General features: G+C 43.4%; 1 protein-coding gene across 2 annotated transcripts; it reads right to left on the bottom strand.

Annotated features, from left to right (window-relative positions):
* Positions 1-11,675: 11,675 nt before the first annotated feature.
* LOC124598102 (pyruvate dehydrogenase E1 component subunit alpha, mitochondrial-like) lies at positions 11,676-112,007 on the bottom strand. 2 transcript variants are annotated; one of them, XM_047136014.1, is made up of 8 exons: positions 111,809-112,007; positions 109,318-109,350; positions 82,011-82,076; positions 81,743-81,916; positions 81,429-81,647; positions 69,962-70,210; positions 46,646-46,894; positions 11,676-14,845 (listed from the first exon to the last, which is right to left on the bottom strand). In XM_047136014.1, the coding sequence occupies exons 1-8, from the start codon at positions 111,857-111,859 to the stop codon at positions 14,660-14,662; spliced, it is 1,227 nt and encodes a 408-aa protein (XP_046991970.1). In that variant the 5' UTR covers positions 111,860-112,007; the 3' UTR covers positions 11,676-14,659. The 2 variants fall into 2 exon arrangements, with proteins under 2 accessions (XP_046991970.1, XP_046992053.1); XM_047136097.1 differs by lacking the exon at positions 109,318-109,350 and having other exon boundaries at positions 111,809-112,004.
* Positions 112,008-144,179: the final 32,172 nt, after the last annotated feature.

The raw sequence follows: 144,179 nt of genomic DNA on the forward strand, positions 1-144,179 counted from the left end.
GAAGTTTTAAGTGCTAGGCCTTCAGCTGATTTGAATTTAACTTGTTTACTTCAGCCTAACTAAAGAACTGTTTTAAGATAAGGCTTGCCTTTTAAATTTCTGATTATGCTTGCGTTTTAAGTTATTGGTGTTCAGCCATTTTTAAATGAAAGTGGCTTTCAGCCGGTAATTAAGTCCCAAAGATTAAAGCTGTGTGTTAAAAAAAAAAAAAAAAAAAAAAAAAAAAAAAAAAAAAAAAAAAAAAAAATTTTTTTAGGGCTCTTGTAATGTTTGATCAAATAATAAAGTTGTATGTTCGAGTGTAACTGACAGCCCCTTATTTTGGCCCCTTTCCACAATTTAAACTACCTGTTCTGTTGTGCGGGTTTAGCAGGGTGTCTCAATACTGTCTCACCATTCTGAGTGGAAGGCACCTGTGAGCAAAATGTGGTTGAACACCCTGAGTACGTAATGTTCAAGTGTTGGATCATCTGGTTGTGGAGGGAATCTGGGTATGGGGCTGTGTCATGTGAAGAGGTGAGAGCCTGCAAGAATTCCCATTCAGTGAAAGGTAAATTATAGGGTTCAGCTTGGTGAGGGTGTGTTCAACTGTGTGTTTCTGCCACAGAAAGGTGGCAGGATAGGAAGAGGTTGCTGATGCTGTCGCAAAGTGTCTCACGACGTGTTCTGCAAGGACCAATGGATCAGCACCTTTAAGGGTAAGCCCCTAGACAGTTGACTGTCACTGGTGGCCCAGAAGGCTGCAGAGCTTGGACCAAGCCTGCAATGAAGAGCCATACGTCCGCAGGGAGGAAACATAGTGGTCCGAGCATTCATTTTTACTCTACTTAATAAGGTAATTGGCTTAGCATGGAGACGCCTGAAAGGAAGGAGGGTGCCATTTAAATCGCTGCAGCACCCATCAGCATTCCTGAACAGTGACTGTTACATCCTTGGTCGACCATGGTACTGGTCGAAGATGAGGCGGACAGCTGTGTCAGCAGCATGAAGAACAGTGGCAGAGATGCCCTACATGATTGCATCAATGCAATCTAAGAGAGAGGTGTCAAAAGGCACAGCAGACATATATAAAGGCCAATTGGCCTTGTGAAATGCCCTACGTGGGTGTCTGTCTGCCTGGGAATCACAGAATCACCAGAAAGTGGTTACTGTTACAAAGGTCATTACGGGATGATCAATGAAGGTAAGCCAAGAGAGCAGGGCAGGAGATTGTGAGGTCAATAGCAGTAAAGGTGCCATGAGCAGCACCAAAGTGTGTAGGGGAACCATCATAGAGGAGACACAAATCAAAGTCTATAGCAAGATGGTCAAGTAGAAGACCCCTACCCAATGAAGTGGCACTCCCCCACAGGGGGTGACGTGCATTGAAGTCCCCAAGGAGGAGATACAGGGGCGGGAATTGCTGTATTAAGGTAAATAGTTCAACATAAGGAAGTGGCCTATGTGGAGGGAGGTAGCCATTGCAAACAGTGATTGGCGGAGTCATCTCACTCTAACTGCTATTGCTTCCCGGTTGGTATGAAGGGAGATCCAGTCACTAATGACGTTGGTGCAAACCAAAGTGCAGACACCTCCAGACACTGTCCCGGGGCCAGCACAGTTCTGACAGAATGCCCAATAACACGAAATGTTAGAGAGTGGTCATCACGAAAGTGAGTTTCTTAAAAGGCGAGACAGAACGAAGAGTAGGAGGAAACAAGGCGTTGTATTCACAGGAGGTGGTGATAATATCCGTTGCAGTTCGACTGCATTACCGTGTGGTGAGAGTCAAGGTGAGACATAAAGAAGCCGAGGGGATGTCAAGTCGCTAGGTCGTTGGTCGTCACTAACAAGGATGGGGTGACATACCTAAAAACTGGGTCTGATTCGGGATGAGGTGGAGGGGCGAAGCACTCCAGGAAGCCAGGGAAGCCTCGTCCTTTGACTAGTGCTACTTCTTCTTCTTCTCCTCCCTTGGATGGATGGATGGAGGGAGAAGCCATTATCAGTAAGGGAACAGGTGGCAGTGATGTCAGGATCGGACAGAGAGCGAGTGGCTTTGGGGCCCTTGGAGCATGGGTCTCTCCTCCGGCATGAGGGTGCAAGCTTCCTGTCCTGAGAAAGGCGGGAAGGGGTGTTCTGAGTCAGAGCCCCACACCTAGCAGGAGCCAAAGAAGAGGGTGTTTCCCCTGGACAAAGAGGAGGAGGAGGAGGAGCAGTTCCTGAAGGTGAAGGGACATGACCTGGAAGGGTGAGGGAAGGGGGGCAGGATGTGGGTAAGGGGGTGGAATGAGGAAGGGAAGGCGTAACTGAGGCATAGGTAGAGGAGAGATTTACAGGGTGAAGTCAGTCAAATTTCTTCCAGGCTTCAAAGTAGCTAAGGCAGTCAAGGGTCTTTATTTCCTGAATTCTTTTTTCTTTCATGTACACTGGACATTCCAGTGAGTGGGGAGAATGGAGACCAGAGAAGTTTACACAGTTAGGTGGTGGGGTACAAGGGCTCCCCACATGAAGAGGGTGGCCACAGTTACCACAGATGGGAGTGACATCGCTTCGCAAGGACATGTGGCCAAACTTGAGGCAATGGAAGCAATGCACGGAAAGTGGAATGTACAGTTTCACATCGTATCTGTATATCATTACCTTGACCTTCTCGGGCAGGATATCCCCCTCAAATGCCATGATGAAAGTGCCAGTGTCTGCACGATGGTCATTAGGGCCTTTCTGGACATGCCGGATCAGATGAACACCACTCTGTTCCAGTTTAGCCATAAGTTTATCATCGAACTCAACGAGAAGGTCCCTATAGAAAATTACATGCTGCGTCATACCGAGTGACTTGTGAGGAGCGATAGCCATGTAGCCACGGGTTTGTCTCCTAAATGGTTGCAGGCACAGAGGGAGGCTGGCTGACTGGCTGAAATTGTCTTTATAAGGAGAGAGCCAGAGCTCATCTTGCTTAAAGACTCAACTTCACTGAACTTGTCCTCAGTATGTTCCACAAAGAATAGGGGTTTGGTGGTGGCGAAAGTCTCCCTGTCAGTCCTGGTACAGACTAGGAACCATGGAAAGCATTTCACCTCAAGCCAGTGGGCCTGGCACTGCGCCCAGGGGATGGCCAAGGAGGGTAAGGCTGGAAGGACAGAAACAGGAACTGAAACAGGACTGCATTAAGGAAGAGATGCGGCCACAGTAGAGGGGCCATAGAGTTTAATACATTTCATGTGCCAAATGTCCGCCCTGGTACCACCCACTCCAAACAGCAGCTCACCTTGTGGATGCCACCCAGCCACAGCAATGGCTGCCTGGCAGGACGGTCATTGTTGGAAGTTCCGACACCCTGAAAAGATGGCCAACCTCTCCTAGGCTTGCACAAGACATTCACAGCAGAGGTAACAGCAGTGTGATCCCTGTGGTATAAGGGGGCTCAGCCAGATGGGTTCATAACAGCCCCACCACCACATGGACTGACTACTAAGCTGGTGACCTAGCAAGGAGGCGAAAGGGCTTTGGCTGGGAGGGAGGGGAAGGGGGGAAAAGGGAGAGGGAGAAGGGGGGAGGAGGAGGAGGAGGAGGAGGAGGAGGAGAGGAACCTACATCAAAGGCACTAGGGAGGGAGTTTTCCACATCTAGCTCACACTACAGATTTCAAATTTGGGGATGGAGGTCAAACCGCTGAGGGGGACCAGAAAAGAAAATCCAAAGAGGAGGAGGAAAAGCAACCAATCAAAACTGCAAGATGAAGCAAAGTCATGAGGATAGACAGGCTGGAAAAGGAGAAGACAAAGAGAAAGAAAGGAAGGCGTAAAGGGAAAGGAAGAAGAACAGGGAAGGAGAAGAAAGGCGCAAAGGGAAAGGAAGAAGGAGAAGGAAGCGGCAAAGGGAAAGGAAGAAGGAGATGGAAGGGGCAAAGGGAAAGGAAGAACAACAAGGAAGGAGAAGGGAAAGCAGCCCAGAAAAGAATAAAAGCTGCAATAGCTCAGGGACCCATGCACGCCACACACATACCCTGGGCAGACAAATTTTGAGATCTCAAGAGTAAGTAAAGACATAAATTGACAAAAAAATGCAAGGACTTCTGTACTTCTAAACACATGAGCAAAAATCTTAAGTACTAACATCATCTTTTTCAATGAACTGTTTTTAGATGGAGAAAGGAAGCCAAATGTTATATATGTTTCATTAAGACCACTGATGTTATTTTACTTCAATAAAACAAAACACATTTGGTGGCAAAAATATTTATTTCTTGGAGTTGCAAGACAGATTTAAACTATCTTGACTGATTTCAGAAGTAATCTAAGAAAAAAGTAGGCCTTTTGAAAGAACTATAGAAGGCAGGGAAAAGTTGTGTAAACGAACACAATAGGTGACTGCTAATACAATGTTGGTTCTACTATGTTTGTTATTGCCCACTGTGTTACGTCTGTTATTTTACAGGTATTGTGTGGTTTTTCTTTCACAAAATCCATGAGTACATAACATACAAACTGCCAGTGACTGCCACAATTAACCATACTTTCTAATATATAAACAACTGTCAAGGTGCCAAAATGCACTAGAACAAATAAAATGTATATAAAATGCCCCACTGCACAATATTCTTGCAATGAGACAGTCACAGTTCCCGAAATCCATTGCCTGTGGCTTCTGACCTGCCGAGGAGCACCACAGTCCTGAGTCCATGAATAAACCACGAAAATCTGCCGCATACACTACATGCACAGACAGACCTGGCCTGCAAGCGGATCGGTGATACTATATCTGATGGACAGGGCCTGTACATTAGTGGGAAGTGTTGGGCTTGAGACTGGCAGGGCAATCCGTTAGAGATACTCACAAAAATGGCTTGTGGTTTTGGCCCGTCATGCAAGCCCACTGGTGTGGTCAGCTATTTACATGTCACAGACACCACGTTGACGAAACGAGACCGCGGTGGTCAATCCATGCAACAGATAACATGCGTAAATACTCTGAAAATCAATACAAATGAGGATAGGTAGCAACTCACTGTAAAGATAATCACTGATCTGCAGACATGCACATAAAAAGGCAATCACACTCTCACAACAAAATTTTTAGCCATAGCCTCTGTCAGAAAATGAGAGTGTACACACAGTCACCCAGTCATTCAGACACAACTCATGCACACATGACTGCTGTCTCCAACCACAGCATCAATAGTCTCTGAGAATCAGATCCAAACAAACCACTCCTCATGCCTCCCTGCCTCTCATCGGTAGCTGCTAGGTTAGCAGCAGAAAGTGGTGGCAGCACTGACTGCAAACTGGGAGGGGGTGGGGGTGGGGGGGTAGTAAAGGAAGAAGCAGGAAGAAGCAGTAAGAATGAGCTCTGCTGTGCCCAGCCAGCAGGATGCATGACATCTTAGTAAACAAACCATTTCATCTCCTGAGACAAAAACAAGATTTTTCCCTGTATTTTTTTCAAATTTTCCTGATTTCCCTAACATGTTTGAAATTCCCTGATTTCCAGAACTTGTGGCAACCCTGCTAATGGTCAGCCTGATTACAGTCCATCATGGACTTTTCCCAACCTCCTTGAAAGATCTCATCCACTTATGCACTTTGGTGTCACTCATTGCATTAGGGCCATATCCCTCACTTAGATGTCAATGCTGCTGCAATGTTTCTTGGTGTCAAAATTTGATCACTGACCGTATTTCACAATCAGTGGCCTAATCAGTTGTTTTAAATATTCTGAACTGTGCACAGCACACTATGACAGTACCAATGCAAATGGCATTGCGTGACAGCACCGCATGTCATGAGTCTGTGCTCACACGCGTTTCAATGTTCGCAGGATGTTCGATTAGTTACGGTGATTCGATCCTTACTTTCCGAAGAACCCTAGTCCCTGTTCACCATTGTAGTTCTATAGGTTCACACAGCTGCTACTCTTTCTCTAACAGTTTCTTTACTCAACCGTAAGTGGCATCTATCTTTCCTATATTCATGTAGACTTCTACAGGTTTGAATTTCCTCCTCGAACCATATTCCCCTCTGGGGAATTTTCTCTATTCATCAGTTCAATTTATCATTTATTATGCATGAATTTCTGCTTGGTCTTGTCTTCTTGCTTAGTTTTGCATCCACTGTTTCCAATATTTGTTCTCTCAAAGCTACTCATTCATTGATCTTATTCCTTTCCCCTATGTTAAGTTAGTTGTTATCTAATACCCAACTCAAACTCTCCACAACCAGTTATTCTCTAACATTATTCAGGTACCAGCTCCTTAATTTCCTACCTTTGTTCAGGTCTAGTTTACTTTTCATAACTAAAATTCTGAGGCATCAAGGGATCACCAATTTAGTATTGAAGGGCAGTGCGGAGGGTAAAAATCGTACAGGGAAGCCAAGATATGAATACACTAAACAGATTCAGAAGGATGTAGGTTGCGGTAGGTACTGGGAGATGAAGAAGCTTGCACAGAATAGAGTAGCATGGAGAGCTGCATCAAACCAGTCTCTGGACTGAAGACCAAAACAAAAACAACTAAAATTATTATTGGAATTCACATCAGCACCTAGAAACATTTTATAATTTAAAACCTACATTCTAAATCTCTATTTTACCATTATGTAATTACTGGAAACCTTACGGTGTCACCAGACATCTTCCATGTATACCTCATTATTTGACTAGTGTCCATTTTTAATCAATCAAATGTGTCTGCCTAATTGTATCCTTTCTAAGTAACCATCCATTCTAACAAAAACCAACATCCACTTCAATATTTTCCACTCTGTCTACAGGCCTGTCCCAAGGATTCATCCTATCACTGCTCCTGTATCTCCTATACAGACTTGACATCTCAAATCCATTCCCTCCTCTGTGTCCCATAAACTATGATTATGACACGGGCTTCCTCATCAATCAATCCATTTCATTCAACTCAACTGTTCCTGCAACTTCATCTGAATAACTTCACCCCACTTGGTCTAGCCCTTGATACCTACACCTGCACTAAAAAATCCCACACAATAAAACACTAAAATTACCAAGCTTTACAGTCTTGTGCATTTGGACTTGTCTGATTTTTTGGGTGCACTACACTGTAACAGGGCAGATGTTTCAGCAAAATATATGACACAAGGAGTTGTGGTACATTTAATTTGTGAACCGCCCTGGTAGGTGATTCATTTAAACTTCTTACATAAGCAGTGTAACTGTTTTCCAATGCATCCCTTGACTTCAGCAAAATATCTTTTGAGGAACAGTATTTAGTGAATGGGAATACTGCACTAAAAGTGCAACATACGTTCTACACAGAAATACTTTTAAAAATGATGTCCAAAATTGTTTCTGCATTGTTGCAGCCACTGTTAATACTCCACTCATATTAAATAATTTCTCTTGGCGTAGGGACACCATTTTGTAATCAGGAAAGGTTCTTATAGTGAGTAGATTAACTACAGAAACAGACAGACAATACACAGATTATACGCTTACAAAGAACATCACCACCGAACTCTTTTGTGGATTTTCCATGTAATTTTCGTGAGGACTACATTAACTTTATCAATGCATGCATACTTTTTTTTAACAACCTTCAATTACATAGAATGGTACTGTCCCTTTGTGAATAACAAATGGTTTGTGCGCACTTATTCCAAGAACTTTCCCTGCCCAAAATAGCAGGGAGGAACATAAAAAGATTCAACTGCCGTGGGACGACAAAGTGGACTCTGCTATACAGATGATGATATGTTCTATGAATTTAGTGTATATGTATTGCTGAACCAGTTCAGAGTAGGATTTCTGGAAAGATAATCAGCAGAGTGCTCTAAAAATTTTGGGAAGAAGCAGTTTGTTATTTTATTGAGACATTCTTTTGCTCAGTCAGTAATTCTATCAGAGATCACATTGTAAATATTGTCTCATAATGTCAGAAAAAGGAAGTCAAGTGAGTTTATTTTGCATGTACTGTTTTGATATACAGCACCATGAAACAGAGCAATGCTTCAAAAATCCAGCAGCAAGCAGATTACTTCAGTTTTTTGTGTTCCAATTATTAAAAGGAGCTTATTTTGTCACTATTAGAATTAGGTGGTAACAGAAAGACCACCCAGCAGTGCTTTGTGCTGCCTGTCAGCATGATGGATGGGTGTTGGGTCGCACTCCCAACATGTGGTATTGTTAGTACCCCAAAGCACTGCAGGAAATCGTGGCTAGCTGCTGCGTCAGAGGGTTGCATCTTTCACACATTGCTCAGGCTGGATAGCCCATGATAATGGTAGTGCCGGCGTAGAAACTAATGGTATCAATCACGCACCCATTTCATGAATTCAGGCTCCAGTGGCCCACATCTTAAAAATCACCACAAAAGAAACATTGTTTCCTTTCTTATGGTCAAGCAGATTGCACACTTTAGTATTTGTTACATATAGTACATTGCCCAGGCACCATAAAGTGTCCACAAAGGGACATCGTCTCCTCCATACACATGAGGATCTTCTACACTTTCGCCCCATAAGAGTTTGAAGCTGACAGTGCATATTAGTTACCCATTTCGTTGCTTCAGTATTTGTTAAAAATCTCAGAAAGTACAGGCACCAACAACGTGGCTTCTCTTACAACACTTCACATAGAGCTATTGTCTGTTATAGTCACCTACACCCGAGGCAGGCCACACATGCAGGTTTAAATAATGAAGGCCCGCAGAAGACTAGCTGTCTTGTTTTCTCAACAATCTTGTTAAATTGCAACATACATGGAAGTGTTTATCATTCCAATGTGCACAACATCTGTGTGTTAGTTTAACAAAATTAAAACATGTCATTGAAATAATTAATAACTTAAGCTTTTTTGAAAGGATAGAAGTAGTAAATGTAGAGTAACTAATACCTTGTAATCAGTGTTTAAATGCACGTAATTAAATAACTTTTGTTTAACTACATTTACTAATGTAGTTACTCTAAGTTGTACAAATTTGTAACTTACAGCATGACACTATGACAAAATGGCATGGAGGGGGAGCTACGGATGCAACAACCATTTGCAGACAAACTCCAAGGATGTAGTGGGGATATGGCATAATTTAGCTGGGACTTGGTGTTGAGAAGTGAAGGGGACATCAGCTGCAGACTCCAGAGAATCAAGATGTCTTGTTTAACATGAGCTGTCACACTTTGACTGGGAGATTTGTGTCCCAGAATCAAAAAGGTCAAGACACTGGGTTTAGGAACAAAAGAGAAAGGAGATCAGTTATCACTGACACTAGCAGTACAGTCACTAACTGGTTTTAAGTGGCAACCAACTTTGATGCAGCAGTTTCCAGACTTTGGTTTTTTGGAGTGTACATCACGATTTAGAAGATTTCCGTGTTGTAAAACTGTAGGAATGTTGATTATTCAGTGGGATCATCTTGTCTTTCAATTTTTCCACCAGTGATAATATATGTGAGGAATAAAGTTGTGTTGGGAAGTGCATTCACACAAACAGTTTCTTACAAGTTGTGAGTGAGACCTTTGGTTTGCTTTGTGAATTGACTGCTGTTACAGTTGCTGAAATAATTAGTGTCAATAATAAACTGATGTTAGTACATTAACAACATTAATTTAAATGTATTTGTTCTGTTGTCGAGCTTACTGTTAAAAGACAACTCCAGATACACAATTTTAATATTAAAACAGCTAACAAGTCTGCAAGGATATTATAAACTTGTGAGCATCCTTAAATCAAACTGTTTTGCACCAGTGTGTGACTGGTCCGTAGATAAACTATAATGAGTCAAAATTCAGGTAAACTTCTATTGTACAGGGTGGCGCAGATGGATCGGGTGGTTTTAAAATACTTGTCAAACTGTCAATTGTAAAGGTATTGGATTGAAATAAAGTGCAAAACGTGTAGTTACAATGGAAGTTTATTAACAAAAAAATAGTAATGTTAGTTTTTAAAAATTACATCCATCAAATGCCCTCCTTCTCGAGCGACGCATTCTTGGAGTCGGTCCCTAACGTTCCGCATTGCCCGCTCAAGCACATCACCAGGAATTGATGTGATTTCGGTGTGAATTGCTGCCTTCAACTCCTGAATGGTCCGGGGTTTGTTCATGTAGACCCTTGCTTTTAAATAGCCCCATAAGAAAAAGTCACATACCGTGAGGTCCGGCGAGCGAGGGGGCCAATGGACATCTCCATTACGGGAAATGAAACGGCCAGGGAACAGAGCGCGTACAGTTTGCATTGATATCCTAGCGGTATGTGCAGTTGCCCCGTCTTGTTGGAACCACATATTGCCCATGTCGTAATTGTTCTCTTCAAGTTGTGGGAGAAGAAAATCTTCAATCATGTTCACATAACGCTGCGAATTAACAGTAACCGCCTGCTCCCTTTCATTTTCAAAAAAGTAAGGACCAATTATCCCTACCTTAGAAACCCCACACCAAACCGTCACTTTGTCACTATGGAGAGGCCGTTGGTGTAGATCTCTTGGGTTAGTGTCGGCCCAGTAACGGCAATTTTGCTTGTTTACGTATCCGTTAATGTGAAAGTGAGCCTCGTCAGACATCATGATAATCAGGTTTACATCTTCCAATAACTCCAACATCTGTTGGCTAAACTGAAGCCTTTGAAGATGGTCTGTTGGGAGAATCTTCTGTACCAACAGGATTTTATAGGGGTGGAATTTCAGTTCTTCGTTAAGAATCCTTTGAAGGCTCCGACGTGACATTCCAAGAGCTTGAGCACGACGTCTCGTTGATCGACGTGGGCTCGCAGTGACATCGCGTCTCACACGCTCCACGTTCTCAGGCGTTGTTATTGTTGGCGGTCTAGGCGTCCATTTTGGAGCACATGAACCAGTAGTGCGGAAATTATGCACCCAACTCAATATTGTATCTCGCTTAGGAACACTACCGCGAGGTGGGATGTTGAAACGCCGGCGAAAGGCACGCGTCACAGCAACAATTGACTCGTTATTGCGTATGAACTCTTCCACTGTGAAAACACGATGCTCAACGGACCACGTAGCCATCGCGACTGACTGCCAGCCTGCAACTGAAACTTCCCGTCCCCCCCCACCACAGGACGAAGTCGCCGAACACCTGGCTCCCCCCCTCCAGACGTACAGTCCACTTCAAAACCACCCGATCCATCTGCGCCACCCTGTACCTTTATGTTCCCTCCCCCCCCTCCCTCCCCACCCCAAGGAAAAGTTTTAATCCACAACAGGGAGTCGTAGCCCATAAATCACAACCATATTGTAAGAATAATTCTGTAAATAACCTATAACAACATTTAAGTTCACACTGCCAACAATCTCGATAAGAGAACACTCAGAAAGCATCATGTGTCACGTCAGACACACACAACAAACCAAAACCTGTCTGTGATTATTCATTAATCTGATAACTTGAAGTATGTAGTGTATTCAATAATAACCTGGGGTGGGAGAGGAGGAGCACATGATGAGAGAGAAACCAGCAGGTAGGGGAAGAGGGATGCAACTTGATCACAATTTTCAAGACCTTTCCACATTCACCTGCTCATTTCATACTTTTAATTTACATCAGCACTAATGAGCATGTTGTCATGCCTCTTAAACAAGTGTGTTTTTTTCTTAATTGTATCATCTTCAAATCATATGGAGTACGTGCATACACAATGATTATTACAACACTTGTTGGAGTTAAGTCACAACAGCCAGCATCTAAGCTGGGTAAGTAAAATCACAGATTCAGTTTATATCTAGGAACTGTTTTTATTAACTGCGGTGTGTTTTAACAACATTTCACAAAATTGGCAGATCTGCTGGCATTATTTTGAAAACTGCAACTGAACAACATAGAGTACATTCATTGACATTTTATAAACCAATGAAGAGAACTTGCTACAGACAGAAAAATGGCACATTTTGTAAAGAGACTCAATAAATAAAGCAGTTTAGAACTGCATAATAAAATGGAATGCTACAGTTTTCTTAAAAATGTAACAATATACAATAAGCTATTGCAACAAAAGTGACAAAAAGTGAAAAATGCACTTTAACATTAATTACGAAGCTACTACTCACACAATGTTATTTAATGCATGTTTCTGTATGTAGGTACAATCCAATTCTCTTAATAAGAATATTTCATTACTGACTCAGTAGTAAATATTTACTTTCTAATGAGATGACAGACCTCTTACCACACTGTCATGTTACAATAAATAGGTTTACACTATCAAAATGAAGATTGCTAAAATGCCACTGTGAATAAATTAGTTTAGAATAACTTTAAAGCACCATAAAATTGTATTTGTTGCTAACAAATACATGACTTAGCTTACAATACATAAAAAAGCATAGATTACATAAAAATGATTTTTTTTTAGTTTTGCATCATACATTTATTGTTCTGTATTGGATATGGACAAAAGATACTTGATATTACTGCTGGATGCTTAAGGAAGTGTCACCTACACAAAATACAGGTAACTTGCAGACAGAAATTACTCTTCGATTATTTCTTTTGTAAACAGTTAGTCATTAATTAATGTCAAGGCTTTATGTTTATGGGAATGACCTTTATAAGTAGTTTGTGGCCACGACATGCAGCTGCACATGTGTGCCTGAACAGGAAGTCCCTTATAAGACTTCCTGGTTCATGTTGACAACATACAGTGAATGAGTTCTGTGTAGTGCAGCTCTATTGGGAGTTCCTGTACAAAGAAAGTACGAAACATTCACTTGAGGTCAATCGTCAAGTAAAGCTACGCACAAAGCCTGGAGGCTATTTGTGGAACTGAATCTTTGATCTTTGCATGAGAAACAAGTGATGCTATGATCTGAACAAATGCGAAACTGTGTAGTCTGAATTACCTGCCTCTAGCACACAAGAACCGCAGTGCTGCACGTTTATTCTTTGTCATGGTTTCAAAAAGAACTGTGGCACATTGCTCTACATTTTGTTTTGAACATGAGAAAAAGATGGCTGAAATGTATGAAATGATGCAAAAATTATTAAAAATAGTTGACTCTAAGCAAGTTACCTGAAATGTTTTCATATTTTAAAAATCGTTGAGACCTTAGGAGACAGTCCATATACTGGGAGACTGGTAAGTATCCAATGTGCCAAAAGAAAGAAATTAAATTTTGCATGCACAGGAGGTTGAGTTTGTATGACTGAAGGCAAGCTTCAACAGTGTCATGCAAGGCTAGTTTGGTATGTAAAAGGTGTGTACAAAGTTGTACAAAGTTGTACATAATCACGAGAGATTAAACTTGGTGTTCAGAATACCATCTGTCAAAAAGACAATTACCTAAGTGGTGGTAAATAGAATAGGGCCACATGACGAAAATGTGCGCATCAAAATCAAGAGGTGAAGACCATGCTCAGTGCATTTTTCAATTCTTGAGGAATTATTTATTTTGCAAACTCGCACTTCCAAACTTACAGCCAGACTGTGAATGGTGTATTCCATGAGGCAGCTGTCAAACACCTGCTTGCACGAATTCGTGTATCATACTAACAGTCCTATAAATTGTGTATTTTGCATTGCACTGCATTGGGCCTGTCCACAGTAGCATTCTTGTGTGTCAGCTTTTGGCTGTGTGTGTGTGTGTGTGTGTGTGTGTGTGTGTGTGAGAGAGAGAGAGAGAGAGAGAGAGAGAGAGAGAGAGAGAGAATTGTGAGGGGAGTGGGCTTAGTCCCTGAAACTACTGTGTGTGTATGTGTATATTATAGTCTGTCTTCTCATAAGAACAACACTTTTACAGTGGAATCTATGACCAATAACCTCACTTTTGACTTACTAATTCAAAAGCAACAAAGTACCCAACATTTTGTATCAAACATGAAATAATAATATTATGACACATTTAGTTACTAAAAATCTCTGCGACCTGAAAATTTGGCAACAATAAACTTAGTAATAATCTGTTTTTGCTCAATGAACTAAAAGCCACACATTAGCAGGTCAAATAAGCAGGATTGTTACATTTCCACAAAAACAGATAGCAAATGTTGTTAAATGCAGTAGTTAAATGTATAAAAAGCTTCATAACATTACATGAGTGATCAGTATCAACTAAATAAACTTGGAAGAAAAAAAGTTCAACTATGGCTATCTAAATATAAATGCTAGAATCTTTGCTAAGCAGTACAATTTTTTCACAAATCATCATGAGAATTGAGTTTAAATGCACAGTTTATGGTAACATAACAGTCACAACATGGAATTTGTATGTCCATCATCTACCACCTGCCACAGTCACAATTACAAAATATATATCCTCCCTACAGGAAATTTTTGGAGAACAAATATCATTAACGTTTAAACAATGGCAGCTTTTGGAGTTTTTATCCAAGAAATTGAATTAAATTGTCACAATGACCATTTCTCAGGTTTGGTGCAACTGGCAGTGAATGAATGGACAATTTATGAATATCTACTCCCTACTCCTATTCTATACACTATTTATGAAACTAATACTTCCTCATAAAAGAAACTTACAAAATTTTTTATCTGAGAACAACAACTGTCCTTACGTAAACAGTGGCAACAATGATTACAATGCAACAATAAAACTGTGAATTATTTGTGATAAATATAACAACAATTATAATACCACACAACAGAATTTTAAAACTGCTTGGATCACTTTACAGCACATTAAATATATGTACAGATCACATTAGAGTTCACTACACCAACAAGTGACAAATACTTCAACCTCACAAATTTTTTGGTTTCCCTATATTCTTATGTTTCAAACTGTTCCATGGCAGAGTACCTCTGACTGAAATCTCCTGTGAACTAGCATAAATGTCTGCTGTCAGTTCTTCCAAGTTACATTCCTTTTCAGACTTTGCTAACTTAACTGCATCATCAATTTCTGTTCTTATTTCACTCTCCAGTTTCTGTTAACAAAGGAAAAAGTATTTTACTATTGTTAACACACATTAAGTTAATAAAATATTTTTTTCACTAATTCCAATAACATATTTATCTGAGGGTGGGGGAGAAATAAAGATTGCTTCCATAAATTGCTTTAAGTACATGATGATATCAAATGTCTAAGACACACAAATTGTATCAGAAAGGATATAAACAATGTGCCTTGAGATTCTAAGCTCAAAAGTTAATTTCTTGACAATTCTGGAAATAAATAATTTAAAAAATGATATGGATTATAACGGAGGATGATTACTGCATATAAATTCCACAAAATCCAAGCAACTGCAACAACAGGCATCAGGTAAAATTCAAAACATGATGCTGACTTTTTCTTTTTCAACATTTTTTTTTATTGGTCCCTTCAAAATCTCTGTGTGCAGAGAATGAAGATTTCCATTTGCTTTTGTTTTATCATAATTATAAATTTCCTACCATTTACAATTAATCTGACAATATTAATGAAGAGATAAAAATGTGTAATCGAGACATAATGATACTGGTAAGGTTTTGGGTTTTGAGTACTGTTTACAATCATTGTGCAATTGACTTTCTTCTGCTCCAGCCTCCCTAAATCTGAATCTGTGGAAGTGGCTTGAAGTTGAAACAATTAGTGCCACTAGTGCTTTGTCTGCTAACAATGCCAACCTAATAAATATACTGGGTGTGGTGTTGTTAGTAGTACATTATTGAATAATTTGTCGAGTTCAGCCAAAACTTCAGTATTATTTCAAATGGAAGGAAAGATCAAATGTTCAAATGTGTGTGAATTCCCAAGGAACCTCAAACTACGTGGCCACTACACATCATGAAGGAAAGATAAAAATGATAAGTAAGATAATTGTCTCTCTTCTGGATAACATACTAACTACCTTCAAACAGCTGCAGATGTGGTGCTTCTTAATAGGAAAGTACCAACAATGGATCTAATAGCTCTGTTTGATTTGAAACTATAATTCTGTGTATATCATGCCCTACAGCATCATATGTCATTATGCTGAAACACACCTATCAACACGTGTACAAACAATTTCATGATGATGTTTATAGAATGTAATCATGTTGGTGAGTCCACCATCTTATCTAAATCAGTCGACATTGACTGCTGTCAACTGCTATCCAGTATTGCTCATATTTATTAACAAAATCATTTTTAAATACAATGTAGCAATTTTTACGCCCATATACACTTATTGTTCAGAAAACTTATGGGAATGCAGCCAGGTGACATTGTTGACAACCGCCAATATTTTGACAGGTGACCAACCTGTCATTTTCATGGCAACACTGCAGGAAGTAAGCACTGTGCAAGTGAATTTAAAACCTTGGTATGCAGAGCAATTGTGGAAGGATAAAACTCACAATCACTGTAAACAATAGCGCCACCACACAACCAAAGATGACTAATGCCAGAAGTGATTGATACTGAGGGAGAATTAACTCTGTTCTGTTTTTTGACAAGGAAGAGAGCACTGCTCTACACAGAATTTAAGCCAAATTTTCCATCTCCATTTACAAGGTTACTTTGTAATTTAATCTCAACTGCTTCCTTAATAACACTATCGCAATAGCTGGAAGTGCATGCCAGAATCTCTGTGACATATTCCAGAGGGTGACCACTGCTAAGACAATGTTCTGCAATAAATGATCTGCTTGGATGGCATAAGTGTGTGTGATGCTTATGCTCAGTAGACCAAACCTTCATGGTCCTGACAGTCTGAACAATATGTGACATGCCACAACTGCACGGAATGTAACAGACACCCATCTTATACAAACCAAGAGGATTGATGTACTGAGCATAAGCATCAGATATGCTTAGAACAGCCGAGAAAATATGCTATTGCAAAACATTGTATTGACAATTGTTGTCCTATGGAATATAACACAGGAGATTCTGGCATGAAGTTCCAGCTACTGAGACAGTGCTACTAAGGAAGCAGTTGAGATTAAATCAGCAAGTAACTTTGTAAGAAGGGATGGAAGTTCTTGCTTAAATTCTGGGATCCTGCTCTCTTCCTTGTCAAAAACCAGAGGGACGGAATTAATGCTACTTCACTCATTGTTCAGTAATTTTTACTATCAATAATGTCTGGTGTCAGTCACCTATGGTTGTGTGGTGGTGCTAGTGTTTACTGTGTGTGTGTGTGTGTGTGTGTGTGTGTGTGTGTGAGACCTTTCTGGATGTCTTGAAAATTTCTCGGGTATTCAGCCGGGTAGCATTGTTCAAAAGGCACGATATTTCGGCAAGCCGACTTCTCTGGCAAGAAGTCGGCTTGCCAAAATATTACGCCTTTTGGATGACGCTACCCTTTCTGGAATTGCTTCCCAGATTGAGGTTTTAAATTAACTTGCACAGATACATACTTACCACAATTTTGCCTTAAAAATGACAGGTTGATCACCTGACAAAATATCAGTGGTTGTCAGCAATGTCACTCGGTTGCATTCCTCTAAGTTATCTAAGCACTGCATATGCCAGAAGACACTCAGGTCTACGATATACTTCTTGCTCACTGGGGACATCATACACATGTAATGTATGCCCAGGTCTTGTAATCACTCTCAGACTACTGCACAATGTTTGATGTAGACATCAAAACTTCTGAATGCTTTTATGAGCTAGAAAACCCAATAGATAAATATTCAACTGAAGCAATTTAAATAACTATAATTCTTGACTTTTTTGGCAAAATGTTTGCACTACCAATGTGTTCACTGACTGACTGACTGAGGGGGTTATGGGACTAAACAGCGAGCTCATCAGTCTCACAACTCTAAAATTACACACAGAAGAGAGAATGTCCGCTAAAGGTGGATGTATGTAACCAGAGTCAAACTGTAAAATGAGGAAGTCAAAACACACACAGCAGAAGGTGTAACAGGGTACCCCAAATCTAAAAACTGGGAAAACAGAGGGATAAAAGAGCGGTCTTTGCGAGGGGTATTGATCATGGGTCCCAGGCAGAGAAAATATAAAGAGAGGTTCCAACCACATTCACCCTGCCCCTGCTCCAGGAGTAAAGCAAAACCTTATATTTGAAAATGAAAACTGCATTCATGGAGGGAACTGAGAACCAGTTCAACCATCTGTGAATGTTCTGCTAATATTAAAATTAAGGATTCTGGAGGACTATACTCATTACAAAGGGCCAAAAGAAGGGGACATTCCACCAATATATGTGATACCATCAGTCTGGCTCGACAACCACACTGTGGGGGTGGTTCATTACAGAAGAGGAAACAATGAGTGAGCCTGGTATGACCAATGCGTAGACGGTGTAAGACAGTGGAGTCCTTTTGAGAGGGGAGGAAGAAAGAGTGCCAAGCTGCAGTAGTCTCCTTGATTATGTGGGGTTTATTACTTAGAGCAGTAGTGCACCAGATGTCATTCCACTATTGGGCAAAGACAGATTTGATGTAGATCCGGCATATCCACAGCAGGAATCATTAACGGGAATGGGGTTACGTATCTGCTCTCTAGCCAGTCAGCTAGTTCACTCCCTGCTATCCCCACATGACTTGGGACCCAGAGAAAGACAAATGAGCAGTTGGTATCGCCAAGGACAGAGAGAAGGTTATGGATAGCAGAGAACAAAGGGTGACAAGAGTAGCATCAGTCGATAGCCTGCAGGCTGCTCATTAGTGAGTACATATTAAAACAGTGTGGAGGGAGGCCTGAGTAACAAAAAGGAGGGTTCTGTGAATGGTTAGCAGCTCTACTGTGAACACACTACATGATCCTGGCGGTGTTCTAAGCCAGTAGGAGACATGACAGCATATCTCACCTTATCTATAATCTTAGAACCATCAGTGTAGAAGATGGTGGCACCCTGGAACTCTGCAAGGATGAATATACAAGACACCAGAAAACCATAGGGGCGACAGAGACCTTAGAACCCTGGAACAGGTTGGTCCTAATCCATGGTCGAGGCACCACCCAAAGAGTGGAGGGTGGAGGGAGTGTGTGTGTGTGTGTGTGTGTGTGTGTGTGTGTGTGTGTGTGTGTAGATACAAGGATCACACTCCAGAGAGTGCAGATGGAGATCCTGACAGAGGGAAATGAGATTCATTCTAACTGGCAATTCCACCCGTTGCCAGTTATCAGGAGGGAGACATCTCTCATTTACAAAGAGAACAGGGAACATTGGATGGTCAGAGAATTGGCGAATGGCAATTGCATAAGAAATCAGGAGTTGGCTCTGTTGTATTTGTAGGGGAGGAATCACCGCTTTTGCAAGGAAACTGCCAACATGACTAACAGGCAGAAGCACCCACAGTGGTGAACAGGGTCAAGTATTTTCAGACTTGAAGGAGCCGCTGACCCATAAACCTGACTACCGTAATCTAGTCTGGACAAGACCAGAGCACGGTACAGATGGAAAAGAATAGCACAGTCTGCACCCCAAGATGTGTGGGCCAGAAGGGAGAGAGCATTAAGCTTCTGCATGCATGTAGTCTTCAAGGTGGTGGATATGGGGCAGCCACATCAGCTTTTCATCAAAAATAATTCCCAAGAAACTGGACTTTGCTACAACATCTAGAAGCTGTTTGCTTAACCCATTACGGGCCATTGTCCCTTTTTTGAGATGCGTATATTTTACTTATTTCTACGTAAGCAATGGAGCTTTTAGCCTTCATTGTTGCACCTATACATTCAACTAACTGCTATAATGCCTGTAAATGTAAAATAAATAACTTTTTTCTAAATACTCCATGCCAGGAAAATTATAAACTTGCCGATTTTTTGTTCTCTCACATGGCAGCACTGTACGTCTGCTGGTAGTTCCTGGACGATAATGAGCTGTGATTTAATTGTCTGGGCGTGTTTGTGTCGAACATATGGATGTCTGTGTAAGATTAAGTATACTTCAGATTTTTTCAAGTAGGTGCAATATTGATATATTTTATGCGTCCCAATAATGGGACAATGGCATGTTACACTATCATTTATTGTTGATGAGCCCTATTCTTGTATACACTTATTATACAGAGAAGAACTGCATTTTACATTCTTTGTATCTGCCTTTTTTCATATTCTATTCGAATTTTATGATTCCAACAGGATAAAAACACGCGTGGACTTACACTTGAAGAAATTCTAGCAGAACTAGAGAACCATCAAGAGAGTGACGATAAAGATGATGACGTAGAATTGGCGATTATTCCACCCGAAGCAGATGTAATAACAGATGAAGAAGACATTGACGAAAATGTACTGAACAATGAGTCTGTTGTACAAGATGTTGCCAATGCTTTAGAGCTCATAACCAGCAGAGATGAAGCTAATGCTACAGTTATACCTCCAGAAGCCAAAGGAAGGAAAGCGTTAGGAGATGGAGCAGAAAGTGGTACATTATCTACAAAAAAATATAAATGTAAGTGGTATAAATGTCAACCAATGTACAAAAACACTAGTGAACCACGGAAGAGCAACGAACATTATGTTGCGGAATGTCTAGCAAATAAGACAGTGCCCCAGGTGTTTGAGGATTTTTTTCCTGAGAAACTAATGGATACTATTATTGAACAAAGCGAAATCTATGCTTGCCAACATAACAAAATAAATTTTCTGCTAACCAAAGAAGAACTAAAATCATTTATTGGTATACTACATCTAAGTGGTTATCATAAGCTTTCCCATGAGAATATGTACTGGGAACAGGCTCCTGATGTCGGTGTTCCTTTAGTCTTCAACTCCATGTCAAGAAATATGTTTCAGGAAATAAAGAGATTCATTCATCTCAATGACAACTCCAAGATAGACAAACGACAAGATATACAAACTGAGGTTGTACTTTGAAATGCTGAAAAAGGAATTTGGTAAAATTGGTGTATTTCATCCAGAACTCTCAATTGATGAAATGATGATACGCTATTATGGCAAACATTCAGCTACAATGTTTCTGAGGGGAAAGCCTATCAAATTTGGATACAAAATTTGGTGTCTTACAAGTTCCAATGGCTTTCTTTATAATTTTTCACCATACTGTGGCGAGACTGACAACAAACAGGAGCCTTTAGGTGCAAGGGTGATAAATGAACTAACCAGCATGATTCCAGAATCAGAGTATCCGAATTATAAGCTTTTCCTTGACAACTTTTTCACCAGTGTTGACACACTGATCACACTCTGAAAGAGTAAAATGAAAGCTACAGGAACAATAAGAGAGATCCGAACTAATGCATGTCCTTTGATTGATTCGAAAAGAATGGCAAAAGAAAAGGAATGAGGATTCTATGATTACATGTTTGACAAAGAGTGAAATGGAGTGACAACAAACCAGTATGTGTAGCGACAAATTACAGTACTAATACTCACGGGCAAAGAAAAAGGAAATATCTGTTACAATGCCACATCTCACTGAAGAATACAATGTCCATATGGGTGGCGTAGATCTACTGGACAAGCAGATATCACTTTATAGGACGAGGATAAGGTCAAAGAAATGGTGGTGACTATTATTCACACAGATGATAGATATCTGTGTAGTAAACACATGGTGTGCATACCAAATTGCTAACTGTAATGAGAAGCTCTCACTTTTGGATGACCGACAGAGAATAGTTTTTTTTTTCCTATCAAAGAAAACAGGGTCAGTACCAAAATGCAGAGGCCCACAAGGAAGCAAATTGGTGGGAGGACGAGTGAGCACAGATGTACGACTAGATCCAGGAAATCATTTCATTGTGCCAAGTAAAACACAGAAGAGATGTGCTTACTGCAAGAAAAAAAAAAAAAACAACAAAAATTTTTGATAGGTGCAATGTTGGTGTACACGACAAGTGTTTTGTTTCATTTCATACTGAATAGACGTTCAATAATATTTAAACATTCTTTATTTATTGTTTGTGTTGTTTCTTACAACATTATGCATGGAGAATAAGGTTGTGAATTTGGATAGCGCATTTGACCAATGTCCCAAAAATGGGACGGTCTGTAGTTTTTGTTCCAATATACTGAAAATTTTCAAAACAACTTTTTACTCAATTAATCACTCAGTGTAACGCATTTATGTACAAAAGTTTGCAAAAAAATGATCCAATAGTGTTTTGGCCAGTAATGGGTTAAATAAAGTTCTGGATTGGGGTGAACTGTGGATCAACGACAAAAATGTATAGCCCGTATTTACGAGGGAGAAAACTGGAACATGGGTGAGAGCCCACACAAAGGCCCGTCGGATGGCGCATTGGAGCCTGCGCTCAGCAGATGCTACTGAAGGAGAGCTGCCCCAGACGGAAATGAAATGAAATGAGCATATGACATCGTTGGCCGGGAGGCCCCTATTCAAAGAAGTTCGGCTGCCAATTGCAAGTCTTATTTTATTCGATGCCATATTGGGTGACTTGTGCACTGGTGATGAGGATGAAATGATGAGGACAAAACAGCACCCAGTCCCCGAGTGGAGAAAATCTCCAACCCAGCCGGGAATCGAACCCGAGCCCGCTTGCATGGGAGGCAAGCACATTACCACCCAACTACGCAGGCGGACACCAGATGCAAAAATTGTTAACATACAATGCCGTGGTAACCAGAGGCCCAACAGAGGTACCATTGATAGCTATGAGGAAGAGTGTGATACTTAACACAGGGCACTGTGGGATACCATTCACCTTAATCCGGAGGTTGCTGAGAAGTGCCAATTCTTAACACAGAAGAGATGGTGGGATAAAAACTCACGGATAAAAATTGGAAGTGGGCCGCGAAAGCACCAGTCATACAGAGTAGCTAACCATCCTCTAAAGCAGTTTACAAAGTACGTTTGTCAGGCTAATTGGGTGGTAGCTGTTGAGAGACTCTGGGTTCTTCCTGGGATTAAGGACGTGGATAACTATACTGTCTTGCCAGTGTGACGGGAAAGCATCTGTGAGCCAAATGTGGTTGAAGATCCTGAGTAGATGTTGCCTTTGGGTATCCAAGCGCTGGATCATCTGGTTGTGGATGGGATCAAGGCCTGGGGCGTTGTCACATGAAGAGGTAAGATCCTGCAAGAATTCCCATTTATAGAAAGGTTCATTATAGGGTTCAGTGTGGTGGGGGTTGAAGTGGAGGACGAGGAGGGAGGGGGGTTGTTCAAATCGGTGTTTCTGCTGGAGAAAGGTAGCGGGATAGGAAGAGGATGCTGACGCCATCGCAAAGTGTGTCACGAGGTGTTGTACAAGGACCAATGGATCAGTAGACAGAGCACCTTGGAGGATATGACCCTGGACAGTTGATTTGTCGCTGGTGCCCCACAAGGCTACGGGGCTGTGATGAAGAGCCATACATCCCCATGGAGGAAACATAGCACTTCCAGCATTCCTTTTTACTCTGCTTAATAAGGTGACAAGTCTTAGCATGGAGACACTTAAAAGCGAGGAGGTTTGGCCATGAAGGATGTCGTTTAAATCACTGCAGCACATAGTGGCAGTCCTGAGCAGTGACTGCTACGTCCTCAGTTCACCACAGTTCTGGTTGACTACTAGAGGGACTTGAGTAGGGGGACAGCAGTGCCAGCAGCAAAAAGAATAGTGGCAAAGACGCCCTGCACGACTACATCAATGCAATTCAAGAGAGAGTTGTTGAAGGGCAATCGAAATGAGGGCGACCTTGGAGCACACAGATGGCGCTTCTCATGGCCGAGTTGTGGCAGTAGGCTTCCAGACAGAGACGTCGCGGAGAGGGGTTCTTGTGGGGAGTCCCGTCATTGGCAGGTGCTGAAGAAGTGGAATACTTCTTTGGCCAGGGAAGGAGAGCAGCTCCTGGAGGGGAGGTTGTTGGAACTGCAGGGGAGAGGGAGGGGAGAGGTGTCAGGGCTGGGGCAAGGACGAGTTCTGAGGGGGAAACGATGTAACAAAGGCAAAAGTTGAAGAAAGTGACACCAGATAGCGTGTCACATATTTTGGCAAGCCACAGCATAACAAAGGCAATCCAGGTATTTGTACACTTGGATCTTCTGCTGGACAATCTGGTGAACAAGGAGAGTGGCAGTCATGACACAAAGGGGGTGGAACACAGGGGCTTCCCTCACCACACAGAGAGTCCGCTGTACAACGGAAGTAATATGCCCAAAATGCAAGCACTGACAGCACTTAATGGGTGGTGGGATGTATGGTTTCATGTCACATCTGTAGCACATAACCTTGACCGCCTCATAGAGTATACCCTCAAAAGCCAGAATGAAGGTGCCAGTATCAGTGCACTTGTCTTTACAAACCTTCTGCACATATTGAAAAAAAAAAAATGTATGGCGCATTGCTCCAGATTAGACTTACCAGTTTGCAGGATGAAGTCCCTATAAAAAACATCCCCTGGACCGATATTCAGAAATTGGTGAGGGGTAACAGATGCTGGGACACTGCCAAGACGATCACAAGCACAAAGAGCTGCAGACTGGCCAGCAGAAGAAATGCTGATCAACAGGGAGCTTGACTGCACCTTACTGAGTGACTCCAATTCACCAAACTTGTCCTCGATATTCTCCACAAAAAACAATGGCTTTGTGGCGGTGAATGTGTTCCCGTCATTTCTAGTACAGACAAGGTAGTGGGGAATGTGTTTCATCCCAAGATGGCAAGGCTTGCCCTCCTCCCATACAAAGCACCATTCAATGATCCGTTACCATTCTAAGAGACGGTCGTTTGAGAATGGCTGGATTTTTGCAGCTTGATACGCTTCATGTGCCAAGTATCCGAACTGATACCTCCCATTCCAATTAGGGGATCTACAGCAAGGTCGCTTGGCATGGCAGCCATTGCTGGGAGTTCCGATGCTCCAGGAAGACAAGCAACCAGTCCTTGGCAAACATGAAGAGGGAATAGCTAAGGTGTCAGCAGTGTGATCCCTGTGTTGTCAGGGAGTTCAGTCAGATGGGTACGTAACAGTCCCACCACACAGACTGGCAATACTTGCTGGTGACCTAGGGGGGGTGGAGGGCTACAGCAGGGAAGGAAGAGGGGTAGGAAAGGGGGAGAGGAATTCATGCCATAGACACTGGGGAGGGAATTCTTCCCCAAATGGTTCACACTAAAAACAAAACATTTAGAAGTGGAGATCAAACCTTAAACAGGGATCTAAATGCCAAAAAGGATGAAAGAAAACCAGGCAGGAGGAGCCAAATTTCAAGCAATATAGGGAACCAGGTGGATAGCCAGGTCAATATAAATCAGAACACCAAGAGAGGGAAAGGAGGAGGCAGCGGGGAAGGAGTGAGGATAGGGAGGGAGGGGCAGGGTGAAGGAAATGCAGCCAGGGAAGGAAGAATTGGCTGCAATAGCTCAGGGCACCATGTGCGCCATGCACAAACTCACAAAATAATTGAGCCCCCCCTCTGGGGGGGGTACCAATGTTTTCTTGAAATGAATTATCTATGTACATGCTTAAAAAATAATTTCCCATTACTTACACTGTCACCACAATTTACACCATTTGTGAAGGTTTTCCTGTATAACCAGAAATTTACGCCATTGGTAAAGGTTTTGCTGTACAACCAAAGCACATACATATCTTTTAAAATGGATTCCAAACAGTCTCTACCACAAAAACATTTATAATGATGGTAACTGGTTTCAGTCAGTGTTTGAACATCCTCAGACCTTCGTAGCATGATGGTAGGTGGTGGCAGTGAATGAAGCAGATGATTTAAGTCCACGAATATCGACTGCCAAAGGCAGCAAGGCAGTAGTTGCTTAAATATGGTATGCTTCACCCCCTGAATGCTAAATTATGTCAGCTATTGCCAATCAGGCATACAGGACTTAAAACAGTTGTTACAATAAGGTATGTACAGAATAATTACATGAAAGCTAATAACAATTGAAAAAATGGGTACATATAATGTAACTGCTATGAACAGTATTTTGTCAATCTGTGACACAAATATATATAAAAGAGATACCTGATCATAATAAGTTGTGACAACACTGACAGCCATCTGTGGGGATTTATAGGAAAATCATAAACTGTATGCCAGCAAAGATAGTGGTTAAGTGACGTCAACAGTTCCCATGGAGACAGTGTTGTATCAATATGAACCATCCAGCAGAAGATGATTTCTGAGCTGCGACAGCAACTGGATGTTAAATACATATTGTCACGCGGGCTGACATTGAAAGATGCATGCCAGGTATTGCAGATTGGTCCTACACATTGTAGTGCCACTGGAAATACTGATTGAGTAGCAAGGTTACTTACCACGGAAGCAGTGTGGATGTGTCAATGTGCACGTTTCAAGAGAAGGTGAATTCAAAGTTATGATAGCGACTAGCTGTGACAAAATACTGGCAGGCAACTAAGACAATTGTCACAATATGTGTCAGATCTCTGCAGATTACATTGACCAAGTACCGTATTTACTCGAATCTAAGCCGCACTTTTTTTCCATTTTTTGGAATCCAAAAAGCCGCCTGCGGCTTAGAATCGAGTGCAAAGCAAGTGGAAGTTCTGAAAAGTGTTGGTAGGTGCCGCCACAACTAACTTCTGCCGTCGAATATATGTAGCGCGACACAGGCATGCTTTGTAGGCACAAAGATAAATACTGGTGCCAAAACCTCTGCATCAGTAAATAAATTAAAAAAAAAAGTGGAAGATGAGCTTTTTTCTCCGCCCCGAGTTTTGACCACTGCATTTTCATACATTATCCAATGAAGTAAATACAAATTCCGTATTGTTCATCTTCGAATGTAGCAGAATTTCAATGTACTACGAAAATCCGTCTGGCAAGACTGACTGGGATGTTTGTCAATATGGCCAACTCTACGTTCTGAATTTTTTCCTACCCCTGTGAAGAGATGGTTGCTAATAGCAACCTGATGAAATGTGAATCACATGCAGTATTCTCTTCACCATAAGAACAATATGAATATAAACATTTTGCCATGTAGTCTTTCGTGTTTGCTGCTATCTCATTTAAATCCTGTCTGCCTAATAAACTACGAAACTTGAGTGAGGCAACAGCAAACGCGGAAGAATATGTATATCGTGTCACGTTTACATTCGTATTATTCTTATGCCTCATAGTGATACAGTCAGAAATGAAGCACAGCAACTGACTAGATTTTTGAATCTAAGATGACTCTGATTTCTGTGTAGAATTTGATGTACTAAAGAAGCGGCCGCAAAGATTTTCAAACGGAGAAACATTTTCGCCTAACTCTCGTTCAGAACATGTTCTATCATACGCAGTCTATTATTTGGTTCTTGTTGATCATTACCAAAGAAAGCAGCTGTGTAAGCAACAACAAATAGCAGTCTCTTGCCATTGTTTCGCTAATGAGACAATTCCTCTCTTTTTTTTATTGTAAGCGGTGTCAACGCGCACAAAAGCAAGCCATGCCGCGAGCGGCGACAGACCGTAAACACGCACTATCAGAATGCGACGAACAGTACAGTAATGCATTTTCTGCTTAGAGTGATGTAAGCACCTAGAACAAAGAAAATGGCACTTATCAGATCAAAGCAAAATAAGCAATCGATTCAAACCAGACGAAGCACGTGAAAAAGGAAGGGTACCTGTATAAATACAGACGGAGCACCTGACGCATAGCAATGGCTACCTGGTAAAGCTTAACTGCTAAGCTTACGACTCGAACCAAACTATTGTAGCTGTATCGTCATTCATTCGACCTAAATTGTGTCTCATATTACATTGGACCAACATTGTTTCGATTTGGAGGTGCGGCCTAAAACTTTTCTCTCCCCTTGAATTTCGAGTCTCAAATTTCAGGTGTGGCTTAGATTCGGGAAATTTTTTTTTTTACTTTATTCGAGTCTCATTTTTCAGGTGCGGCTTAGATTCGAGTAAATACGGTAATCAACAAGATAACAAATAAAGTAGGGTTATAATATCCAATGCATGGAAAAATAAGTTATATCAAAATACATAATTTGGTATGCAATGGGTGCAGCATCACTCATTTAAGCAACAACCCCATTGCTCTCCATAACAGTTGAAATTTGTGGCGTTCCAATGCCTACACAATTTGCCATCACTGCCTACTATCATCGTATGAGGGTCCGAGAATGGTAATTGACTGAAACCAGTTACTATCAAAATAAATGTTTTTGCAGTTGAGATTGTTTGAAATCTATTTTAAATTATTTTTAGCCAGACCACTGTTTTTCCATGAGAAATGTTCTCAAAAATTGTGTGTATCTTCTGTCTCCTGTGCATGTGAAAGACCTAAAATTGATAGAGATTTTCTTCACAGTTAAATCAGTACAGACTGACAACAGCAGTACATGTGGTAATGACTTGACACACAGTAAGCTTAAGCAATATTTGATTTTAGCCAGAGATTAGTTATTGGGTCATTCTATGTCAGTTCAACCAGGGGCTCCAGCTCATAGTCTCAGATTTGACTGAAATTCATTACACTAATTCTACCAAGTGTGGAACACTCGTGTACAAAGTACTAGTTTCCCATGCCAATTAGTTCCAGAATTATGACTTGTGAAAGAAGGTGGCGTGACCCGCAAATTGCAACCCGCATCTGGCAATCTATCTTCAGACCCAACTTCAGGTCTTAATAACTTTGGAACTATTTCGCACAGTCCAGTGAAATTTTTACAACCCAGTAACATCCATTTAGAGAACACACTCCATGAATCAAAACACCAACAACATATTTCTGAGGGAAAATGAAAAATTCCAAAATGTGATTAAAAAAAATAATACATTAAAAGGTACGTGTTGTAAGTGCTCTCTATGCCAAATATAATTCACTCAAAAGGGGTATAAATTTTTTTGTGGTAAGCTTAATGTGGCCTAAATACACACAGAACTCCTCATGCCCATATCAGTCACAAAAACTGAGTTACATGCACACAAAAATACAAAAATTTGAAAAATCACCTGAAAAACATGGATTTTCTAAATGTGGTAGCACAAAAGGGACAAGAGTTATCCAAGCCAAATTTCACACACTGCATAAGTAGACCATAATGATATATATCTCAAAATTTCAGCATGTTATTGCAAGACATTTGTGTACAATGGAAGTTGACAGATGTATTTGGCGATGTGGCCATTGTTCCACAACAATTTTGTAAAAACATATTGTAAACTGCTCTGCCTCTTCTTATCCTCCCCCACAACTGTTTAATCACTAAGCAACAACATACAGACAGATTAACACAACCTATCATTAATGTTTACTGCACCTTAACTGCTAAAAACCAGTTGATTGTGCTTCGAACAGAAGTTCTCCCACAGTTTAGCTATTGTACTCTGTACATTGACTGGCAAATTGTACTGTCTTCCTGACATTGTGTTAGGAACTGGAACTGTCATAAGAATATGTTCAAAAGGAATCCAACACCTGTCTGCCAAACGTGGCCAATGAAATGATCTTGCTGGTCCTGCTGGTGCCATGAAGTTCACAAATACATCACCTTCTGCTTCACAACACTCTGCAACACATCCTGAGTGCCATTTGTCATCATAAACAGCAATAACATAGCAACCTGGTTGTATGTTGCTGCTTTTGCTTCTGAAGACACATGTTGTGCTTCTGAAGACACATGTTGTGCATGAACCTATAGTTATAATTGGACAGTCTGCTCATCTGTACATTGTCAGAGTCCGCTGGAGAGGAGTGATGATGGCTCCTTGTGCCTGCAACAGTTTTAACGTGTCCTAGTCCGCTTTTTAGAAACTCTTCGACTGATTTCACCTCATCTTTCGAAACATAGAATGATTGTATGTCAGAGATATTTTTCTGTACCCAGGTAAATAATTGAAGAGGTGTTAGAAGGTGGCCCGTAGGGTGCTGCAGACTAGCTTGTGATGCCATGCGCTTAATGGTAGCACCAATACCATCACATACATTTTTGCCATGACTTGTTGCGAAAAAATTCCATTGTGCGTGAATCTGAAAATCATGGTTCAAATGGCTCTGAGCACAATGGGACTTAACTTCTGAGGTCATCAGTCCCCTAGAACTTAGAACTACTTAAACCTAACTAACCTAAGGACATCACACACATCCATGCCCGAGGCAGGATTAGAACCTGCGACTGTAGCGCAAACATAAATTTTTGAGATTTTTACAGTTTTTGTACTGACTAGCTGCCCCATCACTGAAGTATTTTGCAAAATGTATGTGAGGAAGCTTGTTTTTCACATATGCCATGACAGTGCGAATGTGGACATGAACTGCAATGGCATCATGAATTAAACAGTCACTAAAAATACACAGGTTCATGACAGACACATTACCTGATTCACCTCTATAGTAAATCGCAAATGGCTGGAGAGTTGCTTGACTGTTGTTCCAATGATATCCTTGGATGGCATTTTTAACTATAAATGCTTAATTTTCAGAAGAGTCTAGTATTACTATAATTTCATCCTGTTTCAAATTATCCTTACAAAACTGGAGATACGCCAATTGTGCTGTTACTGTGAAGCTGTGTGTGGTCAGTTTGTCCGTTTTTTGACAACACATTTCAACAAAATCTTCCACTGTACTTTGCTTTGTTTCAAGACTTGTGTGATCCATGTGTGTCCATTGCTTACAAGAAACAAGTTCATCATCATCATCCATAAGGAGTTCACCATACAGTTTGTTATTCACGTGTTCTGCATGATTTGCCTTACCAGGACACTTTTCACGCCTGTGTATCATGCACTGGTAGGAACTGATGTCACACTAGCAGCTTCATTGCACCTTTGTAATCCAGACCAGAATCCTTTATAGCAGCAAACATCAGCTTAGCATCTTGATGCGTCCCACGTACACAAACATTGTGTGTGCCCCTTGCACTTACAGGCACAACCCATTTTGGCTGAAGATTGAAAAAAGATGGTAAACCTACCTTGGTATTGGGATACTTTTGCTTGAATTCTACATATAGTTCTGATACGTTGCATAGCAACAGTCTTTTTTGCATCTGTACACGTACATTTCCCATTTTCACCATTACACAGTCTTTTTTCCAGGCATTATTCGGCTATAGTCATTATTTTCATAAAACTCCGACACTAGCATCTTTATTTCTGAACCCAATTGCTTACAATGAGCCTGCTGAAGTTGTGGAAGCACTCCTTGGGTTGCTTTTATTTTCCTAACTTGTGTTACCATATACGTAGAAACATTAAATTCCTTTGCAGTGTAGTCAATAGACCAGCTGGAAGGTGCAAGGGTAAGAATAGCTACTTTTTTCTGGTGTGTGGATATGGCACATTTTTCTTTCAACTCATGCACAATTTTGTCCAAATCAGAGCATTTCTGGCATGATTTCTGTTCCTTTGGAGCAGATAGTTCTTCCTCTTCCACCATTAGCGTGTCAGCTATTTTGTGTTTTAATTCCATTTGAGCTTCTTGTACTTTTTGTCTACCATAGCTGGGCCTGTCTCTTTTCCCAACTTAGTGTGTCTTCATGGGAGACAAACCAGGAGCAGTCACTGACGTATTTAATTGCTCATCTGCTATGGTTGTAGGTAACTGTCATGTAAATTATCAGAATATTCTTCATTTTTTAGCAGTGTAACACACCTGGGACATAACTTTTGTCCTGGTTTCATGTTAAGTCCCATGCACTGATTCACTTTCAATACTGATTTTATATCAATTTCTCTGAGGCTACACCTCACTGTCTTCTTATGAATCTGAAATGGATCAAAACAACTTCTTTGTAGGAAAGAATACTTATCCAGAAACACTTTCATATGATGATAGCAAACACTAAAGTTTCCTGGAACTGTACTTCTTGTGCCCACAGAATGTATCCCAGATCTCCATAGCAACAGATCGTGGTCCGATTCATCCAGATCATGCAGTACAAAGCGAATGCCACATTTTGTTCCATATGTTGTTTTATGACATTCAGACGCTTGTGCTCTACCAATACTGCAACTTGTTTGAACAAAAGCACCACTAATACACTCTTTTGCCTCCATACTGACTTTCCACAACAATACTGACCAGTCTGAACTAGAATCTTAAAAACATGAGTAACCTGTAATTGTTGCTTGTTTCCTTTGTTGTTCCTGCCTAATAATGACTCATTCTGTACCTGAAAACTACCACTGTTTAACTTTCTGTTGCCTAATGGTTCCCAACAACTGCTGCAGCTTTATCTGAAACAAGCTGTCTGCATAATCACTATTACTTGCTAAATCGTGTTAAAAGAAACATAAACAAATGCATCTCTGTCAACTTTTATTGTGCACAAATGCCTTGCAATAACACGTTGAAATTTTGCCACATATTATATTATGGTCTACTTATGCAGTGTTTGAAATTTGGCTTGGATATCACTTGTCCCTTTTGTGCTACCACACTTAGAAAATCCATGTTTTTCAGGTAATTTTTCAAATTTTTGTGCACGTTTAACTCTGTTTGTGTGACTGGTATGGGCATGATGAGTTCTGTGTGTGTTTAGGCCACATTAAGCTTACCACAAAAAAATTTATACCCTATTTGAGTGAATTATATTTGGCATAGAGGGCACCTACAGTATGTACCTTTTAATGTATTACATTTTTTTAATCACATTTTGGAATTTTTTATTTTCCCTCAGAAATATGTTGTTGGTGTTTTGATTCACAGAGTGTGTCCTCTAAGTGGATGTTACTGGGTTGTAAAAATTTCACTGGACTGTGCGAAATAGTTCCAAAGTTATTAAGACCTGAAGTTGGGTCTGAAGATAGATTGCCAGGTGCGGGTTGCAATTTCTGGGTCACGCCACCTTCTTTCACAAGTCATAATTCTGGAACTAATTGGCAGGGGAACTTAAAATTTGGTACGTGAGTGTTCCACACTTGGTAGCATTGGTGTGCTAAATTTCAGCCATCAGCTGGAACATTTTCTCAAATTGGTTGAACTGACATCGATTGAACCTATATAGACTTAATTTCATTTGTCCATATAGTTTATTAATGTCACAATCTTAGAAAAAGAAAATAGCCTTCACTTTTATTGTTCAAAAAGTGGTCCCTGACATTTGGTGCATGCTGACCAGGTTTATTGCCTGGGCTTTAGGAAGTGGTGACTTATCCACGTTCCAACCACACTCCATCTATCAAAGTACAACAGATTGGAGCTAATTCAGAGGGGATGTGTACTTTACACATTTTCATATGTGTTATCTTTGGTTTACTGTGTTTTAGTCCCAACTAGAAAGTTATATGTGTATTAATTCCTGCAACAACATTTACACTCAATAAGAGACTGTAGTTTTCAATGCTAATGCAGAGCCCATCTGGGTCCTTTAAATGAACAAAAAGCCTCGCCTGTTGGGATTTTATCAGCTGGCATTGGGAAAATACGAGTTTCTGCATTGTCAGTAACTTTCTAGTAATGATGGCTAGAATGCTATTGTATTCTATCTACAGGGTGTATACATGGACAATTAAAAGGGGGGAGGGGGGGAATCCTGGATTTTCATGGATTTCCCAGTTAAAAACGCAGTTTTTCTCATGTGAAAATACATTTATTCCGAGGTGAAAAATACAATTTTGCCATGATAAGTGACAGTATACTTTCCCTTGGAGCTGTGAAAATATCAGTCCTTTGATTGGTAAAGGTTTTATACACCAGCATGGAATTTCAGAGAACAAAAAAAACTCGGCAAAAAAGTTTTGGAGATATATGTGATGTGCAGCAACATTTACACTGTGTATTTTCATATTATGATACACCGCATATTTTTGTATTACGAATCTATAGATTTGAAATAGAATGTTGGTTTCAAAGCATTGAATATGAGATTGAAATGCGCTTTTGTAAGCCAATCATGTTATGTGATCTTGCCAGCCAATGGCAGCAGATATTCAGAGCATATGACACATAACAGTCAGCCAACAACATAACTGTTATGTAGTGTGAACACTCAAATAGGAAAAGTTAAACTTTCGCAAATAATATTGGTCTTTAAGATTAATAAGCTACAAGAAAAGCTAAGCTTTCACATATAATATTGGTCTTCTTTGCGTGTGTGACACTTTAAAATACATCACACAAATGTGCCAATAAATTTTTCAATAATGACATTAATGTCTTGTCTTATGAGCTTGAAATTCTTCTAACTGGATAGTCCTCAATGTGTTAAATTTTAAACAAGAGTCAAACACTCTGTGATTTAAGAACTTCATTAAACATTCACACATGTAACATACATAATTAATCTTGCATAAAAAGAATTTTACTTTGAAACTAATACTTTTCAAAGCACCATTCGCAATATTTTCTGCAACCTATTGAAAATAGCTTCATTTCAGGAGTCACCACAAAGCGCCAGGAAACAGGCATTGCTCCGCATGGGCAGCTACGATGACACAGTCAGTCCGCATGTTTGTACATGTATAGTATTACGAGATCTTACCTGACGCCATACAAGAAATAGGATACTTCAAGAGCATCAGAATTTCGCACACTATACTAAAATGCATAATTCGGCTTAAAGTGCACATTCATTTACAATGAAGTAGGCCCCAAAATGGTATTAAGCTTTGCAGTGCGAGTTTCGGGATGCAAATTTTCTTTGAGTACCAGTACTGTAATATCTCATATTTGTTTCTTTATTCTGGCATAATGCCACACATTCCCATGACATTCATTGAACAGTTTAAACTAGCCAATAGTGTGGAATGAAACACTTCGTTTCTAATAAATTGACTGCCTCTGGGGACAAGATTAATAAAAGCCACATTTATTTAGCAAACCAAAGACAACTGACTGCCGAAAACCTGGGAAAAAAGTATCAGAAAACTGAACTAACAACATATGTTAGCCTTCTGTAATTACACGAATGTATTTTAATTCACTTGACAGCTCCCAACCACCAAACCCCGTTTTATTTTCATTTGACGTGAGAAGTGTAAATGAAGAGGAAACAGCAAAATCATTAAACATAAGCATGGCTTATGTGGAGGCTAACCCCCTCCCCACTACCACCCACACTGTTATGAGCATGTGCCAATCTGGCAGCTTGGGGGTGCCACAAAAATTTTTACAGGTAACATCTGGCTTCTTGTTGCTACTGCTGACACAGTGAACCAGCCACAGTTTGGTATCCGAAAGCAGGACAAGGTACTGCCCATACACAACTCAACTGCGCATGTGCAAGAGCCCGTGGGCAACTGCTCAAACGAACTTAATGTAAACAGTTGTGACGTCATGCTTGTCAGGAGCAGTTTATTGTTATGACGTATTCCATAGTCTTCGTCCTAAAGCTTTTGACAAATTTTGCTGTTCACCAACTCTTACCAGTCAAAATTAAAACAATTTAACTGAAGATTAAAACAATGAAAAATTCCCAGAATTCTAAAAAATTCCCAGGTTTTTTCCAGTTGTCCTGGAGCTTATACATCCTGATCTAGCACAAAATCCTTGCAAGAGGGAATCTGATTTCTCTACTACTGCTGCTGCTGCAATATCATTGAAAAGATTGTTATGTAACAACATTTTAACTCTAAATAAAGTCAGAAGAGTCATACTGGGCATTGTCCAGACAGTGCAGAATCATGACATTTAGCCTAACAGACACTTTAAAATCACAAATGCAATTCATTTTTTGGACCACTTTAAGTTTTGTTGGCTACTGTTTGTAGATCTTTTTTCAGACGTTGCTCTATGCTGACCATTTTAAAGTCATCAGTTATGTATTTGGCAAGCATTGTGACACTAACGGGCTCACAGGCCTGGAAAGGACCTTTTGTTCGTTCTACATGTGTTTCCACCATTTTGACTTTTCAATATTTTAATAAAAGACGATGAAGCTGACCAGTTACACAAAATCACTTCTTTTAAGCGAACTATAATGTGTTCGATTGTCAATGATATAATTAAATCTGCAAACGAAAGATGTAAGGAAGATTGGGGTTTAACATTCTGTCAACAACAAGATTGGAGCACAATCACACATTTGGAAAGCAGGGGAATGAAATCAGCAGTGTTCTTTGGAAGAAACTATACTGGTATCCACCTTGAGTGAGGAAGATCAAGGAAAATGAAATCTGGATGGTGGATGAGGATTTGAAACATTATTCTCTCGAGTGTGAGTCTAATACTTTACCCTTACACCACAAACGACTCCAGAATAATAAAACTAACATGACTTCTTGCACTATGGAGTATACCGTATTTACATGATTACATGATGAGGTTTTTCCATAATTTGTTATTAAAAAAATACAGGGTCTTTTAACATTTGCAGATTAAACTATTGCTGCTGAGATCAATGTTTAATAGATTAATGTACGGGTAGCCTTGGGTCTACAGATGAATCTGTGGCAATTGAGATCCTGTAGAAATTTGTTTTGAAGAATTCTGAAGGATTCAAGGGACAACAGTGACACTACCTTGGCTTAAAACTACAACGTATGTGGGGAAGGGACTGGTGAGTGAGCAGAAATTTCACTGTCCTGCCATGTACCTTGGATTTTTGTGAAAACCTGTCATGTTTAAACTGCACGTTGCCTGAATCCATTTGAAGCTGGAATTTAACCAACTTCAGAATTGGGCAAATACCTAACCTAACAGTAGTACATATTTCTGCAGGTCAGTGGCGTACTCAATTGTTTCATGCAGCAATGTTGTCAATGCTCACCATGACGTATGATGGGAAGGAAAGGGTGTGTGTCAGCCACTGCTTCTATGCCATCAATAAGACACCAGTAGGCAGACATGTTTGGAAGCAAGATATCAGATATTCTTATATTCTCATGTCACTATAGACCATGTTTAAGAAATACTTTTACAGACTTTGGGGAGACACTAAACTGCATACCTTATAAGCTATGAGCTCTTGTTCACTAGACAAGATGTGTTTTACAACACCTAAGATGAATAAGTGCTCATGCCTCTAAAGGTATGCATTTTAGAGTCTATTTTTACTAGACATTTTGTTCTTGTTTAGGTGTAAGGGACCTGTCCCAAAAGTTTGCAAAAGTATTTTAGAAACACCCTGTAATTGCAAAATCTGCTATGTATTTGGAAAAAAGCAGTTGTTTTCTCAGGTCCCACCAAAACCACAACAACCTCCGAAATCACAACATATTCAGAAGGAAGAGCCAAATATCTGAGGCAATGAAGACATAAATTTCATTGGTACTTGTATATTTTATTTTGTTTACACGTCAAGTTCCGTAGGACCAAATTGAGGAGCAAATCTCCAAGTTCATGGAATGTGTCAGTACATGAAATTACAACATAAAAGTAATGACAGATAACAATAAATGTTTATGAACCAGTAAAAAGTCAGTCCATAAGTGTAAGTAAACGCAATCAACAACATAATAAGAATTGGCTTAATTTTTCAAAGAACTCCTCAACAGAATAGAAGGAGTGACCCATGAGGAAACACTTCAGTTTCGATTTGAAAGCAGATGGATTACTGCTAAGATTTTTGAATTTGAGTAGTAGCTTATTGAAAATGGATGCAGTGGTATACTGCACACCTTTCTGCACAAGAGTTAATGAAGTCCGATCCAAATGCAGGTTTGATTTCTGCTGAGTATTAACCGCGTGAAAGCTGCATATTCTGGGGAGAAAGCTAATATTGTTAACAAGAAATGACAGTATATATATGAGAGAGACCAATGTCAAAATACCCAGACTTGTTAACAGGGGTCGACAAGAGGTTTGTGAACTTGCACCACTTACTGCCTGAACTGCCGGTTTCTGAGCCAAAAATGCCGTTTTAGAATGGAAAGAGTTACCCCAAAATATAATACCATACGACATAAGCAAATGAAAATAAGCAAAGTAGACTAATTTTCATGTCGAACAATCACTCACTTCTGATACTGTTCAAATAGTAAAAACGGCAGTATTGAGTCTTTGAACAAGATCCTGAACGTGGACTTTCCACGACAGCTTACTATCTATCTGAACACTTAGAAATTTGAACTGTTAAGTTTCACTAATCTGTTCTGTAAAATTGAAATGTCAGGTTTCTTTGAATTTTGTGTTAGAAACAATAAAAACTGAGTCTTACTGTCATTTAGCATTAGTTTATTTTCTACAAGCCATGAACTTAGGTCATGTACTGCACTATTTGAAACCGAGCCAATGTTGCACACAACATCCTTAACTACCAAGGGACTACCAGTCCCTTCCCCACATACGTTGTAGTTTTAAGCCAAGGTAGTGTCACTGTTGTCCCCTGAATCCTTCAGAATTCTTCAAAACAAATTTCTACAGGATCTCAATTGCCACAGATTCATCTGTAGACACAAGGCTACCCGTACATTAATCTATTAAACACTGATCTCAGCAGCCAACAGAAATATTTTAGAGTTACCCGTAATATTAGAGGGCATATCATTTATACAAATAAGGAACAGGAGTGGCCCCAAAACTGATCTCTAGGGCACCCCCCACCTGACAGTACGCCACTCAGACCCCACATCACAGCTGTTATCAACATTGTGAATAATGACCTTTTTCCTACTGTTGCTAAAGCGAGAGGTGAACCAATTGTGAGTTACTCCCCGTATTCTGTAATGGTCCAACTTCTGGAGCAAATTTTGTTAACAACACAATCAAATGCCTTAGTTAAATAAAAAAATATGCCAAGCATTCAAAACCTTTTGTTTAGTACCTCACATAGAAAAGAAAATATGGCATTTTCAGCTGTTAAAAGACTTCTAAAGCAGAACTGTATATTTGATAGCAAATTGTGTGATATAAAATGATCAATTATCCTTACATACACAGCCTTTTCAATAACTTTTGCAAACACTGATGGCATAGAGACTGGTCTAAAATTATCTACATTATCCCTTTCTCCCTTATTATAAAGCGGCTTTAATACTGAGCACTTTAATCGCTCAGGAAACTGATCATTCCTAAAGGAAAAATTACAAATATGGCTAAAAAATGTGCAGCACAGTACTTTAATATTCTGCTAGACACTGCATCATAACCATGAGAGTCCTTAGTCTTCAGTGATTTAATTACTGACTCAATCTCCCTCTTATCTGTATCACAGAGGAGTATTTCAGACATCAAACTCGGAAAGGCATTTCCAAATCAAGTTATATGATTTCCTGTTGAAACTAAATTTTCATTTAATTCACTAGCAATGCTCAGAAAAGATTGTGAAATACTGTTCTGTACATACATCCGATTTATCAGTAACAGAAATATTTTTACTGCGAACTGACTTTATACCGTCGATCTTATGCTGCTGACCAGACACTTCCTTCACAACTGACCGTATGGTTTTAATTTTATCCTGTGAATTAGCTATTCTATTTGCATACCACATACTCTTTGCCTGAGACCTAATAACATTTTTAAGCACCTTACAACACTGTTTGTAATGGGCTACTGTAGCTTGATTGTGACTACTTCTAACGTTTTGATATAATTCCCACTTTGTTCTACATGATATCCTTATCCCACTAGTCAGCCACCCGGGCTGCCTATTACTGCTAGTACCCCATTTAGAACATTCTAATGGAAAGCAACTCTCAAAGAGTATGAGAAACGTGTTAAGGAAAACGTTATATTTATGATCTATGTTATTGGCACTATAAACATCCTGTCACTTTTGTTCCTTGACAAGGTTTAAAAAACTCTCTATTGCTGTTGGATGAACTTTCCTACATAGTTTGTAATGACAACTTTAAACTGACTGATTAGTTCCCTAATTTTGATTCAATAGATGTCAGAAGGCTTTAGCCAATACTCATATGTTTTTGGCTGCAGCCAATGTCATTTAACTGATGGTACTGTGTGAGGTAGTCATTGCTGGCTGCTGTGTTACTGTGGTGTATGTCACTCTGCTGATAAGTGTATGCAACCGTTCCAGTTATGACCTCTATTAAATATTTTGTAATTGTGCAGATGAAAAAGATACTCACCAAGTAGCAGCAAGGGAACACACAACTGGCAAAAGGACTGAGGGGGGGGGGAGGGGGGGGGGGGAAGAGGGATGAAGAACAAAGACTGATGAGTTTTAGGAAATGGAGAGAGTTTGGAAAAGTTGCCACAACCCTGGGTCAGGGGAGACTTACTGGACAGGATGAGAAGGAAAGACTTAACTTTCAATGTTAGGCCTGTGGGGGTACCTCCAAGAGACAGCAGGTTTCAAGAAACAGAATGTGAGACTTTAGTTTTCAGAGAGAAGGGTTTCAAGTATCTGAGACGGTGGTAGTAGTAAAATGTAAGCTTAAGTGGGAAAAAAGGTCAGAAAAATGTAAAAAATTAATTAAAAAATCATGAGAGGTGATGAGTGGGCAAGAATTTCTTGCCAGAAATTTAGCTATGTGATATGAAGAAAACTATGACAGGACAAAATACAACAATAAATTGCAAGTAGAATGTTTTTGGATAAGACATGAAAACAAATAAAAATTTAAACACAGAGCACACATACAGAGGAAGTCTTCAGAGAAAATGGAATCTACCATGTTTGGGACATAAAATAACGCAGCAGACTGAGGCAACAGCCAACCTGTGCAGTATGACAAAAAATAAATGCACAAAAATGTGCAAGAATCACGTAAAAGCTGTTGGTTCTCAGGACGAGGAATCATTGTAAAAGCACGGGTCAGAAAAGAAAGTGCTGTCAAATTTGCAAATAAATTGGCATAAGACAATTGGAAGGAGGCCCTGCATTGTAGTGAACTGTAAATGAGGCATTACATGCAAATTTGTAAATAACAATCAACCGTCTAAGTGCACGGAAATCAGTACCAGAAAAGATGTAGGGGCAAGATGTTGGTTAATAAAGGTGGTACAAATAAATGAATGAGTGAACTAGAACATAAGGCTGGAAACAGATGACAGCTTGAACAACACATGACAGTAACGGTTGACAAGAGTATTACACAAGAAGGATTGATGGCCAAGAGAGCTAATATATCAACAAACATAATCAATTTTTGAAAATATAGTGTAACTGGATAGATAAAAAATCTACTCACTAACACACAAACATATAAAGGTTAAAAAAATCTGCAAGCATTCAGAGCAAGTGTACAGACAGTAGGGTTGAAGGGGTAGAAAGAGGAATGAAGAGAAAGGACTGGTGAGATTTAGGAAATGGGGAGAACTTGGAAAAGTCACCCAGAACCCTGGGTCAGAGACTTATTGGATGGGATGAGAAAGACAGACTTTTCCTCTTGTGCTGTCTGGTACATCTCCCTGACCACAGATTTTCTGGATTCTCCCCATTTCCTAAAGCTCACTGCTCTTTTTCCTTCATTCCTCTTCCATCCCCTTCAATCTTTCTGCCAGAAGAAGGAGCCACTGGGACTGAAAGTTTGCAAAATTTCTTTAACCTTTATATGTGTATGTCTTCTCCTGATGCTGATGGGTGAGTCTATCCAGTCACATTATATTAAAAAAGAAAAGAAAAAAAAATGTTGATTTATTAAATATGTCAATATATAAGATGATATCCATATTGATTAAGACCAACATTTGCATGATATTTGCCTCCATGCATGACTTTTGCTTTTGCAGAAGCATGAACCACAGGTTAAGGAGCTTACACTGCGAGAGTTTGTGGCCCGCACATGGCTCCTCATCTCGTGACTGTCTACACAGGAGTCAAGATTGCTTTCTTCACTTCTGCAACACCCTCTGGCATTGGCTAACTTACGGTTAACAGACTGTAGAAATACATTGCCTCTTTTCTTCGCACTCATTAGTTAGGTAAAACTATCATCAGAGATGACAATGTTGCAGAAGAAGCTGAGTAGCACTATGGTGTAGTGGTTATGATACTAAACTGTTAAATGGAGGGTAGTGAGTTCAAAATTCACATGGACTGTACAATTTTGATTTCTATATTTGGTTTAAGTGCATTCTAGAAGTATCCACAAATGTCAAGAATCATTGTACTGGAATGTTCTGTAGCTGTATGTGTTCTGGCCGGAGGCAGTTCACTCTGCACTCTTGTATGTGCAAGTGCTGAATAAACCTTTGTTAAGTGAAGTTGGTGTTCATCATTCATCTTATTACACCCTCTTCTACATGACATTATTCTGGTGGAGACATTGGGTATTGGAACTTGTGACAGCGCACATTATCGACGACACAGTAGCTCCCATCAGGCCATGACAGAGCCGCCGTTTATGTGGCGAGAAACCCGAGTTCGAGTCATATTCAACAGATCGCAATCTACCGGAGACAGAAGAAGAAGAAGATGTTACCATGACAGCAACTGTGTGCCACCACATGAGACATCCTTCTGGGTTCTCTGGCGATGATGGCCAAGATCCAGACAAGTGGCTGAAGGTATATGAGTGTATAGCCAAATTTAACAAATGGGATGAGACCATGTGTTTGCCTAATGTATTTTTCTACTTGGAGGGCACTGCCAAGCAATGGTATGAGAACAATGAGGAGAAGTTTACAATCTGGAAAGTATTCCAGGTGAAATTGCACAAGTATTTCGGTGACACACAACGACAGAAATGCAAAGCTGAAGATAAATTAAAGTGCAGGGCACAGGGTCCAGGAGAAACCACAGCATCCTACATTCAAGATGTCTTGGAGCTATGTAAAATAGTGGATCCTAGAACGAAGCAGGAAAATAAGGTTGCATATCTGATGAAGGGTGTTGCTGAGAACATCTATCAAGCCCTACTCCTGAAGGAGGTTTCAACAGCAGATGACTTCAAAACAAGATGCCAGTATATCGAGACAATGCATCAAAAAAGAATTACACGCAAGAAGTTTGAACGGCTTCCAAACGTCGTATTGATGTCTGTGATGGAGGAAACAACTGATTTCACCAGTGTTCGTCAGATAGTGAGAGAGGAAGTTCAGAAGGCACTTGGATTGCACAGCAAGCAAAAAACCGAGACACTTCAAGAGCTCATAAAGGAGGAAGTAGAACAGACATTGAACCCAAACTCTCGTCCTTCATTTCCCTTTAAAATGGTGAAAAAGTTGAGACCCAGGCAGAGTTACGTTCCTACAATGCCGCATCAGGAACCTGTTTGGGTACCAAGGAAGACTGATGTATGGAGGACCCAGGATAACTAACCAGTATGTTTCCACTGCAGACAACCGGTACATGTGATGTGCTACTGTCGAGAAAGGCGGCGGATATTTGATGACTCCTATGCCAGAAGACAGCAGACCAATCTTAGCTTCGGCAACTCCAGGACGACAAAAATGAAGAAAAAGATGATGTCTGTGCAGGACGACATAAGTCACCATCACCACAAGGTAGCTGCTGGAGGGGACGCTGCCCAACATGCCAATCAAGGTCTCCATCGCTATTTAGAAGCTCCAGCCGATCACCTAGCTGGAAGGAGGACGCCAAGATATATCAAATTATGCTTGCCTTAAACTGGGCAGGGGATGTGAAAGGACAATTTAAGGTAGTTAATGTATTACTTTGCAAGAAAAACTTTGATGTGTTTGGAAAGAGGTGGCTACCAGTGATTCCTAAACACATGCACTTAGATGTTCTACAGAAATGCCATGACACACCTGAGGCCGGACATTTAGAATTTATTAAGAATAGCAATAGAATCCGCAAGAGATTTTTCTGGCCAAGTTTATTTAGGAGTGTCTGTCAATATGTGTCGCATTGTAGAGAGTGTCAGAGGAGAAAGGCACTTCCTCAGAAACCACCTGGCTGACTCATACCAATTCCACCAGCTGAAACACCTTTCCAGCATGATGGGATTGACCACCTCGGACCATTTCCAACGTCTGATAGTGGCAATAGACGGATTATTATTTGCACTGATTGTCTGACATACTCTGCCATTACAAAAGCCGTGAAAACAGCCGAAGCATCTAAGGTAGCCAAATTCACCGAGATAGCCAAATTCATTGTGGAAGGCATTGTATTAAAACACGGTGCTCCAAGGTCGTTAATTACGGATCGAGGGAAGTTTTACAATCGAATCTTGGGACAGAGATAAACTGTTGGTGCAACATTACTCATCACGCGATGACTGCCTACCATCTGCAAACTAATGGGCTTAATGAACGCCTTAATAAGACCTCGGCCAACTTGCTATCAATGTTCGTCAATGTTGAGCAGAGCAACTGGGATGAGGTGCTACCTTTCGTGATGTTTGCCTACAACACCACCAAACAAGACACCACAGGATTTATGCCATTTTTCCTGGCGCATGGGCGCGAGGCGACTCCGCTGTTGGACACTGGGTTTTGTTACATCCTAATGATGTGGACGATGACTACATCGGCCAGGTGTCAACCAGAGCTGAGGAAGCTCAGCAGTTAGCTAGACTCCGCATGCTGCAGGCTCAAGATAACGATCGCTGAAGGTACGACGTGGGTCACCACTCTGCTGTCTACCAGCCTGGTGACCTCGTCTGGATCTTCACTCCTGTTCTGTAGGTTGGCCTCTCTGAGAAGCTCCTCAGGTGCTACTTTGGACCTTATAAGGTTGTAAAACAGTTGTCTGATTTACTTATGAAGTTGAAGATTTCTACCTCGACGCAAGATGATGAAAGATCAGAGAATGAAGCCCTACAAGCATCCTGCCACCCAGGGTAAACTCGAAGCTCCAGCAACAAGCAGAAAGGTGACGAAGAGCGTAGCGGCAAAAGAAGTACTAAGATCACCGCCAGAGTGAGCATCAGTCATCAGGAGTCTGAGTATGCAGGACCGATGACTTGTTCCCGGACTAGGAGAACGTAACACTGAGACGCTGTTCTCTTCAGGAGGAAGCAATGTCGCAGAAGAAGCTGAGTAGCACCGGGGTGTAGTGGTTGCGATACTGAACTGTTAACTGTTGCATGGAGAGTCGCGAGTTCAAAACTCACCTGGACTGTACAATTTTAATTTCTATATTAGGTTTGAGTACATTCTAGAAGTATCCACAAATGTCAATCATTGTACTGGAATGTTCTGTAGCTGTATATATATACTGTATGTTTTCTGGCTGGAGGCAGTTTGCTCTGCATTCTTGTACGTGCAAGTGCTGAATAAATCTTCTTTAGTGAAGTTAGTGTTCATCACTCATCTAATTACACCTTCTTCTACGTGACAATTGTTGTAACCGCAGGAATAAGCCAAGTCTAATTACAGTCGTTCCCAGGCAGTATGCCAAGAATAGTACGTAGGAAGGAGTTAAAATTGTAGCGCTGGAGGCCACGCGTGGCTGAGGGGTAAGCCGGGGCGGAAGTTCAAACTGTCGGCCAGCGGCACTTGATAAGAAAGCAAACAACCAACAGATACAAATGAAGTTCTGTGCTGGGACTCATGATAAGCAGTCAATTAACAGTATCAACAGAAAGCATTTTTGGCTAGAAAGAGAGGTCTGGGAGTAGAGAGAGAGAAAGAAAGAGGGCCCTTGGTGGGGACAGCACTATGTCATGAGGAGCCAATGAAGGGCTCAGGACACAGTGCATGACCATATAGGGAGAGGCGCCTCTAACCCTCCACCCAGCCTCTGAAGAACAATAACAACAATAAAACTTAAACGTTACCAAATAAGGACAAGTTGCCTTCGACCCTATGTCATGCCAAGCACTGGGGGGGGGGGGGGGGGGGGGGTCGAAGGGGGAATGCTAACAAAACTAGGGAACACGCTGCTCTCCGCGTTCTTCTTCTTCTTCTTCTTCTTCTTCACCTCTCGATGTTAGGGTCTAGGTAGTGACAGTAGTCAGCGTGATAGCAGCAGCCGACTTGGGCTGAGGAGCGGGCTGTAGGCAGGCAGCCGGAGATAGTCGCTGAAGAGTGTTAGGGTGTAGTCGCGGGGGACTCTGACGTAGGGTGGTAGGAAGTATTGCAGAGCTTCTAGTAGGCAGTCAGAACGGTGGAATCAGTCACCGTCTCTGTATTAGACTTGGCCTTCCTGTGAATGCAATCACCACACAGTTAGGGGGTTGGGTTGGGGTTGTTTGGGGAAGGAGACCAGACAGCGAGGTCATCAGTCTCATTGGATTAGAGAAGGCCGGGGAAGGAAGCCGGCTGTGCCCTTTCAAAGAAACCATCCCGGCGTTTGCCTGGAGCTATTTAGGGAAATCACGGAAAACCTAAATCAGGATGGTCGGACGTGGGATTGAACTGTCAACCTCCCAAATACGAGTCCAGACCACACAGTTAGGGTGAGCTGTAATTATTCAGAATGAACTGCAACTTGTTAAAGTTAGCAAGACTTCAATTCCACCTGCTTCCTAGCCTTGTACCTTCACACCAGGGATTTCCACATCTTAGCCAGGTCAAAAAATCTTCCTCTCACTAAGGTCAACCGGCTAAATCACTTTCACGAACCATGTCACTCAATCCCTCGCAATACCAACACTTGGGATGCGACACAATAATACCTGTGATAATATATTTAGGATGTTCTTATACTCGAGTAAATATGGTAAATCCAATGTGGCTGCCATGTTTAACATGTTTTAACCAATTCTGTACACAATGATCCACCCACATCCTGTAATAAGAAGATAAGGTGATGTTTTTATCAATCACCTATATACATCTTCATATACATTCCGCAAACCACCTTTGGTTTGTGGCGGAGTGAACTTTAAGTAGCACCATCGCTTCTTCCCTTTTTATGTAGGGGGTAGTGATATACTGATAGACTCTTTGAGGAACATACACACTCTGAATCCTAACCTACATTCCTGTTACTGTAGGTACTATTTTTGTAATTTTTTGTCATATCCATTAATATACATAGGTTATTGTTTGCAGAAGTATGAAATTAGTTTTTGCTGAAAAAAATCCCACTTAACTGAAAAAAAAAGGGCCATCGTCTATTACGGAGCTCTATCACTACAATTTTAAACAAACAATTAACAAACCAATATGAGTAAATGTAGTAAAAATATATATTTTTAAATACAAGGATGTGATGTGAACAGGTGCGATTCACATTTTACCTTCAATTCTTCTGAAGTAGCCAGCTCTGCATTAATTATTTTTTCTTTGAAGGATGTTATAGGATCTCTTGTTTGTCTTACTTCTTGTATTTCTTCTCTTGTTCGATAACTAGTTCCAGGATCAGACATTGAATGACCACTGTATCTATATGTTGCAGCTTCTAAGACAATTGGTCCCTTACCACTGAGACAGTGTGCAATTGCAAAACGAGTAGCTTCTCTTGTTGCCAAAACATCCATTCCATCTACCTTTAAGGCACAAAAAATATTGCACATAGAAAATGCAGATAATTTGCTTATTGCATCAAGTACAGCTGAAAGTGAGATATAAGTACAAGTATCAATATATTTACAACAAAATCATTATCTGTGATCAATTTCCTTTTAAGTTAGGAGGAAAGAACATAATGAGAATCAGACATTAAAATACAAATTAAAACCAGATCCCAAATACCTCAGTTGGTAAAACATAAATTTACATACCAATTATATCCACATCATGATGATTCATAGTAAATAAATAAAGTCACATATGGTACCACATTGCCATTACAGATAAACAGTTAAACCGAGCTTGCTGCTTACATTTCCATGCAGCTAACCTCGGCATGTGAAATCAGTAGTAACAAGCACCCTCTTTATTATAGTTACCTGCATATTACACCTTAAAAAAATTTAAGAAATAAAATGTAGTAACTTGCATAAAATTAAAATGGCATCCTTAAATAAGAAATTACATTGAATAATTATGTTACAACCAGAAAGAAGAATCCACAATTTGAAATATTAATAACGTGTTTTTGTACGTAGATTACATCAACACTAGTAAAAAATAAGTTATACAATAGGAATACATATAGCATACTGTGTGCTTAATTATTTCTTCCGACGTAGCTTTGATTACGAAAAGTAACTAACATGATTGTCAAATATGAACCAGTGATAGGGTTTCAAGGAACTACAACATATAAATTGACTTATAAATACTTATCACAGTTCAGTATAGAAACATATGTAACTTGGTCTGGTGTTATTTATAATGCAGATGTGTGCACTGTCTGAGGCAAATGGAAAAAATGGTTTGGTTCATGAGCTATAAATTTTGTTCTCTCTTAGTGAGCCATCACAAAGCACTATACAGAGCCATATTTAAGAGATGTTGTGTGTCCTTTGGACCTATGAAAGTCCCTTATTCTTCCCAACCAGGTGCCTTCTGAAAAGCCCCTAAAACTAAGTGCTTCTCACTGCTACCTGCTCACTGGGCAAGGTTGCATGGGGAGCTCTCTGACATCAAAATATCCTCATTTTCTACATGGGATCCAAAACTCTGCCCTTATCCTGTCTTTGCAGCAGCTTTAGTTGTGAGGTCAGACCAGGAGGACCATGCCCAGTGTCACCAAGGTGGGTAGCAAAATCTGAATTTTCTACTATACCCCTCCACTGTCACGCCACATGCTCACAGCATTTAATCTCGAGCCTTCTTCCAGTTTGCCCTACTTAGCAGGCACTGCTATCATGAGATTGTAATTTTTTTTTTTTTAATATATATTATTAGCTAACATACGACCAAATTTACTTTCAATTGAAAAAAAGACAACACTTTTTTTTAAATAAATCAATTTGTACACTGTACTTCCTTGAAATTTTAACACTGGTTCATATTTGACAACCATGTAAGTTACTTTTCAGATTGTAAGTTCCACTGGAAGAGATAATTAAGCACTTGGTACGTATCATGTATTCTTATTGAATAACTTTTTTTTATTACTAGTAGTACTGATTTTGGTTTTAAACATAAACAAATGTTAATATTTCAGATATATGTGGATTCTTCCTTCTGGTTGTAACGTAATTACTTAATATTTATTACTGTTTAAGAATGTCACTGTAATTTTATGTGAACTCTAACATTTTATTTTTTAAATACAAGAAAGTACTGAAGAGGATGCTAGTTACTACTGATGACACACGATGAGGTTAGGTGTATGGAAATGTAAGTAGTGAACTCAATTTAACTGTCTATTATTTATAATGGCAATGTGGTATCAAGTGTGATTTTCTTTTTTAACGGTGAGTCTTTATGACTTGGATAATATTAGTATGCAAGTTTAAGTTGGTTGGTTTGGGGAGTAAAGGAACCATGCTACAAGGTCATCAGTCCCTTTTTCCTTATCTAAAACAGGTCTCGCATTAAAACTATTCCCTAAAGGAGTTAGGGAAAGTAAAATGGGGTAAAACTAACTGGGAAACACACTGAAAGAGAAAATGAAAGAAGCTAACCAAAAGGGGAAAACTTGCACTAAAAGGAAAATTAGGGGCAGGCATTAAAATAAACAGTAAAGAAAAAAAGGATGGGCCCGCCACTCTGCAACCCACTAAAAATCTCCAGCCTAAAAGACAAGATTATAGGAACACAGATAGGTAAAGGATGAACACCAAAGCAAACAAACAGCAAGCAAAGAGTGAAAAGGCATTAAAATGGAGGGAGGGTGGAGGCCTGGGAGAGAAGACCAGATGCCCACCCTTAGATAGTGTAATAAAAACCGTCCTCAAGAATAAAACGTAAAACTATATCAACTGTTGAGGAAATGTCTCCCAATAACACTGGCAGTGTGGCAGCAAGGTTAAAAGTTCACTGCAGAGTGGCTAAAATTGGGCAGTGCAACAAGATGTGGACGACAGTGATATGGGAACCACAGCAACACGTATGTGGGTCCTTGCGACGGAAGTGGTGACCCAGAGTCAGACAAGTATGGCTGATGTGGGGCCGGCAAAGGACAATGGAGTACCTCAAAGTGGTTTGCATGGATGACCACCACACATTCATTGTCTCCTCGGTAACACATAGTTTACTTGGTGTACTGAGGGTGTACCACTCAGTATCCCAGATCTCGAAAACTCTCTGGCAGACCGATCACCTGAGTTGGTTTATTGGTATCCTGTTTGGCCAGCCCGTCAGAAAGTTCATTGCCTGGGACTCCAACATTTGTCCTGATTTCCAAACAAAAAGACACTGGACATCCACTGTTTCCGAGGGCATAGAGAGACTCCTGGACAGTCATTACCAAAGAAGGACTCACCAGCACAGAAGCAGGCAGCCATCCAGCAAGGAACGCTGTTCAGTATGTCCAGCATGAGCGTACGCGAAGTCAACATGACCACTGACCATCGAGTCATCAGTGTAGACTACTTCTGAGCTTAAGAACTCGCCGAGAAGAGAGAAACATTTCTGGTGGAGGGCCTCATGTGGAACTGAGCATTTTGGGCCTTGCGATAAGTCCACACACAGCTGTGGCCAAGGAAAAGACCATGGAGGCGTACATGAGTGGATGTGCAGGAAACGTGGTAGAGGGAAAGTGTCGAGTGCAATAAAAAGTGACCGGACAGGGACTGCAATTAGAATCCCCGATCTCACCCACTGCTACAGGAGACTGAGCGCCATGTTAGGGAAAAGAAGATGGTAATTGGGATGGTGAAGTGAACTATGAATGTGGGCAGTATAATTGGCAAGCAATTGTCACCTGATCCGCAATGGAGGAATGCCAGCTTCCATGAGGAGTCTTATTTGGAAAGCTCCCATCACAAGCCGAACTACACAAAGGTTTACAGGATCCAGCAGCTGCAACACTGAGGGCGACATGGAATCATACACTAGGCTCCCATACTCAAGACAGGACTGCACAAAGGCTTTGTACAGCTGTGGCAGGGTAGGGTGATCAGCACCCTAGGCGGTGTGGCTCAGGCATCGAATAATATCAAGATGCTGCCAGCATTTTTCCTTAAGCTGACGAACATGGGGAAGCCAAGTTAAGCAGGTGTCTAACATCAGTCCCAAAAAGTGGTAAGCCTCCCCCATAATAAGTAGTTGATCATCGAGGTAAAAGTTCTGGATGTGGGTGGACAATATGACAACGAGGAAAGCGCATGATGCACGTCTTGGCAGCTGAAAACAAAATTGTGAGTGAGGGCCAATGAATGCACCTTTTTTATGTCTCCCTGCAGTCGACATTCAGCCACACCAACAGAAGAGGAGGAGGAGGAGATTGGTGTTTAACATCCCGTTGCCAACGAGGTCATTAGAGACGGAGCGCAAGCTCGGGTGAGGGAAGGATGGGGAATGAAATCGGCCGTGCCCTTTCAAAGGAACCATCCCGGCATTTGCCTGAAGCGATTTAGGGAAATCACAGAAAACCTAAACCAACAGAAGAGGAGCACCAATAGTCTGCTGACAGATGTTTAATCATTTGGGAATGGGTGCGGTCTGATCCAGGCAAAGTGTCAGGACAACTGGCAAGGGCACTGAGAAATTTCCACTCACTGAAGGCACCATTACATGACTCATGATGGCGGGGAGCAAAAGATACGTGTTGTCTTTCCACCCACTGTTTGAGGAAACAAAAAGCAGAGCAGTAATTCTCAGATGCAGAGGTGCAAGCATAATGCTCAGCAAGACACTCTGCAATGATATGTGGATTGGCACACAAAGCTGAATGTGTGGAAATTTCAGGTATACCTTCAGGGGTGAGGTATCTGTAAAGGCATCTGAGCTTGGTCCAAAACTGGATAGGAGAGGTTTGTGCTCCAATGGGGGAAACATATCATTTCCAACATTCCTGCTTCCATCAGTTGATGACCTAATGGACTCTGGCATGTAGCCATTTGAAGGCAATGAGATGCTCCAGGGACAGGTGGCACTTATGACATTGGAGGGCCTGCCTGTGGTCTCTGATAGCTGCAGCGATTTCCGGTGACCACCAAGGCACTGTCTGGGGGCAACCTGAGGAACAAGGGATTGACGATTATTTGTTTGTTTGTCTGTGTGTGTGTGTGTGTGTGTGTGTGTGTGTGTGTGTGTGTGTGTGTTATGGGCGCCAAACATGGAGACATGCACTAGAAGACCTAAAAGAAAAGTGCAGAGAACTGTGACTGGTGCTGGCCACTTACAAAAAACTCGCATTGGCCAGTCACCCTGTGGACAAACTACAAACTTCTCCCTAAAATCTTGTTAAAAATGTTGGACAATTCACAAAACTTGAATTCCACTCATTTGAACATTGCTTAAAATAGAGGGCAGATCTGTCAGAAAATTTGACACAGTCCGCTGAATTCTTACAGTGGCGAGAGGATCCTCCAATGTGTGGTGCTTGTAGGGTGCAGATCACTCTGCACCGTATTTTATTGGATTCAGTTGCGGCAACAATGGTAATAGTGATGGTCTGGATCACCTCACTGATGTTGCCATGCTACAGCGAATCAACAGTGGTAGTGGAAGTGAAAGAGTCCCCGTCAGTCTGGGTTAAGAGCCCATCTGGACAACCATCCAGTTGAGTGATGCTGGGGGAGGGACAGGAATAGCGGAAAGTGGTCACTACCACAAAAGTCATTGTGAGCTCTCCAGTAGATGGATGGAGAAGGCCAGGACGTCAAACTGAGACATCAATGGCCAAGTATGTGCCATGAGCCACACTGAAATGGGTGGGGGCAACTGTATTTAGGAGGCAAAGGGTGAGTTGAGTTAGTAGAACCTCAACATTTTTACCATGATCACTAATCTTGGTTCCACCCCACAAATGTTCATGGGCATTAAAATCACTCAGAAGTAGAAAAGGTGGGGGGGGGGGGGGGGGGGGGGGAGTTAGGAAATTAGTGCAGCCAACACAGGGTGCGGCACTTTACCATTACCATTTGCAGGAAGGTAGATGTCACAGATGGTAATTTACTGTGTTGTCCTCACCCTGACAGCCACAGCTTCTAAAGGTATTTGAAAGGGCACAGGTATGCCACAGGCAGATGTAAGGACATAGATACAGACTCCATCTGACATTCTGTTACAGTCAGGATGGTTTTTGTAGTAGTCCCGATAGCCACGAGGGGTGGGAGTCCACATTGGATAAACCAGGTTTCCTGAAGGGCTACGCTATAAGCAGGTGTAATGCTTAAAAGTTGTCATAACTCAGTCACGTGGGAGAAAAAAACTGCCGCAGTTCCACTAGTGGATGATGCTGTCAGTCATTTGGAAAGTCATGAAGGGACCAAGGAGGCAGTTTACACCTCAGTGGCACCTGCTGCCACCACCTGAGAGCTGGTATCAAGTCTGAAGTGTTGGCAAGACCTAGGTTCTTGGGTGACACTAGAATCTCCACCTTGTCCTCAGGCATGGAACTGTTAGGGACTGGTGTTGTTGGGGCTACTGGAGTGTCCTGTTTCTTAGCAGACTATTACTTCATCTGCTTGCTTCCACACTTCTCTTCAGGGGCTCGCTGGAAGGACTTCTCTGAGGTAGCTTCAGGCAGAGAGGAAGACCGTGAACACTTTGTATAGCAGCTTAAGGCTCCTTCAGGTGCGAGGAGCTGGAGGAGGCTGTTGCTGCTCCAGCTGGGGTGTGGGGACCAACATCCCTGGCATTTTGGGAGGCGTTGCCCCCAAAATAGAAGTTTCGGGAGCAACTGAAGAAGTAGTTCTTCCTACCACGAAACGGGGAGGGGTGTGTATGTAATAGGGTGGTCCTGAGGGTCCACTGTATGAGGTAGAGGCGAAGAGACTACCATCATCAGTGAGGGTGATGACTTAACTGCAGTGTATGTAAATGTCAAGCAAATGGGGTGCAACCATTCATTTCTCCGTTTCGCCTCTTGGTGGTACATCAGCTGCTTCAGAGTCTTGTACTCCATAATTTTCTGCTCCTTTTAGAGTACTGTACAATACGGTGAGCAGGGAGTGTGGTGCTCTCCTCAGTTGACATGGTTGGGAGGAGGTGCACATAGAATATGCAGTGTTTTTTCTTTTTTAATTTAAAAAGGGGAAAGGGCCCAAACTGCTTGGCCATCAGTCCCTTGTTCCTGTGAAAACAATCATATAAGGGAAAGAATAAAACAAATGAGATGTAGAGCACAATAATGAAATGAAGGAAATATGACAAAAACGACAGAAACACTACAAGGAACAAAAGACGAAAACAAAAACCACAGAGAGATGCAAGAAACAGGTAGAGGAGATTAAAACAAGGAAGCAGATTACCATGGCTGGCTGATCATGAGAATAAAAAGGAGAAGCCAGTCACTCTGCACTACATGAAAACCTTCACCCTAAAATTACTACAGTGGAGGACACAGAGGGACAAAGCACATGTCCTAAAACTTAGATCAAACGTAAAACTAAATCAGTTGATGAGGCATTATCAGATAAAATTAGCGACAACAAGTCCGGTAAACAAAGATTTCGTCGCAGGGCATCAGGATATGGGCCACTGTCAACCAGGCGCACCGATACTGACTCAGATCTTCACGGCGCAGGAGGTAGCCGTGGGTCGCCCAAGCGTGGGCAATGCGGAGCTGGCAGAGAACCGCAGAGCCCCTGTAGTAGGTCCTCATCAAGGACTTCCACACATTCGTAGTCTCCTTAATGGCACACAGTTTGTTGTGTGTACTGAGATTATGCCATTCCGTCTCCCAAAGCTGAAAAACCTTGCGGCATAGTAATGAATGCAGGTCAGTTACGGGGATGCCAACCTCCAGAAACAGTTGCTGTGTAGCCTGTTTGGCCAGCCTGTCGGCATGCTCATTTCCTGTAATTCCGATGTGACCTGGGGTCCAGACAAACACCACTGAATGACTAAACTGTTCCAGGGCATAGAGGGACTCCTGGATGGTCACTACCAAAGGATGACGAGGGTAGCACTGGTCAATAGCTTGTAGGTTGCTCAAGGAGTCAGTACACAGAAGAAATGACTCCCCAGGGCAGGAGCGGATATGGCCACCAGCTCTGCAGTGAAAACACTGCAGCCATCTGGCAAGGAGTGCTGTTCAATATGTCCTCCATGTACATACGCGAAGCCAACATGATCATCAGCCATCGAGCCGTTGGTGTAAACCACTGCATGGCCCCAGTACATGTCAAGAATCGAGAGGAAGTGACAGCAGATAGCTGCAGGGTTAACTGAGTCCTCAGGGGTGTTTGAAAGATCCAGGCAAAGGTTCAGCCTATGTTTACACCATGGAGGTGTATGTGGATGAACCTCAAGTAGAGATGGTAAAGGGAAGGACTCCAGTTCAGACAGTAGGGACCAGACGCGAATCGCAATCGTAAGCCCTGACCTGGGCCGCAGATATGGGAGATTAACTGCTGTGGTTGGCAAAAGGAGACTGTAATTAGGATGCTCAGGAGAGCTATGAATGTGTTCAATATAACTGGCAAGTAGCTGTGCATGTCTGATCTTCAATGGAGGGACTCCAGCTTCCACCAGTACGCTGGTCATTGGACTTGTCCTAAAAGCTCCTGTCACTAGTGTAGTGTCACAGTGGTGCACTGGGTCACATAAATGAAATGCTGTGTGTGCCACCAAACCATAAATCACACTCACATAGTCAAGGTGGGACTGAACAAGGGCTCTGTAGAGCTCCCAACTGCGAGGAGCGATCAACACCGCAGTTGGCATTGCTCAGGCAGCAGAGGGCATTGAAAGTGCAGCCAGCACTTCCACTTAAGCTGACGAAGATGAGGAAGCCAAGCCAACTGAGCGCCAAAAACCAGTCTAAGAATCAATATGTCTCCACTACAGTGTGCCTTGTGGATGGCTCCCTGTAGGCACCGTTCAGCAACACCACTACAGGAGCAGCAGTACAAAATGCAGAAGTTATCTGCACACAGAGAAGGTGAGATGGATGGCCCTACAGCTGCTGCTAGACCGTTAATGGTCACTAGATATAGAGACACTCAATACAGAGCCTTGCGGGACTCCATTCTCCTGGATATGGATGGAACTATGTGAGGCACCAACTTGGACATGGAAGGTACGGAGTGACAGGAAATTTTGGATAAAAATCAGGAGTGGGCCCCGGAGACCCCACTCATATCATGTGGCAAGGATATGTCGTCACCAGGTCGTGTCATAAGCTTTTCATAAATAAAAAAAAGACGGCAACCAGGTGTCGGCGTCTGGAAAAGGCTGTTCGGATGGCAAGCTTGAGGGACACAAGATTATCAATGGTAGAGTGACTCTGGTGGAAACTGCCCTGTCATGGAGCCAATAGGCCATGTGACTCGAGTACCCAACACATCCGCTGGTTCACTATACGTTCTAGCAGCTTACAAAGAACACAGGTGGGCGGATAGCTATCCACATCAAGCGGGTTTTTACCTGATTTGAACACGGAAATGATGATGCTCTCCCGCCATTGCGATGGAAAGATGCCGCCACACCAGATCCAGATCTGGTTGAAGATGACAAGGAGATGTCACTTGTAGTCAGTCGAGAGATGTTTAATCATCCCACTGTGGATCCGATCTGGTCCAGAAGCTGTGTCAGGCAATGTGCAAGGGTGCTGAGGAGCTCCTGCTCTGTAAATAGGGCATTATAGGGTTCACTTTGGCGTATAGCAACGAGAGGGCTTTCCCTTCCATCCACCACTTGAGGGTGCGAAAGTCTGTGGGGTAATTCTCCGATGCAGAGGTGCAAGAATAGCGCTCAGCAAAGTGCTCTTGCGTTTGCGCCTGTAGATAACATGCCTTCGATGTTAATGCCAGGGACACCTGTTGGGGTCTGGTACCAAAAAACATGTCTGATCATCATCCAGACTTGGGAAGGTGACATATGGCACACAATGGTCAACACATATCTCTCCCAACACTGCTGTTTCCGTCTTTTTATAAGCTGGCGAACGTGGGCACGGAGCCATTTAAAGGCTATTAGGGGGTCTAGGAAAGGGTGCTGCTTATGTCGCTGTAGAGCCTCCTTATGCTCTTTAATGGCCCCAGCAATTTCCGGTGACCACCAAGGTACTGACTTTCGCCGGGGTCACCATAAGGAACAAGGGATCACAATTTCTGCTGCAGAAACGATTGTCCTGGTGACACACTCAACCACCACATTGATGTTACCATGTGCGGGAGATTCAACGGGGACCGCAGAGGTGAAAGCTTCTCAGTCCGCCTTGTTTAAAGCACATCTGTGCAGGTGTCTGTGGGCCTGACACAGGGGCAGTGACAGGAAGATGGGGAAATGGTCAACCACACAAGTAGTCATGTGCTCTCCAGTGGATAGATGGGAGAAGTCCTGGGCTGCAAAGTGATGAATCAGTGGCTGAGTAACTACCATGAGCGTCGGGACCCCAGTATTTAAGATGCACAGGTTGAATTGGGACAGTAAAGTTTTGACATCTCTACCGCAGCCAGTAATCACGGTGCCACCCCACAAGGGGTTACGGACGTTAAAATCTACCAAAAATAGGAAAGATTTAGGGACTTGATCAATCAGTGCAGCCAGTATCAGGGGTACTGCACCATCTGGAGGAAGATACACATTGGAGACAGTTATTTCCTGTGTCGTCCATACCCTGACAGCCACAGCTTCAAGAGGGGTTTGAAGGGGCACAGTTTCACTATATACTGAGTTCAGGACATAGATGCAAACTCCATCTGCGGAGGGCAGAGATCTGCATTGGTGGGAACCAGGCCTTCTGGAGGGCATTGCGGAAAGCAGGTGTAAAGCATAACAGTTGCCGTAGCTAAGCCAAGCGGTGGAAAAAAACTGCTGCAATTGTTCTGGAGGATGATGCGATTGTGAGGCTGGGAAGGCACTGCCCAACGAGGCAGTTTATGCCTCAGGGTCACCTGCTGCCACCAACTTAGTTCCTGAGCAGTCTATATCCATTGTGTCTCACAGTCTGGCAAGATCTAGATCCTCAGTGGACACCGGAATCTCCACCTCATCCTCAGACGCAGAGCTTGTAGGGAGCAGTGGTGTGGGTGCCACCACAATTTCCTTGGTCATGGGGGGGGGGTCTTCTTTTTGAATTTCTATCGCTGATCCTTGGGGTTCGCTGGCTGGGAGGGCTTCACTGATTCAGTTTCCATGACTGAGGAAGATCACGAATCCCTACGACCAGCTGCTTTTAGGCACTCCAGTCACTGGCGGGTGCCATGTTTCCCATTAGTAGAAACCTGGGAAGGGAGGGACCCAAGGGACCCCTTCCTAGTGAGAGGAGCTGAAGAAGACTTATGCTTCTCCGGCTAAGAAGTGGGGACAGATGTCCCTGATGGTTGGGGGGAAGGGGCGGGTGGGGGGTGGGGGGGGGGAGGGGGTGCAGTGCTCCTGAGGTAGGTGGTATGGGAGCAACAGGGAGGGAAGCACCATCAAGGGGGCAGATGTAGTCTTGCGGCTCTTTTTTTTTTTTGGGTAGGGTTTAAGGGCGCTCAACTGCTGAGGTCATTAGCGCCCAGTCACTGGTGTTAGAGCACATGGAATCTGCTAAAACTCAAGGGGATGGGGGGACATAAGGACCTGACAAAGATGCAGATAAAATAAGTAAAAAGGTTAAATGTCTTTGGACAAACCAGTTAAAGTTATAAAACGCAGAATACGAGCAGCTGCTCGAGCGTCATCAGCTAAAACATCCGGTAAAGTAGATGGCAGGGACAGGACAACACGAAATTGACTAAAACGGGGACACGACAATAAAACATGGCGCACTGTTAATGCCTGACCACAAGGGCACTGCGGGGCTGGGTCACCGGAGAGCAGGTAGCGGTGGCTAAACCGGCAATGCCCAATCCGCAACCTGGTCAGAAGGACCTCCTCGCGCCGAGATGGTCGGGAGGATGTTGTCCAAGCAGTTGGGAGCGGTTTTACTGCCCAGAGCTTGTTTCCTTGGAGGGATGACCAAGCATCCCACCACAACGACACAAGCCTCTTACATACATCCCCACGAACGTCAGATGACGTGACACAGTGGGAGGCTGGCCGAGGCAGGAGGACTGCAGCCTTGGCTGCAGCATCCGCAGCCTCATTCCCAGGCACTCCTACATGTCCGGGAACCCACAGAAAGCTGACAGAACCACCATTATCAGCGGAAGAATGGAGGGACTGCTGTATCCGTTGAATCAAGGGATGGACCGGATAGGGAGCTCCAAGGCCCTGAAGAGCACTGAGTGAGTGAGAGCAGAGTACGTACGATGAATGGCGGTGGCGGCGGGCATACTGAACGGCCTGATGGAGAGCAAAAAGCTCGGCCGTAAAGCTCGAACATTGGTCGAGGAGCCGGTATTTAAAGGTGGCGGCCCCGACGACAAAGGCACAGCCGACACCATCGTCAGTTTTGGAGCCATCGGTGTAAATAAAGGTGTGACCGGCAAGGTGAGCACGAAGTTCGACAAACCGTGAGCAATACACTGCAGCCGGAGTACCCTCCTTCGGGAGTGACCTGAGGTCGAGAGAAACATGAACCGGAGCCTCGAGCCAAGGCGGGTGTCGGGTTCTCACCCTCTCTGAAGGTGGTAGGGAGGGCAAAATCCAATTGTCGAAGCAGGCGACGGAAGCGGACTCCGGGGGGCAGCAGGGCAGACACATACAACCCGTACTGACGGTCGAGAGAATCGGCGAAGAAGGACTTGTAAGAGGGGTGGTCGGGCATAGACAACAGCCGGCAGGCATACCGACACAGCAGTACGTCGTGCCGGTAGGTCAATGGTAATTCGGCAGCTGCAGCATAAAGACTCTCGACAGGACTAGTGTAGAAGGCTCCGGTCGCAAGACGTATCCCCCGATGGTGGATGGAGTTGAGCCGGCGTAAGAGGGATGGCCGAGCGGACGAGTAGACGAAGCTCCCATAATCCAGCTTCGACCGGACTATGGACCGATACAAGCGAAGCAGGACAGTGCGATCCGCTCCCCAAGATGAACCGCTAAGAACTCTTAGGACATTAAGGGAACGTGTACAACGGGCCGCCAAATAAGAGACATGTGGAGACCAACACAGTTTCCTGTCCAACATGAGCCCTTGAAACTTAGTTGTGTCCACGAATGGGAGAACAACGGGACCGAGATGTAAGGATGGCGTAAGGAACGCTTTATATCGCCAAAAGTTGATACAAACTGTCTTCTCTTCAGAGAACCGGAAGCCATTTGCCACGCTCCATGAGTAGAGGCTGTCTAGACAACGCTGAAGGCAGCGCTCCAGGAGGCATGTTCTCTGGGCACTGCAGTAGATCGCGAAGTCATCGACAAAGAGAGAGCCTGAGACATTAGGTGGAATGCAATCCATAATTGGATTGATCGCGATGGCAAAAAGGGCTACACTCAAGACGGAGCCCTGAGGCACTCCGTTCTCCTGGAGGAAGACGTCGGACAATACGGAACCCACACGTACCCTAAACTTCCGATCCGTTAAAAAGGAATCAATAAAAAGGGGCAGGCGACCGCGTAGGCCCCACCTGTGCATAGTGCGGAGGATACCTCCTCTCCAACAGGTATCATAAGCCTTCTCCAAGTCGAAGAACACGGCTACCGTTTGGCGCCTTCGCAAAAAGTTGTTCATGATGAGTGTCGACAAGGTCACAACGTGGTCAACAGCGGAGCGGCGGCGACGAAAGCCGCATTGGACATTAGTAAGTAGCCGTCGAGATTCCAGAATCCAAACTAACCGAGCATTAAACATGCGCTCCATCACCTTACAGACACAGCTGGTAAGAGAAATGGGGCGTTAACTAGAAGGAAGGTGTCTATCCTTCCCGGGTTTGGGTATAGGAACAACAACGGCGTCACGCCAACGCCTGGGGACTTGACCTTCCGTCCAGACGCGATCGTAGGTACGAAGAAGGAAGCTTTTGCCCGCCGGAGAAAGGTGTGCCAGCATCTGAACGTGAATGGCATCTGGCCCCGGAGCAGAGGATCGGGACAGTGCAAGCGCACGTTCGAGTTCCCGCATAGTAAAGGGGGCATTATAAGTTTCCAGATTCAGCGAGTGGAAGGAAGGTCCCCGAGCCTCTTCTGCCTCTTTCCTGGGAAGGAAGGCAGGGTGGTAATGGGCGGAGCTTGAAACCTCCGCGAAAAAGCGGCCAAAGGCGTTGGAGACAGCCACAGGATCAACAAGGACCTCATTACCTGAGGTCAGGCCAGGTACCGAGGAGTGGGCCTTAATGCCCGACAGCCGGCGCAGGCGACCCCAAACGACGGAAGAGGGAGTAAAACTGTTAAAGGAGCCGGTGAAAGAGGCCCAACAAGTTTTTTTGCTGTTTTTGATGATTCTACGGCATTGCGCTCGGAGTCGTTTGTATTCAATACAATTCGACAATGTAGGATGGCGGCGAAAGGTGCGTAAAGCACGTCGTCGAGCACGGATAGCGTCCCTACAAGCCTCGTTCCACCAGGGGACGGAAATGCGACGTGAAGAAGAAGTAGTACGAGGAATGGAACGTTCAGCAGCATTGATAATAACAGCCGTGAGGTATTCGACCTGACTGTCACAACTGGGAAAATCGTGGTCCGGAAAGGTCGCCAGGGAGGAGTAAAGTCCCCAGTCAGCTTTCAGTAAGTTCCAGCTCGAAGGACGTGGGGATGGGGTGTGGTGCAGGAGACGAACGACACAGGGGAAGTGGTCGCTCGAATAGGTGTCAGAAAGGACATACCACTCGAACTGACGGGCAAGAGTGGTAGAACAGATCGAGAGGTCCAAGTGGGAGTAGGTATGAGTAGAGTCCGAGAGGAAAGTCGGGGCGCCAGTATTGAGGCAGACAAGATTGAGATGGTTGAAGACATCCGCCAAGAGTGAGCCTCTTTGACAGGATGCAGGAGAGCCCCAAAGGGGATGATGGGCATTGAAGTCGCCGAACAATAAGAACGGCGGGGGAAGCTGAACGATCAGGTGCATCATGTCAGCCCGACTAACGGCAGATGACGGTGGAGTGTAGATGGTACAAACTGAAAAGGTAAAAGCAGAAAGAGTAATGCGGACAGCTATTGCTTGGAGTGGGGTGGTCAATGGGATGGGATGGTAATAGACATCGTCCCGAACGAGCAACATGACCCCACCATGAGCTGGGATACCGTCCACAGGGGTGAGGTCATACCGCTCCGAGGTATAGTGAGTAAAGACAATATGGTCAGTCGGGCGCAACTTGGTTTCCTGGAGACCAAGGACGAGCGGACAGTGCAGGCGGAGGAGCAGTTGTAATTCCTCCCGATTAGATCGAATACCTCTTATGTTCCAATGAAACAACGCCATCGCTAGTCAAAAGGTTGGGGGAACGAGACGGGGGAAGAGCTGGTCACCTCGACGGCCGCGGAGGGCCAGGTTGCGAGGGAACAACGCTACAACCGACGGAAGGCGGATCCGGTTCCATCGACTCGTCGCCAGCTGCGGCCGCTGTCCCTGATTGTGTAGGAGGGGCCGCATCATTTGCCGACGAAAGGCCGGCGGAGCGCCTGGCAGCAGAGCGTCCCGGCGAAACTGAGGACGGCCGGGAGCAGCGACTCACGGATGAAGCGTCTGACGAAACGCGCCGGGGTGGAGAGGGGGATAGAGACTTCTTCTTGGAGGCCTTCTTGGAACGCCGAGGAGGCACAGTGATGGTGGGCTGGACCCGAAGAAGGTCCTCACGTGCGGGCTCCGTTTTGGAACGCCGGACCTCGGAAGCTGGGGTCCGGAACGTTTCCCCAAGGGACGCCTGAGAAGAGGATCGCTTCTCAGGGGGCGAGGGGGGAGGAGGAGAAGGAAGGGTGGCCCCTGGGGCAGAGGGGGTGGGGGCCACGGGGGAGGAGGATTTGGAAGGGAGGGATTTGGGAGGCGGAGGCAGAGCCCCCTGATGGGCGGAGGAGGCGGAGGGGGACAGGATAGGGGTGAGGATACCGCAGAAGGAGTGGACACAACTGAGGCAAACAAGGTGGTGAATGGCACGGGATGAAGGCGGTCATATTTCTTCCTGGCCTCAGAGTAAGAGAGCCGATCCAAAGTTTTGATTTCTTGTATCTTCTTCTCCTTCTGATAGGCGGGGCATTCTGAGGATCTAGGTGAGTGGACGCCAGGACAATTAATGCACCGAGGTGGTGGGGTGCATATATGTTCCTCACGAAGAGGACGTCCACAATCGCCACAAAGGGGCTCAGCCTCACACCGTGACGACATGTGCCCAAAGCGCAAACACCTAAAACAGCGCATAGGAGGCGGGACGTAAGGTCGCACGTCGCACCGGTAGCACATCACCTTTACCTTCTCCGGGAGAACGTCCCCCTCGAAGGCGAGGATAAAAGCCCCGGTGTCGATGCGACGGTCTTTGGGGCCGCGCTGGACTCGCCAGACGAAATGCACGCCGCGGCGCTCCAGGTTGGCCCTGAGCTCCTCATCAGATTGTAGCAGGAGGTCACGATAAAAAATAACCCCCTGCGTCCTATTTAGTGCCAGATGTGGGACAATGGATACTGGGATGTCCCCTAGGCGGTCGCACGCCTGGAGCGCCGCCGACTATGTGGCGGAGGTGGTCTTGATAAGAACGGACCCTGATCGCATCTTGCTGAGAGCCTCGATTTCCCCGAAGACGTCCTCAATGTGCTGAACAAAGAACATGGGCTTGGAGGTTGCAAACGTCCCCCCATCGGTTCGAGAACAGACCAAATAGCGGGGGAAGTACTTCGCCCCAAGCCGGCGGGCCAGTCCCCCCTTCCAGGGAGTGGCCAAGGGGGAAAGGGCAGGAGAACCAGAACTAGAAACGGTACCTTTTCTTTTGAAAGACTCGGCCGCAGAGCGACCTGATACGTGGTGACGTTTCATCTGCGAAACGTCTGCCCCGATACCACCCACTCCGACCAGGGGCTCTCCCCACGGGCGCCACCCAGCCGCAGCAAGGGCCACCTGGCAGGATGACCATTGCCGGGAGTCCTGATGCTCCAAGGAGACGGGCATCTACTCCTTGGCCAACGTGGGGAGGGTGCAGCTCAGGTATCGGCAGTACAATCTCTGTGTTGTCAGGGGGCTACAACCTAGAGGGTACATGACGACCCCACCACAACGGGCTGGCTACCGTGCTGGATTTCTGGTGCCATGGAAAGTCCATCATGATCGCTGGTGCAGATGGAGATGCACTATGGGCGTAACTTGAACAACCCATCAGGCGTTTAGGCCCAATTTGAGGAATAGTGGGTATGGTTACAACGCCGGTGCAATGCTGAGTGCCAAGGTCTTAGTGCACTTAGGACCAGTGGTACACCATGTAAGGTGTCCTTCCCCAAAAGGCTCGTACTTCTGTAGAATTTTGAAAAATGGAGGTCAAACCCCAAGGGGGACCATCACATAGAAGGCCGAAACGGTTGAAACTCCTTTTAGTCGCCTCTTACGACAGGCAGGAATACCTCGGGCCTATTCTGACCCCGGACCCGCAGGGGGTCTTGCGGCTCTGAGAGCCAACTGGAATAGGCCGAACGGAAGGAGCTGGAACCGTTGTCGTAGTGGCAGTGTAGGTCGATGTTATACACACAGGATGTAGCCTCTCATATTTTCTCTTAGCCTCCGTGTAGGTCAGTCGGTCCAGGGTCTTGTATTCCATTATTTTCCTTTCTTTCTCTAAAACCCCGCAGCCTGGCGAGCAAGGCGAATGGTGCTCTTCGTAGTTGACACAGATGGGAGGCAGGGCACATGGAGTAGTGGGGTGTGATGGACGTCCATAATCTCAGCACGTGATGCTGGAAGTACAGCAGGAAGACATATGCCCGAACTTCCAGCACTTAAAGCAGCACATTGGCGGAGGGATACATGGTTTCACATCACAGTGGTAAACCATCACCTTGACCTTTTCGGGTAATGTGTCACCCTCGAAGGCCACGATGAAGGCACCAGTGGCAATCTAATTATCCCTAGGACGTCGATGGATGCACAGGACGAAATGAACACCTCGTCACTCGAAGTTGGGGAGCATCTTATCATCAGACTAAAACAAGGTCCCTGTGGAATATAATACCCTGGACCATGTTCAAGCTCTTATGGGGTGTGATGGAAACAGAAACATCCCCTAGCTTGTCACAGGTGAGTAATGCCCACGACTGGGCATAGCATGCGGTTTTTACCAAGACTGACCCAGAGTGCATTTTGGACAAGCCCTCCATCTCCCCAAACATGTCCTCTAAATGCTGCACAAAAAACTGAGGCTTCATTGACATGAAAGATTTCCCACCTATGTACATATGAGGTATCGGGCTGAATAAGCTTTGCTGCCATTCTTAGCCTCCCATGGTGTGGCCAGGGAGGGAAACAATTTGTGGTCATATTTCTTTGCATTGAAAGTTAGACCTCAATCATTTAGAGACTGCTGGTGGTGGACCACCAGCAAGAGATGACGTACTATGCTTCATGGCGTGTCATCCGCCCTGATGCCACCCACTCCGACCAGGGGCCCTCCCCAAGGCGCCACCTAGCTGCAGCAAAGGCCACCTGGCAGGATGGCCAGTGCCAGGAGATCCAATGCCCCATGGTCACGGGCATTTACTCCTTGCCATACGTGGGGAGTTAATGGTGCATGTATCAGCAGAACGATCCCTGTGTAGTCAGGGGGCTACAACCAAGAGGGTACATGGCAGCCCCATCACAAAGGACTGGCTACCATGCTGGATACGAGGTGCAAACAAGTCCATGGTCATCATTGGCGCAGAAAACGACACTGCACAGTGGATGGAGGAAAACGCACCCAGGAAGGCGTCCTCGCCCAACAGATGGAAGATAAGTGGAACTGCAAATCCATGATGATGAAGTGGGCCAAAGATCTCCGTGCACGATGGATATGATGCACCATGTAAGGCACCCTCCCCAGTTGGCTCGCTCTTCGGTAAAATTTTGGAAAAATGGAGGTCAAACCCTACAAGGGACCATCACATAAAGGCCGAAACATGTTACACTCCTTTTAGTCGCCTCTTACAACAGGCAGGAATACTGCAGGCCTATTCTAACTGCCGGACCCGCAGGGGGCCAGGTGCAGTGGATGTTAGCAATCTCGACATGTGGCGTTGGAATTGCAGTGGAAAGACGTGCCCAAATTTCTAGCATTTAAAGCACTGCATAGGGGGAGGGATATATGGTTTTACGTCAAATCGGTATACCATCATCTTGACCTTTTCAGGGAATGAATCACCCTCAAAGGCTAAGATGAAGACACCAGTAACAACCCAATTGTCCCTTGGTCCCTTACAGACACACCGGAAGAAGCGAACACACTGCCACTCTAAACTGTGCAGAGCTTGTCAGAGTGCAAGAGAAGGTCGCATTGGAAAATAATCCTCTGGACCTGGTGAGGTTTTTAAGGGGCGACAGAAATAGGAACACCATCCAGCTGATCAAGGGTGAACAACGCCTTGGACTGGGCTGGGGAGCTGTCTGAATGAGGACTGCGCCATTTCTCATTTTCGATAGCGCAGCCAATTCCCCAACATATCCTCCATGTTTTCGACAAAAAAACAGAGGTTTTCTAGCCAGAAAGGAGTCCACATCTGTTTTGCTGCAGACTAAATACCTTGGCGAATAGTTCTATGTTCCTCCTATGATGTAGCTATGGAGGGAAACAATTTAGGGTCATACCTGTCAGCATTGTTCCTTGCCATATGTGTGGAGTTTGCAGCTCAGGTATCAGCAGTGCAAACCTGTGTTGTCAAGGGGCTACGACCAAGAGGGTAGCCTTATGGCCCCACCATGATGGACTGGTTACCAGGCTAGATTTTGGGTGCAGAAAAATTCAGCACTGTTATGGGGGCAAAAGAGGACAGCAGAGAATGGAAGAGGGTGTCCTTCCCCAAAAAGCTGAATTGGGGGTGAGGTTGCAAAGCGATGAAAATAAGAGGCACAGGAGATCTAACCGGCCTATGGATATCTGGTGCACCACTTAAGGTGTCTTTCCCTAAATGGCTCACACTTCTGTAGAATTTTGGAAGTGTGAGGTTAAACCCTGGGAGGGAACCAGAACTTAGTAGGCAAGGAAGTGGGAGACTCATGAATATCTTGGGTGTTGAAGATACCTACACAGTAGCTGAAATCTATCGGCATTAAACAGATTTATGAACAAAGCAGCCCTTCTCCCTATCTTGAATCTCATTAATTTGGTCGTGGAGTTTGCAGTTCCCGATTGAAACAAACTTGCAGTTTCCTTTTTCTCTGGAGTATGAAATGGGATATGGAATGACAAGTCCTTCACACAGTATTGCTCCTACTCATTAACCTAATATGAAAAATACCACCCATTCACTACTAAAATACTAACAAGGGGAGGGTGTGGGATGGGGCTCACCAATTTGGATCAAACTGTGGGAATATAAGTACGTTGAGGCTCCTTTAAAGTTCCTAGACTATCTCACCAGACTGAGCCATATGAAGAAAAAACATTCTCTATAGATTTTAGAGTGAAAATTAAGAGACTAAGATGGTACGGACATGTGAGGAGGAGAGGGAAGAACACGGTAATAAAGGCTGTAATGGATGGGAAAGCTGAAGGAAAGAGACCACTGGGACGGCCGAGAATTAGATGGGAGGGTAGTATCATGGGAGACATGCAGATACTGGGTCTGGGAAATGAAGATGCAGATGACAGGTAAGTGTGAAAGGCTGGACTGAGTGAGGCCAAGGACTGGCTGTGGTTTGTGTGGAGGCAGACAGGCAGACAGACAGACACAGACACACACACACACACACACACACACACACACACACACACACACACACACACACACACACCTACGACTTATCTTAGAAAATAGATTAAGGAAAGGCAAACCTACATTTCTCGCATTTGTAGACTTAGAGAAAGCTTTTCACAACATTGACTGGAATACTCTATTTCAAATTCTGAAGGTGGCAGGGGTAAAATACAGGGAGTGAAAGGCTTTTTACAATTTGTACAGAAACCAGATGGCAGTTATTAGAGTCGAGGGGCATGAAAGAAAAGCAGTGGTTGGGAAGGGAGTGAGACAGGGTTGTAGCCTATCCCCAATGTTATTCAATCTGTATATTGAGCAAGCAGTAAATGAAACAAAAGAAAAATTCGGAGTTGGAATTAAAATCCATGGGGAAGAAATTAAAACTTTGAGGTTCACCGATGACATTGTAATTGTCAGAGACAGCACAGGACCTGGAAGAGCAGCTGAATGGAATGGACAGTGTCTTGAAAGGAGGGTATAAGATGAACATCAACAAAAGCAAAACAAGGATAATGGAATGTAGTCGAATTAAGTCAGGTGATGCTGAGGGAATTAGATTAGGAAATGAGACACTTAAAGTAGTAAAGGAGTTTTGCTATTTGGGGAGCAAAATAACTGATGATGGTCGAAGTAGAGAGGATATAAAATGTAGACTGGCAATGGCAATGAAATCATTTCTGAAGAAGAGAAATTTGTTAACATCGAGTATAGACTGAAGTGTGAGGAAGTCATTTTTGAAAGTATTTGTATGGAGTGTAGCCATGTATGGAAGTGAAACATGGACGATAAAGTTTGGACAAGAGAATAGAAGCTTTCGAAATGTGGTGCTACAGAAGAATGCTGAAGATTAAATGGGTAGATCACATAACTAATGAGGAGGTATTGAATAGAATTGAAGAGAAGAGAAATTTGTGGCACAACTTGACTAGAAGAAGGGATCGGTTGGTAGGGCATATTCTGAGGCATCAAGGGATCACCAATTTAGTATTGGAGGGCACCGTGGAGGGTAAAAATCACAGAGGTAGACCAAGAGATGAATACACTAAGCAGATTCAGAAGGATGTAGGTTGCAGTAGGTACTGGGAGATGATGAAGCTTGCATGGGATAGAGTAGCATAGAGAGCTGCATCAAACCAGTCTCTGGACTGAAGACCACAACAACACAATATATCTGAGCAGTAATTATTTTAAATGATACATTTCTGATAGTTTGTAATTACATCTGTTCTTCAACAGCAACATTCTGTTGTCATATCCCCACTCCAAACTGTTTCTTAGTTCACTTTCACCTTCATGCATTCAGAGCACATGGCTCTGATAGTCGTTTCAAATACCCTACAGTTGGTCCTTACTATACCTGTTTTCTGACATTTTCTAACACACTCTACAGACGCGAACAGCCTCTCACCCAGTGCCTTTGGTGATTTTGCATGAAAATTTATTATTTTGTTCAAAAATGGAAACTCAACAAGAATTTTCTACCAGTGAAGTGATTGATGAACACACCAAAACTTTTTATGAAGGCTTTTAAGAAAAATTTCACCAGTGTCCTTTCAATTTATAAATAAAAATGTAAGATCACTGATAGTTCTTCCGAATCTGCAGATCCCATAGCAATAATTATGGGTTGAGAAACTGCAAAGCAGGTTTTTAAAATTATAAATACACTTTTACTGTATGGAGCCCTATTTTATATGTAACAGGTTCATTTTTTGAGTACAGACATAAACAATAATGATTACAATCCTAATGAACATTCATCTCTTATTTTGGCTGCTAAGAAGAATCTCACTGATTTTGCTGGTGCTCATCCAAAATGGACTTTCCCATCACTGAAATCATGACTCCTAATATTGGGGAAACAAAACAAGATCATCCTCAAATTTGGAGGAAAGAAATAGAACAGGGTGGCACTGTAAATACCAAATTGCATTCATCATCTCTGGAACATGGGAAAGATTTAAGAATGCAAGAAAATTACAAACCAATGGCGATGACATTGTGAAGAATAAATAAAAACTTAAAAAATCACGGTAATAGTGAAAGTTGTACCCGAGCTGGAGAACTGACAGTCAGTGCGCTTGTCCACTGCAGTATGCCAATGACTTGATTGTTAGTGCTCAAAACTACTGTACTTCAAAATCTTTAGAGTGTGTTTTCTCTTTTCCTGTGGACCAAGAACCACTCAAGTGAGATATTCTAGGAAGTTGAAATGGATGACAGCTACATGCTTCTATTCACACTGTTTGAGCAAAATCATTGACCCCCTTCTAAGAAAAATCAGTCATTTTTGATTAATATGAAAATGAACATTTTTCATTTAAACAAAGTATCGCAACAAGAAATTTTCTATGGGCTGCTTAACCACATTTAACCCCTCCATTGCAAAAAAACCTCACACACGTAAGATTATTATTTCTGAAACTACCATTAACAGGCAAATTGGCAAATTTTATGGAGATAAAGCCATGAAACATCAATAAAGCTCACAGTCCACAAACTCACTGGCAGTATTTTCATATCTCACTATCTGTGCCTCACCATCAAGCATCTCTATCACACAACTTCAGCTAACTTAATCACGTCACAGTTTCGCTCAGATACTTCAACAATTCTCAATGACCTTTTTTCCTATTCCCTATTCCATACAGTCCATGAATCTACAAATATCATTGTCCCATCCCTTTCTCCCAGTCTCCACTACTTGGGCAACATTTTTGGAACTGACATCAGAAGTCACAGCATTACATTTTGTGCAGATATATCCAAGATACAACAATAAAGCTCCTAAGGTAACACTGTATCGTTGAAATTTGTGCAACTGAAAGATTGCAGCTGCACATATTAATTACTTATAAGATATCACTTATTTTACTAACCCATAATCCTGGAATGTAGTCTCCTCTTGTATAATATGCTGTACTTGCAGATGCTCGTTCTACGCTTGTTCCCATTCCATAGCCATTATTCTCACAAACAAATATACAAGGTAGATTCAGGAGTTTGGCCATATTGTAAACCTCAAAGATCTGTCCTTGATTGGCAGCTCCATCACCATACAGAGCAACACACACGGCATCTGAGCCCTGGTACTTGTGTGCAAAAGCAATTCCAACACCTAAGGGAACCTGTAACATTAAAACCAACAGTGTTGATGTGTATTATTACTGCTGCTACAGCTACAATCAAGCTGCTTTCCAACAAAAAGTGGAAAAAAGAAAATAAAATTGATCGACTTGGCTCTTCCATAAATTATAAAGATTCTGAACTAATACTACAAAACCAGTAACAGATTAGTATTTTAAAATAAACATCAGATACATGTATAATTTCAGACACTTGCCAAAAACGGATCTTTAAAAGCAGTCCAAGACACTTTTTCTTTGTACTTAGTGACTAATTTTGATCAAATAACCATATTTAGACCAAGACACTGATGGTGAGGTGGCAGCATAGACAACTTGTTTACACACATAGCTGACCATTATCGTGGTGTGAGGTTTACCTTTATTAACAATGACAATACTCCCACAGATTAGGTCTAATCTCAGCAGCAGAAAATGCAAGCAAAAGTGTTCAAATAATTTATGGGAATGGAGCTGGGTGATCCCATCGACAACCACCAATATTTCGACAGGGCCACACATTGCCAGTTTCAAGGCAAAATTGCAGCAAGTAAATGCTGTGCAAGGGCATCTACAATTGTTCTTTTCAGAGAATCCCATATAGATAAAACACACACACACACACACACACACACAAAATGCTGTAAACACTAATGCCATCACAAACCAAAGATTACTAACACCAGAAAACACACACACACACACACACACACACACACACACACACACACACACACACACACACACACAATGCTGTAAACACTAATGCCATCACAAACCAAAGATTACTAACACCAGAAATTTTCGATAGTGAAATTAATAATCTATGGGTGAGGTAGCATAAATTCTGTACTTCTGTTTTTTGAGAAGGAAATGAGCTGGATTCCATACAGAATTTAAACAAAAACCACAATCTCTCTTTATAAATTTATGTGTTAGATTAATTTCAACAGCTTCCTTAATAACACTATCCCAACAACTGGAAGTGCATCCTAGAATATCTCTGTTGTTCTATTCCATAAGATGCCTGATGCCAAGACAACATTCTGCAATGGCAGATTTGGTCAGCTGTTATAAGTGTGTGTGCCACTTATGCTCAGCACACTGGTCGTCCACAGTCCTGATAGTGTGACCGATATAAGACATGCCACAACTGCAAGAAATACAGTAAACACCAGCCTTATGCAAACCAAGATCACCTTCTACAGAACCTAAAAGGACCCTGATCTTATATGGTGTTTGAAAAACACACTTGACATGATATTTCTGCAAAATATGGCCAATCCTGTTCAAAACGCTCCCTGCATAAGACAAAAAGTCCGTAGACTTTGGTGTCACTTCGGTATTACTGTCACTCACCAGGTGCACAGTTGTTCAATAGCACAATGCATGTCTGATCTGTCTTTCAATATAACTATTCTGAGGAAAGGTGACTTCAAGATGAGCTAACTCGGCTGACAAACTCTCATGGTCTGAAAAGACATGTGGCCTATGAACCCAGGTACGGGACAGCCATCCTTTCCATCTCCATCATGAAACAAATATTTGGGTGGGTTGAATTCGGGTGTTCTAAAAAGTCATTCAAATTCTCACTGTCATGAGGCCAAACAACAAAGTATCATCTATATATATGAAAGACCACACAGGATTCAATGCCCCCAACTCCAAGGCACATGCCTCAAAATCTTCCGTAAACAAATCAGCAATAATAGGTGACAATGGGCTTTCCCCCCAACTCAATCTGTCTGCTCATATTACTAGTCACTGAATACAAAATAAGTGGAAGTCAATACATTTGAAATAGGTTAGTTAATTCAGCACCAAACCTAACCTCAATTAACTGTAAAAAGTCACACAGAGGAACATGAGTGAAGAGAGAGACCACATCAAAACTTACTAGAACATCAGTAATTCAAATGCATTCCCTGTAATTAACGTAAGAAATCTGCCGAGTTCTTGATGTGGTTCTCACACTGACATACATGAGAGCTCAACAGAGTGGCAAGGTGTTTTACTACATGATATGTCAGACCACCAATGTTACTCACAATCGGATGACGAAGTACCCCTTCCTTGTAGATCTTAGGTAGACCGTATAACCTAGGGCAAACAGTGCAATAAGAACTGAGACTCTTTATAGTCCCCTGTGATAAGAGACTTTTCTTCAAGAGGCCTTTAATCTTTCACTCAACATCTTTTGTGGGGGTCAGCACTGATCCTGTGATTCACTGAATCAGACAGACAGCTGATTGAGGTTACGTTTTGTGCCGAATTAACGTATCTATTTCAGCCTGTGTAGCCTTCCACCTACTTATTATTCACAGAACAGCACTATGAACAGACAGATGGGAGTTGTGTTGGCAAGCCCATTGTCACCTGTTACTGGCAATTTGTTTATGGAAGATTTTGAGGAACGTGCCTTGGAGTTGGCGGCCCTGAAATCTGTGTGTTCTATCAGAGATGTAGACGACACTTCTGTTGTTTGTCCTTATGACAATGAGAACTTGAATGACTTTAGAATGCCTGAATTCAATCCACTCTAATATTTGTTTCATAATGGAGGTGGAAAATGAAGGCTGTCTTCCCTTCCTTGATGTGTTGGTCAGGAGGAAGGTGGATGGTATGTGGGACACACTGCTTACAGGAAGGGTACTCACACTGATTTGCATCTACAAGCTGATACTTGTCACCGTCCGGCTTAACAGGAACCTTGGTTCACAGGGCACATGTTATCTGGAATCCTGTGAGCTAGTCCATCTCTAAGTCACCTTTCACCAGAGTGGTTGTAGTGAAAGACAGATCAGACATGCATTGTGCTGTCAACCAGCTGTGCACTGGATGAGTGATGATAATATCATAGTGGCATCAAAGTCTACAGCCTGTCTGCCTTACACAGGGAGCACTACAAACAGGATTGGCCATATTTTGCAGAAATACGATGTGAAGTATGTTTTGGTCTACCACGCAAGATAACGGTCCTTTTAGGTTCTGTAAAGGATGATCTTGGTTAGCACAAGGCAGGCATCTACCATATTCCTTGCTGTCACCTATTGGTTGGACTGTGGAAGACCAGTGTACTAAGTGCAAGTGGCAGACACACACACACAACAGCGGAGCCTATCCACTATTGCAGGAGACTGTCTTGGCACCACCCATCATATTGAATATAACAACATAGGAGTCTAGTATGTACTTCCAGTTATTGGGATAGTGTTATTAAGGAAGCTGTTTAAATTAAAGTAGCAAGTAACCTTACAAACAGAGATGGTGGGTTTTGTTTAAATTCTGCATGGAATACTGCTCTTTCCCTCATCAAAAAACAGAGGGGCAGAGTTTATGCTACCTCCACTGTTTATTATTAACTTCACTACCAATAATTCCTGATGCCCATCGGCTTCGGTTTGTGCTAGTGCTACTGTTTATCTTTCCGTAATTATCTGAAAATACGAGATTTTAGGTCCCCTTGCACAACACTTACTTGCTGCAGTTTTGCCTTGAAAATGGCAGGGTGTACTATTTTGAAATATCGGCAGTTATCGATGATGTCACCTGTCTGCATCCCCGTAAGTTATTTGAACATTGGATATGCTGGGAGATACTAAGGTCTCACACAATCAAAATTTATAACAGCCACATCTTAAAAGAAAGCATTGACTGAAAAGATTGCAAAAGCTGTAAATCCAAAATTTATTATAAGAGCCAATAATACATACAAAATATACTCATCTTTTATGAATGAGTATCGTCTCAGCTGTGTGACTGTATTTGTGATTTCCTGCCAGAAAGGCCACTGTTCATAATAACTGACACAGTCATTGAGTAAAAGAGAAATAGTATCTGGTGTTCCTCAAAGAAGTGTTATAGGCCCCTCTGCTATTCCTGCTATACATAAATGATTTAGGAGACAATCTGAGCAGTCCTCTTAGATTGTTTGCAGATGATGCTGTCATTTACCATCACGTAAAGTAGTCAGATGATCAAAAAGAATTGCAAAATGATTTAGACAAGTTATCTGTACAGTGCAAAAAATGACAATTGACTCTAAATCATGAAAAGCATGAAGTCACTCACATGACACTAAAAAGAAATACTACATTTCAATTACAATATAAATCACGCAAATCTAAAGGCTGTGAATTCAACTAAATACTTGGGGATTACAGTTACGAATAACTTAAACTGGGACGATCAAATAGATAATGTAGCACATCTACCAAAGTGGCTGCTTACACTAGACCTGTCTGCGCTCTTCTGGAGTACTGCTATGCAGTGTGGGATATGCATCAGATAGGATTGACGAAGGACATCGAAAAAGCTCAATGAAGTGTAACTCGTTTTGTATTACCATGAAATAGGGGAGAGTGTGCCACAGATATAATACCTGAATCGGTATTATTAAACCAAAGGCATTTTTCACTGTGGCAGAACCTTCTCATGAAATTTCATTCACCAACTTTCTCCTCTGAATATGAAAATCTTTTGATGACACCATCCTACATAGAGAGAAATGATCATCATAATAAAACCAGAGAAATTAGAGCTTGCACAGAAAGACTGAAGTGTTTGTTTTTCCCATGTGCTGTCTGGGAGTCGAACGACAGAGAAACAGTTTAAAGGTGGTTCAATGAACCCTCTGCCATACACCCAATTGTGAATTGTGCAGTAACCATGTACATAGATGTAGAATACATTTTGTTACGAATTTTCATTATGGTGGAACAAGCTATTTTAAACTATGAAGGAACAAGCTATATTAATGTGTTTCATGGAATTCTCCCACCTGGGATTTCTGGAAGGCCAGAGGTGTGGGGCTTCGAACACTGAACTATTAGCAAAGACTGAAAAGCAGAGCATTCCTTGAAATGTTTGAAGTGATAAACTATGGGTAAGAAATCATTAAATTAAACTTGATGGTTGTTTAGAACACCACAATGCTTTCTTCACTTATTGTGCTTCTACTGGAGGTGGTATTCCCTTGCCTTCTTCCAACCAGTGAGGTGACTTACCCAGCAGCGTTTCCCCCCCCCCCCCCCCCCCCCCCCCCCGTCCCGACATGCTTGTGGGTTTTTTGAGGTCTAATGTGCTTAATGTTGAAGTCCTATGGATATAACTATACCTGGCAGTTTGTTGGTTTATTTATAACAAATGATAAAAACAAAGTAGAAGAGATGACAAAGCCAGTTAGAAGATGAGGTCAAGCTGAGGGTCCTCCAAACCCAGCTCCTGGTGGGAGATGCCCCAACCCCCAAACACCCTGCCCCCACCTCGAAAACAGAATAAAAACAACTTTTATGGAGAAAATGGAAAACTAGTTCAATTATCCACGAGTCGGCCACCAATATTAGAGGCAAAGAATACAGAAGAACACGCTTAGCATGGAGGGCCAGGAGGAGGGAGGCATTCCACTAGGATGCAAGCTACTGTGTGCAAGGCTCTGTAACAATACAGAAGGGTGTCTCATTACATATAGAAAAATCTAGGGTTAATGGCATGATGAGTTCCTTCCAAAAGCAGGATCATCAAAGTGAATGTTGGATGAGTAACCACTTCTCTAGCCAAAAGTTGGTCAGTTTATTCCCTGGGATACAACTTTGGACCAGAGAAATGCAAAAGTAGGCAGTACAAATAAGGTGAGAGAGAAATTATAAACAGCCAATATCATGGAGAGACAAGAGTAACATCAGTCAATAGCCTTTTGACTGCTCACTGACTCACTATAAATTAAAATGCAGCCTAGAAAGGTTTGTATTGTTAAGCATAGGGCTCTTATGGCCAACAGCCCCACTGTGAAAACACTATTCAGACCCTTAAAATGTATCATGGTCCGGGTACTAACTGAGGTGTGTGTGTGTGTGTGTGTGTGTGTGTGTGTGTGTGTGCACACGCTTCTGTACCTTGTCAATGCAATCTGACAGAGGATATGAAGGTACAACAGAAGTACACAACTGCCAGTTGCCTCTTTGAAGAATTCGACATGTTAAATGCTCAGTCAGGTGGCCATAGGGAAGTGTCAGGATCACCACGAATTGTCACTATCACAAAGATCATAATGTAGTGACTACTTTAGCAAAGCAGTGAGATTTAGTGAAGGGATCATATGGTTGATGGTAAAAAGGATGCCAAGGGCAGCACTGAAGTGGATACAAGTATTGTCCTTGACGACAGAGAGATTAAGACAGGAAAGAAGCTGGTCAATCAGAAGACTCCTACCAGACAACATGGTGCTTTCCCCTGAGGGGGATCCCCAAGGACGAAAGGGAATATAACTCATGGATGAAGGTGGTCATCTCAATGTAAGTGCCCTACCTGGAGGTAAATAAATGTTACAAATGGTGATCACTGGGATCTTTTGCACTTGCACTTCTAAGGCTCCCAATGTGTTATGCAGGGAAATCCATTCCCTGATGATGTCTGTGTGAACCATGGTGGTGGTGGTGGTGGTGGCGGCGGCAACATGTACAGGATGCTCAACAGCAAGATGATCAGCACCCTTACTAAAATAATTACAGACAAATGTCTCTATACACAGACTATAACTACACAAAAGCCAAATTGTATTATCGGGAACTGTGCCTGTTTAATCAGTGGAAATGTAGAAGATGAAGCTATCACCCTAAAGACAATATTAAAATCGTTTACCTGAGAAGCTATGTAAAAGGTTGGACATAACACAATTTATTAAAACACAAACTAAATTTGATTCATCATGTATTTGAAGGTGGCAGGTCAACTTGAAAATGGGTTGCAACCCTTATATCTTGGTATAAAATACATCGAGCTAAAATTCATTCAGATATCTGTACAGCATAAGCGTTAATACTGATGGATCCTCCCATCAGAGGAGGAATCCACGTTTCACAGTACAGTGCCCTACACAGAGGTGCATTAAAGAGTACTTTCCTCCTGCTGCAGTGGCTGGAAGGAGGAAAGCAATGACTGTGTTCTTTGTTTCAATGATCACAGTATGTTGCTCCTCAATCCTAACCATTATTCCTTGCACACGCACATGATTCTGTGCCTCAACAGCAATGTAACTGTATCTTCATGTTGAGGTGACTGCATGTGTAGGGTCAGCACATTTGGAAAATGTACTTTCCAATCAGGCATCCATAGCTGCTTCATTACCCTGACTTCCTATGTGCCACGGTATGCACTGGAATGACACCTCCTTGCCTTGGGTCTCTAACAGGAAAAGAGAGCCGTGAATTATCTACATATACCTCTCCGTTTGACACACATGATGCGTAGGCTCAAGGGCACTTGCAAGTTCGTGCAGATAAGGAATTAGGTAGTATGATTACTTTGCATCTGCTTCAGCATCCTCAAGATTGCATATAATTCAGCACCATACAATGTGAATGTATCAGGTAATCAAATCTTGAGAGCATATTCTGGAAATAAAGCACAGCCAATAGAATCTTCCTGCTCAGACCCATCAGTGTAAACTACAACACAGTTGCAATGCTTGGCTAAAATTCTAGAATACATTGATTTAAAAACAGCCTAGGGTATAATTATTTTTGTAATTTGATAAATCTAAAATAATTCTTGTCTCCTTACACACCAGGGCAGTCAGCGACATGAACCACTATGAAGCACAGGACTCTGATTCGCAGTAAGAGCCACTACGTCATGCTGTCAATATTCGCTGCTCCACTGAATGGGGAGCAACAGTATGGAATGCTACTGACTGGGGCCTAGAGTAGGCTGCACACATATTACACCATGAAGCTCTGCCACTGTATGAAGAGTAGTGGCTCAACAGAGGCTGTGAGTTTGACTGATTCTGTATACTCCTGTTGCCAACCAAATCCCCTCATGTACAGCAATGATTTTTTATGATAAGATGATCTAACTGAGTTGTAAACCCTGCATCTGTAGTCAAGGCAGGACTGCATGCCTTTAGTCCTTTGGCATTTATACTCTTCAGATGGTGTAACTGTGTCCGACACTCATCAAATGAGACGCCTGGAAGACTGAATGAACTTTTAAAATTGAGAACAATGTCCCTCATTTTAAGAATGTGCAGCTGAAAAGGGTGACACGGACAATTGAAATTAACACAAAGCCTCTTCTTTGAAGAAAATTACCCCATTAAGTACCAGTGTCCTATTTTGAGGACAGAGCACATATTTATTTATAAATACACAATAAATTATTAATTTGCAACTATTACTGTTAAACGTCATTTGTTGATGCTTTTTATGACAAATGTATGCTTACAGGAAATTAAAAGCAATAATCCTGCCATTAACTGATTACTGAATACTAAGGCACATTTTTCATTATTACAGGTATTTACTTTATCGACAATTTAGTAATATTTGAAATATGTGGCAAAGATCTTTTTGTGATTAACTATAGTCAACAATGTGTCTTTTAAACTACTTGCATTGTTAGCTCAATTGGAGTTATATTCATTGTTTTCCATTTTATAAAATTTGGTGTACTTGAAATAGGACACTGGGACTTGGTGTTATCATTTCAGTTATTTGTATTGCTGCACGTTAGAATATGAAACTCTGCTACTGCTGATGTATTTTCTATTTAGAACATGATAATTTTACCAGATTTTGTTGCTGAGGTAAGTAACGACCCCTGTTATATATATTACAGGATATGAAGTTACTTTGAAATTTACAGCGTATTATGAAAGTAGATTTATGAATATGTTACCCATTAGTAAATAATTCAGTTCCAGATGGACAGAGGTATTTACACATCCCTTTTCTGTAATTTGTGCTAATGTATTATTCTTTCATTTCACTTTATTTTATTACATTTTATTTCATTTCATTTTATATAGATTATAATGGCCTTCAGATGAGATAGATACCTCACTAACGAAGAAATAATAAACAGTGATGCATTCTACAATGCGGTGTCAGATGATCAGGACCATATTGATATCATCGTATGTCCTCCTGAAGTAGACTGTATGACCGACGAAGAAGAAGGTCCAGACGATGTTACTGGAACCGTGGAAGTCTCAGATGTGCCAGGGGCTATTGAATTACATTATGTTCCATTAGAGAATAATGAAGAAACTGTATGTAAAACTTCACTGTCAGTTACATCCCAAGTTTCCAGAAGTAAATCGAAGAAGAGACATCTTACTGATGAGAAAAGCAATTGGAAAACGACACCTCCAGTTTATACAAGGCTGTCTCAAACTAGTGAGCGTGACATCAACACAAAGAGAGAGGAATTGAAGGAACAACTTTCTTCCTTGACTCCGAAGGAGATGTTTGAAGAACTTATGAACGAAAACATATACGAGTTCATAGTGAAAGAAACCGTGAGATATGCAGTAAATATGAAGAATATGCAGGATTTTATCCTCACAGTTGAAGATGTGAAGGTCTTTGTTAGATTTCTTCTTTTTGCTGGTTACCATAAGCTCCCTGCTGAAAAGCTATACTGGTCTGAAGATGATGTTGGCATACCAATTATAAAGACAGCTATGTCAAGGAATAAATATCAGAAGTTGAAAACATTGCTTCATTTTCAAGATAATGACTTAGCCAATGAAAACAAACACGATCGCAGATTCCAAATTAGACCTCTCTTGAAAATGATAAATGAATCTTTTCAAAAATTTGGAATATTTGAGGAAATTTGTCAATTGACGAAATGATAGTCAAATACTACGGACAAAGTGGGCTGAAACAGTTTATCTGAGGCAAGCTTATTAGGTTTGGCTATAAGTTGTGGTCTCTTTGTGGCGCAAGTGGCAACTGTTTCAAATTTGATTTATACTGTGGAAAGGATCCAGAAGATACTGCAAGGGATGACCTACTATTGGGATCAAGAGTAGTCCTAAACATGCTGGACTGCATTGAAAAACCCGAGAATCATTGTGTGTACTTTGACAATTTCTTCACTAGTAGAGATGATCTGATTCATCTGAGAAACAGCAGCAGATAACTCCTCACAAGAATCTTGACCACCAAAAGTTGTGGAAGAGAAGAAGATATAATCTGAGGAGAAGGCTTCTATGTTGACCCCACAGGAACTAGATCCCCCCCATGCCGTTGGATTCCGAATCCATGTCCATTGATGTAGTTCCATACCCACTGGTGACAGATCACAATGTGTGAAGTGGACCCCCCACCTCTCTAAGTGTTCGCATAGTCAGTCTGTCGGCAGCATTAACTCCCAGAGAAAAATTAATCAATGTCGCATGTTGATGTTTTTATTGGAGTGTGATGGGAAATGGTACATCACTGTGTTGTGAATAAGAGTGTGTTGTTAAGGAATGTGTAAGATCTGTCATCTTGATTAAAATGGAACCACTCCATAATCTGCTGAAAGAAGACAGCTTCCCAAATATGTTTTCAATATTTTCCACAAATAACAATGGATTGGTAGAGAGAAACGGCCCTCCGTTTGTTTGGGCGCAAATCAGGAACTGAGGGGGCAGTAACTGTCTGAAACTTGCTTGGTTTTGTCTGCCTTCTATGATGTAGCCAACGTGGGAAAGTTTATAGGATGATAACCATCGGCAGTGAACTGCTGCATGATGGGACGGTGAGTGCCTTGTTGCCACCAACAGATAGCTTTGGCTGTTTCACGATACCAAATATACATCATGAAACACCACATACGGTCACAGGCACATGCATGTGCATACCCTAGCTCATCCAAGGATAACAAAGCTAGTAAGTTTTCCTTCATTTGTGTGTGCCCATCAAAAGCTAAAAGCTTTCTTTAATCCTAAAATATTTGCAGTTCTTGTAGACTTTGCTACAACAGATAATACAAGATGGTTTACTTCTAAGGAGAAGCAGCTGGCTTGAGACAATGGCCCATTAGAATAGCAGTTACTCACAATCTATCAGTGATGCACGAATCCCTACATGATGAATGAGTTATTCTAAACAGGGGAAAGTACACACATTCAAATTCCAAATTGTTCCTTTAAAAATTTTAAGAGACTGGGGAAAAAGATATGAATAAGGCTTCAATCTGATGTGTCAATTAGTCTCTGTTTTCTAATGCTAAAAATAAATTGTTTTTCTTCAGAATGAACGTAAATCATAGCAAAACCACTTACTAATTGATAAATGCATATGAATTTGATGAACACATTGTGTTTTGTTACTTTGTTCAAAGCACCAGCGTGTTAGAAAGTTGCAAATTTGGAGGTGAACTAATGAAACTAAATTGTTAGAGGCATGGTAAACATAAAATAATAGAAAATTCAAAAAAGTTTACTAACTTGAGCTCCAACAATTCCATTTCCACCATAGAAGTTATCGGCATACATGTGCATAGATCCTCCTTTTCCTCTTGCACAGCCTGATTTCCTCCCCGTAAGCTCTGACAGAACGACTGATGGTGGAATTCCCATCAGGTAAGTCCAACCATGAGCTCTGTAGGCAGTGATTACACTGTCCTGTGGCCTGAGAGCAGCTTTCATTCCCACTGCAACTGCCTCCTACAAAGGTGTAAGAATTCATGGTAAGGCACCACAAGTCAAATATTCGTCTCCTAGTACACAAATACAAGATAATTTTTCTTTATTAACCATACCTGACCAGAATACAAGTGACAAAATCCGCGTACAATTTTTTCCTTGTATAAATTTCCTGCAGCCGATTCCATTCGACGGATAACATGCATATGCTTATACAACATAAGTGCTTCATCACGTGTCACACTAACTTGTGTAGTTGGGCCAGAATCGAGTTTGTGTAGACGAAATGGCTAAAATATATTTGTGGCATTAAAGACAGCTTTAGAAGGATTGAAACAGGCATTCAGCATAATTTATATAATTCTTATTAATGCAGTACTGTACCTTTGTTTCAAAGTCTGCTTTAGTTGCAAAATTGCTCTTGCTTCCAAAAAATGACGAAAGAGCTTTCTGGAAAAAGAGAGGGAGGACATTTATTATGGTCTAATGTAAAAAATTGGCTGCCAGCACAATAAAAAACCATCACTCTGCACACTGAATACCCAGTTGTGCACAAAGAGGCAACTCTACAGTAAAGAAGGATAACACAACTCACTACTTTATTAGAGAGGATAGTTGCTACTGACCATATAGCGGAGATGCTGAGTTGCGATAGGCACAACAAAAAGATCCACACAATTATAGCTTTTGCCCATTAAGGCCTTTGTCAGCACCACACACACGCAAACGCAACTTGCACACACGTCTGCAGTCTCAGACAACTGAAACCACCACTTTTTTGCTGTGCCTACCGCAACTCAGCATCTCCGTTATATGGTGATTAGCAACTTTTCTTCTCTAATATTGTTACATTCCACCATGGATTTTCCATTGTTTGATAACTCATTACTTGGCAGTTTCAACTAGTGGGGAACAAACACACATTTACTTTGCACAGTATCATAAACAAATTTTATGAAATGCAATTTTTTGTGAATAAATTCTAATGAAATACATTTCTTTAAGAATGCACATCCACTCAAATATGGTGATATTTTTATTTTACTGCAAGGTTAAGAGAAAAATCAAGCTATAAAATGCAACATTAAAGGTTGCTGCATATATTTTTAATGTGGAATTTATGTCTGTCAACACAGCAGCATTTTTGGACCACTATTCACCATTTCACGTCTGTGATCTGCTATTTCAAGTACCAAGCTCACAGTTACACAGAGGAATGTAACAATGTTACATTCATATTTTATGAACAATGTTAAAAAAAATCTAGCATGTAGGTACCAAATGCACTAAGTGAAAACCAGAAAAATATGATGAGGGAACTTTTCCTTGCTTGTCATGAATTAACTTATCAATAAAAGTGAATATTATTATAAATGATTGTCATGGTCTCTTTATATCAACATTTGTATAAGATTATTAGAGGACATTAAAAAAACTAATGATAGTTCTGTTGGTTGGTGCTTTACAGTGCAAAACTGCTAAGGTCATAAGTGCCCACGTCATAATGTAAGAAAAAACAAGTACTACGTAATAACCATAGGTGAAAAAGCAAAAATACAATCAAGAGACTTTAAAAGAGAAGCAGGTAAGGACAAGGAGGTCCATAGCGAAAATTTCTCAAATCATTGAGATGGTGGATGTCCCAATGGGGGGGGTATCAAATTTGCTTTGCCATGCTGCTGCAGTGAATAAAAACTAAGACACAATCAACAGAATGGGTGTCTTCAGCTAAAACATCTAACAATGTTGAGGGCAAACACAGATTTGAATGTAAACAGTTAAGAAATGGACACATGATCAGGAAGTGGCGGACTGTCAAGGGTTGCGAGCAGTTATTTTTTTTTTTTTTGGTGGGGTTTAAGGGCGCTCAACTACTGAGGTCATTAGTGCCCAGTCACTGTTGTTAGAGCACATAGAATCTAGTAAAACTCAAGGGGATGTGGGGGACACCAGAAGGACCTGACAAAGATGCAGATAAAGTAAGTAAAAAGGTTAGATGTCTTTGGACAAGCCAGTCAAAGTTATAAAACGCAGAATACGAGCAGCTGCTCGAGCGTCATCAGCTAAACCATCTGGTAAAGTAGATGGCAGGGACAGGACAACACGAAATTGACTAAAACGGGGACACGACAATAAAACATGGCGCACTGTTAATGCCTGACCACAAGGGCACTGCAGGGCTGGGTCACCGGAGAGCAGGTAGCGGTGGCTAAACCGGCAATGCCCAATCCGCAACCTGGTCAGAAGGACCTCCTCTCGCCGAGATGGTCGGGAGGAGGTTGTCCAAGCAGTTGGGAGCGGTTTTACTGCCCAGAGCTTGTTTCCTTGGAGGGATGACCAAGCATCCCACCACAACGACACAAGCCTCTTACATACATCCCCACGAACGTCAGATGACGGGACACAATGGGAGGCTGGCCGAGGCAGGAGGACTGCAGCCTTGGCTGCAGCATCCGCAGCCTCATTCCCAGGCACTCCTACATGTCCGGGAACCGACAGAAAGCTGACAGGAGAACCATTATCAGCGAAAGAATGGAGGGACTGCTGTATCCGTTGAATCAAGGGATGGACCGGATAGGGAGCTCCAAGGCTCTGAAGAGCACTGAGTGAGTCAGAGCAGAGTACATACGATGAATGGCGGTGGCGGCGAGCATACTGAACGGCCTGATGGAGAGCATAAAGCTCGGCCGTAAAGCTCGAACATTGGTCGAGGAGCCGGTATTTAAAGGTGGCGGCCCCGACGACAAAGGCACAGCTGACACCATCGTCAGTTTTGGAGCCATCGGTGTAAATAAAGGTATGACCGGCAAGTCGAGCACGAAGTTTGACGAACCGAGAGCAATACACTGCAGCCGGAGTACCCTCCTTTGGGAGTGAGCTGAGGTCGAGATGAATATGAACCGGAGCCTGGAGCCAAGGTGGTGTTGGGCTCTCACCCTCTCTGAAGGTGGTAGGGAGGGCAAAATCCAATTGTCGAAGCAGGCGACAGAAGTGGACTCCGGGGGCAAGCAGGGCAGACACATACAACCCATACTGACGGTCGAGAGAATCGGCGAAGAAGGACTTGTAAGAGGGGTGGTCGGGCATAGACAACAGCCGGCAGGCATACCGACACAGCAGTACGTCGTGCCGGTAGGTCAATGGTAATTCGGCAGCTTCAGCATAAAGACTCTCGACAGGACTAGTGTAGAAGGCTCCGGTCGCAAGACGTATCCCCCGATGGTGGATGAAGTTGAGCCGGCGTAAGAGGGATGGCCGAGCGGACGAGTAGACGAAGCTCCCATAATCCAGCTTCGATCGGACTATGGACCGATACAAGCGAAGCAGGACAGTGCGATCCGCTCCCCAAGATGAACCGCTAAGAACTCTTAGGACATTAAGGGAACGTGTACAACGGGCCGCCAAATAAGAGACATGTGGAGACCAACACAGTTTCCTGTCCAACATGAGCCCTTGAAACTTAGTTGTTTCCATGAATGGGAGAACAACGGGACCGAGACTTAAGGATGGCGGAAGGAACGCTTTATATCGCCAAAAGTTGATACAAACCGTCTTCTCTTCAGAGAACTGGAAGCCATTTGCCACGCTCCATGAGTAGAGGCTGTCTAGACAACACTGAAGGCAGCGCTCCAGGAGGCATGTTCTCTGGGCACTGCAGTAGATCGCGAAGTCATCGACAAAGAGAGAGCCTGAGACATTAGGTGGAATACAATCCATAATTGGATTGATTGCGATGGCAAAAAGGGCTATGCACAAGACGGAGCCCTGAGGCACTCCGTTCTCCTGGAGGAAGATGTCTGACAATACGGAACCCACACGTACCCTAAACTTTTGATCCGTTAAAAAGGAATCAATAAAAAGGGGCAGGCGACCGCGTAGGCCCCACCTGTGCATAGTGCGGAGGATACCTCCTCTCCAACAGGTATCATAAACCTTCTCCAAGTCGAAGAACACGGCTACCGTTTGGCGCCTTCGCAAAAAGTTGTTCATGATGAATGTCGACAAGGTCACAAGGTGGTCAACAGCGGAGCGGCAGCGACGAAAGCCGCATTGGACATTAGTAAGTAGCCGACGAGATTCAAGAATCCAGACTAACCGAGCATTAACCATGCGCTCCATCACCTTACAGACACAGCTTGTAAGAGAAATGGGGCGGTAACTAGAAGGAAGGTGTCTATCCTTCCCGGGTTTGGGTATAGGAACAACGACGGCGTCATGCCAACGCATGGGGACTTGACGTTCGGTCCAGATGCGATCGTAGGTACGAAGAAGGAAGCTTTTGCCCGCCGGAGAAAGGTGTGCCAGCATCTGAACGTGAATGGCATCTGGCCCCGGAGCAGAGGACTGGGACAGTGCAAGCGCACGTTCGAGTTCCCGCATAGTAAAGGGGGCCATTATAAGTTTCCAGATTCAGCGAGTGGAAGGAAGGTCGCCGAGCCTCTTCTGCCTCTTTCCTGGGAAGGAAGGCAGGGTGGTAATGGGCGGAGCTTGAAACCTCCGCGAAAAAGCGGTCAAAGGCGTTGGAGACAGCCACAGGATCAACAAGGACCTCATTACCTGAGGTCAGGCCAGGTACCGAGGAGTGGGCCGTAATGCCCGACACCCGGTGCAGGCCACCCCAAACGACGGAAGAGGGAGTAAAACTGTTAAAGGAGCTGGTGAAAGAGGCCCAACAAGTTTTTTGCTGCCTTTGATGACTCTACGGCATTGCGCTCGGAGTCGTTTGTATTCAATACAATTCGCCAACATAGGATGGCGGCGAAAGGTGCGTAAAGCAAGTCGTCGAGCACGGATAGCGTCCCTACAAGCCTCGTTCCACCAGGGGACGGAAACGCGACGTGAAGAAGAGGTAGTACGAGGAATGGAACGTTCGGCAGCACTGATGATAACAGCCGTGAGGTATTCGACCTGACTGTCACAACTGAGAAAATCGTGGTCCAGAAAAGTTGCCAGGGAGGAGTAAAGTCCCCAGTCAGCTTTCGGTATGTTCCAGCGCGAAGGACGTGGGGATGGGGTGTGGTGCAGGAGACGAACGACACAGGGGAAGTGGTCGCTCGAATATGTGTCAGAAAGGACATACCACTCGAACTGACGGGCAAGAGTGGTAGAACAGATCGAGAGGTCCAAGTGGGAGTAGGTATGAGTAGAGTCCGAGAGGAAAGTCGGGGCGCCGGTATTGAGGCAGAGAAGACTGAGATGGTTGAAGACATCCGCCAAGAGTGAGCCTCTTTGACAGGATGCAGGAGAGCCCCAAAGGGGATGATGGGCATTGAAGTTGCCAAACAATAAAAACGGCGGGGGAAGCTGAGCGATCAAGTGCATCATGTCAGCCCGACTAACAGCAGATGACGGTGGAGTGTAGATGGTACAAACTGAAAAAGTAAAAGCAGAAAGAGTAATACGGACAGCTATTGCTTGGAGTGGGGTGGTCAATGGGATGGGATGGTAATAGACATTGTCCCGAACGAACAACATGACCCCACCATGAGCTGGGATACCGTCCACAGGGGTGAGGTCATACCGCTCCGAGGTATAGTGGGTAAAGGCAATATGGTCAGTCGGGCGCAACTTGGTTTCCTGGAGACCAAGGACGAGCGGACAGTGCAGGCGGAGGAGCAGTTGTAATTCCTCCCGATTAGATCGAATACCTCTTATGTTCCAATGTAACAAAGCCATCGCTAGTCAAAAAGTTGGGGGAACGAGACGGGGGAAGAGCTGGTCACCTCGACGGCCGTGGAGGGCCAGGTTGCGAGGGAACAACGCTACAACCGGCGGGAGGCGGATTCGGTTCCATCGAGTCGTCGCCAGCTGCGGCCGCTGTCCCTGGTTGTGTAGGAGGGGCAGCATCATTTGCCGACGAGAGGCCAGCTGAGCGCTTGGCAGCAGAGCGTTCCGGCGAAACTGAGGACGGCCAGGAGCAGCGACTCACGGATGAAGCGTCAGACGAAACGCGCCGGGGTGGAGAGGGGGATAGAGACTACTTCTTGGAGGCCTTCTTGGAACGCCGAGGAGGCACAGGGATGGTGGGCTGGACCCGAAGAAGGTCCTCACACGCGGGGTCCGTTTTGGAACGCCGGACCTCGGAAGCTGGGGTCCGGAACGTTTCCCCGATGGACGCCTGAGAAGAGGATCGCTTCTCAGGTGGCGGGGGGAGAGGAGGAGGAGGAGGAAGGGTGGCCCCTGGGGCAGAAGGGGCGGGGGCCACGGGGGAGGAGGATTTGGAAGGGAGGGATTTGGGAGGCGGAGGCAGAGCCCCCTGATGGGCGGAGGGGGGACAGGATAGGGGTGAGGATACCGCGGAAGGAGTGGACACAACTGAGGCAAACGAAGTGGTCAACGGCACGGGATGGAGGCGGTCATACTTCTTCTTGGCCTCAGAATAAGAGAGCCGATCCAAAGTTTTGAGTTCTTGTATCTTCTTCTCCTTCTGATATGTGGGGCAGTCTGAGGATCTAGGCGAGTGGATGCCAGGACAATTAATGCACCGAGGTGGTGGGGTGCATGTATGTTCCTCACGAAGAGGACGTCCACAATCGCCACAAAGGGGCTCAGCCTCACACCGTGACGACATGTGCCCAAAGCGCAAACACCTAAAACAGCGCATAGGAGGCGGGACGTAAGGTCGCACGTCGCACCGGTAGCACATCACCTTTACCTTCTCCGGGAGAACGTCCCCCTCGAAGGCGAGGATAAAAGCCCCGGTGTCGATGCGACGGTCTTTGGGGCCGCGCTGGACTCGCCGGACGAAATGCACGCCGCGGCGCTCCAGGTTGGCCCTGAGCTCCTCATCAGATTGTAGCAGGAGGTCACGATGAAAAATAACCCCCTGCGTCCTATTTAGTGCCAGATGTGGGACAATGGATACTGGGATGTCCCCTAGGCGGTCGCACGCCTGGAGCGCCGTCGACTGTGTGGCGGAGGTGGTCTTTATAAGAACGGACCCTGATCGCATCTTGCTGAGAGCCTCGATTTCCCCGAAGACGTCCTCAATGTGCTGAACAAAGAACATGGGCTTGGAGGTTGCAAACGTCCCCCCATCGGTTCGAGAACAGACCAAATAGCGGGGGAAGTACTTCGCCCCAAGCCGGAGGGCCTGTCCCTCCTCCCAGGGAGTGGCCAAGGGGGAAAGGGCAGGAGAACCAGAACTAGAAACGGTACCTTATCTTTTGAAAGACTCAGCCGCAGAGTGACCTGATACATGTTGACGTTTCATCTGCGAAACGTCCGCCCCGATACCACCCACTCCGACCAGGGGCTCTCCCCACGGGCGCCACCCAGCCTCAGCAAGGGCCACCTGGCAGGATGACCGTTGCCGGGAGTCCTGATGCCCCAAGGAGACGGGCATCTACTCCTTGGCCGACGTGGGAAGGGTGCAGCTCAGGTATCGGCAGTACGATCCCTGTGTTGTCAGGGGGCTACAACCAAGAGGGTACATGACGACCCCACCACAACGGGCTGGCTACCGTGCTGCATTTCTGGTCCCATGGAAAGTCCATCATGATTGCTGGTGCAGATGGGGACGCACTATGGGCGTAACTTGTACAACCCATCAGGCGTTTAGGCCCAATTTGAGCAATAGTGGGTATGGTTACAACGCCGGTACAATGCTGAGTGCCAAGGTCTTAGTGCACTTAGAACCAGTGGTACACCACGTAAGGTGTCCTTCCCCAAAAGGCTCGTACTTCTGTAGAATTTTGAAAAATGGAGGTCAAACCCCAAGGGGGACCATCACATGGAAGGCCGAAACGGTTGAAACTCCTTTTAGTCGCCTCTTACAACAGGCACGAACACCGCAGGCCCATTCTTACCCCGGACCCGCAGGGGGAGTTGCGAGCAGTAAGACATGTGGGAAGACCAACAGAAGAGGGAAAGGACCGAGATATAGGGATGGGGAAGAAATTCCTGGCACTGCCAGAAATTAACACAGACAGTACTATCAGCAGAAACCCGGAAGCCATTGTCAATGCCCCATGAATAGAGATGATCAAGACATTCCTGAAGACTCTGCTCAAGTAGAGGGGTTCATTAAGAGCTGCAGAAGACATAAATGTCATCAATGAAAAGAGAGGCTGAGATACCTGGTGGGAGACAATAGCGTTAATGGTTATGGCAAATAATACGACGCTGAGCACGGAACTCTGAAGCATCCCGTTCTCTTGAATAAAAGTGTCGAACAGAACCAAGTCCACACATACCTTAGAAACACAATCTTCTAAAAATTCCCAGAAAAAAAGGGACAGGTGCCCCGGAAGCCCTACTCTTGCATAACATGGAGGATACCTGTCCTCCAGAAAGTGTCATATGCCTTCTCCAAATCAAAAAATATGACCACAGTTTGGCAATTCTGCAAAAAACTGTTCATAATATGAGTTGACACAGTGATAAGATAATCAACTGCAGAGTAATGCCTACAGAATCCACGCTGGGCGTTAGTGGGGAGATTCTGAGACTTGAGCAACCACACTAGCTGACCATTAATCATATGTTCCATCACCTTGAAGACATTACTGGTGAGGGAAATTGGGCGCCAGATGGAAGGAAGGTGTTTGACATTACCAGTCTTACGTATGGGAATGACAATAGCCTCACACCAGTGATGTGCCATACATCCAAATGCAGTTATATGTATGGAGGAGAAAACTTAAACCCTCCAGAGATAGGTGTTGCAACATCAGAATGTTAATGCCATCTGGTCCTGGAGCGGATGACTGGGACAAAGAGAATGAATGTTTAAGCTTCCTCAGTAAAAGCAGTATTGTAACATTCACGATTATGGGATGAAACAGATACTGTCCTTGCCTCCTCCAACTGATTCAAAGGGAGGAAAGCAGGATGGTAGTGGGTGAAACTCAAAATGTCTGCAAAATATCGGCCCAAGGTGTTGGAGATATCAACATGATCTACAATGACATTGTTCGCCATGGTCAGATCAGCAAGTGGGGGAATGAACTGTGGTTCCTGAAAGCCACCAGAGATTATCCCAAACAGCAGAAGAGGGAGTAAAGCTGTTAAAAGAGCTTTGAAAAGAAAGCGAACTAGCTTTTTTGTTATCGCTGAAAATTTGGTAATGTTGCACATGTAGCTGTTTATATGGATAGCTGATCACCACTGTGGGATGGTGTTTAAAAATGCAGATAGCTTGTGTCCAGGTGCAGTTTGCGTCGCGGCATGCTTCAGTCCACCAGTGGACAGGGGTATGTTGGTGCGAGAAAGATATGAGAGGTATGCAACATTCTGTGGCTGTGAGAATAGTGCTTGTAAGGTATTCTATCTGGTCACCAATGCAGAAGAAATGGCGTGCATTGAAAGTGGCCAGTAAGGAGCACAGCTGCCAGTCAGCCTGAATAGCTGCCAGTTGGTTTGCCTCACAGATAGGATAGGCATTAACAAATGAATGACACATGGGAAATGGTCACTTGAGTGTGTGTTGGAGAGAACAGAGTACTCAAGACGATGAGCAAGCTGAGCAGTACATATCGAAAGGTCCAAGTTGGAAAAGAAGTCCGGGGAATTGAAAATAAATGTGGGTGTACCCAGGTTCAAACAGATTAGATTGAGCTCGTTGAAGATATCTACTAGGAGAGAGCCTCTCTGACAGAGGCATGGAGAGCCCCAAAGGCAATGGCAGGCATCAAAATCGCCGAGCAGCAAAAAGAGAGGAGGAAGCTGAGCAATAACTTGCAAAATGTCTGCCCTGGTGACAGCAGAAGATGAGGGTGAGTAGATGTTGCAAAGAGACAAGGTGAAACCAGGAAGGGAAAGACAGACAGTAACAACTTGAAGCTGGGTATGCAAAGAAATGCTGTGACTATAGATGTCATCCCTAATGATCAACATGACTCCCCAATGACCCGGAGTCTCCACCTCTGGGGGAAGTTCAAAACGGACTGAATTTAAGTGTTGGGGGTGAAAGTGATCGTGAGGGTGTAATTCTGTTTCCTGGAGGCAGGAAACAACAGGACAGTATGATCGCAAGAGGAGCTGTAATTAAAACCTATTGGTTCCTATGTCGCAAATTCATTGCAGAATAACCACGTCCGATGACAAGAGATGGGTCAAATAAGGGGGCAGTCACAGAGGTGGCTGCAAAGTTCCAGAACAATCGCAATGACCAGCTTCGGGAGGGGGATCCTGGTCCATTAGTTCGACAGAGGTGTTGGTATTTGCCTTCGGCTGGCCAGCACAGTGGTTGTTGATGGTGCATCCCAGTGAAGCGGAGATTATCTGGGTGAGGGTATAGCATGGTGACATCGCTGAGGAAGAATGTCAAGGTGGAGAAGGGGAAGATCACCTTTGTTTGACTGCTTAGAACCTTAGGGTTTGTCAGGTCCCTAACAGCAGAAAATCTCTATAATAGACGTGGCTGCTGAACTGTATCCCCCAACAACAGTTAAAACTTCCAAATAATGGACAGCATGAAAGAATAGATGGTTGTGTAAAGTAAATGGCAACAATCATTATTATACTTTTGAATGTTTGTAAGTTAAAGTACACACTGTTTCTATTGTCAAGGAAGAGAGCTTATGTACTGTAGTGTTAAGATGTCACAAAAACGTTCATTGAAAAGATCATCATCATCATCAAGTCTATAGAAAGGAAAGCTTAGTGTTAGAGATATGGCTACAGCTCGTGCTGCTGTAGGAACAGAGATCAGTGAAATTTTAAGAAACAAAAAGGGCATTCCGAAATTGTGGGCTGAAAATGATATCAGTAGACAAGCTTTTTCCCAACACACCAGGTTTAGAAGTTGACAATTTGACTTTTGAATGGTTCTGCCAGGATCCAGTTAGTGGCCTCTGATTTGAGAGACAGCATCTGCAATTGGCAAGGATTTAGGACTTTGTGATTTTAAACATCTGTATGCTGGTTTGACAAATTTAGGAGTAGACACAACGTCTCTTTTCTACTCGTGTATGATGAATCCAGTTCAGTGGATGAAAACATTGTGTCAGATTGGTGAAAATGGATAACAGGAATTTATGGGAGTTACAAAGAAAAACATTTTCAACTTTGACAAGGCTAATCTTTTCTTCAGAATTCTTTCCATTAAATCATTTAGTTTGAAAGGAGACAACATTTCGAAAGAACAAGTCACTGTTCCACTGTGTGCTAATATGATGGGCAAATTTTAAAAGCCTTTAATTATTGGTAAGGTTGCAAAGCTTAGATGTTTTAAGGGTATTGTCTTGAGTAAACTGAAAATGAAGTGGTATGCTAATAAATGATTTTGGATGGCGAGAGCAATAATCAGTGAATGGTTGATGGCATTTGACAGAAGAAATGAAAGACATAAGAAAAAGTAATTTTGTTTACGGATAATGCCGCTTACCACTGCAGTGCTGCACTAAAAAAATGTAAGAATTTCTTTCTGCTGCAAAATTCAACTGCCCATTGTCAATTACTGAATGAGGAAATTATTCAAAATTTCGAAGTGCTTTACAGGTGGAAAGTGTTGAGACATTTTGTCTCTCAGACAGACAATTTTGAATCAATGTATGAACTCTGGAAATCTGTCATGGTACTGCATGCAATTCTATGGATTTCTTCAGTCTTAAAACAAGTAACATACGTTACATCGGCAACTGTTTCAAGAAGGCAGGGTTCATCTTTAATGACCATGCTTCAGCAACTGATGACAGTGTGGGGGGGGAAAAAAAAAAAAAAAAAAAAAAAAAAAAAAAAAAATAGACAACAGGATTGAATTGAACCAGACTTTACTCTAGTTCCAAGTAAGCAGGCAGCTGAAGAGGTAAGAAAATTTAAATACTACCTTTTAGAAAAGTGATGAAGAAGGACTCAGTTTAACTCTAGCAGTTAAAACATGTACCAAGTTGACAATTATAAGTGACACTCTTGTTCAGAGAAAAATACATGATTATTTCGAACCAACCATCTAGAATGTGTGAAAAAAAATTTTAATACTTTATTATACTAGTGTATGGGGATATTTTAATGAAGTACTGTACTTCAATGAAGATGAATTTTCACTAATTTACTTATACAGTATACTGCAGTACAATTTTCCCTGTACATGTATGTTATTCAGAAGTCTTACTGTATTATAATATTTTTAATAATAATTTACTGACAACGAGACACTCGTAGAGGATTAGGATGCTTTTTACTGTCATTCTTCACCTCTAGAGAGTTGATTTCTTTATACAGAGTTGCTAACAGATCTTGAACACACTGAAAAGTAATGTTCTGTTTGCTGTTCTGAACAGTGAGAAACTGCTATAATAATCCAAAAACACATACCCATCTTCTCAATGACTAATACAATTTGGTGGACAGGTTTATGACAGTAATGCGCGTGCGATCTCTCTCTCTCTCTCTCTCTCTCTCTCTCTCTCTCTCTCTCTCTCTCTCTCTCTCTCTCTCTCACACACACACACACACACACACACACACACACACACTCTTTTAGTGTGAAACTAGTTTTTCGTAATTACCATAGAGAGTTCCATGAAGTCTGGTAACACACTGGCTGCAACTTCTTTACTCACTTTGTACCATGTTCCAAACTGGCAGCATTGCAAAAAATCAGCAATGCAATAACTCAGTTCACATATTTCAAAGAGATTACAGTTCCAGATTGCTATCAAGTACACTATGTCAATGAAACCATGCACACTTTAATAAAATATGTATCTATTGGAATAAGGAATGGTTGTTTTTCGGGATTTGTACTGCAGAGTCAAAATGTAATAAACCTATTCAAGGCAAACAAGATGAAAAATCTCTTAAATGAAGCTATGCACCTTCAATCTGTTTTCCAAGAAATAGCACCTAGTAACACTGAACCACAGCAAAATAAGAGATCAAAAATAACTTCTTATTGCAAAATGGTAGTATTTACATAGCAAAGAAAAATCAGAAACAATGCTATATTTTGAAGACCTGAGTTTCAAGATCCAGCAAAAGAGAAAGATTTGGAAAAACTAGTTAATAGAACTAGTATGGGATTACCTCATGACTCACGACACAAAGACATGAAATAGGCACCACACATTCTTTATGCCTACGTCTATGTTTCATTTTAGAAAACTCATTCCTTGTGGTACAGTTTGTTACAAATATATTCAATTTTGTAACAGGAACATTTCTAGCATTGCACTAATCTTCTATGCCGATTTGCTATAATTTGAGTTATTAGTACCTATTTACAATCTTGATCTATCAAAACATGTTTATGCATGACTGGCAATCTGCAGTGAACAATGATGTGGAGCTGTAATACAGGCAGAGGTCTTCCACATACAGTTACGGTTAGACTGTCGTTCCCACTGCAGTCACAATAGCATTGACTGCAATGGCAAAGAGGGTTACACTCAGAACTGATACCTGAGGGGCTCAAATTTGATGTACATATTGGTTGCTGATGACTGAACCTATCTAGACCTGGAACAATTGGAGGGATAGGAAATTGTGGTAAGCAACCCAGAAGCCCCACTTGTCCAGTACAAATATCTGTAGGATGTGATGGCAATTGGTGGTACCATACCTCTTCCACAGATCAAACAACACAGCAATCAGATATTGTCATTGTGCGGAAGCATTGCACACTGCAGATTCTAGATGGATCAAATGTTCTGTGGTGGACCACAGTGCCTGAAACTCAATTTGAAATTGAGATAAATATCCTCTGACTTCCAGGTACAACACAGTTGTTGGTTGTCCATTCTTGAAATTTGTTTACGCAGCACATTCATTCGAGATTGGTCAATAATTAACTGATATTTGAAGGCCTTTCCCCGGTTTCAGGATAGGAATAATAATACCCTTCCACCATCTGAAAGGTAATTCCCGTTCTTGCCAAATATGGCAGAAAAATCAGAAAATTTGTCTTATGCTGTTATTGCTAAGGTGTTAAAGCATTTGACTGTGGATTTTTGTCAGGTCCTGGCGCTGTCTCAACAATCTGCCAAAGCGCGGTAGAACTCCCATTCACTAAATGGAACTTTATGTGAGTTAAGATCTTGTGCATGGAAGGTAAGCAGTTTTGCTCCGCCAGGTGTTTCTGGGTCAAGAAAGTAGGCTGGTAGCCACTGAAACAGATGCTTCACTGTAGCATACTTTGAAACATTCAGCAATGGTTGCTTCTAATGCAGCATTTAGTGGCACCTGCACACTGAAAGTGTTAGAGTGTGTAAGCTTGCAAACTCCTGCAGACACTCTCTCGCTGTGTTAATCCAATTTTTTTAGTAGGATTTGTAATTTTTAACAATAGAGAAATTGGTTTCTGAGAACCATGTCTGCTCAAGTGCCATGCAGTTTACAAAGTAGTCATTAACTGATGGAGATTGGATAGGTGACAAAAGTAGCTACGACAATTCCTCTGAAGGAGCATACGAGAACTGTTGTTTTCTATAGCATGATTGGTGGTAGACTGCTGGTCTGTTTCATCCTGGGACAGGACATCTTGGCAGGGGTCCTCTTCTCTGGTGATGCTGGAGGAGTACAAAGCATCGGCAGGCAGGCACTGACATGTGGCTAGGGACATGAGAGTGTTTTACATTCCTGGATTTTTTCTCTCTTGAAAACTGGACATGTTGGCAAATGAAGGGGTGGTCTTCTGGACAACTGACACATGTAACAGGTAGTTTGCAGAGTCTGTCCTCATATGTTATCCTTCTGCATGTCCCCGAAGTTGCCTCAATGGTACAATGGGTGGACATGTATCCCCAAACCTTTGGCACCCAGGAGGAAGAAAATATTGTTTAACATTACACCCACGAAACCTGACTAACCCTCACAGGCAAAACGTTTCCCCTGAAAATTAAGATAAAAGCTCTAGTGTACAACCCATTACTCTTAGGTACTCTCTGAATGAGATGAACAGAATGAACTCCACACTGCTCTAGGTTAGTTGACAGTTCTTCATTTGTGAGTAGTGTTACGTCCCGAAGGAATATATGATCTTGAATCCTGACGAGTTTGTTACAAGGAGAGAGTGAGCTTGATACAGACCTAAAGTGTGTGTGATTGGTTAGCATTCAAACTATCTTAACAACAGAGATCCATTTCTTGTTTTCTCTACTGCAGCACTTATTCTGAACCTATTCTCAATATTTTCAGTGCAAAAAAAAGTGGCTTCGCTGTTGTAAAGGGTTCTCTGTCAGCTCTGGAGCACACTAAGAACAGCAAACTGTTCATTTCTGCTTGCAGGATTCACATTCCATGGAATGGCCAAAGCTAGAAATGCTGTGGAGGTAGTAAGTATCGGCATAAACATCTTGTCTTCTTTCACCTGAGATGGCCATGTTGGCATGACCACCAATATTGGCGAGTTTGATCCATTTCATTGCTGGGCATCTGCACTGATGATCTCACTTGACCTGATGCTCTCATTATGCACCTCACCACTGCAAAGACTATCTGGCTTAGCAGCCTTTGCTCGTTGTCCCTGTGCCCTGGATTAGACATGCCCATACTTCTTGGCATACACGTGGAGGTTACAACTCATGCATCAAGCAGTGCGATCCCCACACTGTCGGGAGGCTACAGTCATGAAGGTACAGAGGGCACATGATGATCCTCCGGCAAGCCACACTGATAGGTGGACAAAAGGCCTTGTGATTCTCAAGTATCCAGCACAATCGATGAGCCACCACTCTCTATAGCAATTTTAATAGCACATTCAAGAGACTGACTGGTCTATAGCTATCAACGAAGTTGCAATTTTGCCTGGCTTAAGGACTGGGATGATGGAACTGTCCTGCCATTGTGAGGGGAATTCAGTCCTAAGCCAGATTCAACTGGAAACCTTGGGCTGATAGCATTCATGATCCATGTTCAGATGTCGAATCATTTCACTGCCCTGTGTCAAGGCCGAGGGCCACATCTCAAGACAAGTTGAGGGCTCTAAGCAATTCCCATTCATTAAGAGGGCCATTTTATGGTGCACGGCAGTTTGCAGAAAAAAATTGGCAAGCATCTTACACCCATTGTTTGCGTGCTTGAAATTCTAAACTGAGTAGTGAAGCGTTAACCAAGGACAGATAGGTTTGTAACAGACCACAATGGACCAATGGCTGGTGTTGGCCTATACATGGCTTGCCACGCATCTAAGGAGGAAATGCTCCCAGCATTCTTTTTTCCTCTGTTCAATTAAAAAAGAGCAGCTGCTTAAAGGTTATGAGGTTTGATATTAAGGGACCTTACTTATATACAAACAACAAAAAAAGTTTTGCATCACCCCAGTTCCCAAAACTCCTGAAAATAGACATTGATTGCGGATAATGTAACACAGAAACAGTCCACCTGACTGTTCAGAGACGTCACTAAACCCGATAAAAGATGTAAACAACCATGCATGAGCAGTGCCCATTAGACAGAAGGGGTTTGACAGCTGATCAGATCCAGTCATTCCACCAAGGAGGTGGTACACAACTTGTATTGTCTGTAGTTCAACCATGCCTAGACGGTCAATACCGCGTTTCGGTCATATGTCCATATTGTTACTTTGTGCCAGGAAGGGCTCTCAACAAGAAAAGTGTCCAGGTGTCTTTGAGTGAACCAAAGCGATGTTGTTCGGACATGGAGGAGAAACAGGGACTGTTGATGGCATGCCTCTCTCAGGCCTCCCAAGGGCTACTACTGCAGTGGATGACCGCTACCTACAGACTACGGCTTGTAGGAACCCAGACAGCAATGCAACTATGTTGAATAATGCTTTTCTTGCAGCCACAGGATGTCATGTTACAACTCAAACTGCGTGCAATAGGCTGCATGATGCACAACTTCACTCCCGACATCCATGGCAAGGTCCATCTTTGCAACCATGACACCAAGCAACATGGTAGAGATGGGCCCACCAACATGCTGAATGGACCGTTCAGGATTGGCATCACGTTCTCTTCACCGATAAGTGTCGCATATGCTTTCAACCAGACAATCGTCGGATACATGTTTGGAGGCAACCCCGTCAGGCTGAACACCTTGGGCACACTGTCCAGCAAACGCAGCAAGGTGGAGATTCCCTGCTGTTTTGGGGTGACATCATGTGGGGCCGACGTATGCAGCTGGCTGTCATGGAAGGTGCCATAATGGCTGTAGGATACGTGAATGCCATCCTCCGACTGATAGTGCAATCATATCGGCAGCATATTGGAAACGCATTTGCTTTCAGGGACGACAATTCACGCCCTCTTTGTGCACATTTAGTGAATGACTTCCTTCAGCATAGCAACATCACTTGACTGGAGTGGCCAGCACGTTCTCCACACATGAACCCTATCAAACATGCCTGCGATAGATTGAAAAGGGCTGTTTATGGACGACGTGACCCACCAACCACTCTGAGGGATCTACGCCGAATCGCCGTTGAGTAGCAGGACAATATGGACCAACAATGCCTTAATGAACCTGTGGATAGTATGCCACGATGAATACAGGCACACATCAATGGAAGAGGATGTGCTACTGGGTATTAGAGGTACTGGTGTGCACAGCAATCTGGACCACCACCTCTGAAGGTCTTGTTGTATGGTGGTACAACGTGCAATGTGTGGTTTTCACGAGCAATAAAAAGGGCGGAAATGATATTTATGTTGATCTCTATTCCAATTTTCTGTACAGGTTCCGGAACTCTTGGAATCAAAGTGATACAAAACTTTTTTTGATGTGTGTATTTGAAAAGCACATCACAACCCCAGATTGCCACTAATTATTTTTTTAGACCACTGTGTGACCAGCTGCTGGTGTTGGGGGGCCATGGAGAGGGAGAAAGGGGGAGGGGGCAGTGATGTTTCTGGAGTGTGAATAATTGCCCCAGCTCTACTCTGGAGATAGTCTGCCAATTCCCCAACTGAGGTGCCCAGCTAGGAGGACCGGTCAGACGAATGATGGCATGGTCACTACAGAACCTTCAGAGAGTGGTCACTATCTTCCTGCACAACTTGAAATCAGAAAGTAGTACTCTATCAGGAGACACCTTTCAGATTGCTTGATACTCCCTAGAGGGGACTGCATGTACTGAAATCTCCAAGCAAAACACAAATGGTGGGAGAAGTTCCTGCATCATGTGGATCATGTTGGGATGAAGTATTTACTTGCCAGGAGGTTGGTAAATATTACAGATGATTATGTCAGTTGCCATCCGATTTCACACAGCTATCACTTGTAAAAGTGCATGATGATTTTGTTAGCTAGTAGGTGCTTTAGAGTGCAAAAGGTGCTGTAGGGTGCAAATTGCTAAGGTTATAAGGTCTGTATTAGAATGTAAGAAAAAACAAGTGCTACATAAAAACCTGGGGCGAAAAAAGGCAAAAACCCAATCAAGCAATTTTACAAGAGGAGCAGCTAAGGACAAGGGCATCCCTAGGAAAAATTTTCCAAAACATCATTGAGTTGGTGGAAGTCCCTGTGAGTGGCATCAAATTTGCTTTGCCATGCCGCTGCGGCGAATAAAAATGAGACGCAATCGAAAGAACATGTGGCAGCCACTAAAACATCAGACAAAGTAGATGGCAAACATAAACGCAAACGGTTAAAAAATGTGTGCCAGATCAGAAAGTGGTGGATTGTCAAGTGTTGGGAGCAGTAGGTACAGAGAGGGGCAGGGTTGCCACTTAAAAAATGGCGGTGACTATAGTGCATTTAAAATTAACTGTGACTTTTGACGTATGGCTCACTGGAGGGGACATGACGCCATTCCCAGGTAACACCAATGGTGAGCCGGTTTCCCTCACCACGCTGCCAGCAGCTTGGTTGGTAAGGTGCCTCCGTTGCCACACCGGGGATAAACAGTATCACGTGGTGCCGCGCTTCAGATGCTTCTGTGTTCGTTAGCTCTCTTCGGTCCTTAAAGTTTTCTGCGGTCGTCACGTGGTGTGAATAATTGTTCTTGTGTTGGCAATGCATTGATAATAACAGTGCAGCATGTCTGAAGGGACCAAACTGCGAGGTCATCAGTCCCTTGTTCCCAGTAAAATAATTACACAAGGAAAGAGGAAAAGGAAGGAGACGTACAGCACAATAACAGGAGAAAGGAAGAACCAGAAGAACGACAGAAGGACAACCGACACTACAATGGACAAAACAGGAAAAGAAAACCACAGAGAAAAGCAAGAAACAGATAGAAGGGATAAAAACAAGAGAGCAGATGTCTGTGGCTGGCCGACCATGAGAATAAAAGGAAAAGCCAGCCACTCTGCGACACAATTAAAACATCCAGCCTAAAAGCATTAGAGTGGAGAACACACAGGGAGAGGACATGCGCTAAAACTTACATAGAATGATACAACCCACTGTCATGTATAAAACATAAAACTAAATTAGCCGGTGAGGCGTTCTCAGCTAAAATTAATGGCAACGAGTCCGGTAACTGAAGAGTCCGTCTCAGGGCAGCCAAAGAAAGACAGCTCACGTAGATATTAGGGCCACCGTAGATATTAGGGCCACTGTCAGCCGGGTGCCGCACCAACACTGAGGCGGGTCATCACAGCTCAGGAGGTAGCCCTGTGTCTCCAAAGCGTGGCGAACGCGGAACCGACAGAGAACCACAGAGTCCCTGCAAAAGCCCTGCGTGGAGGTCGTAGTCTCCTTAATCGCCGGCAGTTTGTTGTGCATACTGAGGTTATGCTATTCCGTCTCCCAAAGCTGCAAAACCTTGTGGCGTAGTACTGAACGCAGATCAGTTGCAGAGAAACCGATCTCCTTAAGAGGTTTTCATGTAGCCTATTTGGCCAGCCAGTCGGCAAGTTTGTTGCCTGGGATGCAGACGTGTCCTGGGGTCCACACAAACACCACTGAACGACTAAACCGTTCTAGGCATAGCTGGACTCCTGGATGGTTCCTACCAAAGGATGACGAGGATAGCACTGTTTGATAGCTTGTAGGCTGCTCAAAGAGTCAGTACACAGAAGAAACGACTCACCAGGGCATGAACGGATGTGCTCAAGAGCATGGGATGTAGCCACCAGCTCGACAGTTAAAACACTGCAGCCATCGGGCAAGGAACGCTGTTCAATATGTCCTCCAGGGACATACACAAAACCAACATAATCATCAGCCATCGAGCCGTCAGTGTAAACCACTTCATGGCCTCAGTACATGTGAAGAATTGAGAGGAATTGGCAGCGGAGAGCCACAGGGTTAACTGAGTCCTTAGGGCCATGTGAAAGGTCCAAGCGAAGCCATGGCCTAGGTGTACACCATGGAGGTGTACATGAATGTACCTGAAGCATAGGTGGAAAAGGTAAGGACTCCAGTTCCGAAAGAAGGGATTGGAAACCAACTGCAATTGGAAGCCCTGACCTGGGCTGCTGATGTGGGAGATGAACCACTGTTGGTGGGAAAAGGAGCTGGTAATTCGGATGCGCAGGCGAACTACCAACATGTGCCATGTAATTGGATGAATGGAATGACGCTGACAGAAGCGCATAACAAATGACTTTGCGGCCAAAAGCTGGAAACCATGGGCTAGAGCCCATGACTGTGCCTTGTGGATGGCTCCCTGTAGGCGCCGCTCAGCAACACCAGTACTGGGTGGAGCCGACTCGTGGGACACAAGATTATCAGTGGTAAAGCGACCTTGGCAGAAGCCACCCTGACATGGAGCCAGTAGGCCTTGTGACTCCAGGACCCAACCCAACCGCCAGCGCACCATACGTTCCAGCAGCTTACAAAGAGTGGTGGTGAGGCTGATGGGCCGATAGCTATCCACATAAAGTGGGCTTTTACCGGGTTTGAGCACAGTAATGATGGAAAGATGCATTGCACCAGATCTGGTTGAAGATGATGAGGAGATGTCGCTTGTAACCAGATGAAAGAGGTTTAATTGTCTGACTGTGGATCCGATCTGGCCCAGGAGCTGCGTCGGGGCAATGTGCTAGGGCACTGAGGAGCTCCCACTCTGTAAATGAAGCATTATAGGATTCACTGTGGCATGTAGTGAACGAGAGGACTTTCCCTTCCAGCCACCATTAGAGTGCGAAAGGCTGGGGGGTAGTTCTCCAATGCAGAGACTCCAGCTTAGTGCTCAGCCAAGTGCTCTGCAATAGTGTTCGTGTCTGTATATAACACGCCATTTATGTTAACAACAGGAACACTTATTGGGGCCTGGTACCTGAAAACACATCTGATCTTTGCCCAGACTTGGGAAGGTGGGGGAAGGTGATGTATGGCACCCAATGGTCAAGACGTATCTCTCCCAGCACTCCTGCTTCTGTCATTTGATAAGTTGGTGAACGCGGCACAGAGCTGTTTCAAGGCTATGAGGAGCTCCAGGGAAGGGTGCCACTTATGCCGCTGTAGAGCTCACTGTTGCTCCTCAATTGCTTCAGTGACTTCCGGAGGCCACCAAAAGACTACCTTTCGCCTGGGGCACCATAAGGAGTGAGGGATCATGTTTTCTGCCACAGAAACTACTGTTGGCGTCACCCGCTCAACCATCACATTGATGTTACTGTGTAGGGGAGACTCAACAGTGACAGAGAAGTGAGGGCTTCCCAGTCCGCCTAGTTTAAAGCCCATCTGGGCAGGTGTCCGTGAGCCTGATGCCGGGGCAGTGACAGGAAGATGAGGAAGTGGTCACTACCACACAAGTCGTCATGTACTCTCCATTGGATAGATGGGAGAAGTCCTGGGCTGCAAATTGATAAATCAATGGCCGAGTAACTACTATGAACCACAGTGAAATGTGTGGCAGACCCAGTATTTAAGAGGCAGAGGTCGAATTGCGACAGTAAAGTTTCGACATCTCTGCCTCGGCCAGTGAGCATGGTACCACCCCACAAGGGGTTATGGGAATTAAAATCTTCCAGAAGTACGAACGATTTAGGGAGTTGATCAACCAGTGCAGCTAATACATTCAGAGGTACTGCACCATCTGGAGGAAGATATACATTGCAGACAGTTATTTCCTGCGTCGTCCTTATACTGACAGCAACAACTTCAAGAGGGGTTTGAAAGGGTGCAGTTTCACTACAGACTGAGCTTAGGACATAAACACAAACCCTACTTGACACTCGATTTAGTCGCTATGGTTCCTGTAATATCCCTTATAGCCGCGGAGGGCAGCTGTCCGCATTGCCAGGAACCAGGTTTCCTGGAGGGCAATGCAGAAAGCAAGTGTAAAGTTTAACAGTTGCCATAGCTCAGCCAGGCGGTGGAAAAAATCGCCACAATTCCACTGGAGGATGACATCGTGTGACTGGGAAGGCATGGAGCATCCAATGAGGCAGCTTATGCCTCAGGGTCACCTGCTGCCACCGACTTATTGCCTGAGCAGTCTATATCCATTGTGTCCAAGGGTCTGGCGAGATCAACGTCCTTGGTGGATGCCTGAATCTCCACCTCATCCACAGACGCACAGCTTGCAGGGAGCAGTGGTGTGGGTGCAACCGTAGGTCTCTTGGTCTTGGGGATCTTCTTTTTGGATCTTTCTCGCTGTTCCTTGGGTTTTTCTGGCTGGGAGGATTTCACTGATTCAGTCTCCGGGACTGAGGATGAGTGTGAAGCCCTTCAATCACCTGCCACTGGCGGGTGTCATCTTTCCCACTAGCAGAAACCTGGGAAGGGAGTGACCCAAGGGACCCCTTCCTAGCGACAGGAGCCGAAGGAGTTGTACGCTTCTCCAGCTTAAAAGTGGGGACAGACGTCCCCAATGGTTGGGGGAGTGTTGCTCCTGAAGTAGGTGGTGCAGGAGCAACAGGGAGGGAGGGAAGTGTCCCCCCCCCCCCCACCTTCAAGGGCGCAGGTGCAGACTTACAGCCCTGAGAAGTGACTGAGGTTGGTGGAGCTGATGCGGTTAGAACTGTTGTAGCAGCAGCTTAAGATTGTATCATGCATATCGGATGTAGGCATTCAAATTTCCTCTTAGCCTCAGTGTTGGTCAATCAGTCTAGGGTCTTGTACTCCATGATTTTCCTTTCTTTCTGGAGAATCCTGCAGTCTGGTGAGCAAGGTGAATGGTGCTCTCTGCAGTTTACACAGATGGGAGGCGGGGCACGTGGAGTTTTGGGATGTGACATGTGACGCTGGAAGTACAGCGTGAACACTTATAGCCAAATTTCCAGCATTTAAAGTACCGCATTGGAGGGCATTAAATCACAGTGGTAGACCATCACCTTGACCCTCTTGGGTAATGCATGACCCTCGAAGGCCAAGATGAAGGCACCAGCGGCAACCTGATTATCCCTCTGACCCTGGTGGACACGCCGAACGAAATGTACAACTCGCCACTCTAAATTGGTGTGCAGCTCATTGTCAGACTGCAGAAGAAGGTCCCTGTGAAATATGATACCCTGGTCCATATTTAAGCTCTTGTGGGGCGTGATGGTTACAGAAACATCCCCCAGCTTGTCAAAAGCAAGTAACGCCTGTGACTGGGCAGAGGATGCTGTTTTGATCAAGACTGTCCTAGATCACATTTTGGACAAACCCTCCACCTCCCCAAACTTGTCCTCTAAATGCTCAACAAAAAATTGAGGCTTCATCATTATGAAAGATTCCCCATCTGCTCTCGAACATACAAGGTACTGGGGCGAGTAAGAGCTGCTGCCATCCTCAGCCTGATGTTCTTCCCATGGTGTGGCCATGGAGGGGAACAATTCAGGGCCGGACTTCTCTGTGTTGAATTGAGCCCGTGAACACTTACAGACTGCTGGTGTTTGACCACCAGCAAGAGATGATGTTCTACACTTCATCATGTGGCATCCACCCTGACCAGGGATCCTCCCCACGTGTGCCACCCAGCCACAGCAAAGGCCACCTGGTAGGAGGGCCATTGCCAGGAGTCCCGATGCTCCAGGGGGTGGGCATCTACCGCTTGGCATACGTGGGGGGTTAACGGTGCAGGCATCAGCAGAGTGATCCCTGTGGGGTCAGGGGGCTACAACCAACAGGGTACATGGCGGCTCCACCACAACAGACTTGCTACTGTGCTGGATATCAGGTGCAAACAAGTCCATTACCATCGTCAGCACAATAAATGATACTGCACAGTGGATGCAGGGTGACCTTGCACAACAGCTGTACAATGAGAATGGGCGGAAGTGCAGATCCACGTCGACATAGGACGTGAAAGGTCTCAGTGCACGATGGACACAATGCACCACGTAAGGCACTCTTCCCCAACTGACTTGCTCTCTGGGAAAATTTTGAAATATGGAGGTCAAACCCCACAGGGGACCATCACATAAAGGCCGAAACATGTGAGACTCCTTTAAGTCGCCTCTTACGACAGGTAGGAATACCTCAAGCCTATTCCAACTGCCAGACCCGCGGGGAGGGGGGATAAAACTGAACCTGGCATGAATAAGGTTGAGTTAAATGATATTGTAGCATTTTACAAGATAAAAACTCCACACTATGAGGTCAATGAACTGGCTACTGATAAGGCCATAATTTAATCAGGCTTCCTCCATATCATGCTCTCATTTAAATCCTATTGAGAATGTATGAGGGCAGGTGAAAGGTAGTGTGGCAAAAAACAACAAGAAGTTTACGCTCAGTGACAGTAAAATGCTGACAAAAGAAGCCATAGCGAATGTTACTTCAGAGGACTGGCCTTGAGTTGTCAGCCATACGAAGAAGGTAGTTGAGGAGACTTGGATTCATGAAGGACTGCTGGAAGAACAGATTGAAGAGGTGGCAACTTCAATTGGGGCCAGTACATTCCGAGGAAGAGGACAGTGACGGTTCTTCCCTTGGGTTACTCCATTTACACCGTAACTGTGAGTGTGTATAAATGATCATTTGATTTAACTTCTCTGTTCATTACTATCATTTCTTTGCCACCAAAAAATGTTTGCCTGGGAGCAGCTAACATCTGCGATGTAAGGTAGGTGTGACCTTATTGCTGCCCAATGGAGCGCTCAGCACATGCCGACAACACCGCTGCCCCCTACTCGCCCAGTGCGGAACTACCAAAAGTCGCAACTAATTTTAAACACACTAAAAAACGACATCATCCTATATGCAGCTGGGCTAATACGAGCTTATTGTGATGTGAGGGCCAAGATGAAGTCTACCATATTATTGGGTGAGGTTTAATGTCCTGGAGTTTGTACCCCTGGAGAAAAGACTATTGTGCACTTTGAAGTGATACTACATGCTGAAAGACAGTGACATGAAGATCATCTGGGGAAACACAATGACTAGTAGGCCAAGGGAGGAGAGCTGCAGCCTTTGCAGCAGCATCAGCAGCCTCATTCCCTGGCACGCCGACGTGACCAGGAACCCACAGGAACACTATACTGGCTCCCCCCCCCCCTCCCACAAACACACACAGCAAGCCAGTGGAGGCATTCCATATGTACTGGATGGCATAGCGCTCTGCAGTAAAAACTGAGCAGTGGTCAAGGAGCTGATATTGAAAAGAATCATCACCAAGTACAAAGGCACACTCGACACCACTATCAGTGTAGACGAAGACACTGCCCCCAAGCCTCGTGTGAAGTGTGAGAAACTCACTGCAATACACCAGGAATAGTGTCCTTAAGAAGCAAATGGAGTCTGATATTAACAAGTACCTCAGCACAAAGCCAGGGCAGCGAAGAGTTTGCACACATGGTGAACATGGCACGAAGCATAAAGCTGTTGAAGCAGCAAACGAAAGTGAACACCATCAGGCTACAGAGAAGAAGGCGCAGCCCATCCTGTGTTCTAGGGAATTGTCAAAAAAAGGGAGCATAGGATGGGAGACTGGGCACAGAAGATAGATGCTCATGTAACGACTGAGGAGAACATCCTGCCATTACGATAACGGTAAGTCAGTAGGCTCAGCATAAAGACACCCAATGCGCCTAGTATAGAAGTGCCAGCGGCTAAACATATTCTGCAATGATGGATGGTGTTAAGATGATGTAAGATAGATGGATATGCAGATGTAAAAACACGGCCTTTTAAAAGTTCTCAGATAAAAAGGCGCAGGCAACTCCGGAAGCCCCACTCGTAAATAATATGGAAGATTCCTGTCATCCAGCAAGTGTCATACACCTTCTCCAAATAAAAAAAAATAGTCACAATATGGCACTTCCACAAAAAATTGTTCATAATATGAGTTGACAAGGTAATAAGATGATCAACTGTAGAGCAGCACTTATGGAATCCACATTGTGCAATAGTGAGTAGACGCAGACTCTATCAACCACACCAGCCGACCATTAATCATACATTCCATTACCTTGAAGACACTACTGGTGAGGAAATTGGGCGGCAGCTAGGAGGATGGCTTTTGTCCTTACCAGGCTCAGGTATGGGAATGACAATAGCTTCTTGCCGGCAACTGGGAAATATGCCATCTGTCCAAATGCAGTTATGTGTACGAATGAGAAAGCAAAAGCCATAAGAGATATGTGCTGCAACACCAGAATGTTAATGCCATGCAGTCGCGGAATAGTCCGGGATGAAGATAGCGTATGTTTAACCACCCTCAGTAAAAGCAGTACTGTAACATTCACAATTCTGGGAGGAGAAAGATATCGTCCTTGCCTCTGTTACCCATTTCAGAAGGAAAAAGGCAGGATGGTAGTGGATGGAACTCTAAATGTCTGCAAAATATCAACCCAAGGTGTTGGAGATATAAAAGGGGGCTACAATGACATTGTCCGCTATGGTCAGACTAGAAACCAGGGTGTGAACCGCAGTTCCTGAAAGCTGACAGAGATTACCCCAAAGAGAAGAGGGAGTAAAACTGTTACAAGAGCTTTGAAAATAAGGCCCTCAAGCTTGTTTGTTATCCTTGAAAATGGCTTTTAAAACTGTGGAGAGCTAGTCTCCATGTGCAGATTGTGTCACAACATGCCTCAGTCCACCAGAGGATTGGCGTACATCATGGCAAGGAAGAGATGCAAGGTATGGGACATTCTGTGGCAGTAAGTGTATTGCTTGTAAGGTATTCTACCTGGTCATCAATGCAAGGAAAATGGCTTTCATCAAAAGTGGCCAGTGAGGAGTAGAGCTGCCAGTCAGATTTGGAAAGCTGCCACTTGGCTGGACGCCCAGCTGGTACAAGCATCAGCAAACGAATGACACCTGTGAAATGGTCAGGCAAGTGTGTGTCAGAGAATGAACTACTTGAGATGATGAGCAAGCTGAGCAGTATGAATTGAAAGGTCCAAGTGGGAAAAGGAGTGTGTGGAATTGGAAAGAAATGCGGGTGTACCCATGTTCAAACAGATTAGACTGAGCTGGCTGGAGGTATCTACTAGGAGGGAGCCCTTCTGATAAGGGTATGGAGAACCCCAAAGGAGCATGTAATTTCCCACTCTGGATTTAAATATTTCTGTGATGCATTTGTATTGACTAAAGAAATCTGTAAATAATCATTCATCTCTCCTATGAATATTTGCTACTCTGCCATTAACATGATTTGGTAACTGCCAAAGAGCAATGAATGGGATTTAAAAATAAGCCAAATGAGGATTTTTAACACACTTTTGTCATGGATAAATCTCAATATGGTGTACACACATATGATACTATGATTGAAGAGGGGGGCGGGACACGTAAGGCACTATGATTGGGGAGGGAGGCAGGGGTGGGGGGAGAGAGATATTAGCTACATAAATGAGAAATTGATATCTGTATTATTATTCCAGAATTTCATTCACGTACTACATTGGCCCTGTATTTAGTCAAAAGTTTTTTTTAGATAGCTCATACTCAAATGGACCAGAAAACCACGGCGAACTTCTACACTAAAAACACACAAAAAAGAAAGAGTAAGTATGCTACTACTTGCCAGTATCTTGGACATCAACATTCTTGATTGCATCTGGAAAGGCAATATACGAAAAAAAAGTCACTTTAACAAGGAAAATTTATATACATTTACAGTACAGTTTCAGCAACTGATTACTTTTCAAGACATGCTAGCCTTCATCACGTGAAATGTTGCTAATTATTGATGAAATAGTTGTGTTACATTAAAGAGCCATTAAACTTACACTTGTCTCTCTAGTAGCATATAACACAGTACAATCATTTACATATATAATAGTGGAAGCTCATTGCAGTGTGAATTCCGTATCACACCTATGCACTGAAAAGCAGTACTACCCCTTGACCGTTCAATGATTGTACGAAAGTGCAGCGAACTGGTCAGGCCAAAGTGCTCATCCTACAGTATACAGGCTGTGCTCAACATGACTGAGTATTGGAAATCAGGTTTCTGCTTCCACCATATTCAACAAACCGAAAACACTTTTAGGTAATGAGACAACCATCCAGTTGTCAAAAGAAAACAGAGCTTAGAGACTTTTTTCATCATTGAGGGTATCATCATCCACTTTAACTCTCTGAATAGTGGCAAGTTGGTGTAAGGTGTTAAACTATACACATGACAAAAGTTGTTAAGCCAATGGTAATTATGTATATATTCTGACAGAGTAAACCCATGATGAGGTAGTCCACTGTGTCCTCCATTTCACAGGCAGAGTGATCAACACTTCTGTCCTTTGCGACACGCCCACAATCAAATGTGGAAACATATAACATATCTTGCCTCCAAATTAGCAAGTACAAGATTTATCAACAGTTTCCATGTGTGGTGCAGTAAACAATTTCATTTCCCTGACATCATCTGTAATTCAGCTGTTCATTACAGATTTCTGTACCTGTCCTGACTACTCTGCATTTTCTACAAGACACGATTTACGACAACTGAATATGAGCTGAAGTAAATTTCAGTATTATTTATGAAAAGGGAAACAGAAAGTGTTTCAAACACTGATGAAGCAAGAATTTAACTCATACACATTTCAATCACTGCAAACATAAAACAGGACACTGAACACAGTCACAATTTCTGCTGCCATAGAAATTGAACAAACTGTGAAACATGTAGCACACTGTATTCACGAAAATGAGCTGCAGATCTGGTGTGAAAACATTTTGTAACATAATGGCTTAAAATCAAACTTTTAATTGTTAATCCACAAGACCTTCCAAGAGTTAGGACCTTCATCTCTGGAAGGAAGAAATGATGCCAGGGTTTATCCTCCCATCAACACCAAGTGCTTTGTAGACAGAACACATGCTTAGGTTGGGGAAGGAAGTCTGCCTTGCCATTGCAATGTAACCATCCAGAGATTTCCCTTAAGCAATTTAGTAAAATTATGGGAAACACAATTATTGATGGCCTGACAGGATTTATATGACTGTCTTCCACAATATGAGTATTGTCTTACCACTGCATCACCTCCTTCATTCCTAATCTTTGTAAAAGTTACACAGTAGACACTCTTTGTGGTTTAGGCCTATGTATGATATGTCATTAGATAATATGTATCAAAATACTCGTCTGAGACTATATTTGACATAGGTGCTCTGATTTTACCATGCAGTTTCTACTGTCAATTTCAGTGTTGGCAGGTAAACAAACATGTTATCGACATTAAGTTTCAGGGTGAGGGCAATTGGCAGCTCACGTCTCCTGCATATTCTCAGTATTACTGGTAAGCCGTCAACATTCCAACACGCTCTCGCCTCTTAGCTATTCCAGACACCGTCTTCACTGGCATCGAAGTCCATACATGAAATAAATCTTCAAACAAAAAACCTGGCAGTTGGTACAAAAGGATTGGCATATGCCATCCACTTTATCACATTATGTACGCTTGTACTTAGATGACCAGAATATCGTTAATAAACAAATGTAGCTACATTGCTGGCATAAGTCACTGTAAAAACAAAAACACACACACAGGGGACGTAACTTATTCGCATATGGCACATGCGTGTATATAATTTCTGAAGACTAATTCGCTCAATTAAAATAAATGTTGTCCACATAATCATAAAAAATACTGCATTTTTTATATAATTTGCGCAAATTGATGTAGTAAGAGCAACTTTACATATTACTATGACTAGTCAAGCTAAAAGAAATGCCCTCTGCTTAGAAGTGCGAGTTTTTGTGCTTACCAGCCTATTCTTCAGTGTCATTAAATAAAGAACCTCCACTGCATGGAGCTCACGAATTCGTTTCGCGGGTAATGAATTCCTCTCGACAACGAACACAATAATTTTACATACTTGATTTCTTACGGTGCTGAAAGTTTACACGACAGACGGGCTAATATTCGTTCTAAGAACAAGCACAAAGTCATTAAGACACGGTTTCCAGGATTTTCTGGTATTAAGAAGATTTGCGCTGGTGACATTACTGTAACAGGAAACTTTCAGTAGAAATGTCACTTTACCACATGTACAGTAGAATTTTCAGAACTAACCTGCCGCTGTGAAGTCCTGCTACACAAGATCCGGACGCCCCGCTGCAACATCACTAACAGCAGTTACAAACTCACACTCACAACACGCAACACCCACGCCACAAGCACACTCCACTCTGGGAAACACACACCAATAAAAAATAAATCTATCTCCAAGGTGACATTAAACCCTCTGCGTACACGATATTCCCTGAGCAATCCACAGAGATGCTACACGCCCACATCTACGGATCACAGACTCCAAGGGAAGGAAGTTCGAACCTCCTTGCTCGAAAGTACCAGTGATCTCTTGTCTCAACTATAGAGTATAAATATCTATGAAGTGAGCGTTCGGATGCGCAGAATGACAATTTCGTCCTGCTCCTCATGAAGTCACGTGATTTTGGGACGGAATATTAATTACATTAAGTCTAGTTTAGACGACGACACTAGGTTGCAGGCAACTGCGCTACCGGCCACTGCGCATGTGCGCCGCGCGTTTGCGCAACTCGTTGGTGAAACTAAACACTTTCGGCGTGTTCCAACTTTGGCGACACTAGTTGCATGAGTTTTGGGGTTATGTGTGTGAGTATACACAAACTGAAATAGAAAGTGGGGAACGGAGAATAATGTTTGCGTTTTGGATATCTATGCTTTGCATACGTGTTTGCGGGATTTCAGTGATGCTGATTACTAAAATAAGCAACATATTACTGCTGCTGAGACCATCATGTGCGATCATAACATAGATGGTTTGACAATATCTGAGCTGCAGGGTAAAATTTATTGAGGTAGGAGCACATATACAACTGAATTAAGAAAAATATTAGCAAGTGTAATTCTAGCTGTGGCAATGCTCTCGTCTACAAGACTAAAATCCCATTGTTCGAGTTGGCCAGTTCTTTGTTAAGGAATATTGGTAACAGAAGGGAAGGCTATACAAATTCAAGGAGCCGCATTCTTTATTCAATATTCATCTATTTAAAACGTCACTGCAGTGCTCCCCATTCACATATGTTGGAATTTTGAAATATTGCCACTGTACAGATCTGTCTTCAACAGAGTAGTTTGCAAAAATTCTCTTCTTAATGCGGCCTGCTTCGAATAATTATTGTTGCTAATGTTAATAATTATTGTGTTAATGAAATAACGTCATCACCAATTAAAACCGTATCTTATAGCAGCCGGGTGTTCTTGATTGTAATGCATGCAATATGATATGTAATTTCAGTTCTGGCGACAGTGCTTCAGGCATTACAGTACCTTTATTCCTTATCGCATAATTAACTCTATTTAGAGGGAACGTGAACAGTGCTGGTGACATTCTAAGATAATTAAAAGTACTTCTGGGATCTTCCATTATAAATTATTGCAGCAAGGATGCTGAGCAACCGAGCTGACGTCTTTTCTTCATTCAGTCACGAATCGAAACACGTTTCTTATTTTTTTCTTATGCAGCAATTCCACGCAACAAGCTTTAACTCCACCACAACTCGTGCGACGTGCAGCTGCCAAAACTTTCATTTCAGACACGACTCAGGGACCCACAAAACTGGTGTCACCGTGTCTTTACAATGACAATGGAGACAGCGCAGAGGTGCCGCGAAAAACCAATGCATTTGTAACTATGAAATTGTTACAGTAAACATGGTAAGCGATTTGCCGATTATTATTTTCAGTTTTTCTTTATTTATCCTTCTGATTTTTACAGACAATTCTAATATCTATAGCATTGTATCCCATCTCATCAGAAAAGTAACCATACAGTGTGTCAAAACATAAAATACACAAGATCAATGCTCGAATTTTGGAGTAATGAAAGAAGTGACAGCCAACAATATTTTTTTACGTTTCCTATTGCACTGATTCATATTGTTGAATCAGCGCCAATTAATTACGTTACAATGACACTATAGTAAACTGTCTCATGCAGAAGTACTTAGATGCACACTAGGGTTTGAGAATCTGCATAAACTGAAGGAAATTAAACAGATTGTGATGTGTAAGTTTTACCACATAATTATGAACATAGCGCTGATATGTATACACTGACACAGTTTGCTTAGACACACTTGAAAATTTATCTATCACTTGATACATAAACACATGTCCATAAAATCGCAGAAATTATCTCTACAATACAAGATTTTATAACACAGTGCCTCGATATGTTTCAACATATAAAGTTCCTCATATCAATATGACATTTACAACTATCCACTTGTTGTTCACACATATGAGAAGTAACTGGTCCTCCTTTCAAATTCATTTCTTTACAACCATAACAACGACAATACTGCACATAGCAGTTACTGCAACTCAAAGGAGCAGAAACATATATAACACAAAGCAATTCGTGTAATACTCAAGTTTCGCTATTGAAACAAATTGCAGACAACTAGTGTTGTCCCAAAATCACGTGACTAGTCCGCTTTGATATTGAGAGCGCCTGCAGTAGACTATGTTCATTCAATAGATATACACAAGTCAAAAAAAGTTTTGTATCATCTCGATTCCGAGAGTTCCGGAAACTGTACAGAAAATTTGAATAGAGATCAACATAAACATCATATCCACCCTTTTTATTGCTCATGAAAACTACATATTGCATGTTGTACCACCATACAGCGATACCTTCAGAGGTGGAGGTCCAGATTGCTGTACACACTGGTATCTCTAATACCCTGTAGCATGTCCTCTTGTACTGATGCATGCCTGTATTCGTCGTGGCATATTATCCACAAGTTCACCAAGGCATTATTGGTCCAGATTGCCCCACTCCTCAATGGCGATTCGACGTAGATTCCTCAGAGTGTTGGTGAGTCATGTCGGCCATAAACCACCCTTTTCAATCTAACCCAGGTATGTTTGATAGGGCTCATGTCTGGAGAACATGCTGGCCGCTCTAGTAGAGCGATATCGTTATTCTGAAGATGGTCATTCACAAGATGTATACAATGGGGGCGTGAACTGTTGTCCATGAAAAAGAATGCCTCTTCAATATTCTGCCAATATGGTTGCACTATTGGTTGGAGGATGCCAGTCACGTATTGTACAGCCGTTATGGCGACTTGCATGACCACCAGCGGTGTACATTGGACCACATAATGCTATCTCAAAACATCATGGAACCTCCACCCTGCTCCACTCGCTGGACAGTGTGTCTAAGGCAGTTGCCTCCAAACACATCTCTGACAATTGTGTGGTTGAAAGCATATTCAACACTCACTGGTGAAGAGAATGTGACGCCAATCCTGAGCAGTTCATTCAGCACATTGTTGGGCCCAGCTGTACTGCCCTGCATGGTGTCATGATTGCAAAGATTGACCTCACCATGGACGTCGGGAGTGAAGTTGCCCATCATGCAGCCCATTGCGCACAGTTTGAGTCGTAACACGACGTCCTGTGCTGCACGAAAAGCATTATTCAATATGGTTGCGTTGCTGTCTGGGTTCCTATAAGCCTTAGTCCGTAGGTAGCAATCATCCACTGCAGTAGTAGCCCTTGGCCAGCCTGAGCGAGGCATGTCATCGACAGTTCCTGTCTCTCTGTGTCTCCTCCCTGTACAAACAACATCGCTTTGGTTCACTCTGAGACACCTGGACACTTCCCTTGTTGAGAGCCCTTTCTGGCACAAAGTAACAATGCAGACGCGATAGAATCGCGGAGTTGACCGTCTAGGTGTGGATGAACCACAGACAACATGAGCTGTGTACCTCCTTCCTGGTGGAATGACTGGAACTGATCGGCTGTCGGACTCCCTCCGTCTAATAGGCGCTCCTCATGCGTGGTTGTTTACATCTTTGGGTGGGTTTAGTGACATCTCTGAACAGTCAAAGGGATTCTGTCTGTGATACAATATCCACAGTCAACGTCTATTTTCAGGAGTTTTGGGAACTGGGGTGATGCAAAACTTTTTTTGATGTGTGTATATCCAATGGTCTCAACCCTTAACATAGATATAGCACCTATGGTCGAAGGTCTGAACCATGTCTCAACCATGGAGGTAAAAGAAGGATGGGAGTGGGCCTGTAGGCTTATGTTGTATGTTGTTTTGAAGCCAGAGAAGGTGGATCCTGCCACCAAATAGCCCAAAACATTAGCAGACTACTGTTTGCGATTGCATTTTGTTCATTATTTTTGTTGTGCGTACGCAGCAGCTCTTTTAAACACTAAAAGTTACAGCTATTGCATGAATAACATAGTGTAAAGAAGGCAGGCATTTTCGAACGTTTTTCTGTCTTCAAATGCTCTTGCAATACGACAAATTTGGCCAGGTTAAGTAGCTTTGTTTTTGTTAATCTATTTCGAACAACCAAGAAGGGAAGGATGTGTTGTGTGAAGAATGCTTTCATAATGCATTTTATTCCACTTTTACTATATTTGTATCGATAACAAATGAATCTCTAATCCCGAAACCAATTCTTGTTTGCTTACTGGTACTGCTTCCTGTTCCACACATTTTCAGCTTTCAGTTCGTATTCACAACATTTTTACTGTTCACGTTTGCACAAAACTTACCTATGTGTTCTTTGCTAGCCTACAAACACGTGCAATGACGAAAGAAGCAAGGCACGCAATTATATCCCGTGTATGTCAACAAAGTGAACTATTATTAAATATCAAAGAAACAGAACTGCATAAAGATAGACATCCATGTAGAATAGAGTTCTTGTTTTATTAGATTGTCAGTACATTAGTCTCACTTTAGCTCACACATTTCACTTTCATATCTCACTTATGATACATCGTACAGTACGTCGCCAATAAAAGCGGTTTATAGGGTAAAACAAAAGGCTATAATTTTTTAAACATCTTTCAGCATTGCGTAATGCTATAAATGTGATTAAGGGGAATGGTCTCGATCATTTAAGACCCCATAAAATGGATATTTTGCTTTAACATTTAGGTAGGTAACACTTTTTAGTAATGATAGCGTAACCCGTGTAAGATGTAGGCCTTCAAACAGTAGTCTATTTACTTATTTTCCCAGATTATTTCTCACCAGTAACTCTGTCAGTTTTTCAGGAATAACCAAATTTCGCACAATTGGAATGTATGTCTATTTTCATCATCTGGTTGGTTTTACTTCTGAGTTTCCTTTTTAAGGTTGATGAAGTATAGAAGCCAATACCACGCTTTGTGGTACACCCATAGCTAATTACTTATTTAGTTACTTAGTACCACATTCTGTGTAACATTTGCATGATAAATCGTAATGGTGTGGAATGAATCATTATCTTTTTTATATGTTTATGTATTTGGATATCCAAGGTTTCACACATACATTACCTTATTCCACCATACTTACATAAGAAATACCATTTTAATACGACAGATAGTATTGAAATGATTTGAGTATTTATAGTGACAACGTGAGTGAATAATACCGACTATGATCTCATAAAGTCAATATCAGAAATACTTGTTCTACTGCTGCTGAGCCACTAATAGCTATAATGGTAACAATAATAATAATGACAATAATAACAATTACGATAGTGGCTGATATAAGAAGAATCTATAGGTGTAGAAAACTGAAGTTTTCTTATGCAGCGAGTTCTGGGGAGAGGAAATTTAAGGCGACTGCGTCGGCTACGAATACTGGGAAATGAGGAAGATCAGGTTGGATAGAAGAGCGTAAGAGATTAAGAGTGCGTACAGGGACAACGGTAATCCTTATTGTTCCTTTAACAGATATGTCCTTAACTGTCTCCTTAAGCTGGAAATGTTACTGAGTGCTTTAATATGCGAGTATTGGAGGAAGTTATTCAGAGTCGGGCTGCTGCACTGACAAGGGCTTCGAGAAAGTGGCTGAACGATAGAGTTGGACAGAAAAGATTTTGCTTTGATGAGAACGAGTGTTTCTGCCATGTTGTTCAGGCAAAAGTGGCAAGGCCGAGGAGAGATACGATATGAAGGACAGCATACGTTGGTAAGACAGTATAGAAGACAGAAGGTACGGAAATCTCTACGCTTGTCCGCACGCAGCCAGAATAGCTGTGCATATGTTGGTGAAATCTGTCAAAGAGTAGAAGATCACAGATATAGCGAAAGCAGGCATCCATCACCAGTTCCAGGCGCTATGAGTTTTCCAGAGAAAGACCAGCATTACTTTAATCAATAATTGAAAGTGTAAGTGTTTGTACAAGTTTCTATTCCAGATAAAGAAAAGAGCACTTTTTATATTTTTTTAGGGCATAGAGAGGTGCTGATGTTTTCTTGCTCATCGCAGTTACGTTGTCAATCCAATTTAGATTTTCATCCGTTATTAATCCTAGACCCTTTGCCGAGGGAGAGAAGTTGATATTTGTCCCGTTTAAGGTTAAAGATGGTAGGGATTCCTGGTATTTAGGGCTGATGAGCTTAGAATGACCAACGAGCACCGTTTGAGTTTTGTATGGGTTGAGCTTTAACCCTGTATCCTGCGCCCATTTTGATAGTGCAGGCAGGTCGGTATTGAAATTCTCAATAGTCACCTTCAGGTTTATTGGTTTTGCACTTAGATCTAACAGGAGGTCGTCAGCGTACATGTGGTATTTGCAGCAGGACAAAACTAATGACACATCATTGACATACAATGATAAGAGTATAGAGCCTAATACCAAATCCTGGGGACGCCTCATACTACCTGGCCTCATTCTGACTTTTTGGTGTCGGACGTGACGCACTGCTGGCAAGACGTCAGATATGAGCGAAATCATTCCACTACGCTTTTGGAGAAATTTCAGGCTGATAAGTTTGGCAAGCAAAATCTCGAAGCCGACAATGTCAAAGGCTTTGCTCAAGTCTAAGAAGTACATGATAATTACCTCTCGTATATCCATTGTACACTTCTGGTCATTTCTTTATTAGGACAGATGTGCTGAAATGTTTACGGAAAACTGATAGGTATTGGTCTAGTAGATTGTTTGTAGTTAGGTAGGTTGTCAGCTAGTAATGGCCTATATATTCTAAGACCTTGGACAGTGCAGGAAGAACGCAAATAGGTCAGTAATCAGAGGAGGATGTGGCAACATACTTTTTTGGTAGTGGTATAACTAGTCCCTGCCTTCAGGCCTCAGGGGAAATACTGGTTGCTAGGAAGTGGTTGAAGATATCTGTCACAGTGGGCATGACACTGAAGTTGACGTAACACTGGTGCGACGCCAGCGTAACATCGGTGCGACAGCTGTCTGATCATTATTTTGGAATAATTTGTTACAGCAATAAAAAATCAAATGGTCTTCTCACTCAGAACACGGAACTCGAATGATTCCCACTGGATGAGAGAAAACGGGGGAGAGGCGAGGGAGGGAGCTCGATTGTCGATTCCCATCGGACGACGTGCCCCTTCCCTCCCTCTCTTTCCCTCCCCACACTTCCTCTTCCCTGGGTGACCTTTTCACATGTAGCCTGCGACCGTCAATATGACGCGCACATGTGTAATATGACACTGGCAGAAAGAGCTGATGGATGTCGAGTCAGAGAGTTGGGCCAGAAACAGCAGTGACCCTCTACTATGGTTTACGAAGTGGAATGATGTCTGCATGAAAACAAAAGCGTTTTATTAAAACAAAAGGTGTGCAGTAGCTGACAACACATGAAATGAGTCAACTCAATAATTTGGATTTAAGGTCATTTAGCTTTTACATCCACATCTGAACTCTGCTGATAATTGTCAAGTACATAGCGGAGGGTACTTTTTATGTATCATACATATCTTGTGCTTTTCCTCATAACACTCACTCAGGGTGCTGGGAAGAATAACTCCTTGTATATCTCTGAACGGGTTGTCATTTACCTGACACTGTCTGCGCGAGCTCTGTTGGTTAGATACATAGGGGGTGAACAATACTAGTAATTTCTGTCTCAAAAGACGGCTCTTGATGTTTTCTGTATAAGTTCTTTCTTCGAGTGTCAAGCAGTTAAGTTTTCTCAAGATTTTCTTCATCTCTTGTGGATACTCGTGCCACGTTTCTTTGTGGTTGCTCTAGGTCCCCTATTGGTCCAACGTGGTATGGTTTCCCTACAGTTCAGCAGTATTTTAATAATGGCTGTACAAGTGTTTTGTATACAGTCTGTTTGTAGACAAAATGTTATTTTCCATTCTTGTATTGAGTTTGTGGTGAGATGTTGCATGGCAACGCACTGGCGAATTACACTAGCGGAAAAAAATGCAACACCCTCGACGACTGTTCATTGGCATCAGGGTACTATATGTCTACATTGAGAGGTTGTAGTGTTCGTGATTCATTTGTCATGGCCATTGTTGATGAGATGTCGATCGGAAGGCGTGCCTGTGCACCCTATGTTTTGACTCTGCAAGAAGTAACTTTGCTGAGTGTAGAGGTGAACAGTGTTTGCAACATTCATTCTAGGGCACAACTATGCCCCAGGAATGACTACGTGAAGCATAACAGAAGGCAAGCTGAGCAGCTCATAGCAACTCTGGCTGGTCGTGGGACCGAGTGATAGCTGGTGGGAGGGGCCGGCGCCATGTTTAAAACTGTCCCTGATGTCTCTCTACAACCGTCAAGAATTAGTCTTTGCTTTCGCTTAATATTCAAAGCCGGTTACCATGCGCTGCTAAGTGGGTACCCCTCGTTTCCGAGCGAAGACTCTCGTCTTTTCATATTGTATCTTAGAGGCGATGTTCAAGCACTGCCGACTTCCCCCCCCCCTTTTCTTTTTAATACAGCGCGAATTGTTTTCCTATGTAAATGCTACCGCATTTGCAGGGTCTACCATACACCAAATGAATTCGAAGACCTACGTCGTCATTAAGGGCGCGTAACAGATCTCGAATCTTGGAAACGGGCCAGAACACTGGCCTTAATCCATGTCTCTGCAGCAGGCGTCCTAAGCTGCTAGTCATTGCGCCACATTATGGAAGGAAAACAGTCGGCTTGGCCTCTTCCGCCGATTCGTGAAGCGTCTTTCGTCGGTGGGACCTGTAAGTTTTCTCACTCCTTCCTTCACTGTAAAATTTTTTTCTGAACACGCGTCTCAAGCACTTAAATTCCGTCTGTTGATGGGAGTCGTCAGATGTAACCTTCGCCCTATATGCTAATGTGTTCAGGACTGCTCTCTTGTGTATAAGGTGGGGGAAACTACTGGCGTTCAGGTACCGATCTGTGTGTGTAGATTTCCTGTACGATGAATGACCAAGCCGACCTCCTGATCTCCGCTCAACTAAAAGCATCCAAGAACGGAAGCCTGCCATCCCTCTCTATCTCACAGTAAATTCAATGTTAGTGTGGACACTGGTCATGTTACTGCAGTACGTTTTCACCACGACGTCGTAACAGGAAGATGTCGTCAATGTACTGTAGGAAGAAGATGGATGCAGCCTCGCAGAGTTCAAAGCTTGTTGCTCATGTTCCTCCATAAAAAAGTTCGCGGCAGCTGGGGACTGTGGTGATTCCATCACAGTACCATCCGTCATCTCATAATATTCGTTGCAGCATAGAAAATACGTTGGCGCTAAGGCATCGTGGAATAGCTTGACAATCCTAGGTGGAAAATGTCATGTTAGAAGATCCAGGATGTCTTATACCGGCGCCTTCATAAAAAGTAACACAACGACCAAGCCAACCATCATGTCGTTTTGTATAAACTTTCAAGGGGTATCAACGAATGACTGCGAATTAACAAAGTGGTGTTGACAGTGTCCCAGTTTAGGTCCCACAAACCGTTTCAGATGTTTTGTCACTCTGCACGTGAGCGAGCTGATTGCACTATCAGTCTCAGAGAAACGCCTTGTGTATGTTCGGCAGTCAATAAAGACTGAGGGGTCTGTCGGCTTCAGGGATTAATTTCTTCACAACTTCTTCTCGCATACCTGAGTCCTTTAATACCTTTCCTGTCTTCCCAACGATGGCCTGTATTGGGTCGTGACTAAGTTTTCGTTAAGTATCATTTTCTAATAAATGTACTATCTTCAGGTGGTAGTGTTAAGGATTACAGTGGCGTTTCCTTTATCGGCTGGCAAGACGAACAAGACCCCATTCACACGTAATAAGCGTAAGCCAAGTCGTTCCTTCCGGCTAATACTGTACTAGATTTCGGTGGCTTATCTTTCGCTAGGATACGGCCAGTAGTTAGCCCAACAACTTAAGCTGCATCGTCTAAGAGATGCCTAATGCGCCGCTCTATTTCACTAACAAAATATTGGCAAACGTCGTGGGGCTGGAGAAAAATGAAGTATTTCGCTTGAAGTGATGTGGCTTGTAAACTGAGAAGATTTTATTGAAGCATGTCACTGTAAAAGATTCAAAGGACTTACCAAATCCGGTTGGGGAGAAAAAACTAGATTTCGCTGGATAAAGGAATCTGGGTCTTGTATTAGAGATCACGTCCTCACGTTGTGGCCGAACTGGAGAAATACGCCTGCAACACTTGTTTCAACAGCCCCAGGAATGATATGTTTTATGTCGTGGGTTGGCAGGAGAGCCAACACCGGTATGAGAGGAAGCCGAAAGGCACGCGTTTTAGCTCACGCAGGCTGGCGTGAGGTCTGGAACAGGTCAAGGAAATTAGACTTTAGGAAAAAACGTACGTAGCTGCTGGAATACTTAACTTTAATTCATAAATGGTGAACATCGCGCTTGAGGGTAAATTATTCATAATCTCAATAGTAACTGGTAGTGGCGCCTTGCTGGGTCGTAGCAAATGACGTAGCTGAAGGCTATGCTAACTATCGTCTCGGCAAATGAGAGCGTATTTTGTCAGTGAACCGTCGCTAGCAAAGTCGGTTGTACCACTGGGGCGAGTGCTAGGAAGTCTCTCTAGACCTGACGTGTGGCGGCGCTCGGTCTGCAATCACTGATAGTGGCGACACGCGGGTCCGACGTATACTAACGGACCGCGGCCGATTTAAAGACTACGACCTAGCAAGTGTGGTGTCTGGCGGTGACACCACATTTTAAACCGATGAACATCTTGCAGAGTGTTGGGTAACACAAGAAATGTGCATACTGCAGCTGTGTTGGAATGAAAAAAATGGTTCAAATGACTAATGACTCTGAGCACTATAGGACTTAACTTCTGAGGTCATCAGTCCCCTAGAACTTAGAACTACTTAAACCTAACTAACCTAAGGACATCACACACATCCATGCCCGAGGCAGGATTCGAACCTGCGACCGTAGCGGTCGCGCGGTTCCAGACTGTAGCGCCTAGAACCGCTCGGCCACTCCGGCCGGCTTGGAATGGAAGCATACATCCCTTACCCTTTGGGAACAGCATCAAACGGGGCTGAAAGTCGTTCTGAATGTATCCTACACTCTCAATTATATGCTCAGCAAATACCAGATACGTTCATCACGTTGCCTGGAGTTACGTCCGACTGAAGCTATGTTACACAGTCTGTTAGTTCCCTCTCCTGGTCAACTCTACTCTCACTGAGACTCGATTAGCTCTGGTTCGCATAATAGACTGTCCAAATAGCAGACGTTACATTTCTGAAATGTTAGACCTGTGGCTGTGCGCTTTCTTCGAGGTCTCCCTGATTTTATCTTTCAACAAGATAGCGCAAGACCGTATGTTGTCTTGCATACTTCGAAACAGATGATGTTCAGCTGTTGCCCTGGCTAGTACGTTCTCAAGAGAGCTCATCCATTGCAAAGTTGTGGTCAGGGATTGCGTGAGATTGGCTTCGAACACTAACCAGCACATACAAGTGATAAACTCTAGCAAAGAGCTGAAGCGACAGTGGAAGATGTACCCCTACGGTGGAAACGGTGCAGTAACTGACCAGGCCCTCTCCAGCAGCAGCAGCACCACGGCGGCGAGCAGCAGCGCGGCGACCAGCAGGAGGAAGGCGGGCGACACGGCGGCCAGGTCGACGCTGACGTAGTCGCTGTCCGACAGGCAGGCGGGCGGCTCCAGGCGCCACGTCCTGTGCGCGTGCGCCATGAAGCCGCGCTCCCACAGCGTGCGCACCCTGCCAACAACAGGCAGTCGCCGATCACATCTGCTCGCCAAGTGTTACGAGTCCTAAGTAACAGAATATCGTCAGGTGTGAAGTTTTGCGATCTGTCCAGGGGTAAAAAATGGCTCCAAGCACTATGCGACTTAACATCTGAGGTCATCAGTCCCCTAGACTTAGAACTACTTAAACCTATCCAACCTAAGGACATCACACACATCCATGCCCGAGGCAAGATTCGAACCTGCGAGCGTAACAGCAGCGCGGTTGCGGACTGAAGCGCCTAGAACCGCTCGGCCACAGAGGCCGGCTCTGTCCAGGGTGTCGATCATGATACACTCGTAGAAAAGACTTAAGAGCGGTGGAATTCATGGTTGTACAGATAACTAACTGGAGTCATACTGAAGAAAATGAATGCAAAACGCTGTGCTGAAAAATTTTTTTCCATTTGTAGATGAAAAGCATAAACAAATGGGTGATCTACAGCATTCATTTATTTAGTTAGCCAGTTATCAACTGAAAAGGATATCACGGAATATAAATGACCATAGCCCGTTGGTGGCCGTGTAAGCCAAAAACCAGCCGAAACTTCCTGGCAGATTAAAACTGTGTGCCGGACCGAGACTCGAACTCGGGACCTTTGCCTTTCGCGGACAAGTGCTCTACCAAATGAGCTACCCAAGCACGACTCACGACCCGTCCTCACAGCTTTCAGTCTGGAAACATACCCTAGGCTGTGGCTAAGCCATGTCTTCGCAATATCCTTTCTTCCAGGAGTGCTAATTCTGCAAGATATGCAGGAGAGCTTCTGAGAAGTTTGGAAAGTAATAGACGAGGCACTGGCGGAATTAAAGCTGTGAGGCCGGGTCGTGAGTCGTGCTTCGGTAGCTCAGTTGGTAGAGCACTTGCCCGCGAAAGGCAAAGGTCCCGGGTTCGAGTCTCGGTCCGGCGCACAGTTTTAATCTGCCAGCAAGTTTCATATCAGCGCACACTCCGCTGCAGAGTGAAGATTTCATTCTGCAAAAACCAGTGATTTGGATCAATTTATACTGTGGAACATTCACATTTCTGTACTTTTTACTCACAAATATATACAGGGTGAGCACAAAGTCTTGACCTGATTATAAAAATTTATAACAGAATATCCATTTGACATAATAAGTTACTTTTTATGTCGTTACATAGGTTAGTGTTGCTAGTTTTTTTTAAGACCACTTACGTTAGTAAACCTCAAAATGTACTCCTTTGGTAGCTTGGAGAATGTCGAGGCGGTATTCCAGTTCCCGCCAGGTGTTTAGTAACATGTGTTCTGTCACAGTACCCACAGCAGCTTGTATCCTAGCCTTCAGTTCGTCGACGTCAGCAACTGGTGTGACGAAGACTGTCCTTGATATAGCCCCAGAAAAAAATTCAAGGGGAGTAATGTCGGGATCGGTGGATTGGAAGGAACGGTCTAACACCTTGGCCACCCCGCTCTCCAGACGTTACTACCCCTTGACTCTTTTTTTCTGGGGCTATATCAAGGACAGAGTCTTCGTCACACCAGTTGCTGACGTTGACGGACTGAAGGCTAGGATACAAGCTGCTGTGGGTACTGTGACAGAACACATGTTACGAAACACCTGGCGGGAACTGGAATACCGCCTCGACATTCTCCGAGCTACCAAGGGAGCACACGTTGAGGTTTACTAACATACGTCTTAAAAAAAAAAAAAAAAAAAAAAACAAAACTAGTAACACTAACCTATGTAACGGAATCAAATGTAAGATATTATGTCAAACGGTTATTCTGTAATAAATTGTTATAATCAGGGCAAGACTTTGTGCTAACCCTGTACATTTTCCATCAAACAGCGACAGAGGAGTCACACTCTAAGAAAAAACAATGACGCACCAAGAAGGAATTATCTGAATGGGATGGAAATCGGTAGATGTGACGTACACACACAGACAAACAAATGATTACAGTTTCAGAAAAGTTGAATGATTTGTTCAAGACAAAGAGTTCACTAATCGAGGAAGTCAGCAGCGCATTGGTCCACCTCTGGCTCTTATGAAAGCCGTTAGTCGACTTGGCATTCATTGATAGATTTGTGGGATGTTTTCCAGAGGGCTGTCACGTCAAATTCCGTCCAAGTGGCACGTTAGATAGTCCAGTTCTCAAGCTGGTTCGAGGACTGTGCACATATTGCTCCAAACATCCCTAATTGTGGAGACAACCTACGATCTTGCAGGCCAAGATAGGATTTGACGATCACGATGACAAGCAGTAGAAACTCTCGCCGTGTGCGGACGGGCATTATGTGGCTGAAATATAAGTCCGGGATGGAAATGGAAATGAGCGTTCGGCGTCATTGGCAAGGAGGCCCCTCACAGGGCAGGTCTGGCCACCTTGGTGCAGGTCGTATTACATTCGACGCTACATTGGGCAGCCTGCGCGCCGGATGGGGAGGAAATGATGATGAAGACAACACAACACGCAGTCCCTGAGCGGAGAAAATCCTCGACACAGCCGGGAATCGAACCCGGGCCCCTTAGGAAGGCAGTCCGTTACGCTGACCATTCAGCTTTCGGGGCAGACAGTCCAGGATGGCTTTCCATGAAGAGCAACAACACGGGATCTAGAGTATCGTCGACGTACCGCTGTGCTGTAATGGTGCCACGGATAACAACGAAAGGGTCCTTCCTATTTTCACCAGAGACTGAAAAGAAATGGCTCCCCAGACCATCACTCCTGGTTGTCAGGCCATATGGGCGACGACAGTGAGGTTGGTATCACACCGCTGTCCAAGCGTCTCCAGACAAGTCGTGGCTGGTCGTCGGGATTCATTTTGCAGTGAGGCTCGTTACTGAAGACAGGTCTGCTCCGGTCAGTGAGATTCTACGCCGAGGACATGTCTGGGGACGGCCTGGACAATGGTGACAGACCAACCTGTTACTGTCTATTTCCAATTGAGAACGTTCGGAGCATTATGGGCAGGGCCCTCCACCCATCTCGGGATTTTTACGATCCAACGCGCCAGCTGGACAGAATTTGGACGATATCCCTCAGGAGGACATGCAACATCTCTATCAATTTATGCCAACCTGAATAACGGCTTGCATAATGGTCAGATGTGGACCAACGCATTATTGACTTGCTCAATTAGTGAAGTTCTTTCTCTTGAATAAATCATCCAATTTTTCTGAAATGGTAATCATTTGTTTTTGTTTGAAGATGTGCATCACATCTACCAATTTCCAACCCACTCGAATAATTCCTCTGTGTTGCATCTCTTTCTTTTTTTTTCTTAAGGTGTTTGTTAATTGACTCTTCTCTCGCTGTTTGATGGAACAAGTGCATATTTATGAGTGAACAGTACAAAAATGTCAAAGTTCCACGGTATACTAAATACGCCCAATTGGTCTGATTTCGGCTTACATGGTCATCATTGGACTATAGTCGTTTATAGTCTTATGATAGTCTTTTCAGCTGATAACTCGTTAACTAAATAAATGAATGCTGTAGATCATTCACATGTCTATGCTTTTCATTTATAAATTTTGTCTTACAGTGTAATTAAAAAATGCTGAAGGAAAGATAATTTTAACATCTGAGGAGAAATAAAAAAGAGAGTTCCATTGGGGTGAGTTTTGGATCCATTACTTTATATCAGTTTTTTTGTGTCTGGCTATGCTCATTAGAGATGATGCTTTATGGAACAATAAGAAGCAATGCGGAAGTTTTATATATATACAGGGTGTACATAATGTCTGGGAATCTTTTCAATTATTTATTGCAGAAGAACCAAACATTGTACAGATATCATATGTATATGATTTTGAAGAGAAACCATGAAATTTTTTTTTTCATGTTTACGGCCACAGCGTAGTTTGGTAATTTGCCGATAGACAACCACACCTTGGACATGTTGCAGCAATAGCTGATGGTTCAAATGCAGTCAGACTCTCCGTTCATCTTTCAGCAGAATGGGGCTCCACCTCATTTTCATCGCGAAGTTCATGGGTACCTGATTTATTATATTTTAATTAATTTTATTTATTTATTTAAGAAAATTCTCTGCTTCTTATTTATTTTTGGTATTTTTAGTTATGATTTCCAGTGGTTTTATTTAGATTTTAGCGTCAGTCTTTCAAAAGCTAAAGAATATAGGTCTTTGGTTTTAAATGCCACAGGCGAGATAGATATACAGGGTGTTACAAAAAGATACGGCCAAACTTTCAGGAAACATTCCTCACACACAAAGAAAGAAAATATGTTATGTGGACATGTGTCCGGAAATGCTTACTTTCCATGTTAGAGCTCATTTTATTATTTCTCTTCAAATCACATTAATCATGGAATGGAAACACACAGCAACAGAACGTACCAGCGTGACTTCAAACACTTTGTTACAGGAAATGTTCAAAATGTCCTCCGTTAGCGAGGATACATGCATCCACCCTCCGTCGCATGGAATCCCTGATGCGCTGATGCAGCCCTGGAGAATGGCGCGTATTGTATCACAGCCGTCCACAATACGAGCACGAAGAGTCTCTATATTTTGTACCGGGGTTGCGTAGACAAGAGCTTTCAAATGCCCCCATAAATGAAAGTCAAGAGGGTTGAGGTCAGGAGAGCGTGGAGGCCATGGAATTGGTCCGCCTCTACCAATCCATCTGTTGTTGAGAGGCGTACGAACACTTCGACTGAAATGTGCAGGAGCTCCATCACGCATGAACCACATGTTGTGTCGTACTTGTAAAGGCACATGTTCTAGCAGCACAGGTAGAGTATCCCGTATGAAATCATGATAACGTGCTCCATTGAGCGTAGGTGGACGAAACTAAAATGAGCTCTAACATGGAAATTAAGCGTTTCCGGACACATGTCCACATAACATCTTTTCTTTATTTTTGTGTGAGGAATGTTTCCTGAAAGTTTGGCCGTACCTTTTTGTAACACCCTGTATGTTCCGCAGCGTCGATCTCGCTAATACTTCCCGTCGGAACTGCTCCACCTGAAATCTCTAAAATGTTTATTTCGCTACGAAGACCGTACGGCACAACTAGGTTGAGCCGTGGTAAAAACTGCTGTTTTGAAGAGCGCGCCGCAGCGCGTAGTGTGAAGCAGTCGCCCTCCGTTTCTTGTGGAGCTTGGCTCGTTCCTTTCCTGGTGCAGGGATGTCGTTTTGCCAGTGGGCGTATTTCCTCTGCATGGTTGGGTCCGAGCCAGTATTTCCGCCGTCGTGTGTCTGGAAGTGAGTGGGAGACGCACCAGCAGGGCAGTCGCGACGGAGCAGCGGGCAGTCGGTCGGTTGGTGCGGACCAGGAAAGACGGGAGATCGGCGCGCCTTCCTGCGTCCGTTGAAGCGGCTGGCAGCGGACGGTTCGGGAGAGCGATTTGGGGGTGATGCGCCTGGTCTTCTCCAGAAACCGCAGTTTATTAGAAGTTAAGTGATTGGTGATGTGTTGTTTCATTTACTTGTTAAATTCTGTTTGTTTTCTTGCTCAGTCTCTCGTCCCCAGCTTGCTCGTCTGTCTCTCGTCCGCATTTGTTAGGCAGTTAGTGCCTGTCTGTCTGTCGTACGTTAGGAACTGCCTCTGTCATGTTTGTCGGATTCGATGTGTTAACGAATTTATTGCTTGGAGTGTAACGGCCTAATTCCTGAAATATGTTTTGATCTTGCCTATCATCTTGAGAGGCGGTATATGTGTACTGTAGAGCATGTTAACTCGTTTGGCCAACCTTGTATAATTTTATATAAGATTGTATTTCATGGGCTTTTATTTAAATAGTCATTTTAGTATATAAAGTTGCCACCCTTCCACCGCAAGACTTTTCTTAGAAGTCAAAATCAAGTTACACCTTCGGTGGCAATGTTAATCTTTTAATTTTATTGTTTTGTACCATTTCCGTCCCTCCTACGGGTGCATAGTTTGTGTGCTTGTATGAATTGTTAAAACTTTTAGTTTAAAGTAATCTGGCCTGTTGCAGATTTGCACCAGTGTAGTCTTTCAGAGGTTGTTGTGAACGGTCGTGACTACGGCCGTGTCAAAATGGAGTGGCAAGATTCTCAGCCCGAAAGCTCATACTGTCAAAATTTGTTCTTTCTGCCTCTGAATCAATTGTAACTTGATATTTGGAAGGTGCTTTCTGCTTGTAATTTTAAATGTGTTTCTTAGAAGAAACACTTTTAGGAATAAAAATTTTCATTTCTTAAAAGCAATTTGATTATGATTTCATCAGTTACTCCCTGGCAACTACTTCCACGCTCTTGCTGAATCGCTAGTAAATAAAATAAAATTTTAATAATATTCTTTGAAATTAAATCCACGGTTCATAGGTGCTATGTTGTATGATGCGTGTGGATTGATGTATCTAACTTTTTTATTAACTAAAAGTTTATTGCTTCTGGGCTATTCTCTCGAAGAATATTGACCGTGAAAAGATGCAGGCTCGCACTATCATTCCACACTGCACCTCCGATCTATCTACATCACGTCATATCCGGAGAATGTTTGTAAAATCTTTTATGAATTGATAAATACACACCTTGAATGCGTATTATTTTCTTGAATTTGTTTATTGTCCCATCGACTAACTAAACATTCACAATGGAGCTTAATAGCGTTGCTCAACAATAGCAAAATCTCTCCAACATAAAACACGTCCGATCTTTGTAATCGCTTCACACAGAGTCTTCAAAAATATACATCTTTGGTCACTTATTCCAGAGAGATGCATCCGTAGCACGGAACGTCCAATTCTCGCAGGCAGTTTACACTACCCTCGGCATTAATAATTCGCCGCAGCCGCGGTAACGCTAATCACCAATTATGATCCATTTCATTGGAAATGGAGGTGCCGGCATCGATGTATAGGCCGTGCTACAGAAATGGACAGCTATTTCATGAAATGGCCACCCCGATCAGCAGATCTCACTTTGTATGACTTCTTTCTGTGGGGGTACATTAAAGATCATGTGTACGTATCGCCTCGGCCACGTGATGTAGCAGAGATGCGCGAGAGAATACGGGAAGCGACTGCCACAGTCGACAATGTCATGCAGGGACGGGTATGGCAAGAATTCGATTTCAGTAAAAAAAAAAAAAAAAAATTTCCTTTCAGAGTTTCTCTTCAAAATGCAATATGGATGACATCTGTGCAATGTTTAGTTTTTGTGCAATAAATAATTGAAAGTGTTCCTGGACTTTATGTAGACCCTGTATATTGTTGTATAGTTGTACTTATGCAACAGTGATGGTTTCCTTCAGTTGTGAATTCTTCTTCACGGCTGTGCGGTTTCTGGGCGCCACAAACGCTATTGTCTCCAGTGCACACTTGGCCTGCTCGTCGAGGATGCATTGATCAGAGGATACATTTGAGACTCGTCGGCGTGGTACGCAAACAACTCCGTCGCCATCTTGCGCACGCCGACCTCTGGAGGGAAGTAGTTGGGCCTGGAGGCGCCGCGGGCGAACAGACGTGAGGAACACAGCGCGCGGTCCACCGGGGCGTCGCTCTTCTGTCGAAACAAGGATGGTGATGCACATACACACACACAGAGAGAGAGAGAGAGACAGAGAGAGAGAAATGCACTTTTTTTTTTTTTCTTTATTGTTATTTTCAAACCCGTACAAACAGGCAGGCTGTCAGCAGCATGGTACGCCGCTCTTCAGCCGTAGAGGAGATAAAGAAAGAACAGAAAGAATACACAAATGTGACATAACGGTGGGTAATAAAACAGTAGACACATAAAGACAAACACGGAGCCGTTCACACTCGACGATAATTCACTACAAACTGTTGTCACGACGCACTAACACTGAAGATGGCGATGGCACAGGTGAACGATGGAGTATGACGGGAACACTGAACACTAAACATGACGGCACTCACGAGACACTGATGGCGATGTTCTCCGGCGCGCGAATGTCCACTCAGCGTGTACGAGTCCGGGGACCTGCCAAGAGAGGAGGTGGAGGAGGAGGAAGGGGAAATGGGAGAGGGGAGAGCAGAGATGCCATGGGCAAAGGAGAGAGGGGGAGGGGGGAAGGGGGAGGGAAGTCCGGAGGAGAGGGTAGGAGGGAGGGGGGGAAACGAAAGAGAAGGGAGGGGAAAGGGGGGGAGGGAGGGTGCCTGAAGGAGAGGACACAGGAGGTGGGGGGGGGGGGGGGAGGATCAAAGTTGATAGGAGGGGTAGACGCAGGGGAGGAGGAAGAGAAATGCACAGGCTGAGAGGAGATAAGCAATGGAAGGAGAGAAACACAGGACAAGAACTGAAGAAACTAAGAGGATGGGAGGTAGACTGAAAGAATGGAGTATATACAGGGTGTTTCAAAAATGACCGGTATATTTGAAACGGCAATAAAAACTAAACGAGCAGCGATAGAAATACACCGTTTGTTGCAATATGCTTGGGACAACAGTACATTTTCAGGCAGACAAACTTTTGAAATTACAGTAGTTACAATTTTCAACAACAGATGGCGCTGCAAGTGATGTGAAAGATATAGAAGACAACGCAGTCTGTGGGTGCACCATTCTGTACGTCGTCTTTCTGCTGTAAGCGTGTGCTGTTCACAACGTGCAAGTGTGCTATAGACAACATGGTTTATTCCTTAGAACAGAGGATTTTTCTGGTGTTGGAATTCCACCGCCTAGAACACAGTGTTGTTGCAACAAGACGAAGTTTTCAACGGAGGTTTAATGTAACCAAAGGACCGAAAAGCGATACAATAAAGGATCTGTTTGAAAAATTTCAACGGACTGGGAACGTGACGGATGAACGTGCTGGAAAGGTAGGGCGACCGCGTACGGCAACCACAGAGGGCAACGCGCAGCTTGTGCAGCAGGTGATCCAACAGCGGCCTCGGGTTTCCGTTCGCCGTGTTGCAGCTGCGGTCCAAATGACGCCAACGTCCACGTATCGTCTCATGCGCCAGAGTTTACACCTCTATCCATACAAAATTCAAACGCGGCAACCCCTCAGCGCCGCTACCATTGCTGCACGAGTGACATTCGCTAACGATATAGTGCACAGGATTGATGACGGCGATATGCATGTGGACAGCATTTGGTTTACTGACGAAGCTTATTTTTACCTGGACGGCTTCGTCAATAAACAGAACTGGCGCATATGGGGAACCGAAAAGCCCCATGTTGCAGTCCCATCGTCCCTGAATCCTCAAAAAGTACTGGTCTGGGCCGCCATTTCTTCTAAAGGAATCATTGGCCCATTTTTCAGATCCGAAACGATTACTGCATCACGCTATCTGGACATTCTTCGTGAATTTGTGGCGGTACAAACTGCCTTAGACAACACTGCGAACACCTCGTGGTTTATGCAAGATGGTGCCCGGCCACATCGCACGGCCGACGTCTTTAATTTCCTGAATGAATATTTCGATGATCGTGTGATTGCTTTGGGCTATCCGAAACATACAGGAGGCGGCGTGGATTGGCCTCCCTATTCGCCAGACATGAACCCCTGTGACTTTTTTCTGTGGGGACACTTGAAAGACCAGGTGTACCGCCAGAATCCAGAAACAATTGAACAGCTGAAGCAGTACATCTCATCTGCATGTGAAGCCATTCCGCCAGACACGTTGTCAAAGGTTTCGGGTAATTTCATTCAGAGACTACGCCATATTATTGCTACGCATGGTGGATATGTGGAAAATATCGTACTATAGAGTTTCCCAGACCGCAGCGCCATCTGTTGTTGAAAATTGTAACTACTGTAATTTCGAAAGTTTGTCTGCCTGAAAATGTACTGTTGTCCCAAGCATATTGCAACAAGCGGTGTATTTCTATCGCTGCTCGTTTAGTTGTTATTGCCGTTTCAAATATACCGGTCATTTTTGAAACACCCTGTACCTACACACTGCTAGGGAAAAAAAAATTTATTTAACATGTTTATCTACGATTACGTGTGGGATTAGATTCCAGGGGATCAGAGAAACAACTAAAAGTAACTTTAATATGAAATAAAAAGAAAGAGTAACGGTAATAAAGGAAATCTGTTCGAAAGTGCAAACCAATGCACATTTGTGAAATCAAAAATCATTGCTGGGTTCCATTCAGTTGCTCCACTTCATACATTATACTCATAACTTTCTTGGATATTCATTGGCTTGCTGTCCACGAGGCTGCCAAAGTCTTGCTTCTCAAGCCCGTTCTCATTAATCCACGGCGGCAATCTCAAGGTCATCACGCGTTTCTACGACGACGCGCTGTGAGTCTGATGTGGCAAGCATATTCAATCGTGTTTACGTCAGCAGAAGTCTCAAGCCTTTCAGCGTTGTTGATTGTTGTTTCTTGCAGGAAAGTGTTCACGAGACAGAATCCATCACTCGAAATACTGACTGTAGAAATAGCCAGTAGGTTGAAAGACTCTGTCCCGATACTGCACTGCCCGTACATTACCCGTGTTAGTGACGAGAGGGATCTGGCATCCATACATGGTATTACCCCAGAACATGGCCAAAACATGGCCGATCTATATCTTTGCCGAGCATGCAGACACGTGCATTGGTACCTGCTGCCTCCACTCTCTTCTGTCATCAGGTCACAAACAAAACCAGCGATCATCAGTAAGGCAAAGACTGCGCCATTAATTCAGGAGTCATTTCAGCAACTACCTCGGCCACCTTCTCCACGAAGCACGGGGCTGACTGGTTTTGATTTGATGTGATTTGCACATGGAGAAGAAACAAAAGTGCGCTTAATCCATTGACGTCAGCACCAGAACTGAGTTTACTGTGCGGATTCTCTTCCTGTCACTTCAGTGAAGCCAGCCTGTGTCTTTCAACAGTAGAAGATGAGCCTTATTAGACACAGTGTCTTCAGGAAATAATGATTCCAACAGTCTATGTCTTTTGACCTCTAACGCTTCATATTGAAAGATTAAATGTGGTTACGGTTTCATCCCCTCTCTCCACATAATCTTGGTAAATGACCAAAGATTTTTGTGGCAGCATGATTGAAGGGCTTATTTCAATAGTGGTACAAGTCCATTTTTCTTCATATTGAGATACAGAGTCCTAAAGTTAAATGAGCGCTGAAAAATCTGCAGTTGACACACCAGAAATATTCAAGCATATGGCTTCTTGCTAGAGATGAACCTTTCTTTCTGTTTGTTTAGCTCATTAATTTCAGAAGCATTATAGACAGAAAAGTGCAGGTAATGGACTTGTACCACTATTGAAATAAGCCCTTCAATTAACCCCTTTCTGTGCCAAAGTCTTCCTCTGTACCCATCCAGTGCAGGTGTTTGCTGAACCTTTTTTTATTGTGCTGCCAGAAGTTGTAGGTGCTCTGGTACTTCTTTCTCGTGTGCGTAATCTCCCAAGGGCAGTAGGGAATATTTACGTCACTGTTAGCAAGAGTGGCAAACACTGTACAAATTCTTCGGGTGGAGTTTAGTTTTTAAGGAATTCACCTTTGGTGTTAATGGTGCAAACCTTTGTGATCATTGTGGTGCGCCATTTTTCGTTCGGTGTTCGTGGTGCAAGTTAATGGTTCAGTTTGAACATTTCTTGAATTTCGACAGTGTCCATTTTGTGAAGTGTAAGACATACATTCCACGGAAGGCACGGAAGGTTGATCTCTGTACCTCTCGGACACTCATTTTCTGTCGTCCTCCTAATGCACACGGCGAGTCATTAGCAGCTAATATTTATCCTGTCAAAACTGTTAACACAACACTTTCAGATGGGCCTTACTAAAGATTCAACTTGCGACCTCGCACTCAAGGGGTTTCTTATTACACCCTATTTTTTGGCATAGGCTCCTATAGTGCACGTGAGAGCACTTTTTACCTTGCAGGATATATCCTTTATATGAGGGGCCCGTGATAATTTCGCATCAACTGTTATACCTCGATCCTTCACTACCTCCTCTGCTAGCAGAATTTCGTCGAAGAGCTTAAGAGTGCAGTACGTATCCTGGACATGCTTCTTGGTGAATGGAACTACAACAGTTTTCCTGCGACAGACTCTTAGATCCTGTTTCCTACATCAGTTTTGCACAATGTTCAGAGCGCATTGTGTCATTATCCTGATGGTACTTGCAAATTTTCCAAGTATTACTATGGTTAAATCATCTGTGTATCTTTCTCAAAAGTAGTCTTTAGCATTTAACACCTTCTTAGTTCATTCACCACTAGGTTCCACAGGATTGGGGACAAAACGTCTCGCCGGCCGGGAGAAACGAGAACAGAAGCCGAGAGCAGAATCGCATAAGCTAGGAGGCCCTACGATAAGGGACGGACACCCACGTCGCCAGCTGACCGCCAAAACCACCCCCCAGCCCATGTTAAAAGATAGAGCTCTCCAGAAGAATAGATCTTACGATAACACTAAAAGGGCCACACCAGCTGCAAGTTTTAGCGTGAGACTTTTTCGCGTCTCTGTTACGTTGCAAACGTTAAAAACATTGCCCCACCACGAAAAGTATAACGTTTCTCATTGGATAGACAGAAATTTTGTAGGCAGAGCTTAAAGTTAACATTGAGACCCTGATTGGTCAGTAGAAAACACAGCCAGATAGCTTTTTTAAACCAACTTCGGTAAATTGTAGTAAGGAGAAGTTAGGAGAGAGTTGCTTCCGTGACGGCGAGATGTGTGGAGCTGCGCCGTCCGCCGCCCCCTGACGCTGCGTAAACACCGACAAGGTAATGAACACACGCTATGCCGCATTTTTGACCCCATAAGGCTTCACTCAGAACTGCAGAAGTCTCATCTGTTACACCCCCGTTTTGCGTAATACTAGTGACGATCGTCAATTAAATCTCATGGTGTTCATGTTTGCTATGTGAAGTAAAAATCTGAAACGCGATGATTTTTCTGTTATATAATTATTGAGAAGCCACATCAGCCACTGTAATTTACGACAAGTTAGATACGTAATTAAAGATAATTGAGGGTCACTGTAGACCATTTTGATAGTTTTTCTCTTTTGTGAAACTTAATTTAAACCTAGATTATAGATGTGATATGGCATAGGTCATCCTTCGATCCATTGTAGAACTTGGAAACCCATTCAGGGAATATTCGTTCACATTTTTGTTGAACGCAGTTGGTTTTTATCATCCTGTATCAAAACATTTCCTTTTATCAATAGTGCAATTTATAAACAATGTTTTGTGAGTAGAATAAAATTTCCAATGATAAACTTAACTGCTTTTTCGACATTATTTTACCAGCTAACTAAAAATAGGAAAGCCTTGAACCCCTTCCACTAAATTTAGTTAGTATTAAGATTCTTTTACAGGGAGTGCAGTGGAGCTGAACTCTTCTGAACTCAACATGTCATGTGTGATCTGGCGTCTCCTTACCAGCAACAGGTCCCAGGTTAAAACTAGTCAATTCTCTAAAAAACACGCTCAGAGCGTCGTTGCGCGAAAGTGGTAGGGAGACACGACTTAGAACAAACAGACACCACGCAGAATGTTAGAAGTCCTGAGGAGCACCTTCAGCGTCTCCTGTGCTGTTCTTGTATACTCAGCATCCTCCTTCCTTAAAGGCACTTTGGATTTGTTGATATTTTTGTGAAGATTTTATAAAGTCTGCCCCTAACGGTTGTACCTTCCACCTCCTCACAGAACAGCTTCCTTAAGAAGGAAAGGGCCTCCCAATATCTTGCCATTCTTGCTAAGTTGAACACTTTTCTTACCTTCTTCCATTGCGGTTCCCGACTTTTATGCCACCAAGGCACATTCCTGACTGTGCACTTCTTTGTGATCGGACAGTTTTCAGTGTACGAGGTCACAGTGGTAGACATCAGTTCTTTAGCCATTTCCTCAAGACCTGCTGGATTTCTTATTGAAATTTTAACTTCAGGTAAACATCAGGATAGGTGTTTCCTATATGAGTCCCACTCTGTTTTCCTAGTATTGCTGTAGACCATGGTCTGTTTTAGCACCCATTTCAAACGGAAACTTAATATAAATCGTCGACACCATTGTTTGACATAACTACCCTGTAAGATGGACCCAAACATTATTTCAAATACTTCTTCCCTTCTTCTGTTCCTAGAGGTAGATCCCCTACCCCTATTCAAGGTCTCTAAATTAGTCTCCAGTAGGTATTTCAGTAGAGACTCGTCTCTGCTATTGATGTCGCAACGTTTCCACACCAGGTTGTGGGTACTGACGTGATAACCAATCAGCAAGCAGCTGTCTACCAGTCTCCCCACTTCTCGCAAAAGAGAAGCACTGTCCTCGTAAGGAAGGTAAGCTGAGGTCAGTACAAATCCCTCGTGCTTTCTTTCCCACGCTGTTTCATGCTGATGGTAACTAAGTCCTGGAACAGAAGTTCACTTTCGGCTTGGATGAAAATCAGTTCTCGACATTTCTCCCAACGATAGACCAGTTTGTTGATACTGTCGCTATAGAATGTTTGACTCAGTTGATGGAGCCATAACCTCACCTCTGCTTTTACCTCTTCATTCTGTCATCGTGAAGTCCTCGAAGGTGTTCTTTAATTTTCGAAACAGATGAAAATTGCATGGGACTTTTCGTGATGTTACAAGTGCATTTCATTTCATGTACTATGTTCTAGAAACAGGGTAAACATTTTGGTTTAGACTCTTTGGGTTGTTCAATCTGCGCATTCAAGGCAATCCATTACAAAGCAGTGTTTCAGGACCTCACACTGATGTGAACTTTTTGAGTCAAGTGTAGGAAGGGCTAAAAATTTTGAGGCGCGCGTTACTGTTAAAACAACGCACAAACACGATTTTCTCGTGGCAGACCCGTTCCCCTTGCTACGCGTGAGCAGGCTGCGGAGGAACTGCAGTGATAGAAAGACAGTGGGATGATATAACCAGTTACTGCAAGCCAGTGTGCATAGCCATAGGGAGGTTTAAGTCTGTGTGCTGATTTAAAAGCCACCGTAAACGCAGAAACTGTGGTGGATTCATTTGGAACAGAGCGCATTATTTTCGTAGATTGTTTTGTGTGAGTATATTTACAGTTACCACTGGAAAAGCAGTGCTAGCGCTATTTTGTAATCAGTAGTCGCTTGGTTTTGCCAATGGCCTTGCGGCAGTGGTTGCACCGTTTCCTGTCAGATCACCGAAGGGCTGTTGGGCTTGGCTAGCACTTTGAATGGGTGATCGTCTGGGTATGTCGAACGCTGTTGGCAAGTAGGGTGGACTCAGTTCTTGTGAGACCAATTGAGGAGCTGCTTGACTGAAAAGTAGTGGCTCCAGTCACGAAAATTGACAACGGCCGGGACAGCGGTGTGCTGACCACATGCCTCTTCATATCCATATCCACATCCGGTGATACCTATCGGCTGAGGATAACACTATAGTCTGTCGGTAGCGTTGGGCCTTCCACCGCCTGCTCGGATGGTGTTCATTCACTCGGGACTGATTCAGTTTCAGAGACTACCATGCATGCTGAAGTCCTTCAGTCCTGCTATTTCTCAAAATTTCGTGGCACAATTAACAGCTGAAATCCCTTCCTGCACAAACTATCTTGATGATACAGTTGTTGTGGATCGTATGCCTGCTGAAAATTTGGCAAATTTAGAGTGTTTATTTAAAGTGCTCTCTGAGGCTTGCTTGAAGTATGAAAAGGAAAAGTGCTTCTTCTTCTGAGAAGATCTTGAATATTTAGGACACGTCACAAATGCACAGTGGACTCATCCTGCTCATTCGCAATTGCCTGCGATGAAAGATTTGCTACTGCCCCTTAATAAGGAGTAATAGGCCGTCACTGGGAAACTAACATGTTGCGTTAAGTTTCTTGCAAACGCTGCACAAATTACTGCTCCGCTGAACCAGTTGCACAGGGAAGATGTTCCCTTTGTGAGATCCCAAGAATGTCAAAATGAATTTCAACTGTTAAAGGACGCATTGTTAAGTCGTCGTTCTCTAATTAGTTTTGTTCTAGCTAAGCCTGTTGTGTTAACAGTAAATGCATCTTCTTACGGGATTGCAGCTGTGCTCACCCAAAGAATTGCTTAATCTCATAGGCCTATTGGTGCTACCTCAAAAACTCTCAACAAAGCGCAGTGAAATGAGAGACAACTTGAACGCTGTGGTCTTAATAGGTTCCACCAGTAGTTGTACAGTCGAAAGTTGTATTTGATTACAGATCATCAGTCTTTAACGGGTTTGTTTAATCCTTCCAAGCCTATCCCATCATAGACAGAGCAAAAATTGCAACTTTGGAATGTCTAATTATTAGTACGAGTTTTTATTCAGACCCATTGCAGAACTTTCGAATGCTACCTTGTCTCAGTTACCAGTCACACTGCCACAGTTTTTGATTCGTTTGAGGAATCATATTATCAAACTGACACTCAAGATTTTGAAATGCTTCAAAAATTTATTTTCACAGCACTTTGGGTAGTTTTATAGTAGGTGCGCCATGGGTGACCATCTAGTTTGAAAGAAATTCCCCAACCGGTTACACGTCGCTACTTTGCTTCCTCACGCGCTATCCATGTGATGAGGTGTCCAGCTGTTACGTACAGAGAATAACGATGCACGAGTTGTGATTCCTCACGCTCTCCAGCAGGAAGTTTTGTCTTTGTTGAGCGAACGTCACTGGGGCATAGTCTGCACAAAGCAACTCGCACACTGTCATTTTCTTTGGCAGGGCATGGACGAACAAATTGAGCAAATGACCTCTCGTTGCAGTGGTTATGTGGAGCTTTAGTCCGCTCTGCTGGAAAACTTCTGCTAGTGGCCATGTCAACCTGGACCTTGGATACGCTAACATAATTATTTCACGAGACCATTCTGGAACATGCGACGGTTGTTGTTGGCGTACAGTACATTTCCGGATGTAGTCCTCTATTTGTCCGCCGCTCGTGGTCTCGCGGTAGCGTTCTCGCTTCCCGAGCGTGGGGTCTCGATTCCCGGCGGGGTTGGGGATTTTCATCTGCCCCGAGGTGACTGGATGCTCAAGTTCTTCCTGAGTTGCTTATCTCCGACAATTAACCTATTTGTGTCATTCTATTTTCGACGATTTGTGCTGACAATCGCATACACCATGTCACTCCAGCTCCTTTACACACCCCATCTGACGGTGAAGCTGAACGGTTGGTCACGTGGAGAAACTCAGTTCCTCCTACACACGAGAGCGCCTTAACGATTTTTCTTTCCTCCTGCCGCTTCTTGCCATGTTATCGGAAATTTGGTCGACTCCAGAATCGCCCCACGCCACTGTGCGGTTAATTATTCATGGAGGTCTCCTGGTACGGATTTATGGAGATGTGGATGTGGGAAGACATAGTGACTCACTTCATCTTGTTCATCAACTGAAACCTGTCCAGCATGGGATATGCTGCCAGTAGCTCTGCCACCCTAGCATAGCCCTCAGCTTTCTGCAGTAACGCAAACCTCTCTGCCCACACGGTCCATGTCACGATAAGGCAGTGCTCCCAGAGAGGTTTAGGAATTTTTTCCCTTGTTCGTAAATGAAGCCTAGAGATCTAATTGATCACATAGTTATGTGTTGTACAGGTAGACACAGTCCTTACACTTGCCTCCAAAAGGGCAGCACATAATTCTGTGGTTCTAGGCGCGCAGTCCGGAACCGTGCGACTGCTGCGGTCGCAGGTTCGAATCCTGCCTCGGGCGTGGATGTGTGTGATGTCCTTAGGTTAGTTAGGTTTAAGTAGTTCTAAGTTCTAGGGGACTGATGACCACAGCAGTTGAGTCCCATAGTGCTCAGAGCCATTTGAACCATTTCACATAATTCTGTGGATTCTTCTTGGGGTACATACAAACGATAATCAGCAGGTAGCACATATCAACTAATGTTGTTGATAGGAGGCGACCATTACGAGGCCTGTCTACATCTAATTATAGTAGAAGGATGTTTGAATGAAGTGGTCATGGTGTGTAATGATACGATGGACAGTTTACTGTGCTGTCAACTGTTCTTACCACATAGTCACGATGCACACATGGAAAAATGAAATTACCCTTCAAGGCATGTGTATTATACGGGTGGCTGTACAGTCTTAGACACAAATTCTGGGCGCTGGCTGGCCACCACAGAGACTAAGTCCAAACTGGTCACCACTTAAGATGAGTAAAAAAATGCCCGCTCCTTAGAATTCTATGTCTGGCCATCTGCACGATCTGGCAACACTTGAGGATGCAGAAGTGTACGGGAGAAGTATTGGCTTCTGCACGAGGTACAGTCGTGTATCTGCTAGTGGTCAGGCGCTAAATGTAGTACAATGTAGAGACGAATTCGCCATTTCGATTCCACTCCTTCCGTTAACTTTTAAATCACATTTCGGCTATCTGTTGAAGTTATTGGCCTCATGGTGACTCAATCGTTATTCCCATCACTTTCTAATCCAAAAGTAATATAAAAACCTTCCAGAAACATTTCCATGAAGGAACTCTTGGCTGCGTCAAGATCAGAACTATGTTCGAGAGTCCCCTCTCCTCCCAGCAGCCACCAACCAAAGACTACTGGCTTCCCGCCACCGGCGACATGATGCCAGCTGCCATCCGACTGTGTGTTCACAGCGCAGCACACCTTGGGCGCGTTTCTGTTCTCGTATTGGTTAGCGTACAATTATTTCTTATTGTAGTTTGACTTTCTGCGCAAAATAACGTAGATAAACTTGTGAACACTGTACAGGTACACAACACACGTAGGTTGTTACGAGTGTGCCGGCCGGTGTGGCCGAGTGGTTCTAGGCGTTCAGTCTGGAACCGCGCGACCGCTACGGTCGCAAGTTCGAATCCTGCCTCGGGCATAGATGTGTGTGAAGTCCTTAGGTTAGTTAGGTTTAAGTAGTTCTAAGTATATGGGACTGATGACCTCGGATGTTAAGTCCAATAGTGCTCAGAGCCATTTGAACCATTTTTTTTGCTGCGAGTGTATTTATCGGTTAACATTTCCTTATTTGAAGTTCTGGCATTTTTCTTGCAGTTATGTATTGTATTTTGTACAGTGGAATCTTATGACCGTTGTTTAAGTGTTACAAAATAGAGTCGTAAAAGGAAAAAGGTCTGACATTTGCGACGTCTTATTTGTTTTGGGTATAACTCTCTGTTGCCTGTCTTGTACTTCTAGGTACAGCCTCATTCAATCTTTGATTATTCAAGTTGCACACATGTTTCATGGGCTGGTGGTATGATTATGGACACGTTAATCTCGAAGTGGAAGCACTTGACCACCTTCTAGATTTCCTTTGCTATTCAAAAAGTATGTTTGTATAATCTTTGGTGACAGCTGAAGGTTTGCTTTTGAGAGACCTTATTTTCTTTGTTTATTGTCATAGAATAGCGAGAAATTTTTGTGTTTACTAGCGTAGATATGGGGAAGTGAAGATACTATTTTTACTCATACATGTATTTTGATAAATCTGCAGTTTTTATCATCTAGCCACGTGTGCAGTTTTGGTTTACTGTTCCTAATCTGAGAAGCGTAGCTTGTCGCTTTCGTTGAAGTTTTTCGTTTTATTTTACTGGCTTTGTCAATCTAGTTGCTTAAAGGTCAGGTTCCTTTTAGTGTTAGCACGATTGCCATTATTGTAAATGTCGTTTCACAGAGAAGGACCACTTGTCGTGTGTCAACAATACTAAAAGGTGGCGAAATAGTTGCAGCTCATTTCGAAGATTTGCCGGATGATAATGATGTCCCGTAAGTATGGATGATGAGGACAATGATACTGATGCAAGTGGTCTAATAATGCTGCAGCTTCAGGTACAGACGCAATTTTTGAAAAACTTCAGCTTTTTTGCAATTTTGAAAAAGGTTTTATAGACAACAATGGAGCTCGAAATATACAGCTCGAGCTGTATAGAAATGAGAAAAACAATGGCTTAATGAAATCCTCGTGAAAGCAGAAACGTGCCTGATACTTAATCTGAGAGAAAGTGCAGGAAGCAGATGAGTCGAAGTTTATGTACAGGGAGAAATCCAGTGAAACAACACAAGTCAGTGAAGCCTGTACAATGCCGTTACAGACTGTGGCGTACTGCAGACCAGAAAGGCTACATTCTTGCCTTTCATATTGTCAAGGGAGGACTGAAGCACTGGAGAGAGACTTTGAAAGTTATGCGTTAGGAAAAAGGGTAGTTTTAGGTTAATCAAAGAATTTTAGGAAAAAAACAGCAGACTGAACTTGTTAACTGTTTCATTAACGTTGCTGTGTGCGCAATGCTAAGAGTAGAGAAAACATAGGCTTGTGGCATAATGAGGATAAACAGGGAAAGTATCCTTTACACCATCTAAACAAATTAAAGGTGGTGACTGGTTATAGGGTGTCATCCTCTTCAACTGTGGTATTTTTGTGGAAAGAAAACAAAATTGTATGCCTGGTTATCCACTACCATGGAACCGAAGTATTATTTCTACCTAGAAAGTAGTAGAATGGCATTAAAAACAACATTCTGTGTCTTTCTATAGTAAGGGAATACAATTGGAATATGGGATGTGTGAAACATCTGCTTACAGTTGGCGAGAACATTCAAAAAGTATTTGTAAATGCTTATGAACTGCACAATGA

The sequence above is a fragment of the Schistocerca americana genome, chromosome 1 (assembly GCF_021461395.2).
Source record: "Schistocerca americana isolate TAMUIC-IGC-003095 chromosome 1, iqSchAmer2.1, whole genome shotgun sequence".
Classification (NCBI taxonomy): Eukaryota; Metazoa; Arthropoda; class Insecta; order Orthoptera; family Acrididae; genus Schistocerca; species Schistocerca americana.

Bases quoted from the DNA above. Each gene is read 5' to 3' on its own strand.
- LOC124598102 (XM_047136014.1), bottom strand. From the start codon at position 111,859: ATGTTGCAGCGGGGCGTCCGGATCTTGTGTAGCAGGACTTCACAGCGG. The intron at 46,895-69,961 runs GTTAGTAAAATA...TGTGCCTTAAAG, and splicing joins ACTACATTCCAGGATTATGG to GTAGATGGAATGGATGTTTT. The intron at 14,846-46,645 runs GTAAAATGTGAA...CTTTGTTAACAG, and splicing joins CTACTTCAGAAGAATTGAAG to AAACTGGAGAGTGAAATAAG.